Raw genomic sequence first — 107,307 nt, forward strand, 5'->3', positions numbered from 1 at the left:
CTCCCTCCCTCCCTCCCTCCCTCCCTCCCTCCCTCCCTCCCTCCCTCCCTCTCTCTCTTTACTTAAACACAAATCAAATTTTGGCCATGGATTCATATGTGAGAAGGGGGAGCGGATTAAAGGAATGGAGGAGAAGGTTGGCCTAATTCTGAGAAGCAAAAGGCTGGAATTGCCCAGCATTCATTCTATCCCTTGGAGTAAATTGGTACAAAACTGCATTTCTTTCTTCTTTTCTATATTTATTAATTTTAATTTATTAATTGTGTATTTCAGCCAGATTCTAAACTTCCCCTAGAGAATGGGCATGTCATGAATGATCAAATTAAATAAATAATGAATAAATGCTTCTCTCTTGGATTCCAATTTAAGTCCAAGGAGCCTGCTGAGATATGAGGTCTAGTCTTCTCAATTATTTCTTCAGGCTGACCTCTGGTTACTAATTGGCTCATTTAAATTCCTTCTTCTGAAAGCATGTTACAATGGAAATAAAAAAATTAAAGAGTAGCAAACTTGAGGTTGTGGTTGGATGCATTTAAAACTATGTCATTGCCATTATGATATAGGGTATCACATGAAATTGGGATCCTGGGAAATGACAGAAACTTTAAATTTTTTTGCATATAAGTAATGCTTCATAGTAAACCCTGAATATTAATTCAGATTCTTGGTCCTTGATTGCTTATAATTTTGTCTGTACTAAAATTCCTGGCTTCAGGTGCTGGAGAGATGGCTCAGTGGCTAAGAGCACTGACTACTCTTCCAGAGGTCCTGAGTTCAACACATGGTAGCTCACAGCCAACTATAATGAGATTTGGCACCCCCTTTGGGCTTGTGGGCACACATGGAAGGAATGATGTACACATAACAAATATTTAAAAAAAAAAAGAAAATGATCTAATGATGTGGGAGTGTCATATATCAATCTGTTGATTTCATTGGTTGAGCAATAAAGAAACTGCTTGGCTGGCCCTGATAGGTTAAAGCATTGGTGGGAGGAGTAAACAGAATAAAATTCTGGGAGGAAGAGGAAGTGAGGTCAGACCCGACAGCTCTGCTCTCTGGAGCAGAGACGCTATGCTCAGCTCTGCCGGATAGACACGATAGCTCTGCTCTCAGAGACACACGCCATGAAGCTCCAACTCAAGGTGGACGTAGGCTAGAATCTTCCCGGTAAGCGCACCTTGGGGTGCTTACACACATTATTAGAAAAGGGCTAGTCCAGGTGTGAGAGTTAGCCGAGAAGAGGCTAGATATAATGGGCAAGCAGTGTTTAAAAGAATACAATTTGTGTGTTGTTATTTCGGGCATGAGCAAGCAGGCGGCCGGGGTGCTGGGGACGCAGCCCTGCCTCCCCTATTATAACAATCTAACTCCAGCTGAATAAACTCAAGTCAATTAACATGGCAAAAAAAAATCCCTGGCTTCAGGCAGAACTTACCAACATCCTTTTATATAGAAAAACAAAAGAATGCATTTGTATGGCATGTTGGTAGATGGATAAGGTTGTTACATGCCTGGAAGTGAAAAACTCAGGGTTACAGCCACTAGGGCTCCCTTCTCTCTTTCTGAAGGAATGAAAATCTCTAAAAAGCCACACATATATAAACCATTATATAGGGTCTATTATTTGGGGAAACAGAAAGCAATCGGTTCAACTGAAACCAACATGTTCTTCTTTTTGATTATAGCTATTTTAACTAGAGTGAAGTGATGCTTTATTATGGTTTTTATTTTCATTTCCTCCAAAACAGCTATCCTTCTGCCTTGAACTCCAGAATACTGGTATTCCATATGTAAACTATTAAGCCTAATTAAAGAACTTCAAATAGTGATGAATTAGGGGTGGAAGCAGTGCTTAGTGGTCATGATGGAGAAATAACTGGAAATGAGGCATTGTCGGAAATGTAGCTCTTAGGAAGTAATATTTCATCAGTGACCTAAAGGATTAGCTAAGGCACAAATGGAGAAAAGAATCTTCCAGAGATAGAAAAAAGACTGGACCTTTCAGAGGGTTTACAAAAACTAGCAGTCTGGAAGGCTCTGAGCAGGAGTAGGAAGGTCCAAGGCAAATCTGGGGAAACAAAGGAGAATAGAGCGTGGAAGGCCTTGGGAGCCATGGTGTGTTATATCCAGAGTGCAAAAGAGTAGCTATTGAAGATAATTGAAACTGGACTGGCAGGCCCTTTAGGGCTGATACATGCCAAGAATGAAAAATGCTGAAGGGATCATGTGGACTGCTTGGTCAAAGAACATCTAGGACACATTTTGACAAGCAATGACTCACCAGAGACTATGGGACCCTCACCCCTTATTCTCAAAAGGGCAAGAAGAAATTTCCTAGCAGAATGTTTTCCCAGGAAGATAGTGGCCTTCCCCTCTCCCACCCAGGAGATTCCAAGCACAAGGTGACTTAGCTCAGCCCAGCCAGCCACCTGGTACAGGCTGATAAAGATGGCCTAACTCAGGAACAGTGCCTTGCTCTAAGAACAAGGAGAAAGCTGACTTAACAGAATGGGAGGGAGCAAGAGTCCTTGTACCCATGCCAAAGCATCTTCAAAGATTCTCTTTGTAGTTATGCCTTTAAAAGCTCACCCCACAGAGGAGATACAACTCCGTTCTACCTTGTTGTAACCGGGATGGAGAGGAGTTCCACACATGTTTGTATTATGCTGATTAAACCTTGCTTATTACAGTCTGGGCCTCTCTGCTGGTCTCTCTCTGGGGGTTGTAATCTGGGCACAACAGAGACGTTTTAATTGACGAGAAATAACTCAAGATGTGCACAAGTAGGAATAATAGTGGACCACAAACATAATTTTTGTGATCAAAATTTATTGTTGACAATAGCTCTACCTTCATTGTCTTATTAAATTCATTTAAGAAAAGCATATGCTCAAAATCAAGACTGAAAACCAGGCCTAGCTGTCTCTGGAAATGTGAGCTCTTAACATTTGTATTCTCCTTGATAGTAGAGCAACTGAACCAGTAATCTGTTTCTAAAGAAAACACGTTGTGTTGGTGGGTGGAGAGCTGACTCAGTAGTTCAGAACAGAGGACCCGGGTTCAGTTCCCAGAATTCATACGGTGTTCTTGGTAGTTACAGGAGATATGACAACCTCTTCTGACATTCATGGGCACCAGGTACTCATAAAATACACACACACATACACACACTAAATATTAAAAAACAAAAGAAAGATGATTACTAAATTCTAATGTGAATCTAATAAGTAGCTTCAGTTTGGTGGTGAATGTAAGAAAGAAATCAACATGCTTTCTGTTTTAATTATTTTATGTGTAAGGGTGTTTTGCCTGCATGTATGACCACGTACCACATGCGTGCAGTGCCTATAGAGGACAGATGAGGTCATCGGATCCCCTAGGACTGCAGTTTGGGATGGTTGTGAGCTTTCACATGGGTGCTGGAGATCTCTCTTTTGATGATAGCTGATTTATTTGAAATGGGGTGGTACTTGGCCATGGTTTTCATTTGCATTTCCCTCCCTGCTTGTGAGCAATGTTGAGCACTTTTCTACACAGGATTTTTGGCCACTTGTAGATCTTCTATTGAGAAATATCTGTTTAGGAATATTGTCCACTTTTCACCAGATTATGTTTTTTGTTTTCTTTTATTTTTGCCACTGTCCTGAGTTCCTTATGTATTCTAGCTGCTAACCCTTTGTCAGACAGTGTATCCTAATAGTTTCTTTCATTCTTCATTTTGCTGGTTTTCCCTTGATGCTGAGTAACTTTTTAGTGTGTTGTACCCATTGTATATTTTTGCATTTGTTTTAGTGTTTTTGAGTTCCTATCCAAACAATTCTTTCTCATCCCAATGTCACTGTATATTTTTATTACACTTACACTTCATTTGTCTTTAATCCATGTTGAGCTAAGTTTTATATATGGTGAGAGATAGGTGTCTAAAAAAATAAAATGATATTATTATGTCAAAGCCACATGCACACCCTCATGTTTATTACATCACTGTTCATAATAGCCAATAAATAGAAGGAACCTATGTGTCTACTGACTGCTGAATAGTTAAAGAAAATGTATTACGTATCACACCATGGGGTGTTATTCAACCATAAAAAAGGATGAAACTCTGATTTTTGGCAGCATTCATAGAAATGGAGATTATTATGTTAAACAAAATAACATATTCACTCATACAAGAAATCTAAAAGTACTGATCTCATAGATATTGAGGGTAGAAATGGGAGAGAGCAGAAGGGAAGTAATAAATAGGTAAAATTTATTAATGGGCACTAAGCCACAGTAAGGCAAAGTAAATCTGGTACTATATCTCACAGTATGACGATGATAGGTGATGACAAAATAAGTATTTCCAAAACAGGAAGGAGGATTTTGAATGCTTCATCATTAGAAAATGATGATTGTGAAGTGGTAGGTAGTTTACCCTGAGTTGAACATTATAGAAAGTGTATATGTGCAGTAACAATTGTGCAATGTTTTACTCTTATGGCTTTTTGAGGAGCCCACCACCCAGCTCCCAAATGAAACATGCACATAGGCTTATTCTTAATTATGAATACCTTGCCTTGGCTTGGCTTGGCTTGTCTCTTGTCAGCTTTTCTCAACTTAAATTATCCCATCTATCTTTGACCTTGGTGCTTTTATCTTTCTCTATTCCTGTATACCTTTTCTTTCCTTTTTATTCTGAATGTGCAGCTGGGTGGCTGGGTGGCTGACCCCCTAAAGTCCTCCTTCTTCCTCTCTCATCCCCCGATCCCTTTTCTTCCATATTTCTCCTCATATTTATTCTCTCTGCCTGCCAGCTCCACCTGTTCATCTCTCCTACCTTGATATTGGCCATTCAGTTCTTTATCAGACATCTAGTGTTTTAGAAAGGCACAGTAACATAGCTTCACAGAGTTATACAAATGCCACATAAACAAAAGTAACACAAAGGTAATATTCCCCAACATACAGTAATCTGTGATACTCCCCAGAATATATGAATTAGAAAAATCAAACAAAACCATACTTTCCTGTTGCTGAGATAAGTCATAGGGAAACCAGTTAAAAAAAATCTGGCTACTTATCTAAGGAAGCAGCTTCTTGTAGCACCAAATTCTAAAATACTAAAAATGGATTCTTTAAAAACTATCCTGTATCTCATATAGAATGACAAAGATTCTGCATAGCCAAAACAGTCCTGAGCAAGAAATAAAGAAAGAAAACAATGTTGAGGTTATTACCAATCTAGATTTTAAGATATATTACAGACCCATAGTAATTAAAACAATAAGGTACAGGCATAAAAGAAATATGCCCACCAATGGGACAAAATCAAAGACCCAAACAGAAGTACAGTGACCCTATCAATTGTATTTACCAAGATGCTTAAAACATAAACTGGAGAAAAGAAAGCATCTCCAACAAATGATGCTGAGAAAACTGGAGATCCACATGTAGAATAATGAAATATACAGTTAGCTCTTACCTTGCATAAAAAAGCTAATTCCAAATGGATCAAAAACTCAGTGTGAAACACTGAAACTTCTGAATGAAAACATAAGCATTATCCTACATGTGGTAAAGGACTTTCTGAGAAGAACTCCATTTGTCTAAGAATTAAGGCCAATGACTGACAAGTGGAAGTTTATAAAACTAAAGGGCTGCACAGCTAAATAAACAACTAACCAGGTGAAGAGGAAGTCCACACAAAGGGAGAATATTTGTCAATTATACATATGACAAATGATTAATGTCCAGAATATGTTAAGAACTAAATATACAAAAAAAAAAAAAAAAACAGTCAAAAGACTCAGCCATGCTCATTGCTGCTCTATCCACAGTAGCTAGGAAACTAAAGAAACATACATGTTCATCACTTGACCAATAGATAATGAAAATGTGGTAAGCATACACTATGGAATATTATTCAGCTGCAAAGGAAAAATGAAATCATGAATTTTGTAGGTAAATGGATAGAACTAGAAAAGATCATAGAATGGTGTAACCCAAACATAGGAAGACAAATATCACATGTTCTTACTTACTGGAAGCTTCTAGCTCTAAATCTTCAGATGTGAATACATATCCTGGCATGGCCAAAGAAACCAGGAAAGTAAAAAGGATCATTGCATGGGGCATGGGAGAGCAATAGCTAGAGGAATGGCAGGCTACAAATAACATGATGGAGAAAACAGAGACTCTAAGGAAGAGGAGGGAGATAAATAAAACAGGAAAGAGAAGGTAAAATAACAGGAAAATATCTAAAAATTTGTAAATATTTGTTGTGGGAGGTCCTTCCGCTCCTCCAACTAATAGCTGCTGAGATACCAGCCCATTGGGGCGTCATCTCTCTCCTTTTAAAAAAGCGGCTACTTCCCTCCGCTCTCTCTCTTCACTTCCTGCTCCACCGGCTACTAGACTCCCTTCCTGGTTGCACAGAGGGCTGTTGTCTGGGACGGTGATCTGTAAGTTTTTTCCTCTTTAAATAAATACCACACTATTAATCATAATTCCAAACTGGCGTGGCATTGTTTGTGACTTACGCCTTCAAATATTCTATTAACTATTTACTAAAAACACCTATAACACATGAAAGTCAGTGTATAAATATAGTTTAAACAAAATTTTCCCATCTGAGCTAGAAATGTTCCTTCCAAGAGTAAAACACTATCTAATAAAAGCCCCAACACCAGGTATAAGAAGCTCTCTTTTGAGTTGTTGGTCAGGGCTATCCAAAAAACTCCCAAAACATTACAAGCTATTGCTAGTGCCCATCATTTAGCCCAGAGGTGGAAGGTAAGTCCCTACTGCTAAAGACACCATGCACTTCAGAGGCCTTCCTCCCCTCCTCCTATTCCCTCCTCCTCGCCCCTTCCACCCCACCCCCATCCACTCTTCAGAGAGGGTAAGGCACATTGCTTTGGGGAAAGTCCAAGGCCCTCCCTACTCTATCTAGGCTGAGCCAGGTATCCATCCAAAGAGAATAGGTTCTCAAAAAGCCAGTACATGCAAGAGGGATAAATCCTGGTGCCACTGCCAGTGGCCCCTCAGTCTGCCCCAGCTATGCAACTGTCAACCACCCTCAGAGGGACCAGTTGGGTCCCATGCTTAGTCCTTCCCAGTCTGGTTGGAGTTGGTGAGCTCCCATTAGCTCAGGTAGACTGTTTTAGTGGGTGTACCCATCATGGTCTTGACCCCTATGCTCATATTCTCATTCTTCCCACTCTTCAACTGGACTTTGGGTGCTCAGTCCAGTGCTCTGTGGTGGGTCTCTGCTTGTGTTTCCATCAATTGCTGGATAAAGGTTCTATGGTGATATTTAAGATATACATTAGTCTGACTACAGGGCAAGTCAAGATTGAGCCCCCTCTCTTCTATTGCTTAGGGTCTTAGCTGGGGTCAAGTCAGGTTTCTGTGGAGCAGTGGTTCTCAACCTTTCTAATACTAAGACCCTTTAATACAATTCCTCATATTATGGTGACCCCCAACCATAAAACTCTTTTATCTCTCCTTTATAACTGTAATTTTGCAACTGTTGTGAATGGTAATGTAAATATCTGATATGTAGGATATCTGATATGGAACCCCAAAACCGGTCACAACATATAGGCTGAGAACCACTGATCTAGAGTAACAGAATGTATGGAATGAATATATATGTACATATATGCATACACATATAAATATGTGCATATGTACATACATACACATATATACACACATATGACATACAGGCTATGGTCCAGCTAGTCCAACAATGACTGGCTGCCTATGAACTGAAGGTCAAAGAATCTAGTAGTTGTTCAGTCCATGAAGCTGGATGTCTTAGCTGGTCTTTGGTATATGCTAGAATCCTGAAGAAGTAGGCTCTAATGCCAGTGAAGGGATGGACTTGCCAGCAAGGTGAGAACACGCAGGCAAAGAGCAAAAGCTTTTTTCCTCTGTGTCCTTATAAAGGCTTCCAACAGAAGACGTGGCCCAGATTAGCCTGGGTTTTCCCAAATCAAAAGATCTAGATTAGAGGTGTATCTTCCTATTTTAGAGATTCAGATTGGAAGCAGATCTTCCTACTTCAAGATTTAGCACAAAAAACCCCTCAGGTATACATCTCCATTTTTGATTTTTAGTTAATTCCAGATGTAATCAAGTTGACAACCAAGACCAGCCATTATAAGGTGCTATATGAGAAGGTTTTGAAGGTTGAAAGGGAAGGGGAAAATGATGAAATATAACCTCAAAAATAAAAGAATGAACTAAATTTAAACAAGTGTGTTCTTTATAATGTTTTACAGTTGCTCACTGGGACTTGTTTCAGGAGTTCACTTTCACTCTGCCCACAGCTATGTCATAAACTTTTCTAATTCCAACCCATTTTCTGCCTTGCTAAACCTGACTTAAAAAATAACAACCATATTTGCAAGCCCTATAAATCCTTCCCTAATTCTCCATCTTAAGATACTAGACATATAGGTGCACATATCTAATCGTAGAACTTGGGTGGTGGGTACACGAGAACTGAAAATTCAAGGTCATATCATCTATATAGCATTTTGAAGGCCATACTAAGTTACACCAGACCCTGTGTTTCTTCCCTGAAAAAAGAAAAAGAAAAGAAAATAAGGAGGAAGGATCAGAGAAACAAGAAGCAGAGGATAAAAATACCTACAAAGCACTGAGCTCTGTTGATGTAAAGCCCCACCCTCACCTCATCCCCATCCCCACTGCTCTGTTGCTCTGTGTCTGACAAACTTTGCTTTGATTGCTTGGACCCTTTTCTAACATTGGTGTGAGACAATGGTCTGTATTCTGTCAATTATATTTTTAAAAAATTCTGATTGGCCAGTAGCCAGGCAGGAATTATAGGCAGGACAACCAGACAGGAATAAGAGGTGGGTCAATGAGAACAGGAGAATTCTGGGAAGAGTATTCTGTTTTCTGCAGTCCTGTCCCAGCCACAAAAGAAGCAAGATGTGACTGCCCCGCCAAAGCCATGTGGCTAACATAGACAAGAATAATGGGCTAATATAAGTTGCAAGAGTTAATAAGAAGTCTGACTATTATGCCAATCAGTTTATAACTAATGTAGACCTCTGTGTGATTTTCCTTGGGACTTAATGATTGCAGGAACCAGGCAGCACAGAAAACTCAGTCAAAAAATGATGCCCAACATGTGGACAACTGTATCCACATAAAGCTTAAGAGAGCTTGGGAAGTAATTCTAGACACAAAATAACAGCATTATGCATGATTTCTTGGTAGCAGCAATTTCTCAGGTCTGCTCTGCTTGCTAGATGTAAGCAAATGTTCTCATTTAAAAGAGGCTTCCTGACTCAGCTTTAGCTGCAAAGCCTTGCAGCTCTTTTAAGAGGCCCTGCCACAAAACACTTAAATGGTGTTGATGAAAAGCTGACTGCATGCTTTTTGGTTTTCAGCCATAGCAGAAAAAGAGTGGCACTGTTTTAAAATGCCAGCTCTTTGGGCTGTCTTGCCAGCACAAACTCTGACTCTTTCAGGCAGGAGGTCCAGCTACAGAGCATTTGAGTGTGGTTTGTGAGCACACTGCTTCAGCTTACTTCCTGGCAGGGACCTTGAAATGCCAATGAGTTGTGGCAATAAACAGGGCTACAGCTGGTACCTCTGCCATGAGGCTAGAATCTCAGAAAGCTAAGGAATGGGGTGGATTCAGCCATCAAAACCACAACATCAGTCCTCTCAATATTGCTTAGCAAATTAAAGACTCACATGGTCAGAAAAAGAGAGATATACAGTAAAGAAAGATTCAAAGAAAAGAAAACCTCTAAATGTTTTACAGTGTGTTAAAAATATATGCAGGCTTGGGAGAGAAAAGAAAAATACTAAAGTCCTTAAAACAAAAAGAGTAGTTGGGTGTGGTGGCACATACCTTTAATCCCAACATTTGAATGACAGAGGCAGGCAGACCTCTGCAAGTTCAAGGTATGGTGGCATATACCTTTAATCCCAGCACTTGGGAGGCAAAGACAGGTGGATCTCTCTGAGTTCAAGGACAGCCTGGTCTACAGAGGGAGTTTCAGGACAGTCAAAGATACACAGAGAACCTGTCTCAAAAAGCCAAAAATTAAAGAAATATATAAGTAAAAATAAAAGTAAAAGAAATAGAGGTCAAAATAAAGCCATGTAAAGATAAAATTGTACAGAGATTCTGGATAGTGTATGTTATTATACTCTCTTTGAATTGTTTGAATGCTGAGGAAGGAGCAACAACTGCTAAAAGATATTTGCTTATAAATTCTGCTGAATTAATCTAAGATAGGTATTTTGAAAATACCTTGACTTCATAATTGAAGTCAAAAGGTATGTTACTTTGGAGAAGAGATTTTGCTTTAGTTTCCATAGAAAATGAGAGGCTGTGGATTCATTCTGAGTTATGAAAAAACAGGTTTGATCAAGGTAGACCACCTGAGAAATCTCCGGTAGGAACAGATGGCCCAGATGTCTAAGTTATACATCCAGAACAGATTTAAGATGCTGCCTGAGATGATCAATCCTCACATGATACTCCAGTCAGGACTTGATCATAATTCTAAATTTTCTTTAGGACCCCATAAGATTATCAGTGCCCCCAACCAGCAGGAAGTGGCCTGGAAAACTACACCCACATTCCCAAAAAATGGACTACGAATATTTTCCTTTGTTTAGAATATTGGTTACAAGTTGTTATGGCTCATGATCAGGAAAAAAGCTAAACAAAGGATATTAGATTCAAAGTTCTTGTTTTGTTTTTATAAAAGAGGGGAAAGTGCTATGGGACAATGGTCTGTACTTTGTCAATTATATTTTAAATAAGCACTGATTGGCCAGTAGTCAGGCAGGACATCTAGGCAGGACAACCAGACAGGAACTAGAGGTGGGCAAATGAGAACAGGAGAATTCTGAGAAGAGGATTCTGTTTTCTGCACTCCTGTATCAGCCACAGAAGCAAGATGTGACTGCCCTACCAAATAAGGTATCAAGCCATGTGGCTAACATAGACAAGAATAATGGGCTAATATAAGTTATAAGAGTTAATAAGAAGTCTGAACTACTAGGCCAATCAATTTATAACTAATGTAGGCCTCTGTGTGATTTTCTTTGGGACTTAATGATTGTGGTAACCGGGCAAGACAGAAAACCCAGTCAACAAATGATATTAGATTCAGAGTTCTTGGTTTTTTTATATATAAAAAGAGGGAAAGTGCTGTGGGACAATGGTCTGTATTCTGTCAATTTTATTTTAAATAAACACTTATTGGCCAGTAGCCAGGCAGGAAATATAGGCAAGACAACCAGACAGGAATAAGAGGTGGGTCAATGAGAACAGGAGAATTCTGGGAAGAGTATTCTGTTTTCTGTAGTCCTGTCCCAGCTACAGAAGAAGCAAGATGTGACTGCCCTGCCGAATAAGGTACTGAGCCATGTGGCTAACATAGACAAGAATAATGGGCTAATATAAGTTATAAGAGTTAATAAGAAACCTGAGCTAATGGGCCATTCAGTTATATAACTAATGTAGACCTCTGTCTAATTTCTTTGGGACTTAACAACTGTGAAAACAGGGCTGGACAGAAACCCTGACAACATAACATCTTTGGGCAGTGAACACTGGAAAATACCTAGTAAGATGTTCTTGTTTGGGGCTTTACCATATAATAGGAGGCCTATCAGGTCCCTATGAAGGCACAATTTTCAGTCATGTGCAGTTTGAAAGGTACTCAGACACTAGCATTCATGCATATATATTTATTCTAGTTTATAAAAGGTGCAAACTTAGAGGCCATTTGTGTACTTATAGAAGGTATAATACACTGTATCTCAGGATGCCAGATTCTAGCCTTTTTTATGCAAAAGACAAAACTAGGAAATTGTTTAAATCAGTTGTGTGTGTACATGTACTTGTGCAGGTAACTATGTGTTTGTACATGAATATGGAAGAGAGTAAAGCCAGGATGGGAGCAAGGCAGAACCCATAAAGTTTGAAATCATCAAAGGTTTTATGTATTTCTCCTTGTTAGTATGCCTGGAAGAGGAAGAATTTGAAGAGTGACCAATATGACATTAAACTTTTTGCACTATTGAGACCCACATGGTAAGCAGAATAATAGTCCTACTAAAGATGTTTAGATCCTAATCTTTCTGCCAATAAATCTGTTCTCTTCTATCCTAGTATGAACAGTGGCATCACAGGCAAGAGATAGGAGGAGCAAAGTGAAGAGAGGGCCCTAGAGTAATGGAACAACAAGCCAAGGAATATTGGCAGCCTTGGCAAGAAGCAGATTCTCCCCTGGAGTCTCCAGAAGGAACTAGAACTGCCAACATCTCAATTTAGCTCTGTAAGACTCATTTTGAACTTGTGAAATGCAGAACCATAGATAAAAAAGAAGGGAGTGTCACGTTCAGCTACCAACTGTGTGGTCATTTGTTACAGGGACAGTAGAGCACTTGATAAAGCCTGTAATGTTTAAATGGATGTCACAGCAAAGGTGGTCAGGTTGCTTGGGAAAAAAATAAGACTGACTTGCTGTCTTTAACTCCCCTTGGCCTATATGAATTTGTCCCATCTCTAGGTGAACCTACCTTAAGAAAATACTGGGGCTTTCTCAGCACAGTCTAGACACTGTGCCCATCAACTGCTAGCTGCCTCCTTGAGCCCACCGAGAAGTTTCACATCTACTTAGCCCAATGTTTGCTGGTTCATTTGGTTATGAGAATATATAATAGACAGATGAATATATACACTGGGTAACTAAGCACTACTCATTTTTTTAGCACTACTCATTTTTAAATGTAAACAAAGATCACTGATAGATGTATTTAGTATGGCTCTGGCCAAGGGCACGGTTTACCATCCTGGATGCTGACCTTGTCAAGAGTTCTTTCTGTTCAGTTCCATTTAGGTCTCTTAAATGACCTCCTCTCCAAGGTACATGAGTCCTCCTTGAGATGCCAAATGATGTATATTTCCTGAGTTTTAAGAGCCCCCATATAAGCTAGGTTGTCTTAAAGACATCTTAAATGGTCCAGGATAATATAGTGTCTAAAATAAACACAATTTTAGTTTCCAAACACCTAAAGTCATGTAGACCTATATCTAACACACACCCCTGACTAATGTAGAAGTTCAGCCTCCTCCCATCTATAATTTTCCACCTCTCTAGGAGAAGACAGCGTTTCATGATTTTTTCTCCCTTTCCCTTTTTATTGCATGTCTCTTATTGTCCATGAATTTTTCTTCTTGCCCATTATTCAGAGAATCACAACAGAGTCTGAGGAACAAGCGGTTCTAACAGAAAAAAATCGTCCTCAAAAAATAGGGTAAGGAAAGGGCTATGATTATTAATTATAAACATTTAGGTACATTCAACAACTGAAAAGAAAAAGAAGCTTTTGGGGTTTTTTAGCTTAAGGCACTGAATGCTTGAGAATTTCCATCCGAAGTGAACAGTATTTGACCAGTAGATGGCACTCTCTTCAAACAAATTTACTCCGCAGCACCATGCCTTGGAGATAAGGAGTCACTGCCAAAGAAAATGAGCTATTCAAAAAGAGAAGAAAGGGGGGGGGGGGAGGACACTGAGTTGGATAATAGGAAGGGAGGAGTATATATGGGAGACGTTAGGGGGAGAAGGGATCAATATGATCAAAACATTATATGAAATTTTCGAAGATCTTCTAAGTCAGAAAGGGGCTGTGTAGAGAAGGGATGAGGGTAAAGACTGGTGGTATTGAACTGTTGTCAACAGGACAAATGAACCCTAACATTTGACACTTGATGATGCTTCTTGTGATGAGCCATGCCATCTCTTTTTTACGCTCTTTCTCTGTCTTCTGCAGGCTCTCTACTGACTTATTGCATCTGGTGATGTTTTTGGAGCCTTGAGACTACATCCTAATAACCTCCCATTAAATCTGCCTTACCCTGTGTAAGGTACCCTTAGTACCCTGTGCGTTTCTATAATAGCACTGCACACAGCCCCAATTAACAGAGATTTGGTGTCTCTAATCATATGTGCGCTGATTCACTACTGAAACCCATAGTGGCTACTTAGCACACAGGTGTTAAGTGATGTTAAGAAATCCAAAATCATGACTATTCACAATTTAAGAAGTGATTTTTGCTTCTATTCTAAGGCTTTTCCTGCATTACTTCACCACTACAGTGAAACCTGCAAAGTAAACATTCTGAGTTGCTGTCTAGGAGCATTATAACAAATGATTCCACATTGTTGCTATAGACCTGTTAGGACTCTCATTGGTGTGCTGTTTTGTGAACTTTTTAGCATCTTTCCCATTTCTCCCTCAGCCTCAACCAGCACTCCTTTCCCCCAGTACACACCCATGCCATACCACTCCATTCCCCATACATGGACTTCAGTGGTTCATGGGAAATATCTGAGGCTTATTAATAGGCAAAGCTGGCTTGCACAAAAGTGAGACTGTAAAGGAGTTTAAGTCAGTGGACAGAATGATTACACATGAATTAAAGGAGGTCTAGAGTATGTCTTGGCCATATTTTTACTTGAGGCCTCCAAAGCTACCTTCAGTAACTACAGTTTAAATCAATCACTTTTATTTAAACAAAAAACAAATTATCACTTTGAGGCTTGCCTTATCTTAGAACTGTTAAGAGAATGGCCTTGGCCAAAGGGAACAAAAGCCCTGAGTTAGAGAAAAGAACAAAATACTGTTGCTGTTACTTAGTAACTTTGTTTTCTAGAGGAAACAAAAACTGTTGCTGTTACATAGTGCCTTCCTTTGTTTTCCTCCTCCTTTCAAGATCTCACCAGGTTCTTCTGTTTAGGGACTGTGATGTGGGAGTGTCATATATCAATCTGTTGATTTCATTGGTTAAGTTATAATAAACCAGCTGCTTGGCCTCATGGCTTGGAACATAGATGGGAGGAGTAAACAGAATAGGATTCTGGGCGGAAGAGGAAGTGAGGTCAGACTCTGCTCTGCTCCCGGAGAGACACCATGCTCAGCTCTCCCGGGTAGACGCGATAGCTCTGCTCTCTGAGGCACACGCGATGAAGATGGATGTAGGCTAGAATCTTCCCGGTAAGCGCACCTTGGGGTGCTTACACACATTATTAGAAATGGGCTAGTCCAGGTGCGAGAATTAGCCTGTAAGGGCTAGAGTTCATGGGCCAAGCAGTTCTTTAAATGAATACAGTTTGTGTGTTGTTATTTCGGGCGTGAGCTAGCCAAGCGGCTGGGGTGTTGGGGACGCAGCCCCGCTGCTCTTATTTCAACAGGACTGTTTATGGATTTTTCTGTATACTATGAACAGCATAGTTTTAGATTTAACCATTTCACGATTGCCCTCCTGCTTACAAGAATTCTGTAAGTCAACACAGAAGAAAGATGGTGGTTCCTATAGAATAGTGAGAAATCCCCCTCACCCCCGCCCAGCATGTTATGGTATATAGCATGCTCTCGTCAGCCATGACATGGATATATATGAGCAGGACCTATGAATAACAGGGGTTGCTAGGACAGGCACTAAAGAGGTCTTTTCCTGTGTTGTCTGTCTTTTTAAACTTCTAACGTAGGCCTCTTTTACCCACCCCAGTAATTTTACTCGGTTGGTATTTTGTGAGAATAAAAGGCAACCACAAATAATTTGGTATTCAAATGATATAAAACAGATTTCTTATTTTTTTTAAAGTGAGAGACTTGTGAACAATTTGGTCAAGCGAACCAAACCATCAGCAACAGTTTTTAATTTTTGATGACCAGAAGTCATCAAAAGGAATTTGTACCTTTCTGAGTGACACACAACTCATAGGTCATCTACTCTCTACTTCTCTATAAGGTCTCATGATAATCTTTGCCCAGATAGGGAAACTGAGGCAGAGAATCCCAGTGATCTGCTCTAGGCATCATAAACTAATTAGGTGAGAAACCACAAATTGTAGGTAGAATACACAACTGTGGCCCAGTCAGATCAACTATAATATTATAGCATTTGATATACTCCTGGGCTTGAAGACAAGACCCAATGTTGAGAATCTGTTTTTTTTTTTTTTTTTTTTTTTTTTTTTTTTTTTTTTTTTTTTTTTTTTTTTTTTGTTTTTTTTTTTTTTTTTTTGGTTTTTCGAGACAGGGTTTCTCTATGGTTTTGGAGCCTCTCCTGGAACTAGCTCTGCCTCCTGACTCTGCCTCCTGAGTGCTGGGATTAAAGGCGTGCGCCACCATCGCCCGGCTGTGTTGAGAATCTGAAGTCTCAATATCAAATGCTTTTTAGAAGTTCATCCTCTGTAGATTTCTGGCCATGGGAACCCATTTGAACCTTCTGATAGAACTATCAGCCAAAAAGAAAAGTCTATCTGAATGAAGGTGGCATCACATTTTATTAACAACAAAACCCAGTACCATACAGACAAAATCTTACTTCAGTGTCAAATCATATACATAGACAAACACTCACATGTAGCACTGGGGCCAACTTTGGACATGGAACATTGGGCACCAAGTTCACAACCATCAAGTAAAATAAAGTTCACGGTCTTTCAGTAAAGTTTAACTTTTTTCATCATATTGAGTCCATATTTAACAGCTGTGACAAAAAGGTGTACTTCTTATATCTAATTCTCATCCTAACTATTAAAAAGGCCAACTGGTATTCAGAACTGTGAAGGGGATTAGGATTATCAACCTCTTAAAATGACTTTTTTTTCTGTCATAGAAAAAAAGATCTACGTTATATCTTTGTGGTAGACAACCTCACGTATGGTGTTTCTCAACTCTCATTACATATCAAAGCACATCTGTACTAGAAATCATTTTAATACCCAAGCTGTAGCTTAATAGGATTGATATCATTAGGATGGATTAATTGGATTTCTAAGAAGCAGAAGAGGGTAAACTGCAAACTCAGGAGATTTTCAATGTTCAATAGTTCAATGCTAATAATCTGAATACCGTTAGAACCATTGCCAGTTCAGCTGTTTAAATCATTTCTCAAGGTGTGTCAGGGCTGAGTTAATCAGTAAGTTAATACACACAACTCTAACAGATTAGTGATGAGAATTCTCACTGCAGTTTGATATGAATCCAGGCAACTCCTTATGTACTGGAGAATAAGACATCACTGAATCTTTTACGTTAGTTAAAATGCTTTTGAATTACAAGATAAAGCAGGGCAGAAAAACTAGATCTTTGCTCTTAGAATGGGCAAAACTTTAAAGATCTCAAGTCCTCACATCATCATCCAGAGGCTTAAGTTTGTATTTAGGACAAATCTAGTGTAATAAACTTGGGTTGACTGGCATGTGCTAGCAATCTTAATTTTTCTTAAATAAAAAAATATGTTTATTTTTTTTTAAAAGAGGAAGGGCTTTGTGGTTGAAACCTTTGGAAAGTTTTTTTTTTCTTTTAATTGACAGTTTTTTTTTTTTTTCAAATGGAAAAGAGAATAGATAGGTACCATTCTGGGCTCACAATACTTCTAAGATCAAGAACTCAGTCTGGGTATATAAAATCATTTAATTTAATGGTTGTCATAAAACCAAATAATTAAAACAAGTAATGTTATCAGATTGAGCCTTAATTTTATTTCTGTATTTGACTGTCTCAATAAAGAACAATAGAGAAAATTTTATGTGTCCTTTGGTACTTGAAAGAAAATGGCATACTAATATTTAACCACATTGAAGACACGGGTGGTTTAGGGATCCAATTCTATGAAAAAATGCTACTTTCTTTAAATCAGCACAGAATGTTACTTACAAGGGCCAATTCATATTTAGATACAGTCCAGAAAAGAAAGTACCTATTGTAGTTTGTCTCACATGGAACTCGTCAGTGAGGATACCTAGAGAACATTTCAGCCACCATTTTATTCTGCACATTTGGGTAGCTACATGAAAATCACAATAAGCCAAATGTTTTATTTCTGAAACCATCAACTATTTCGCGTTAAAGGTAAGAAAAACAGAACCCAGAAATTATTCCTCACAAGTATTTCATCTTTTTGAAATCAAATATTCACAGGATTTTATTCTACCAGCAAACACAAATTAGTGTAATAAACAGAATGAAACTTAATCTTACTAAAATTAGCTAGGTGATTCTTTGGATTGTTATCACTTTACAAAGACTAAGATTAAACTGAGGAGGGTTAAATCAAGTGCACTTAAATGGCCCAGTGACACAGGCTCTAATTCATCCACATTTTCTTTTTGATGGTGATGGTGCTAAGGATGATCAAACAGGAGGCCTGAGGGTGAAAAAATTCAGGATCACGGCAGCAGTTTAAACTTGTACAATACAAAGCAGAGAAGAGCCACAGAGGTGGAAAAACCAGTGATCTTTAGTAGACCAGGCACGGAAGGCAGGTTCCTCTCCAAGAAGGTGTGGGTAATTTCAAATGCTGGAACATCCTAGATAAATGAACATATATCATTAACAGAAATTCTTGCACAGCTAGAAGAAACAAAGTCTATATGTAATAGTGTGCATTTCTATTCCCAAGACAGTTACATCTATAATAAAGGCTGAAAGAAGGGAAATGCAATTTTTTTTTTGCCTTGTAGCTTGTCTATAGAGATGGAGTAGCCAAATTTACCTTAGAGTCAGGCTCTTGAACCCATATGTCTTTCTTGGCAACTTTTCCTAGAGCATTCAAGACCTAAAAGAGAAGTGACTATGGCATTATAATGTGACATTATATATTTTTGATAGACTCAAAACATATTAAACATTGATAAACCCACAGGTGGGTGTCGAAGAAATCTATACATAATTATCAGTGTCTATCAGTGTCAAGAAATAGATGAATGAATGGATAATGAAAATTTGTTATTCACATACAATGGAACATTATTCAGCTTTAAATAAGAATGAAATGTTATCAATCTTACAACATGGATGAGCTTAAAGGACAATACAACCTTAAATGAAATCTGTCATCCCTAGAAATACAAATAGTACATGCTATCCATTATAGGCAGAAGCCAAATAAAGTGGATCTTATAAAAGTAGAAAAAAGAACAGAGGCCACCAGAAGTTAAGAAAGGCAACAGGGAGTAAGACTACTGAGAGTAAATAATAGGTATCAAAATACAGTTCAAAGGGAAGAGCAAATTCTAACATTCTATAGCAATATAGGGTCACTATGGATAATCACAATTTACTATATAGTTTCAAAGAGCTAGAAGAAAGGATTTTGAATGATTCAAAGAAATGATACATGTTTGATATGAAGGAGATGCTAATTATCTTGATTTGATTGTTGCATATTATTCATAGGCATCAAAATATCAACGTGTACCCCACAAATATGCACAAGAAATACAAATAGCATGTATACATGTCAATAAAATAGCCCAAGCATCTAATTTGTTGTAGTATATCCATATCAACATAAAACAAACAACAAGATCACAAGAATGCTGTCACAGGGCTAGGCTACAGCTCATTGGTATACCCCATACCTCTCATGCATGATGCCTTCAATTCAATTCCCAGTACTGCTTCCTGAGATGTAATTACAATGAAAAAGAAGTGCACCTTAGATTCCTTCCTTACCTCTCTAGCTGCTCGTTCTCCAGCTTGGACTGCTCCTTCCATGTAGCCACTCCACTGTGTAGCTGTCTCTGTGCCTGCAAAGTAAATTCTGCCCACTGGCTGGCGAATCACCCTTCAAGGAAATAAAGAGGTAACACAGAGTTAAATGGAAATGTGCTGAGGGGAAATGAGCCAATCACTGTCTTCATCTAGTCCACAAAAGGAAGGGAAACCAATCAAGGAGAAAACACTCATGAGACTCAGCCCAAAGTAAAAGGCTACTCTTTGCTTTCTATACCTGTGCACAAGGATCTAAATTATCAAGCCTGGGAGAAGTAGACTGTAAATTTACTCATCACTAAAGGTGATGATGATATATTTTCAGCCAGCTAGTCAGCCTGTGAGAACATATGGGTACAGTACTCTTATGTAGCATCTCTTGAAATTGAGCAAGTAACCCTGAATCCTATGCCTACATGGCAAAGAAATAACAATGTATATGAAACATGGTATTTCTAAGTAAGGGTAGACTCCCAGGCCATGTAGATCTCATCTCCTCCCATCTCAGCTATATACACTTAGGAATTTTTCCTTTGAAGAAGAATATATGATGCCTCTCTGTTGACAAGACAGATGTGTTGGACAAACACATCCATTGTCCTGTGGCTGGGTAACCCTGTGAAAATAAATGCTGGACAATGTAGTTGTCTTCATCTCACAAGTGCTGCTGACATCTGACATCCTGCCTAGTATTCTGCTACAACTCTATGTGTTAACATCCATTTCTCTGGGGCCATCCATTGATTTACAAGCTGACTATTTACTGGGGATTTAAAAATAAGAGTATTGCCTATTTATACAAGTCTTATTGAACACAGCTTGTTTGAATGTGTGCCAGCCCTGTATGAGTTGGTGCAGTGATGGGGCAGTACCTTCCATACTGGGTCATGATGCCGGGAGGGAAGTAGGCTGTGTAGCAACCTCCAGAGTACTGCTCTTCACACCAGTTCTTCTCTTCATAATGGACTGGCTGTAGTTCAATGAGAAGAAAATTACAAAAGGAAATAAAAGTAGAATTGTTACCTGCCAACAGTGAAGGCCTTGTGTATGTTACATTAACAAAACAGCTTATATTTAAAGCATAAAGTGGTAATGGGACTCTGTGGAGTGTATGTGCCAGGCCCTGAGTTTGAGCCCCAGCACAATGAAAATAAATAAGAAAATTAGAAAGAAAAGGAAATTGGGAAGAAGGAGGAGGGGAAGAGAGAAAAACTTCAGTCCAGGAATGAAACTGAGTGGTAAATTACTTTCATAACATGCACAAGATCCCAAGTTTAATTCCCAGCACTGCAAGAAAAAAAAAAGAGTACATTGTAAAATAAAAACACAGATTTTCTTAATATCTTGCCTAAGGTAGTCAAAACGTAGCGCAATAATTGGTAGCAAGGATGCTCTCATCCATGCAGATAGTAGAATGTAAAGCTAAGCCTTCAGGAAACACTACTAACAATTAGCTTTTGGAAAGGTTTTCTCCAAATTCTGGAGTGTTTAAGAAAGTGAACTTTACTTTCCAATCTACTCAGGCATCACTAGTAATGGCAGGGTGGGAGAAAGCAAGTAAAAGATGAGCACAAAACATTATTTCATATCCCTTTGCTAAGCTGGAAAAGTATATGATAAAAATACTGCTCAAAGGACACAAGATGAAAGTGCTCCTTGGGGAGCACTTTTTCTCCCATGACTCCCCTATCACATTCTAAATGTTTAGTATTTGCACAGTTTAAACAATAATCCACAGAAAAAAAGTCCTCAGCTATTGGTAGGCTCTTCAGAAGCCATTTCCTTCTCACTACTTTCAGAAGCAGTATAAAAAAAACCTCGGAGTGCCAAATGAGGTATGAATTGATTCTCCACGTGGAGAAATGAATTAGTATATCTTTGACCAGGGCAAACATTAAGCCTTGTGTGTAAAATATATATCACAAAGCCTTCAGCAACACATGGTGACATATCTGGGGTTTTTATTTAATAGCAAGCACTTGACAATGACAGAAGCACAGGATCTCTGTTTTGCAGACTAATCTCAATGATCCGTGACACAGTGATTGTTGCCCCACGTCTCTTACTACAGTTGAATGTCTATTATGCAGTGAATATTTAAAAAGCCCAAAGGAATGTCATATCACACATTCCATGTACCTGACACTAGTTTTTAATACTTTTGGATTACTGAAATTAATTCTCTAAATTAAACACACCTATTTCTATTCGCCGCTTAAGACTTACAAGAAACCAGAACTTGCTTTAATTTATCACTTTGACCCAACAGAGCAAAGTCTGTTAAAGACTAGGGGTTCTTACATGTAAAGCTTCTTCAGATCCCAGAACTTTGGCATAGAGCTCACAGATTTTCCTCTTCCTATAGAGAAGAGCAAAGGTATGTTAAATAAGTAATAACTGATGGGCATAGTATAAACTTGATAGTGACTTCCTTGAAGAAAAAAATAAAACTTAATAGCCTTCTGTAACTATAAAACAAATAGTCAATTAATCCCTGTACTCAGCTTATATGTCTCAGTATATTTCTGTATGCTGGTTAATTTCATATGCCTCAGTACAATAATTTGAGGAAGCAACAGAATTTTCATTTTTTAAAAGTCAAAGTCTCATTATGTATAGCCTGTAACTTGCTATGGAGATAAGGGTGGTTTCAAACTTCCTGTGATTCCCTTGTCTCAGCCTCTTGAGTGTTTGGAATATAGGTGTATTCTACCATGCCTAGCTAATCTCTTCTTGAAAGAAGATACAATTAAAACTCACAACTCTTCCTGGTAAACTTTTAAAAACCTAAGTTACTAAATCTACCCATCTTCTAAGTTAATGGCTCTATCTCAAGTATTGAATATATATATACTACTGACATTTACTCTTTTTAGTTTTTATATAGTTTAAACATGTGAAAATGCATCTGAAATATTTGTTAAAGGCTAATGAACAATCAGAAAATAATTTTTATGAAAATGAGGGAAAGGTGTAATTCAAACCCATAAAAAAGCATAAAGACCACGTGAAAGAAATGGTTAAAAATATGTATGTGTGAGTGCACACATACATGCAAGAGCCAAGCTTACTAGTATTAAAGAACCAACTATAAAAATATACAAGTTTATATTGCCAATTACATTAGAAAATAGTTTTAAAACATACCCCAATTTCTCTAAATAGTGTGGAACAAAATTTAAGCTTATCACTCTTGATATCATTGTTTTTATACCATTGATATATATAACTCTTAGACTCCTATCATGTAAGTACAGAAGGTTAAGTCGAGAAGAGGAGGTAGAATTATACATGCTATTTATTGGTATACTGTTTTTATGTAAGGTTTTGAAGGAGACAAATGTCACTCATTAATGATGTCACATAATGTTAAGTGGATACGTTAATTCTAGGACTGTTAGAAAATGCTTGACTAAAAGCCCTAACATTCAGGAAGAAGTCATAAGTTTACTTGCTTTCTCTGTCTAATCTAAATTCTCCATTCAAGAGATGAAGCTGAAGTTCAGTGAGCTTGAGATTCCTTTATTCAATGGAGCAATGAGAAGGCAAACCTTTACTATTCAGAGCATTCTGTCCATAGTAGGTGCTCAATATGTGTTTAGTCAAATTCTATGCTCAGTCCAGTATTGTATTGATGTAGGTGGGCCTTCTGTCTATGTGTTACTTTCATTGGTTAATAAAGAGACTGCCTTGGCCTTTTGATAGGACAGAAAATTAGGTGGGTGGAGTAGACAGACCAGAATGCTGGGAAGAAGGGAAGCGAGGCAGACGCCATGGAGCCAGCAGCCAGGTCAGACATGCTGAATCTTTCCCAGTAAACTAGCACCTGGTGGTGCTACACAGATTATTAGAAATGGGTTAATACAGATGTGAGAGTTAGCCAGTAAGAGGCTGAAACTAATGGGCCAGGCAGTGTTTAAATGAATACAATTTGTGTGTTGTTATCTTGGGTGTAAAGCTAGCTGTGCGGGAGCTGGGTGGGACTGCAGCCTGCCAGCAGTTCCTTCTACATTGTATCCTCTTTTCTGTGCCACAAAGAGATTGCAGATTCTAACTTTATGAGAGATTATAAGCAGTAATTCAGACATTCAGAGTCAGTTAAAACTATTGCCAAGACAAATAAGAATATTGTCAATCAGTATTCTAAAAAACTTGATGTGTTTAACTTATTTCCTTTACATATAATAAAATCTTTACTAAATTAGAACTAAACCTAAAATTCAACCTTCATTGTAATTAACTTTTAATCATAGATAATAAAAACATAGTAAAATAACATTTACTGTATTTCATATTATTATATGAGCCAAAGACAAGCTTGGATAAACACATCAGAGAATTATCTTTCCCATTCCCTTCCCTCATTTAAATGAAAACTTTTGAGAAGATATATGGAAGACAATAATGTGATATAGAAATAGGTTCTATGTATGTGTGACAGGGATGAAACACTGGGTTTCACACACAGAAAAAGATGTGTTTTACCACTGAGATATATTCTCCACTCAGAGTAATGTATTTAGATTAGTTTGTCCTTAAAAATAATAGAATATATTTTAAGCTGCAGCCAAATGAGGCCACCATGCACAACATTTTATAGTTGTATTAAACCACTAGTTTATCAAACTGTCTCCTCCTCATAATCACTTGAGCAGGTAGTTAAAAAATACAAATTCTAAGTCTCTACTTCAGACCCACTGAATCATATTCTATAAGCCTTAAGAGATTAGACTTTCCAAATACTTTTTGTGAGAGTTAGGCACAGTCAGTTTTGAAAACTACTGTTCTTATTACTGATGTATTCAGTAAAGGTTTTGGCTTACAAAAACTTTATAGTTCAGCCCATATGTGGAATCATAACCAAATGTCTACCTCCAGTCTGGTATTTATTTTATTATTAATAGAAAGGAAATGCAGGAAATCCAACAGAAAATGTCAAGCTTACTGTGGTGAAATGAAAAAAAAAGTGTGGATGTGTTATCCGCTTCTCTTGACTTTGTCACATGTTAGTGGCTAAGATCTGAATGTATGCAACCCTCCAAAATTCCTATGTTGGAGTTAGTAGGATGACTCAGTGAGTACACATGCTTGCTATATAATCCTGATGATTTGAGTTCAATTCCTGGAACCCATTTCAAGGTATAAGAAAACTGATACCACAAAACTGTTCTCTGTTCTCCACTCATGTGTTATGGTATGCATGAGCCAACACATATATACATGCACATGTGCACATGCATACACACACACACACCACATTAAGTTTTTTCCTTGTTAGAACTTTATTACCAAAGTGATGGTATTCAAAGGGGGCGTGCTCTTAGGAAAAGTGGCTAAGCAATGATGGCTCTATTACAGTATTCTGGCTACCTTCAATTATCTCACAGGAAAACCCTATCTCTTAACCACATAAAATGAACACAAATGTGTAAAATTAATACATGCACATAGACGTCGACTTGACCAAGGAGAACATAGCAAAGTATTTAAAAAGTTGAATTGTTGAAGTTGGGAATATTTGTAAAATATTGTGCTCTTCTTGCTATTGTTCTACTATTGTTGGTGCAACAAACAAAATGTAAAAGCAACATTTATTGATTTTTCAGATATAAATTGTTTACCTTATTTCTTTATGTAGTTTAGCAAGTCGATCAGCTTTCCGGGCAAGTATGAAGCTGGAGAAAGAAGCCACATTTGAATGGGCAGTTATAGTCATGATAAATACATACCACTATCTACTCAGCATTAATGAACTCTCCCAACCCTCTCCTTCCCCTACAGCAAATGCTATCCTGTCTTCAGGTTTCCTCTGTATCCAAAACTCTGCTAGACTGTGAGTTCCTAATTAACAGGTAATTTCTTGCTTAATATTTTACTTCTAAAATTTAACATCATATTTGATATTATAGGAAATTAGATATTAGGCATATTAAGATTGCATTAGATGATTATCATGGCAATGACACTCAATAAAAACTGGACAATTATTAATATACACCTACCATAAATGCAATGATACACTCCTCACTCCCTGCCCAAATGCTCTTCAGAACTAGTAATTGGTGCCCTTAGCTCACATATTAAACCCTTCCCCAGCAATTATATTCACCAGCAGATAAGTTCCTGGAACAATATCTTGCCCCTCCTAAGAGGCAATTGATAGCCAATGATTAAGTTGGCCCATTCCCTTGTCTAAGTTTGGAACACGTGTGAAAGGTCATTCCAGCTTCCATATTTCTAGGGGCTGGCTGAGATCTTGGTTTAGACAGCACTGACATTCAACATTCTCTCTGATTCCTTCCCTTCCACAAAGGCAGTACTCCCTAAAGTTCACCCCAATAAGTCTCCTGTACCCATGTCTCTATCTCTAAGTCAGCTTCCTTGGGAAATGATTAAATAGAGCTTCCCAACAAACTAACTCAGTAAAGCTCAACTATAATCTATATGGCCCCTTTAGTCAAATAGATCCTATATATTATATCAATGATATTAACTGTACATACATTTTAAAGAATTCATTTGTGAGATGAAATCCTTATTTATACTATTAATAGAAATAGATATATTATAAAATCCAAGAGAGGTGTGAAGACATAGCTCAGTGGTAAAGCACTTGATTAGTATATAGAAAGTTCTGGATCTATTTTCCAGTATCCACTACCAATCTAAATGAACTAGTGTAATGAAACTATTTCTTCACTAAAAATGGCTAAAATTTTACTTTTTTTCTAGAGAGATCAAATAGATAGATAGATAGATCAAGGCTGAAAGGGGCTATTTCCTCTTCTCCTCACCCCTGAATAGAAGTGTTCATCAATTTGACTAGCAACTCTTTTAAAACTGCTATTAGAAAATGTTCAGAGAAGCAAAGATACAAAGAATGTTAACACAGGATGGCGTTTCAGAGGCAGATGCATATTATTTAAATAAAGATACCAGCAAGAGGGGTACTAGAGGTGGGGATGAAGAATGGAAGAGAAGAATCTGCAAAAACAAAGTATGGATGGAAATGCCACAATGAAATCCAGCATTTGTGTCTTAATATTTAAAAATGAATGAATTAAAATGATATTTGAACTAGTCAACATTATAGGATATAATAATAATTTTGCTTGAGTTAGCACTTTTAGTTTTGACTCAAAATTAATGGATTTGGTTATATTTTAGGTGTGTGCAATAATCATTAAGTTTAGACTTGTATACTATTTTAAAGAAAATTACCAAGATCTGATGAAAATTTAAATTATTAGTCAGCTGATTTTGTATGGTTGTGACTTCAAAGACAGTGTTGTTTATCAACTATAAAATCTCACTAGGAATACAATAACCACTTTAACTATGGACAAATACTGTTCAACTTTCTTTAGCCATCTACTGTGGAAATAAAACATGCTGGAGTTGCATTGAAGACATTTAATAGTTCTAAAGTACAGTTTCTAAAAGGTGATGGTTATTACAAACACAGTGCTAGTTAATTATTACCCTTGTTTTTGAGGCTCTTAGGGCCAGATGCAAAGACCAAAGTAGAAGTGATAATCTACAAGGTTTTCATTATCAGGAACAAAGTACAAAGTCGGATGTGCTGGCATATATCTGCAATCCCAGCATTTAGAAGGTGGAGGCCAGAGGATCAGGAGTAAAAGGTCAGTCTCAATTACAAACCAAGTTTGGCTATAGGAGAACCTGCCTCAAGAAAAAGGAAAAGAAGGAAGGAGGGAGGGAGGGGAGGGAGGGAGGGAGGGAGGGAGGGAGGGAGGGAGGGAGGGAGGGAGGGAGGGAGGGAGGGAAGGAAGGAAGGAGGGAGGGAGGGGAGGGAGGGAGGGAGGGAGGGAGGGAGGGAGGGAGGGAGGGAGGAAAGGAGGGTTAGAGAGGAAGGAAGGAAGAAAGCACAAGCAATTGAAGTGAGTCTGGCAGCACATTCCTGCAATTGCAGCTACTAAGGATTCTGAAACAGGAAAGTTTAAAACCAGTTTTGCTGCAGAGTAATTTAGTGAGACCCTATATCAAAATAAATCACACAAAGTAGTAGAAGACATTTGCCTAGCATGTACCAGACAGACCCTAGCCTAGGTTCAATATGCAGTGTTGTACATACAAAATAGGAGAGGGTGGAAGCTACTGACCTAATGTAACAAGAGTAGTTGTCAACAACAGTAATGAAAGATGAAATATTTCTTCTCAATCCTCATATTGTTGTAACAATAGCAACAAAAGAGATTTACAAAAGAAAAATGATATGCAAGACTTTGTTGACTCCCCAAGGCAGGCCCTACCCCCTCTGAGGAGTGGTTTGGGATGGGATGCGGAAAGACGGGAGGGTGGGAGAAGGGGAGGGAGGGGGAATTGGGGTTTGTATGTGAAATAAAAAAAAATTTTAAATAAAAAAAAAGAAAAATATGCAAGTTTATTATCCTTCGCAGTGTTTGTCCTTTAGGAGACACACTGGCGAAAAGTATCCTAAAAGTGGCAAGTCTGGTTTATACTACATATATAACAAAGAACAGTACATTTTAGAAACAAAGGAACAGAGTTTTAGGTTTGTGGAAATGGGAAATCATGAGAAGGCAAGTACACTGGAAGCTACTTTTGGAGGTCAGCTTGCAGATTCCTCTGGCTCTGGCTCCAAGCTAATAAAATGCTATTTACAATAAAGGAGAACTTATCTCCTAACATAAGTGAGATGCAAGGGAGGACAAAGAAACCATCTACCTTTTAAAATCTCTGTTCTGCATTTTAAACAGAAGGAAGGAATGAGATCTCTTGCATCACAATTGTTTTCAGTGGTTCTTCATATTTGAAAAAAGTAATGTCTGGCCTCCCATAAACATAAAGTACCAGTTAAATTGGAGGAATAAATTCGGTGATCTACTGAACAGTAGGGTGGCCATAGTTAATATTAATTTATTATATATTTTAAAATAGCTAAACAAAGTTTTCAATGTTCTTATCATAAAAAAATAACCATATGAGGTAAAGGATATAATAACAAACCTGATTTGATCATTCCACAAAGTAGATATTATTAAAACATTTTTCACGTAGATATACATCTTTTACCAATAAAATAAAATTAATACAATAAATACATCATTTTAGGCATTTCCTAAATAATTCCAGCATACTTGGAAGAATGTCAACACATATGTCCCTGTTATAAAGCCAACCAACTCCAGTAGAGCATAAGGTAAGGACATCCGAAGTTCTTCCATCCATAACTGAACTATCACTGACTTTCTGAAACTCATACCCTGATTTGCTTTTTGTTGCCTATAGAAATGCCAAGCTGGCTAAACTACCTGGATCCTGTCTTGCTCAGTGGAACTAAAACTGAACAGCATATATGGCTTTTTATGGTCATTATACTGTATGTTCCTGCCTGCCTCCGGAATTTAGTACTATTTCTTACATTACAGCCAGAGGAGCGTTTAGTAACCATTTTATGAGTAACCCAGGCAGAACCTGCTTCTTAGGTTCCTTGGAACTTGGATCTGACCCCTTTCTCTTTTAGCTTTTCCAAAATGACATGATGCGATATTTATAAAGCTCAACCATCTCTTCAGCAAGGAGCCCTGCATTTCCCCAAATCAGAAACCATTGGTCTCTAAAAGTCATTTGACTATTATCAACATGTGTTATTTTGTTAAAGTGCAATAAAATTAAAGGCTTTCTATGTATATAGGATATTTTAGAAGGACAGAGGTAGGCAACTAGGAAGGTGTGTCTCTCCTTAGCATTTCCTTTGTCTGGGCCCACTTCCTTCTCCAGAGCACTAGTTCCCAGACTGGTGAATTATCAGTGCACTTCTGAAGACAAAAGAAGTATTGCTGGTGAATGATAACTACAGGCCATCCACTGTGGCCTGGGTTATATTGACACTGATACTTTGTATGCAACCAGTGGTTGGAAAGCAGATCAAGTACAGAGACACTGTAGTTGAAAGGTTTTATAGGGTAAAGTTGTTCTCTTTCCAAAATGACTGCAGACATTCTGTCTTTAGAAAACACTGACTATCATACAGCATGTAAGTTTTTATAGAGAATAGGTAGGTGAGTACAAGTTAAAAATGGTGTCAAGTTTAGTAGTTTTCTGGCATTCTTGTGCCACGCACAAAAACATTGCTATGGATATGCTAACACATGGAAACATGATATAGTTTATATGTATTATTGATTGAGTCTAATTATAAAGAAATATATTTTGCCAGCACCTATACCAACACAAATTAGAAACTGCACCCAGCTCTAACTTACCCCATGATGGCAGGCACTGATCCATCCGGTTTGGTGTCATCCAGAGTGATTGCAATTGGTGCGTCCTCATCTTCAATTATCATGCATCCACAATAGTCTTAAGCAGGAGAAAATTAATTAAGGAATTGAAATTAACATTGGAGATACACACATATAAAGAATGTATATAAACTATTTTAGTAGAAGGAAGGAAAATTTTAAAGTACTACTATTAGCTCTAACTCTAGACCCTTTTATTTTAAAGACACACATGACTAGACAAGAACATCTATTCCTTATGTGGAAAATGACCCATCTCTATCATTTTTTCCACAGAGGGCTATGACTCATGCATGGTAAAATGGTAAGATGGGGAAAATGGTAAAATAGTCCTGAATGCAGGAACAAATGGAGAAAAAGACAGAATGCGCTATAAGGAATCACTTCCATTAACACCAGAAGTTGTGAAAAGAATTCTGTTGGATATGAGCAAGAACCATATCTGGAAAGTTCCTGTTTCCTAAACTCTGCCTCATTTAATATTCACAACACCATAATAAGCATTTATCACAAAGCCTTATAATCATTTTATGTTTAGAGACTGATGCCAATAAACTGGTGAAGTCCAGGAATAGTTGGTTTCATAGCAGCACTGTTTCCACAAGGTCCCGTGGTCTCATTCTGCTCATGACGGATAAGCAGCAAGATAAATGCCAGGAGCTTGACAGTGGTGGACCCATAATTGATATTCCTATTGCATGCCCATCTTTTTCTCCCATTGTCAACAGTCACTCTTGAGGCCATTTTGTGAAATTTAGAGACAGATTTACAATTTCTCTACAAATTTTAAAACATTTGTCTTTTTCTATTCAGCATATTCTCAATATCCCTAAAATGTGGTTTCTTTACTTAATAGTTCAAACACAAATAAGAGTAACCTACCCTTTTTCTTCCAGAAGGCTTCCTTGTAATATACCATGCACTTGATGACAGCCCCCATCGGAATACGCTGAATTAACTGGGTTCTCTCAGGCGGAAGCTCTGGCTTGAAGTGTATCTTGGCAGTCAAAGTTGGTGGAATGGCACTAATTACATATTTACACTGAAATGCAATATGCAAAAATATCACTTGACACATGAGTTGCAGCCTTTGCAAAGGGTACAAAGCATCATTAAAAAAATACCAAATCAAGCATCTGTGAAGCAAGAAAATAAAACAAGATAGGTGGGATGGTGTATTTTGTCAATTTGACACAAACTAGAGTTAGCTTGGAAAAGGGAGCCACAACTGAGGAACTGCCTCCATCATACTGGCATGTTGGCTTATCTGTGGGCATTTTCTTGATTAATGATTGATATGGGACAGTCCAGACCACTATGGAAGGTATCATCCCTGGACAGGTGGTCCTGAGTAGTATAAGAAGCAAAATGAACAAGCCATAGGAGCAAGCCGATTAGTAGCACTTCTGCATGATTCCTGCCTCTGCTCCTGTTTGAATATCTCTAGTGACTTCCCACACTGGTGGATTGTGATCAAGATGTGAAAGGCAAATAAATTCTTTCTTTCCAAAGTTGCTTTTGGTTATGGTATTTATCACAGCAACAAAGAAGCAAAGTCGGATACTAAGTAAACCAAATCTGTCAATCTGGAATACTTGCAGTAGATATATGCTAGAGTTAACTATATTACTGATTAGATTATATATGATTAGAAGTTGCGAAAAGCACAAAACCTATTGACTATAAACTCCTTTGATTATAATGAGTTACCTCATAGTGTTCATGATTCAGTGTCTCTACAATGATGTTGTCATCTGTTTGGTCAATATAAGTAACAGGAGAGTTCAGTTTCACTTTATCCCCAAGAAGATCCATCATCTTTTCACTTACTTGGCCAGCTCCACCTACAAATTTCCGTTCCTGTTAGAGAAAATAAGCAGAAAAGTTATAAAAGGAGAATGGTGGAACATTTGCCGCTAATTCATAAATCTCCAAGAAGGTAAATGCCAGACCTCTATCATTGCCATAGCCAATTGTGGGAAAAATCATTAGAATAGAGAGAGTAAGCCAAGGTACCTCAATTATCATCATCAACACAGCTTCTAGCAAGGAAAAGCCATTACTATCATATAAAATCAGATATCAGGGGAAAAATGTTCTCTTATGCCAATGCTGCTCTGATCAAATGCAAACAGCAAGCCTAGGAACTTCAAATTTGCACAAGTATGGTATATGTAAGGTGCCCTGAGAAGGGAAGGTAACTATGTTGATCCTAGGGGATATGGTTTCTATCTCCCCATGGAGTTACTTGCCTGATCAGGTAAAAACATAGAAAATATTTTATTATACATGACCTTAGTTTAAAAGAATAAGCTTAGTGTGCTATTAAGGTTAGCAATGCCTTATCAGAAATTGCCAAAACAGGTCCTAGGAACCTGAATTTCAGCTTTTGAATATCTTCTTCTTAAAACTAACTGTAAGTTTCATAGTCATGGCAGAATAGCGATCTGTTTATTCTTTTAAACATTGCTAAGTATTTCTCTTGAGCAACACTAAAGGATCAGAAGTTCTCTGCCTTCTGTAACCTGCTATTCTCAGCATGAATATTGCTTAAGCACAAACCAAAAAAAAATAAGTTCTTAATACAGCATATTTGGTTACAGCATAGGGAATATTTTTAGCCTTCTGTAGGAGATTTTTTTGAGTTCTTACAAATGCATGTCAGTAAACTGTGGGGCAGGACAAAACTGACAATTATGATACCTCACTTATGAGTAGTTATGCAGTAACTTTTGCAACTGACGTTTAGTGAGGACATCAAAGTTTTTTATAAAAATGATCACAGAGTGGTTAAGACTTAAATTTATCATTTATTCTTGCTGAAGAAATTTAAATTATTTAATACTGAATCTGATCTATGTTTCCAAACAGGTGCTTTGAAATCTAGTATACCATAAAAATCATGGACTAGTTCTATCTGTTCACTATCTTCTTTTCTGTGTTTAGAATTTATTAAATTGAATTATAAAGGGGCAAATGTTAAGGTCTTTTAAAAGATATTGTGATAATGGCTTGAGAGTAAAAATCAAAATTCTACTTTCTAAAAGATCATATAGGGCTTGTCTAGAAGTATTCTGTCCCTTACAAATGAAGGATACAGATAACCCATGAGTAAAATTCCTCAGAAGGTAAAATGAGGTAAATGGAGTAATACTGAGTTTCTGTTCATAAGTATACATTTTAAAAATGTAAATGTCCTGTATTAATTTGGAGACTTCAGATGATCACCTGAAGAGAACAATGGTTCACTTTGAAGACAAAGTCTAAATTCATCAAATGCACTCAGAATTCTGGAACTTAGGTAACAGCATAAGCTAGAATTTATCTATAACAAATTAATTAACATCCTACTTGAGCATAACATTCCTAGCATTCTCTTTGGATAAGGGAGAGATGTGCAATGAATGTCAGAGTCTAAGGACTTGGGATTTAGTATTTAGGCTTTGCTGTTATTATTTATTATGTACTTGGTCAATGAGTTGAATTGCTTCATCGTTAGTAATAGAAATGTATAGAAGCAAAAACAAATTGCAAGGGGACAGTTAAATTCTAAAATACAACTACAGAACTTACTATGAAAAGAATGGACATAAATGACTTGTGTGAATTAGAAGACTGATTTCCATTCTACAGTAGTTAACAAGAAAGAATACTTGTGAGAAACAGGTGGGATAAAGAAGCCTATATAAAGAACAGAGATGATTTTAAGTATACTAATTTTATAAGCACTACAATATTCTTGGAAATTAATTACTTCTATATAAATGGCTTCATTTTTCTACATTTTAAAGGAAAGAACTTAATTATTAAGACATAATTCAAAATGAAACATTAATTAATTCAAAATAAAACTTTCTTTAGCTATGAATTTTCAGGAATAAAAAAAGAAATGAGAAAATTTCCAGACATAGTTTTAGATCATTTTATACTACCATACATGATTGTAACAATGAAGATATTATCAAGGCATTGTTCTTGGCAAGTTAGTTTCAGAACAAACCTGGCCTCCATTGGTGACTGAGAATATCCGAGTGGTGCCACCACACTGCTTCACATACCATAAGAACCACAGGGCGGATACCTCATGAGGTTCAGAAGTCACATTGATGTTCACAAAAAGAGAAGCAAATTCCCGAGCAGTTCTGTTCACAGAATAAGACTAGAAATTACATGTCAATGCATATAGGAGGAAGGAGAAAACAAAATCTTGAAAGTTATCCTCTCATCTCCACACACGTGACACATACATACTGTGAAATGTATATACCAGTCACATACACACACATGCATCAATAATAACCTAATTAAAAATGTATACAGAACTCAGAGGAATGAACCTTTACAAAACCTTTACAAATAGAAAGTGATTCTACTGTTTTGGAAAAGCAATAACAACAAAAAAGAAAACCACATGGTCCCAATGTCCATAGGAAATCATTTGTTAACTTTTGAAAAAAAAGAAAAAGTTTTCTTCTGCTTTTAAGAAATATGGTTAGCCCCAAATATGGTCTATCTAAAGATTCAATATCCTTGATCATTAGGCATACATCTCATCTATTTTAAAGATTTTCCTCACTTTTCCATCTTTTCTGCCTCCACTCTGGTCCATGCTGCTGTATAATCTCTTACACGGACAGAGAAAGTGGTGAACTCCATATTATCACCCTACATGTCTCTAGTACTCTCTGCCATGCTAAACACAATGGGGGATTTTTCAAAACATTTTGGTGATAAACTGAGCATGGTAACAGGGTCTATAATCTCAGCATGCAGTAGGCAGAGGAAAGAAGATAGCAAGTTAGAGGCCATGCTGATGCACAAGCAAAACTAAACTAAACTAAAAACATAGTTTTAAAACACAAAACAAAATTTAAAAATTCTATAATGGCCTAAAATGGAAAAATCTTGCATGCAGACAATATAATAGATGCATTTATAGGCTGTTCAATTCCAATTACTCATCTCACTACTTGCTCTATGTTCCAGGCATAATGACTTGTTAAAATGTGTCAATTTCCTTCCCTTCTCAAGCCATTTCAAGAAGCTACTCCTTATTTTCTCTGTAGAAAATACAATTGCCTTACATCACTCACAAGTCTGAATCTCTCCCCTCCCTCTTGGTTAATCCTGGAAGATATTCCTCAACATCATCTTCCTTATTCTCCTCTCTGTAAGAAATACCTAACATCCCAACTACATCTACTCTTTACTCTCTCCTATACTAACAATATACCATTCCTGAAAGATGCTGCTCCAGAAAAACCCATCTATCCTGTATCCCCATGCTTTTGTTGTCATTCATATAAGGTATCATGTTTCTTGGGCCATTTCATAGGAAATACGATGTCCTCACTTTATATCTATTTTTGTATCTCCCCAACCTTGGCCCTATGAATTATCCTGGAAGTTAGCATCTAACCCTATCTGTCTTTCCCTGACTCTCAAATGCTGCTATGACTTATTCCTGGAAGATATTACTATTCCCACATTACCTAATATCAGGCTTACCCCTAACCTTGGCCTATACCTAGAAGATAACATCTCACCCTTTTGGTCACCTAGAATATGTTCACCCACCACATTAATACAACCTTACTTCCCCTTAACCACTGTGGCACATTCTGTTTGATGTTGTACTGGCATGTAAGTGTGTAGTGTTCATGCATGTGTGTGTATTTTTCACATGTGTGGGAACTCATCTCCATGCATGGGGCGGACGGCAAAGGTTGAAGCAAAGTGTCTTCCTGGATCTCTTTCTACTTCATTTATTGAGGCAGTATCTCTCAACTAAACCTGGAGCTTGCCACTTTGGATAGCCTAACTACCCAGTTTGCCCCACTGATTCCTTGTCTCTACCTCTGGAGCACCAAGGTTACAGGCAGGCTGTCATACCTATCATAGCTTTTATGTGGATCAAAAATCCTGTTCTTATACTTGCAGAGCAAGCACTTTATCCACTTTGCTATTATCCATCTTTGTGATCCACTACCTACAATTCTGATCTCTTCCAATTCCTGGAGATTATCCTTGGAATACCATCCTGCCACACTACTACAGTGCTCCCTTTTTTTTTTCCCTAACCCTGGTTCTTTTCTGCACATTTTTCATGAGGATCATATTTCCTTATACTCCACTAAAGGTTAGGCTGGTATCTTGCTGAAAGATTCTATCCCTCCTCACAACTTTTAGTTTTCATGTCTTCCTTCCTACAATTCAGTTGATCACTGTAGAAAGATACCAATACCCCAATACCACTTACCCATCCTTTCAGCCCTTGTATCTATGTAATATACCATTACTCCTGTAATATACCATTCCATTCAAGCATCTACCCTTACTGCTCAGTGGCTCAAGTCCTAGAAAATACCATCTATTAAAATTATGCTACTTTTTCTGTGTTCCCATCATCCTTACCAGTCCCTCCTAGAAAATACTCACCCCCAAATATTCATACATCCTACTCCCCATGTATCTGTGAGTCATTCTTAAAAGAGATCATCTACCAAAATCAGTCTCACTCTCAGTTTCAATAGTACATCACTAGAATATACTATGCCATCCACAATCTTCTCTCCAATTGTCCATTGCCCCTATGAATTATTCCTAGAATATATACCATCATGGTACACAATTTTTTGCATCCATTCTCATTCCTGGAAGATGCCATGTAACCTTCTTAGATTCTATGCTGTTCTAGTGACTCATTCCTAGAAGATATCATTCCACCTTGCAATATCTAACCTATCCTATCTTACTCAAGCCCTTAAGGGTGATGGCAGATGATATGACAAATTCTTCAATCCTTCAATATCAAGTAGGTCATCCTGGATAAACACCAAAATGCCCTTTCTCTACTTGCCCTGCCCTCAGAGTCTCAGATTTTTCTTAGAAAATAGTGTATCTATATACCATCCTTCTTCCAGTTCCCTCTCTTCCCTATCTTGTTTCTGGAAGTCATGAATCCCCAGATTTCCGTGCTTTCTACTTTATGCAAGCAGCAGTTTCTTCCAGGAAAAATCCCTCTAGTAACCATATCCGTCATTCTTGTCTTTCCCTGTCTGTACAGACAGTTTCTGAAATATATCCCACCCAAAAGAAGCAAACCAATCAACCAACAAACAAACAAACAAAAACACCCAATACACTCCAGCCTTGCAGATCATTTTGGGAAGACACCATGCCAACAGTGTCAAACTCTATTTCTCCTTCATGGGTATTACCATTTCCATCTAATCTATTCTCCCTTGTCTTTCCACAGTTTCTATTACTCATTCCTTGGGTATATGCCCTACTCATTAAGATTCACTCACTATTCTGGTCATTCCTAGAAGAAATCATAAACACATACACACCACCACCACCAAAACCACCACCACCACTGCTACCATTCTTGTATCCACATTACCCTAAGTCATTTCTGAAATATACTCTTTCCTTCACAGAATCCTAAGGAGTAGGACACTTTTTGCTCATCATTCATGGCAGTGGACAATCATACAAACCACATATCTTGTCTCTCCCTATGAATTATACCTAGAAGACACCATCTTGGTTATATTTATACTCCTCTGAATATTCAAGCCCATATACATCATCCCATGATAATACTATCCTTCTCCATTTTTGATCATTTATCCCCCATAGCTACTTTGGACACTATCAGGAAGACACTATCCTTCCATAGCAATCACTTTTTATGTTCTGACCTTGTCCTTTCCTAGAAGATCTACCAGTAACACACATGTTTTCTCAACATCTACCTTTTCTTTTATTCATTTCCTGCTCACACCTCATGACTTTGTTATTATCATTATATTTTTATATTTAGATTAATATATTTGGATTAATAATCTTAAATTATTATATTTCTTATCTTTCCCATTACTTAACAGCACTACTATTCAAGACAGGATACAAAAGATCAGAGGGAAAGATTTTTTAAAAGATGATTTTAAGTAGTCACATATACTTTGTCCAGCAGATTTTATCAATGAGATCTTTCATGGTCATCTTGTCCCATTCCTCAGCATGTCTTGCTTGCCATGGTGCATCAACAGGGATCTGCAATGAAAGGTCATACACTTATGAGTGAAGGAAACTGCCACCATTGCTCTACTACTCTCCAGAGAAGCCTTCATGTTAACCTCTAAAAACTTGTTTCTTGGTGTTTACAGTTGGCTTGGAAGTGCATAGAGAGGTGAGATAAATCTGGAATTCATGCCTTAATGCTATTGTCAAACAATAGTAATAACAGCATTCATAATTACAGCATGTATAAATTTACTTGTAATTGGGATAAGTGTGGTCATTATTAATATCTATATTATTATTGGAAGACCACACCCATTTTTAGCCCCCCAAAAACTTTGATGCAGAAAGTTCTTCTCTCGTTTACTATTTAAAGTAGCATTGTAGATACATAACTGCAAGTAGATATTTAGTAGAAATGTCATATATATGCTCAGAGGCATAGAAGTGAAGCTACCCAGGCAGTAGTATAAGCAAGAGTGGCTTTGAATTCTGGTTCCCTTGCTGCATAGTTTTGAGTAAATTATATAAACACTTGGTATTCATTTTCTCCATCTGTCAAGTGGAAATCCTTCCAGGTTTTGCAGAGTTGCTGATTATACTAGAAGGGCATACATCACTGGAAATCAGCAATGTCCACTGTACCTCACAAAGATATTAATCAGTTTTATTCTTCAGCAATATGATACATGAAAACCAAACACACATTTTACCTCTTTTCCCATTTCATCCATTGTCCTCCACAGATTGTTATAATCCAAATATGCCAAGGGATTCCACACAGGTGGAAATGCACCACGAAATGGGTAAGTTTTCCCCTGGAACATAACAGCAAAGGGAATCAACTTAAAATGAATAATACTTTTAAGTTACTTGGCATCCAAAAACCACCAGAACCAGGTTGGCCTGAGATGCAGGTCTGTAATCCCACAAGCTCAGGAAGTTGAAGGATTCCAAATTGCAGTCTGAGCAATTTAGTGAGATTCTGTATTAAAAATAAGAAGGAATAAAAGGACTGTGCATATTATTAAATGATAAAGTTTTTATTTAGCATATATAATGTCTTGTGTTCCATCTCCAAGACTACAAAAAATAAGTAAATAAATTTAAAAATTTAAAAAAATATAAATCATTCTCTCTCGTGTCTCTCTCTCTCTCTCTCTCTCTGTGTGTGTATGAGAGAGAGAGTGAGAGAGAAATAGAGACAGACAGAGACAGAGTGGGAGAGGGAGGGAGAGAGGATACATAAAGTATGGTGTATGTATATGTGTCCACAAGTTTGTGCTGGCAGACTTGCCTGTGTAGATACACATGAAGATCAGGTCAACTTTGGGTATCTTCTGTGATTGTTCTCCATCTTATTTTCTTAAGGAAGGGTCTGTTATTGAACTTGCAGATCACTAGTTTGACCAAGACTAGCTGGCTTAGTTGGTAATTATGTCTCTAGGATCTGTCTGCTTCTGCTTCCCTAGCCTAGAATCTTAGTCACCACTGTGTCTGACTGCTTTTTACCAGGGTGCTTAAGAACTGATTTCAGGTCCTCATGCCTGTACAAAACCCACCAACCCTAACCTAAAACATTTTCAAGCAACAGGATCTTCTACATCAAAGACATTTCTTTTGATGTAAATATATTTTACCTAAATAATCCTAATTTTAATAAGATTCCTAAAATTTCTCCCAATGTTGTATTAAGTGTTTTAAGTTTATAGGAAATTATAGCCTTGACTCATTTTTACTTATTGGGACAAATAAGTATATAAAGATAAAATTATATTAGTGTAAATGCTGAAACCATAATAGTCTTATTAATATGAGTGGTAGAACAAATAAATGGAAGACCATCTTTAGACACATACAAGTCACATTTCAGACCAAGTCTTAAAGGTTTTCACCGGATAAATGAAGGCTGGCTAGGCTACTATGTCTGATGTAAAGAGTCAGATTATTAGCAGTGTGGAATCAGAAGCATTTACCAGTTTGGGTTGTTCAACAGCCATCTTTCTTTTCTAGATGTACCCTGGTTTCCTTCTGGGAAACTGCCAGTCTTCTTTGTAGTTATTAGGTAAGGAATATGGTGCCAGCTGCCATTAAAATAGGTAGAGGCCAAATTCTTCCCAAGTCCTGATCTAGCCCAGCTATGAGTTTGTAATCTGACCTTGGTTAATCACTGTTCAAAGACTTGACCCTGTATTTATTTCATCATAGCCAAGTACAGAAGAAAGTGGATTCTCTTCCCTAAGACAGCATGCCAAACAGATACTTTCTGTTGTAAAGACCATGATTCTTGTTCCTAACTTGTCAAAGTTTTCCTACTTTCTGTAGATTCTGAAGTGTGATGTTCGGGCCTCATAAACTCCCTTTGTTACTTCAAATAAGTTTGTGTGACTCAGTACTAAGATTTCTAATGTGAAGACAGCATGATATCTAGAAACCATTTACTTTATTGTGTGACACATACTATACTAAGCAAAAACAAGGGTAAATAGAGGGGGGACTCTTAGAAAAAGAGAGACAGACTAGATCATTTATAAGGTACTATCTGAAAATTTAGTTCATTTAGTGGTTCCTCGGGTTCTTCGTCTGCAGATTAAACGAATTGCAGATAGAAAGCATTAAAAAACTATCTATACTTAACATGCATAGACATTTTCTGTTATTATTACCTCAACAAAAATTATAGCAATTATTTAGCTGGAATTTACATATGCTAGATATTATAACCAATCTAAAGATGATTTGAAGTAAACAGGAAAATATGAATAGAATATATGCAAATAACATTCCACTTTATTTAAGCACTTAGGCATTCCCAGATCTTGGTTTTCATAGGAACTGTTGAAATCTATCCTCTGCAAATACCAAGGCGCAATTATGGTTAAAAGTAAATGATGTCGGGCTGGAGAGATGGCTCAGAGGTTAAGGATACTGACTGCTCTTCCTGAGGTCCTGAGTTCAATTCCCAGCAACCACATGGTGGCTCACAACCATCTACAATGAGATCTGGTGCCCTCTTCTGACATGGAGGCGGAACACTGTATTGTATATGTAATAAATAAAATCTTTAAAAAAAAAAAAAAAAAAAAAGTAAATGATGTCTCAATATTCATAAAGCACAAATCTTTCCTGCTAGTAGAATTTCTCAGGAAAACCTGATTTTTTATTAATAAATATCTGTAGAAAGTCAACTGCAAGCACTGCATATTATCAAAAGTTGTGCCAGACTTTCAAAAAGGTTCAAGAAAAAATCCTGATTACCAAGGCAGAGGCACAAGGCATGACAGTATGTGCATACTCTCCCCACCCCCACAACTGAATAAGAAAACATGGCATCCATTAAATGACAAAGAAGCAAATTTCCTTTCCACTAGCAAATTCAAATAACCTTGGTTGATTATGTGATCTGATTTCTTATCAGAAAATACTATGTTGAAATGCTACAATACAACTTTTTGAGACTCCAAATCCTTTATCACTGTCATGACCATCATCAAACATTTATTGAACTTTCTCCATGCCTGGCAGCAGCTGAAACTCTTTATATGCGTTATCTCATGTAATGCTTGCACCAGCTCTGTGGGGGCAAGGACTACTAATATTTCCATTTTATAAATAAGGAAACTAAAGTCTAGTGACAGCAGCTAGAAAATAGTATAAGGGTAATTTCCTCTCCCAAACTCTTCATAAAATGTTTTCCTCACTCGTATATAGTTGATGGAACATGGAGATAGTTTTGTTTTAGATACATTTTAAACTTTTCTAATAAAATAAAGAGAACTCTCACATGAGAAAATTACAAATCTTCTCTATGTGTCTTTTCTGTTTCTACAGAGTAAAATACAGAGGATGAAGCACCAAGAGTGTGATTTCCAAGGAAATGTAGCCATCTTTGGGAAAGACTAACATATTTTCTAAAAGAAACAGCCAGAAACATTTTACACAAGAAAAATGGAGAGGAGAAAGGCTGGACTTACTTGAGAGCCTGGAGAGCCTTCAGAATATCTGGTTCTTGTTACAATTCTTCCCTAACTTGAAATCTCAAAAAAAAATCTGTATTTCTTCTATAAATGACTGTACTGAAACAATAGTCATATGCAAAACTGATCTCTGCTTTGAAAAAAAAAAGGTTTTGACATAGGGTCTCACTATGTAACTTTGGCTGACATGGAGCTCAACATGTAGATCAGCGGCCAAAAAGTACTTTAAAAAGTATTTTCATTAATCAGTTAATGAAGTATTATAAGTGTTGTATTACTAATGAAATTCTCCTCATAGAACAACACCATCTTGAGTGTGCTTACAAAAAGTTTTAAGGGCTTCCTCAATCCAAGTGTTTATAAACACACAGAGACCCAGAAAGGTCAAAGAACAGGGTGAAGGGAGAATCTAGCCTGGCAATCTCCTTAATGTTGGAAGCCATAAATAGTCTAAAAGATGTAAACTTTTATCCTGCTGACAAAGACATCAAGTAGTTTCCTCTTTAACAGTTTTGGCTTTTCTGTTTTCATTTTCCAGAAAACATAAATCTGCTACAAAAGCACACAGATGCTGCTAGGAACTGGGAACTTTAAGGCAACAGCCTCCTCCTTTCTCACAAACACCTAAAAGGGCTTACTTATCAATGGCTACTTCTAGATTACACAACTGGAGACTACTTTGACATGTGTGGCATATTGGAAGAGGCACTGAGAATGTCTCTTGGCTAAGGGAAAGATGCAGAGGCTCTCTCAGTGTCCCAAAACGAGACTCCATAACTTATCAGCAAGGTGTCAGCAGTTTCTCAATCTGAAATGAATTCTCTTCAAGAAATGACTTCATGACCTGAGAGTAAGGCTGAAGCTCTAAAATCCTACTTCTAAATGACTAATACTTTTAAAAAATAAAAGGAAATAAAGAACCTAGAGTAGCAGTTGTTCAGGTTATGCCTATATTCTGAAATCATACTATTTTTTCAAAATAGCTTTTACTGTCTGAAGGACTGAAACAGCAGAAATTTATGTTGAGTAGAATACAATGTTCCTGGAATCACACTCCCAAATATTTAAGTCCACTTGAGTATCACATCTTCAGTCTATCAATGTTCATAATAATAGCAGACTATTAACAGGACATGATAGTTTATGGCTGTCATAAACCACAAGATACACTGTTTAGACTAAGTAAATTAGTCTTCCTGACTGGCACAAGGAAGAGTTTTCTCTTCTTAATACTTTCATATTTTAGTTAAGCAAAAGGAAGTGGTCCTTCCCAAAATATTCTAGCTATTTACAGAAATTTAAACAAAAGCAATTACACAATTGTAATTAGGATAAACAGTACAAAATATTTTTTTGTAAAAAATAGAAACAATACAAGTTTTTCTGTAGACTTTTGGGTAATTGTAAAAATCACTGGAAAAAATCACTGGAAGGGCAGCCTTTAAAAAGTATTTTCCCTCCTTCACAGATGCCATTAATTTAGGGGTAAAGGATAGTAAAGAGAAAGATGAAAATACTGGGAGGATGCACAGCCGTTTAATAGCCATATTAACCTATCAGTCACATACCTCATAATCTATCCATTTAAAGTCAGAGTGTAACCACGATTATATTCAAATTTAGAACATTTTCTCCATCCTATGTATAATCTCTTACTCTGTAGTAGTCATTCTCTGTCCTTCCCCACTTCAATTTTAAGAATTGCTAAACTACTTTTCAAAAGTTGGGGCAATATTTATGTTTTCTTCCAGTAATGTATGAGGGTTCTAAGACCTCTTTGTCTTTATGCAATACTGTTTTTGTCTTTTTAACAATAGCTGTTTTAGAGGGTGTGAAGTTTTGTTATTGTTTTGGAGATGGTCTTGATAATGTAGTATAGACTACATAAGAGTCTTACTAGATAAAGAATCAAATTCATGATTCTCCTGTTGCTATTCACGGAGTGCTATGATTATGGCTATGTGCCTCCCCATCCAGATTCATTTTGGTTTTAAATTGAAAAGGGTTTTGAGAGATACTCTCTCTATATTACCCAGGCTAGCTAGTATCAAACTCTTGACTCAAGTGATATTCACATAGGAGAATCATAAGTTCAAGGAGAACCTGGGCTATACAGCAATATTTTGTCTCAAAGAAAAAATATTAATAAACAAAATTAAATCTTACAATACTTATGCTCATATTATTTTTTCAGGGCTTCTCTGTGTAAAAGCCCTTGCTGTCCTGGCACTCACAGAGATCCATCTACCTCTGCCTCCTGAGTGCTGGGATTAAAGGCATGTGCCACAAACTCCTGGTGCTTATATTATTTAAGTAGAGGTTACCATCTTTCCACCATTACACTTCTAACTCACTAGCTCTGCTGCTTTATTAGCCAAATGATAATAGGGCTCATACTGAAGACTGCACCTCTGTAGAACAATTTGCTACTTATTATTCTAAGCTTCCTTAAAAACTCTTTTGTGTCACTTATCATCCATCCATCCATCTGTTTGTCTATCTATGCACACTATGGATCTGTCTGCCTGTCTATCTATGCACACTATAGATCTGTCTGCCTGTCTATCTATGCACACTATGGATCTAATACAGAGTCTTGCAATGCTAATCAAGTTCTCTAACACTTAACTGTATCCTCACTCTCAAAATCAGTTTTATGAATTAATGAGTAAATGCATTGGAACAGCATGATCTGGAATGGTTATATTACTTCTAAACTCCAAAGAGGACGCTCTCTCCAAGGCTAAAAAGAAGGATAGAGTAGAAAGGATGAGGAACAGATATAAAGTACTTGGCTTTTAAAATACCTTAAATGACATTAAAATGAAAACTAACAAGTTTCTCATTTCACACAGAATTCACCTCTCTACTGTTTAGATTCTATTAACCTTCATTTGTGGTATTATTTTTATTATTTTATTGTATTTAAAGATTTGTCCGAGTGTCTTCCCATAACACAGTCTCCAGGTTATATATAGTAGGACCAATAAAGTATCATATTGTGATCACTTGGCTCTTTTGCGGGAAAATTCTTCCATAAAGCATTTGAGGGAGAATCTATCTACCTTATACCAAATCCCACACAAACTTATAATGGAGTTTCATGTGCTTAAGTACTTGAATAGAACAGCTAAGAGGATACAAGGGCACACCATTACAATAGGCAAGAACATTTTATTTGGGAATGTAGTCTTCTTTAATCTAAACAATGTAGATTAATCATTAAGCTAGAATGATCAGTATTGTTAGAGTAAGTAAGTATTCTCAACCAAGGGAGAGTTTGTTCCCTAGATATGTTTGTTAATGTTGGCAGATAGTCTTGATTGTTAGAACTGGGCACAAGATGATGTTAAGCATCCTATAATGAAGTGGGTAGCCCTCTAAAACAAAGAGTTATCTCATCTACAATATTAAAACTGAGAAATCATGCTGAACAGAGATATATAAACTGTGAATATCATAAACTGTTGTGTGTTCCAGCTCTGATCATCATCATTATAATCATCATCATTTGTGTGTGTGTGTGTGTGTGTGTGTGTGTGTGTGTGTGTGTGTACAGGCTCACACATGCTACAGCATGCATATGGAGATCAGAAGACAATCTTTTAGAAGTCAGTTCCAGTAATCCAAGTTCAAATTAGTATTAGGCAGCAAGGGCTTTTAACCACCAAGCCATCTCTTCAACTCCCACTGATCAACTAAACTCTTTTTGTTTGCAGTATTTCTGGATTACTTCAGAATATATTCCAGGCTACCTATTTAAATATGGAGTATATCCTATCATTAGGCCTACTATATCAGGGTGTTGAACCAGGGAATCTACATTTTTAATAAGTAGCAGATCATCCTGATACTAATAGTTGTCCATTATTATATTTTAGTATTTATTTGTTTAAATATTTAAATATTTATTTATTTATTTGTTATGTATACAATATTTCTTCTGCATGCATGCCTGAAGGCCAGAAGAGGGCACCAGACCTCATTACAGATGGTTGTGAGCTACCATGTGGTTGCTGGGAATTGAATTCAGGACCTTTGGAAGAGCAGGCAATGCGCTTAACTGCTGAGCCATCTCTCTAGCCCCCTTTAGTACTTATTTTAAAAAAAATCATCTTATTCATTATCTATGGTTATTGGCAAAGTTAATGACATTGTTTGAAAAAATGCCAAAATTGTAAAAATGCTCAATTTTGCTAACACAATCTGTTTTTAATTTATGTTCATTAAACTTCAAAAACAATAAAGCTGGATATTGTAGGACATATCTGTAATTCTAGCAGTTGAGAAGCTTAAGGAGTAGGAGGATCACAAATTTCAAACCAGAAAGACCCTCCCTGTCAAAACAAACAACCCAAAAACACTAAGGGAAATGATCCATTCTGTTTTAGATGTTCATTTGTTATTCTTTCCTACTTTTCTTTTTAAGGGGTGGGAAGGCACAGGTGTTTATAACCCAGGCTAGCCTCAAACTTGCGATCTTCCTACATCAACTACCTATGTACTAGGATTATAGCCCCATGCCTGCCTTCCTAATTTGTTTTTAGAGAATTATTCATTTAATACAGAGGAATTCCCCTCTGTATGCTGTGAATATGTTTTATTACCATTGGTTAATAAAGAAGTTGTTTTGGCCTATGGCAGGGCAGACATGAGCTAGGTGGGCAAAATAAACTGAATGCAGGGACAAAGAATTCGTAGTCAGAGACACCATGTGGCTGTTGAAGAAGGATACCGAACCTTACTAGTAGGTTATAGCCTCATGATGATACATAGATTAATAGAAATGGGTTAATTTAATATACAAGATCTAGTTAGGAATATGCCTAAGCTATTGGCTAAACAGAATTGTAATTAATACAGTTTCTGTGTAATTATTCAGGTCCGGGCAGCATGGAAACAAACGCGCAGTTTCCATTTACAATTTTACTCTTCTTACATTCTTCATATACTTCTAATTCCATATCTGATTTCTCTTCCTTTCATTGCTCCTAGATAACACTGTATTATCATTAGCAAATGCATCATAAGGTAATATAATATGGGTAGCTAGATGAATTTTATGTTATATATGCCTAAAGATATTCAGTCATTTATAATATACATTGTTTTTAAGCATACTTGTAGAGAGGTATGTATGTATAAACAGATTATGTTTAAACCCCGTTAGTGCCTAACAGACAGAATTAAATTTATGTTATTATGCTCTTAGTTCAGATTCCTGTCATACCAACTACCACCCCATCAACCTCCATGTTAGTAAGACATAGCCAGATCAATCCTACAATGCCACTGAGCTGGATTCTCCTTTGAGAACTTATCAGGCATGCCCCTAGACCTGGAAGTTATATGTATGAGCAAACAATGACCTGAAAAGATGTGGTCTCAAGAATCCCACCTAGATACCTCAGTCATAAACCATTTGTGCATCCTCTACTGAATGACAAGAAAATGACCCCCTGCCTTTTGTCAGGCTCTCCACTATATTATACTGATTTATACACGTGGCTAACTTTTCAGATTATTCTCAATGCACCCAAGAAGACAGACTATGCTTCAAATGTGTTTGTACCTGCTCTATTTAGACTGCCTTGTGACTAGGTGAGTTCCAATAAATGTTTGTTTAAAAAAAAGATACAAAGTGGAAAATGAGGTGCCTGTTTTTTAGAGCCTAGCTTGTATCACATCTAGCTTTCCCAGAAAATGTTTGATCATTTTCAACACAAACAAGTCCCTCTTTTTTCCTCCCTTCCATGGCCTCACAAAAATAACAACTTCTAGTAAAATGCTAACTCAGCAATGACTTTTCGTTAGTTTTTGTTTTTTGATTTTTTTTTGTTTTTTTGTTTTCTTAAGGCAGAGTTTCTATATACCAGATTGGCCTCAAACTCAGATACCTCTGCCTCCCAAGTGCTGGGATTAAAGGCTTGTGCCATCACTGCCCCGCTCAGCACTGACTTTTAGTATCAGTTCTACATACAAACTTTTTCCAACATTACTGTCAAATTGATAAGAACTTACTATATGGAAGATGATGAAGGGAATGGAGAAAGATAGAAGATTTAGTCTCTTTGTGAATTTAAATTGTAAATCTCTAAAATCATTTCATATGATAGCATTTCTCACACTAATCTTTCCAGATACTATATGAAAATGGGCCCTAGGGTCATAAATCTGGGAAATCTTGGCTTATAGTAAAGCAATCTTTTTTATTGCCTGACTCTGTAGGACTTTTAATTTGCTAATGGGAATCTTGACTCTCTAATACAAATTTAGAATATGGAGTACTTCCAAAATGTAAATGACTACCAAACTCATGCAGTGCATGTTTTTAGATTGATGTCATTTAGAAAGTACATACTCGGAAAATATTTCCATAGATATTATTTTTTCACATTCTTGCTTATACTGGCAGAATACTGAGACAGCATGAGAGAATGTTCTACCTGTAACCCATGAGAAGATATTCTCACTTGGAACCCTTCTGTACAAGAGGGTACATCATCCCATTATACAGGTGAAATAAACTGAAATGACTTGCATATCTAGTTAAAAATAAAAGGTATCATGGGCTCTGTACAGAATCTCTGCCATAGGCACTTCTCCCTTTATCACAAGACAACAAAATAAGAAAACATGTCATAAAAGATCAAGGCATAACAGAGTTTGATAGCTAGACTGTTAGCTGAGTATGTCCATGTTGTATTTTCCAACGATGGGACAGATGCAGGTCTGCCTTTGTATTGGAAGAAATTACTTAACTAGATTGCTCTAGGATCTGCAGACACCAGACTAAATACAATCCTCCTAGTATTTGGACATCAAAGAAGTATTTTTTTTTAAATAGCCACAAGTACTAAAGATTATTCCAGTAGTAGATGCACAAATAATTAATTAGCAGCTGTTCTAATTTCTGTGCTCCAGGATCTCCTTTTATCACATTAGCCAGCAAGTGCTGCCAAATTGATTCCCTCCTATTATCTCCTACATCTGATTTTATGAGACATTTACCTCTTGGATAACTATGGAAACTAGGCCACAGAGTACTTTGACAAACACATAAAATTAAATCTCAGTTTGCAATTCACATGTATATCATGTGAGTCTGACAAATTACAGGAAAGGTATGGGAATGAAATAAATGGAAGAGTTTAGTAATCATTCCTTTTGTTTGAAAGTGTTAACATGAGAACAATCTTCTAGAATAAAAATACTTACACAAATTATACTGAGTGGGCATTAATATTTGAGAATATTTGTATGGTACCATTGAGAATTTTCTTCTGATTACATGAAACCCAAATACAATTCAAAAAATAAAAGGAAGTTCTATAGAAATAGTACTGGATAGTTCAATTATTAGTTATTGATATTATTATCATTATTTGTATGTTTTTAACTTCAAATTATATTTGGGGAGGATAGTTATTGATGAGGCTCTCACAACTGTCATTTTATGTCATTTCTATAAGTCCTTGAACCAAAGACATTCTTACAACTTATTTTTCTCATCTAAGTAGAAACAGTCACTAAAATACTAAGATCCATCAAGTTTTCAAAAGGTATTCTTTAAATTTGACCTACAGGTGAAAAGGTTTTGAGTCTATATCTGAGACAGAGAACTACACGGCAGCACCAATCTTGTCAAGTGGCAGAGTATTGGGTAATGGCAAAAACACTTTCTGGTTTGACCAACATGGGACAACTGAATTTCACTTCTTCAGGAAGTGCCCAGAATGGAATGAGAATGGGATTCATAAGACACTGGAATGTTTTTCAGGTTTCAATTGATACAATGCAACTCTGGAGAAGTTTGAAAAATGAGGACCAAATAGTAAGCATTTTGAATGCAGTTTGTATATGTTTTGTAGTGTAAAGGTAGGGGTTAATAGAGATGGAAACACAAAGGAAGCAAAAGTGAGGAAAAGAAAAAGGAGACTTCCTTCCTTCTTTAAAAAATATTTAATGAGTTCTTAAGAACTATGAACATGCTTTGATCATATTTAGTCAACTCTTCTCAGATCCATCTCCCTTAACTACCTATCCAACTTTTGTGCATTAAAAAACATCAAGACTAATTTGTGCTGCTCAAATATTCGTGGATGTGTATGTAACCTTCCATTGGAGCATGGTTGACTTATCAGGAGCTACACAGAATGTTGGACGTGAAGTAACATGCCTAGTTGATGAACTATTAACACTTGCTAGCTGTAAAGGGAAGAAGAGTTGGTTTTCTCTAAGAAAGAGGATATTTTCATCTTGGATGATATCATACAGACTAGGATAATTTCTCTGGAGAAAGTTGTTTATTTAATGTTTCATTCCACTCAGAAAGTTATTATGACTATTAACCCAAATACCAAAGCTACAATTGAGAAGGTGATTCCAGATCCACAACCTGATGTAAACAAAATCATTCATATCTAACCACTCCAAGACAGCAAGGCAATTCTAGTACTTTTCAATGAATGGTTAGAGAAAATTCCTACAATGAATTATCACTAATAAAACATGAGAGAATAACCAGGAATGACGGTGAATCTCTGTAATCTCAATACTTTGAAGGTTGAGGCAATATAGTGAGAACTTGTCTCAAAACAAACAAACAAACCAGAGTGGAAAGGATAGAAAAAGAAGGAAGAAGAAAGGATGCAAAGATCAAAAGGGCTCTCTGTGAAAAGAGATAGCACCTGTTCCTGTGTTTCATTGCCAGTACCATGAGAATTTCTATGCATAGTTAGTGGCAATGGTTGTACAACAGTATGAATGCATATAATGACAATGAGTTATATACCTAAAATGGTGAGTAATGATAGAAAAAAATTACTAACCTCTCTTAACCATGTTATGGGCTTACACTTTGACTGAGTAGAATACTTCTACTATAGAAACCACATCTGAGTGGTATCTCGGAATATAAAGAACATAGAAAGGAGCTTCTGAGAGGAAATGGATAGTGGCATTTGCTTTTAGTGCTGTGAGAAAACCCAGTGTCAAAAGCTTTAAGCTTATAATTCTGTCATTTAGATCTCTGGTGATCCACAGCAGCAAATTAAATCTTTTGAAAAAATTCTCTCAATCTCAATCTCTCTCTCTCTCTCTCTCTCTTTCTGTGTGTGTGTGTAAGTTATTCAGAACTATTTAAAAGCTACCTGCATACACATTTATATTGTATATTTGATAAATCAAACTAAATATATTTAAATATTTTAGCCGCTGTTTTAAAAAAATAACACCTATCCACCAGGTCTAGTGGCGCACACCTTTAATTCTGCGTGCCTGCAAGGCAGTGTTGTAGGAGCTGCGAGCTTGCTTTTCGTCTGGCCCGGCTCCCTCACGGCTAGGTTTACACCAGAAATAACAACACACAAATTGTATTCTTTTAAACACTGCTTGGCCCATTAACTCTAGCCCTTACAGGCTAATTCTCATATCCCAATCAACCCATCTCTGATAATCTGTGTAACATCAGTCTTACCAGGAAAGATTCAGCATGTCTGACCTGGCAGCTTGCTTCATGGCGTCTGCCAGGGAGAGGGGAGCATGGCCTCTGTCTGAGGCATCTGCCCCAGAGAGGAGAGCTATCGAGTCTGAGCTCACTTCCTCTTCCTCCCAGCATTCTGTTCTGCCTGCTCCTCCCACCTATGTTTTAATCTATGAGGCCAAGCAGTTTCTTTATTACTTGACCAATGACCTTCCTCATCAAGGCAGAGGCAGACAGATCTCTGAGTTTAAGGCCAGTCTGGTCTACAGAGTGACTTTCAGGACAGCAAGACCTACACAGAGAAACCCTGTCTCGACAAACCAAACCAAACAAACAAAAATTCTACTTATAAATGGGAAATTCAAATGAGATAAAACGTCTATAAGCACAATGATGTAAAAAGCAATAATAGTATCATGAACTCAGAAAGGATGCAGTTAGCAAATTAAAAGGGATAGCAACAACCCTTTGGTTTTTCAGGTTTGTGAAAGGGGTTGGAAGTAAAACTACAATTTCTTCTTGAGATAAAAGAACCATATTTTACAAATTAGTATAGAAAAGATGCTAAAACAATCTCAAAATTAAATACCCCTTTTCAAAAGAAACACATTTAAACCAAGAGTCAAAAACAAGGTCATATTAGTAAGCACTGAGACGAAGTAACACAAAAGCAGACCTTTTGTCTTCTACAGGATACTTTGGCTGAAACCAAGTTCATCTCTTAGCAACAACAACAACATATACTTAGTATTCTAGGACACACACATTCTGAAACATTTTTGAGCTTAGAAACCTGGAGTAAATAGTCATAGACAGAATAGAAAATCTAGCACTAGGAAAAATACCATGTTGTTACTAAGTTTCTGAAATTTTAAATAAAGCTTTATCACACCACTCTCTAAAACTAAATGTTTAGTGCATATTTCTGACTCCAGTTTTACTTAGAGAGGATGTAAAATATAGGGAGAAAGTGAGAATGAATCAATATCTCAATCTATTTCAAAGCAGGTCCTGAAAATGCCTGTTCAGGTTCTGATTGGGTTTTCCCTCTCCATATCCTTCATCACACACTATAAAACCTAACAAAATGTTTCTATTACTTAATGGAACTCATTCATTAAAAACATTAATTAACAATCTTATCTAGAATAGTGAATTCAATATCTTCCTATTTTTCCTTACTATAAAAATCTCCATTTATAGTTTCCTCATCATATTTAGAACACCCACTACACTTAGTGTTATAACATTGCTATTTTAGGCTTCTGGACCAAATGACTGCACAAAATCCCACCAGCCTCACACATGGGGACACAGGAACAAACATGAGATGACGCTTAGAAAAGAAGCATCCAAAGAACTAGAACAATACAAAATGTAAAGCTGCTTCCTGGAGTCTACACCCACCCCCCACAGCACAGAGGAGTAGAAAGAGTTTGATTTGCATTCCTTCTCAGTGGTTCTTCTTTACTTGGCAGGTTAATTGGCCTCTGAAACTCAGGCCTTTTCGGTAATATGAGCTACAATCCCTATATAAGAGCCTTCAGGAGAGTAAGAGTTAAGTGAAATAACAGAAATAAAACTTTGAAATCAGGCCTGGAACACAGTAAGGTCTCCATAGAGGAACACAGTAAGGGCTACACTTTTATCATTACTACCATGCTGACCTTGAAGAATCAAGTACATGGCAGAGATTGTTTTTATTTTTGAAGGGGGTTATTAATGCATAGTTTCATGAAATTGAAGTTTGTCTTAAACCCCTTGAACCTCCTGCCTCCACTTTCCAAGTACTGGGATTATAGGCATGTACCACCAAGCATGGCTGTATGGGAGAGATTCAAATACACCATTTGTTGTCCAAAATGCAAGTGATGCATGAGTTTATCACCAAAGTTTCCATAGACCACATATTTAATAATTATGACCTAATAGAGCTATTGTGCTGAGGTGCATGACCATGAGACAGCAACAAGTCAGAGATTAATAACTACTTTGTTGTTTGAGACAAGGTAGTATATAGCCTAAACTGGCTTTGAATTTACCATCTGATGTGAGACGCCCTTCTGTATGTTGTGAATATGTTTTATTACCATTGGTTAATAAAGAAACTACTTTGGCCCGTGGCAGGGATGTATATGTGTGTGTGTATATATATATATATGTATGTATGTATGTATATGCAGGAAATCCAAGCAGAGAGAGAAAGAAAAAGAGGGACAAAAGAGGTAGAGTCTGAGAGAAGCCAGCAGCCACCATGGAAACAAGATGTGAGGTAACAAGTCACAATCCTCATAAAATGTAAACTAATAGAAATAGGTTAATTTAAACATAAGCGCTAGCCAGAAATAAGCCTGAGCCATCGTTTAAACAGTTTGTAATTAATATTTAAGCCTCAGAGTGGCTTTTCAGAAACTGGCAAGTGAGAGAGAAACCTCCAGCTACAACCATCCTCCTGCCTTATTCTCACAAGTGTACCCACACATTAAGCTAATAACTATATAATGAGAGCAACCTCAGAATATCAATGTTAAGGCTACAAGGTACCTTTTTCCAGTAGCTCTTAGCACTGAGTAACAGCTCAGTGACATTTATGTTGTGATAAAAGAAAAATATAATAGGGGGTGAGTATGTCCTATCTCCAGAAAAATAAAGGTGTACCTTTTCTTGGAAACAGAAATATCAAAGATCTTATTTACCTGTTAGAGAGGGACTCAGCAACAATATAGGCAATCCTAGCACCACTTTTAAAATAATTCTCTTTTTTTTAGCTTAAACACCTGATTTATCATGAGCATTTCCTTAAAACTTATCATGAGCTCATCTTCTGTTAAATCTTAAAGAAAGGTTCTCTCAAAATATAATATTATTACATCAGCATTTCTAAAAGTTGATTCTCTGTGAAATCCAGAAAATTCCATGGGTATTGGAAAGATCAATACTTAATTGAATATACTAAATTCAAAAGGTCATGTCAAGAAGGTTGAGCAGCATACCAGAATCTTATAACTTGCAGGCAACATTCAGATTCTTAAACACCAGTTTTTCATTTTAATCTTACTTTGTCTCAACTAAGAATAATGGGATGAAGGGTTGATAAGATGTCTTAGTGGATGGAAGGGCTTGCCATCAAGTCTGATGACCTGAGTTCAATCGCTGATACATTCATGGTAGAAGAAGAAAAGTGACTCTCACAGGTTGTTCTCTGATCTCCAAACCTATCATAGTATGTGCACATATACATGAACACACCTATGTATATGCACTAAACATGATTTAAAAAAAATAATGATGTTGTCCAGGTAGATAGCTCACAGTCAGAACAGTACTTATTGTGCAAGAAGGAACTTGAGTTCAGATCCCTAAGCCTGGGTGCATTGTACACCTGTAATCCCAGCACAAGGAGGGCACCAACAGGCAGGTACCTGGGTCTTGCTGAGCAGTCAGTCTAGCTGACTCAGTAAGCTCCAGATTCTTGTGAAAGACTGTCTCAAAAGTAAGGTAGAAAACAGTTGATGTATCAGTTGATGTATGGTTTCAACATATAGTCACACATATGTGCACAGACACACATAATCACAACATATACATACATACATACAGAGAGAGAGAGAGAGAGAGAGAGAGAGACTGAATCTAGGACATGGAATTACTCACCATGTGCCCCTGCCAAATTCTTTTTTTTTTCCCCTTGGGTTCACCTTCTTATTTTGTTTTTTTCAAGACAGGGTTTCTCTGTGGTTTTGGATCCTGTCCTGGAACTAGCTCTGTAGATCAGGCTGGTCTCGAACTCACAGAGATCCGCCTGCTTCTGCCTCCCGAGTGCTGGGATTAAAGGCGTGCGCCACCACGGCCCGGCTCCCTGCCAAATTCTTACATTGCTCTCATGTTTTAGAGTGGACTTATATATAACCAGGAGATCAAAAAGTACTTAGCTGAGGACATAACTGACAGCAAGTTTTCAGTGTTTAAAATATACAAAAAGGAACATGGAACTGGCAGTGTAAAGGAGTGGAAAAAAGCATTGTCCTTCACTAACTACATCTGCTTATTTATCAGCCAGTCTTCACTGAAACTGATGGCGAGATATTTTACAAACAGAAGAGGCAAAGTGCTCTTCTATTCACTACTTCAGTTTCATTTCCTGGAATACATAGTGAAGTAAATAAGATCATGCTTTCAGGGATAAGTAGATTGTTACTAGTTTCATAGCTTTTTCAAGTCACTCTATCTCATTGAACCTTTGTCTTCTCATCTGCAAATGGGGAAAATCATGACAGCCTAGGGAACAGATATAAGAATATAATGAGTTTATACATAAAAAGGACTCAGTTCTTTTACTGTTACCCTCTAGGAACAATAAAGTTCTTTAAGCACCTGACTCACTGAAAGAATGAATAACGTATAAAATGAGTTTACTCAACTGGTTTCCCACACTTCCCAGCTGAAGTGCAGAGTAGGTTGCTATGACTATTTAAGTAGTTTAGCACATGGGATTTGGTTTCCTTCTTCACATCAAATATAAAAATGTAAAAGGTTTCTGTAAATGGGAACTACTATTATTTTTATTGTTATGATCACCCATTAGGCTAGGAAAATGCTATGCTTTATAGAAATGAGAAAATAGGAAATTGTTTTCACTGTGCCCTAATAAAGCCAACATTTCAAAATAGTCTATATAATTCTTTTATGGTGTTTGAGATTGAATCAAAGGCCTCCTACATACTATGCAAATTCTCTGTCCCGAGATATATCTTTAGTTGTCAGCACTTTGTAAAATCTCTTAATACTTTTTTGATCTTCTCTTAACCTCTGAGTTCTCAATATTTCTAAAGAATACTTGTTTGTCTTCTCACCTATTACTGTCACACAATCCTAAGCATCCGGAACTACATGTTTATCAAATTTGCTAAGATTTCTGACCTCCTGGTTGTCTTTTATTATGCATAAATCACAAATGTCCTTAATTCCTAGAAAACTCCCAATTCTTTAGCCTCCAGACCCAACATGATTATATATAGTCAGGGAAAATGTATCTTTTGCAAAGAGGTGTGGTGACTGGTATGGAAATCATGTCATTTGGTATGAGTAAATGTCGCTTTCTCTCATAGTTTTGGGAACTGTCCTACAATAGCAGATTGTAAAGTTAATTTCTCAAGCATTTTTCTAGGTTCAAGCCATTACATGTTTGGCTTCAGTGAGAAACAATAATAATGGAAAAGGCTATTGTTTCTTAGGTGGATCTGAGGAGCTGAGTTTAAACAATCTCTTCTTTAAACACTACGAAACGCACAAACAAGCTACATTTTCCAAGAGGAAATGCCAGGTACAAAGCAAATGAATAAAGTATTCAAAGACATACTGGGTAACAATGCAAAAAAAGAACCAATTCAAAAGCTAAAATGGCTTCAAATTGTTCTGTTCTTTGGGCCTTTAGAACTAGCTCCTAGGTGAATCAGGAGTTGCTTGGAACTACGAAAAAAAATGCACAGGTGTGTGTGTGTCTGTCTGTCTGTATGTTCAAGTAAATCCATCTCCTGTGGCATGCCTAGGAAGGCTATGGTAGATATCACAGTTTCTTTTCTATTGCTATGACAAAACGCCATGACTGAGACAGCTTATAAAAGAATGAATTTAGTTGCTCTTACCACTTCAGAGGGTTAGAATACATATGGCAGATCAATGCCTAGTGGCAAGAACAGCTGAAAGCTCACATATTGATTGAAAATATGAGACAAAGATGATGGAGGAGGGTCATCTGTCTATCTGTTGCTTTCATTGGTTAATTAATAAAGAAACGGCTTGGCCTGATAGGTCAGAGCATAGGTAGGCGGGGAAGACAGAACAGAATTCTGGGAGGAAGAAAGCTGAGTCAGGCAGTCACTATAGCTCTCCTCTCCAAGATGGACTCAGGTTAAGATCTTTCCCGGTAAGCCACCACTTTATGGTGCTACACAGATTTTTAGAAATGGGTTAATCAAGATGTGAGAATTAGCCAATAAGAGGCTAGAGCTAATGGGCCAAACAATGTTTAAAAGAATACAGTTTTTGTGTAATTATTTTGGGTAAAGCTAGCCCGGTGGCAGGGAGCCCTCCCTGGCGGCCGGAAGCAACGTGCCGCTCCTTCTACACAAAGAGAGAATACACCAGGAATGGCACAAGTTTTTAGAAACCTGAAGGTCAATCCCCAGTAACATACCTTCTTCAGCAAGGTCATAACTCCTAATCCTTCTCAAACAATTTCACCAAGTGGGGACCAAGTATTCAAAGACATGAGCCTATAAGGACCATACTTACACTATAAGTGGGGCTTAATAGGTCATCCTAGTAGGATCATGGCAGAAACAGTGCTTAAAGCTATGTCGACTATGAAGCTCAAGAGGCTTTAGAGGAGAAGAACAACATGATCCAGGCTAGAAACCATTCTTGTGATATTTTGGTAAAGAATGGAACAGCTTTTTGCTCTTGTCCTAAAAATTTGTTTGAGGCTAAATTAAAATGCAATGGACTGATTTCTTTGGGAGAGGAGATTTCAATGCAGCATATTGACTCTGCTGCTTTGTTATTAGTAATCACTCTTAGGCAAGTCTACAATGAAAGAGAGCAACTGGGGCAAAAAGATAGCTTGAAATTTAATGTTGGAGCCAAGACTTTTGCAGAAAGAGATGAGAAAGGCCTGATATGCATTGGGATAAAGGAAGGGTTGCCCTCATTATAAGACCCCATCAAACTAAGATTCCAACTTGTGAAAATAAAAGGCCTATGGAATTTTCTGCTCCTAAAAATCAACACCAAATCTAAGTTTCTACAAATGTGACTCAAGGATGTTGGGTTCACCCCAAGTTGGTAGTCAAGCTTTGCAGTGTTGTCCACATGGTTCTGGTTTTAGAATCATGAAGGGTACACAAATAAAAGGTTGAGGAATCTTCCTCCATGGTTAAGGAGAGTTGCTGAGGCCAAGAGTGGGGCAGGAGAGTCTTTACAAGGAGGCCTGAGAAGACTTGTAATGATGTAAAAGTGAAACTCAGATTTTGTTGGAAACTCTAAGATGTTAGAAATTCCAGAGCCATGGAATATCGTTAAAGAAGAGTTGCATGCATGGAGTGAAACTACCTTGGGAGAGAGGGAGAGGGAGAGGGAGAGGGAGGGGGAGAGGGAGAGGGAGGGGGAGAGGGAGGGGGAGGGGGAGAGGGAGGGGGAGGGGGAGAGGGAGGGGGAGAGGGAGAGGGAGGGGGAGAGGGAGAGAGAGAGAGGGAGAGAGAGATCTTATCTTTGCGGGTATCAAGGCTGGGAAGATGGAGCTATCTAAACTCTTTGACATCAGACATGAAACTACAGGCAGTTTGCCCTGTCAGGTTTCAATCTTTCTTTGGTCCAGTATTTCTTTGTTTTGCCCTGATTCATCCCTTCTTGAATGGTAAAATATATTCTTTGGCATTGTATTTTGGCAGTATGTAATTTGCTTTTTGATTTTACAGGTGGTGACAATTAAAAGATTGCTTATCGTCTCAGAAATTACTTTGGAGAATGGTTCCATAAGCTCATATATTTGAATATTTGGTCCTCAGTTGGTAGAACTATTTGGGAAGGATTAGGAGGTATGACTTTGTTGGAAGACATGTGTCACTTGTGAAGAGTTTTGAGAATTCAAGACTGCCATTTTCAGTATGCTCACTCCTCTTCCCTGTCTCTTTCTCCTGCTTGCAGACTCAGATGTAACCTCTCAGCTATTCTTGCCACCGTTTCTTTGTTCCTCTATCAAATATTCTAGCTCCCTGAAACCATAAGCCCAATTAAATGCTTTCTTTCATAATTGACCTTGCTCATGGTGTTTTGTTATAGCAACACAAAAGTAACTAAGATAGGATCCAAAACCTGAGACTTTAAAAACTGTCACAAGAAAAAGTAGAGAAACACTTCAAATTTAGGCATATTTAGGGATTTTCTAAATAGGATTACAGTTATTCAGAAAGTAATGTCAACACTGACAAATGAAACTTCATGAAATTAAAAAACTTCTGCTAGGCCTGTATAGATCCAAGCCAGATGGTGCAAGTGCTGAGAGGGGGCAGTGGACACAAGCCCCCATCCCTAACTAAGAAGCTACTTCTAATCAGCAACCACTTGCAAAGGAAAAATTAGTTTGTTCCAATGGACTCTCACTGGATCTATAAACCACACTTAAGGGTAAGCTCCATGTCCAGCAATGGTATTTGTAGATTTTTTTTGTCTCATGCTGTTTTGGGGGGCATTTGTCTTACTGGTCTTTTGTTTGTATATTACAGTTTTTGATTTTTATGTTGTCATGTTTTGTGCATGTGTATTTCTTATGCTTTTTTGTTTTTTTAAATTCTGGTTTGTTTATTTTATTTATTTGTTTTCTAATGAGAGGGAGAGAGAGAGAGAGAGAGAGAGAGAGAGAGAGAGAGAGAGAGAGAGAGAACGTGTGCAGTTGGATAGAAGTGGAGGTTATGAGAGCTAGGAGGAAATAAGGGTGGAGAAACCATAATCAGAATATCCTGAACATGAAAAAAAATATTTTCAGTCAAAGAAAAGCTTCTGCCTATCTGACAGACAGAGAATTAATATCTGGAATTTATTTAAAAAATACAAAAATCTAAACAATAACAAATCAAAGAATTTAGGCAATAAACTGACTAATAATATGTACAGATAAGTTTTTGAAAGATGAAATACAATAACCATTAGAGATGAAAACTACATTGAGATTTCATCTTACTATAGCAAGAATGGTCACCATTAAAAAAAAAAAAACAAATAACAACCAATCATGAGAAGGATATGGGCAAAAGAAACACCTACACACCACTCTGGTAAAAATGTAGACTATTTTAGTTGCTATGAAAATCAGTATGGGGGTCTCTGAAAAAACTAATATTAGATTTACCATATGGCCAAAATCTACCATTCCTAGGTATTTACCCAACGAACTCCTTATCAAAATATCACAGAGCTACTTACACATAAATATTTATTGCAGCATTATTCATAATAGCTAAATTATGAAACCAACCTAAGTGTCACAGGAATTGATAAAGAAAATGTAGATATAAATGATGGAATTTTTCAGTTATACAAAACAATAAAATTATGCTGGAAATTTTAAGCATCTGAAGCCAATTATATTAGACAAATTAAGACAATCTTAGAAAGGAAAATATTATGTTTTATCTTATTTGTAGTTCCTAGATTTTTATACAGATACAAAAAAATATGAAAGTAGAAGCAAAACTACATAGGGGAATAAAGGAAGCTAATGGGAGGGGGAAGAAAAGAAGGTGTAATAATAGAAGGAACATACTCAATATATAATATATGCTTATATGACAATATACTTATGTAATATGCAACATATCATGCAAAGTGAAAATACACAATGAAAGAATTTAAAAATTAACTTTAAAGGGAGAAAAAGTCACAAATAAACAATCTTTCTCAAATAAAATGTTCTTGAATTGGTCATATGAATAAAAAGTCAGGCTTACCTTGACATATTGAACTAGACGCTCTTTGACATTCACTTTATAAGTCTCTATGCCTAGCTCTTTAGACAAGCGTAAAATTCTGTTCTGGGTTGGTCCCACATAGGCTCCTCCAACATCTACCCATTTAACATGTTCATTCTGCAGAAAGAGGAAAAGTGATGTCACTTAAACTCTGTAATCAAGAAACCTTTTTGTCGCCGGCGGTGGTGGCGCACGCCTTTAATCCCAGCACTCGGGAGGCAGAGGCAGGCGGATCTCTGTGAGTTCCAGGCCAGCCTGGTCTACAAGAGCTAGTTCCAGGAAAGGAACCAAAAAGCTACAGAGAAACCCTGTCTCGAAAAATCAAAATAAAAAAAGAAACCTTTTTGTCATGAAAGATCTTGTTTATTTGCTAACTTAATTGGATTTGCATATCCTTTATAATGTACACCTGAAACTCAAAACCTTTTTGCCTTTCTGACAATTCAATAGGCATGTCCATTTGTAGAACTATTGGTGAGGCTGATTCAGCAATACAACACATAAAAAAAAGCACTAGTACATCTTGCTGATCTAGATCCTTTGCAAATCACTTAGCTTATTACATGTACTTTTCTATAGGGTTATTGCTTTAGGAGTCTTCCAGGTATTTAATAATCCTAATTGCCTGATTTCTGCTAGATAAAATCTTAAATCAGCCCATATTCGTGGACTTTTGCTGATATTCTAAAACATTTCTAGGGAAAAATGGATCATGGCAAAAGTATATTTAAAAGTATAAAAATATTCATATAACTATTTAATTATTTACAAATATGTACTCTCTCATACACTAAAACTATTTTATTTTCCCTCTTAAATGCAGCTCTCTACTTTTCCAGCTTTTTATTAATGCATTTGATTTAATCAACGAATTGAATATTGGCAACACACAACTCCTTTGTGCATTTTTAATAAGTTTTCAGGTGTACTTGTCTTCTATTGTTTCCATCAGTTATTATGCATACATATTGCCTTTTATCATTACTTAACTGATTACTTTTTGTTGTGTAGTAATCACTGTACTTAAAAACCTTGCAAACCTAAGTAAACTTCTGAGAGTTATTTTTCTCAGAAAAGATTTACAAGATACTAATAATACAAGATAACTGTTTCTTTTCAGTATCTGAGATTTGAAGCTAGGAGGAAATGCACATGTAGCCTAGTCTTCTTGCAGTTCACCCTTAATTCTAAGATGCAGGCCAACCTGAAAAGAGCGGTTGAAAACCCCTCCTCATACACATATTTCCCTGGGATGGAAAAAAATGAACAAGGGAGAAAGTCAATTAGGGAGTCCTTCTCAGGGCACTGGAAAGACACTGGCTTTCCAGTGAGAAGGTGAGCCTTTGGAAGGCTTAAATAGTGCTAAGGTCTAACTTAGATTTGAAGAACCCACTTTCACTGCTGTGATAAAATAGATAATATAAACAAAAGTAAAAACAGGGAAATCAGAAAACTAAAGCAGTAACATGGCCTAGAGGTTATAGTGGCTCCACCCATAATATAGCAGTGACAATCCTAGGAAACAGTGAATTCCAGATGTATTTTGAAGACAAAGGCAAAATAATTTCACACAGAATGAACGGTGGTCTGGAAGTGCTAAACAAGAACCAAAGTATTGATAAGTTGCTGTGTAGGAATGAATCTTGCTTTTGCAGTTGTTGGCAAGGGAACCTAGGACATTTAACAAAGTAGAAAATTATTCTACCACTGAGCAATTCATCAGCAGCTCTCCAAAGTGAATGTTTTATGTTCCTCAACAAGAATGTATTTTAGTCATGGGGTTATACCTCAGTGATTCAGTTCTTGCCCAGTTATGTTCAGGGTTTCATGCCCAGTACACACACACACACACACACACACACACACACACATACACACACATCAGTTTGGATGGTCAATTTTAAGATGTCTGTTCAACATATATATTTACTAATTTCTAACTTCCCTGACAGGTCAATACAGTGAATTTTAGTTAACATTTTACTTATTTCAATAATATAAAGGAGTCACTCAAGGTTTCCATTCTGCTTTAGCAGTAGTAGTGAAGGGTTATTTCAATTTCTTTAATCTGGATATCATAATCTTCATGTTTTCTTTCACTAACTGTCAATATTGTCTCCTGAAGCTTCTTTAGTCTCCAACATCTTCTTAAGAATAAATCAGTGCACCAATAAATTTCTATTGCTTTAACACAGACAACAAGGAAACTCTTGAGAATTTCCAAATATATCTTTAGAATACTGACACTCTCTTTAAAGCATATAATCCTAAATGAAGCAGGAAAAAGAGTGAGGCATTTCATAAAAGGTTTCCTTAAAAATCAGAAATACTCAGATGAGGTACCTTGAGTTCTGCAGGAAGACTCTAAGAAGTGTAATGTGGTGCTCTGTCAAGCTGTGCTTATTCTTTCTTATTTAGAATATGTTACTCAGCCTAAGAGGCCACAAACATGGAAATCTATTAGGGGACAAATATGTTGACCTTGTGGTGGCCTTGCAGGCATTCCAACTTTATTAATTTGATTCTGTAGAATTATAGATGGTTTAATAATGAAAAATTGTTAAGTTCTGAACTTGTAGAAAAAAAATCCATCAGAAGAAGTCAGGTGAGAATATCACATTTGGAATTTTGGTTTTTTTAAGCTCTGAATAGTATATATGACTTCTTCTTCCACAATTATCCTGACTGATTATTGTTTAATGCTTTCTATTAATACCATTCTGACCCTTCGTATACCTTCCTTATATCTCTCTAGGCATTTGAAATATAAATGCTAAGTGTTCATTTCTAAGTATTTCTAAGATTTATTTCTCATATACCAAAGAGTACAGTACTGAATAGACGCTAATAATTCCTGTCTGCTGCTGACATATATAAATAGAGCAAAATGGCCAAGTAGCTCAAGCTAATAACACATAGATTTGGATAAGCATGTTGGAATTTCATTTCCTTTACATGACTTGCTCTTAACTGAAAATCTGCATCATGACTGGTGTTCCTTTTTAATAAGCAAAAGATTTAAATTATAAGAAAAGTAGGACTAAGGGATAACTTAATGTGTATCTCTAAAATGAAAGACTATTTTTCAAAAATGACAGAATCACATCTACTAAGTGAATATAAGCAAAATATTCAACTTGTCTTTTTCCCTACCATACAATGCCTTCAATTTCAATGTAAAGATGGGCTGGTTGTAGGAGTACACACTGATGATTCTATCACTCCAAAGGCTGGGGCAGTAGGATCTCAAGTTGAAAGTCAGTCTGATTACACAGAAAGAACCAATCTCAAAAATTTAAAATGAAGAGCCAGATACTGTGGTCCATGCTTTTAATCCCAGCCTTGGGAGATAGAGGCAGGTAAATATCTGCTAGTTCCTGGTCAGCTTGGTCTACATATGAGTTCCAGGACAGCCAGAGTAAGACCCTGTCTCAAAAACAAACAGAAAATTTAAATAAACGTATACAGGAGCTTCTTGAAAGACATATATCTTATCACTCAGCTGAGAAGACTTGCATGTGAAAATGATATTAGGACTTATCAAAGTTAGACTTGGGTAGGTATAGTGAAGAGATTCTAGTCTCCTTATTCGTTTTGTTCATTTTTAATGTATACAACAGTTTTGCCTACATGTATGTGTGTGCACGATGGGTATGCCTCCTGCCCACAGAAGTCATAAGAGGACTTTAGACCTGGAACTGGATTTATAAATGGCTGTTAACCATGACATAGGAGCTTGGAATCAAACCCAGGTCCTCTGCAAGAGCAACAAATGCTCTTAACCAAAACTTGCAGCAGACTATATCTAAGGAAAAACTCAGAAATACTCCAAATAAATTTAATGTCAATTGATTTACATTAAAGTAAAGGAATGGAGCATATTTTATACTGCGGAGAAGCATATCTGCAACCCCTCTCCCTTGGAAGCTCATTAAAAAGCAAAAGGAAGCTGGGCGGTGGTGTCACACGCCTTTAATCCCAGCACTGGGGAGGCAGAAGCAGGCAGATCTCTGTGAGTTCCAGGCCAACCTGGTCTACAAGAACTAGTTCTAGAACAAGTCCCAAAGCTACAGAGAAACCCTGTTTTAAAAAAATTAAAAAGGGGAAAAAGCAAATGGAGATTCAGAAGTCCTAAGAATTTACTCACAAATTTCCAGATGATGCCTGAGCAAAATAGAAACAGGCCTCATGGGTCTAGTGAAGTAGATGCACATAATAGAAAGAATGCGTGACATGGTATGACTGGAAGAGTTACTGTATCATCCTAGTTGAGATGCCATTACTCAGCTATTGCAGCAGCATTCCAAATCTCCTTTTTATGCTGGTTTCTTCTCCACTGCCTGGCAATGTTTGCTTTCCCTACAGTGGAGATAGCTGCTGTGCCTAATGAGACAAATGTCTGCCTGGAGTTTACTGGTAAAAGTTCTGTTTGCCTCAGCCAAGGATAGTGCTGCTCTTTCATTCTATTGTCCTTTTGTTTGTTTGTTTTTTAAACAAGACACCACTATGTAGCACAGGCTGGTCTCTTGCCTAGGCCTTTCAAGTGCTTACTACTGTGAGTCACAAGGCCCAGGGATTCTTGGTCCCTTGAGAGAAGACTTGCTTAGAGCCACAGTACTCACTTTGTTACCAAAATATAACAAGCCAACATGCAAAGAACGGTAGAAGAAAGGCTAGGAAAAACCTGAAACCTTAATGACAAAGCTAAACTCCTGTACTGTCCTGGAATATCTACTAGTAAATGTCTGTGAAATAATTTAATGTTTTCACTGCCTAAGCCACTGTTACTATCATTGCATAGGCCATTCTGTTATTAGCCTAACAGAAACATCTACCTAGGCAGGCATTCTCTTCTTCTGGCCTTTTTGTAAAAACAATATTTTTTTTTACACTGCTAGTACTCAATCACTACCATTCTATTTGTGTATTCTACCAAAGGAGATCATTAATGAATTTCTAACTACCACAAACAAAGAAATGTTTCTACCTTTATCCTATATCATTTGGCACTGTTGAGCATTCCTTCCTCTTCCCTCCAGTGACAGGCTAGCATAGCAGTGTTTCAGGCTGGCCCTCCTTCTTAGCTTCTAAGCTCTAGCTCCTTCTCCCTATGTCTCCTTGTCTCATTCCATGCCCTACAAACTTAAATCTTTCACCTTATTTCCTTATATCTTCTCCAAATGTACTTTTTCATGAGCACCCATAGATTCAGTTATTCGTAAACACAGTAATAATAAACAATAATTAGCTCACAATTTCCCAGAATACTAATGTAGTTAATATATAAAAGGCAGTGATATAACAAGAACTGTGCTTCTTTTACATAGCCAGACTTAGGCTGAGCAAAAAGGCCAAAGCAAAAAGTACACAAGATATGTTACATTTACTTCTACACTTTTTTATACTTTATATTTGTTGAACAAACAAGGAACCTACATTGAGTGTGTGTGTGTGTGTGTGTGTGTGTGTGTGTTTATTTGGGCTACAAAATTACTTTTAGTACAGTCAAACTACTACATTACCTCAGGTACTATATACTCAATTTGACTCTCTTAATAGAGATTATAACACTGTAACAAAGTTATTTGTTCACATTTGTTATTTTATTAGAATGTGAGTGACTGAAGTCAGAGGCCATCACTGTCTAGTAAGCACTTGTTGAAAAATGATCATAGTACTATATGTCTATAATCCCAGCACTTGGAAGACTGAGGTATGAGAATGAATTTGAGGGCAGCCAGAACTATATAATGGGTTTAAGGCCAGCCTTAGATACTGAGAAAAATACTGTCTCAGAAAAGAAAGAAAGAAAGAAAGAAAGAAAGAGAGAGAGAGAGAGAGAGAGAGAGAGAGAGAGAGAGAGAGAGAGAGAGAGAGAGAGAGAGAGAGAGAGAGAGAGAGAGAGAGAGAGAAAGAAAGAAAGAAAGAAAGAAAGAAAGAAAGAAAGAAAGAAAGAAAGAAAAAGAACATTTACTTGATGAAATAGTTTAGACTTGGTGGGCAAATGGCTTAACTGTGTGATCTTATTCAGTGCTATGACTTCAAGTGGCCCTATTTATACTTTTAAGTGACATGCTATAATTATTGAAATCACTTACCCTCACAGTATATGTTCTTCCTCCAACTCTATCACGAGCTTCCAAAACCAAGACATTAATTTTATATTCAGACAAGAGTTTGGCAGCAGCCAATCCTAAAGGCAAAATAAAAGAGACGAAGCATTAACATCTAAATGCCAGACATTCCAGACTTGATCAGATCTATCCAGAAAATGAGTAAAGGACAGTACATTTAATTTGTTGATTTTGCTATTATTGTAAGAAACTTTGACCAAATGACTAGCTTATTCATCTTGTATTTAAGGTTAGCTATTGGAAAAAAAATAGTAATATTTTTGAAAGTGTATCTTGTTTTCTAGACTAGTCAAATCACACTTAGAGAATCCTCTGATCCCTCTTCCAGAAATTTGGACTGCATAAACAGATATAGGACTCAGTGATTCAGTGGAAGAACATTTGCCTACCATGCCTCATACCCAGAGTTCCATCTTTAGCACTAAAAATTTTAATTAAATAAACAGAAGATGGTGTTTTTCTGTAAAACTTTCATACCTGCAGCAGTACTCAGATGTCTAGACTTTTCTCAATTTAAATTTTACCACCAGTTCCTATTACTTATATCTATATTACATAGTTCCTAAATATTGTTTCCCTCCGTAGATTCTAAGATTCTTAGAGTTAGGAGTTGTACTTAATTTCATTCATTAGCTCAAAGCTAATGAACAGGTTCTCATCTATAAATAAAAGCTTTTACAAAATATATATTTCAAATTCAATATTGTAGCAGTGGAAAAGTTAAGACAGTGTTATAAATTACTATTTTATCAAAGACACATGATATCAGTATGTATGATCATTTATGATAATCATAATCTAATCACCTAGCTCAGCAAGGGTTTCCCAGCTTTCTCCCCCATAATATTACACAATCACTCTCCTTTTTATACTGTACTCTTTGGAAGGACTGCTATACATACTCTGCATTTGAACAAATGGAAGTTATGGTCTACCACTTTGAAGTTACTGTATTTATATAAATTGTTGGGAATTCTTCAACAGTACAAATTGTTTCTTTTTCTTGTTTATTTTTTCAGTCATTATTATGAACTCACTCATATTTGTTTGGACTCCAGCATATAATCTAATACTGTATTATTTATTGTTTAAATTATTCAAATTATTCACGGGAAATTCTTTGGTTCTTGTGTGTCTTTTGCATACCTCTATTAGTTGTGTTTGTATATGTGTATGAACTTCCTTACTTTATGGTGCCACAGGATGCCCCAGGCTCACAGTATCTTCCCTGCCTGTCCAAACCTTATAATCACCCATTTCTGTAGTGAGCCTTGATCCCTTTTGGGGGGCAAGGAATAAAATTACAAACCAAAATGTGGTGTTTTTATGATTACTGGAGTGCCATTGCTTTCAGGAACTCTTAATTCTCAGCATAAGGCTATACATATTTGTATATACATATTTTTCAGCTTGCATACATTATATTTCAAATACTACCATAGTATCTGTTTATCTTTGAACCATCTGTTAAAATGAAATAAATCATACTGTAGAGGTAAATATAAGGGAGAAAGGCTAACTAGAATGTTAGAGAAAAATGAGTAACAGTAGAGGTGACGGTAGTAAAATAATATCAATATATATATATGTGGCTGAAGAAATGTGCTATTTAGAGTGATTATAAACCAATTAATTTGCTAAATTTTAGTGGTATATGTTCCAAAGCCAGGAATAACTGCAAAATGGTATTTTATTAGCATTTATTAGTAATAGCATTGATGCTATCACTAGCACTACTATCCTGGATTTGTCAAGGATGTAATGTGCTATAAGATATGGGAGTAAATTGGCTTGTTATCACTGAGAAGCACAATTTTTGGTATGTGAATAAAGAATGATGAGAATAAGAAAATGTCCCTGTGGCCCTAAATATTAATCTGAATAATTGGTCTTGGAATTTAAATAGGATGCTATTTAGGAAAATCAACTAGTGTTAGCCATCCCTATCCATGGATCCTCAAATATAATCAACTATATACTGAGTGTCTTTTTTTTTTTTTAGAGATTGTGTCTATCTAGTTTACCTAGCATGGTATTGTACACATATAATACCAGCAAGTGGATGTAAAGGCAAGAGGATCAGGACTTCAAGAGCATCTATTCACAACTATATTATGAGTTTGAGGCCAGCCCAGGTTACATGTTATGACTCTTATGCCAAACATTTTTTCATGATGCAGAATAAATTAATGTTAATGTTTCAGTTTTCATGTTGTTTGGGATGACAATGACGAATAAAGAATTTTCATGACAAACAAAAGGTTAGAAAACACAGAAGAGTTCTTTTCTTACTGCTAGCAGGTAAAGCATAGACAATCTTTGCAGTCTAGAAAGACGTTTTCTTTATAAAACAGGGTCTTGCTGGGCGGTGATGGCGCATGCCTTTAATCCCATCACTCGGAAGGCAGAGGCAGGCAGATCTCTATGAGGTTGAGGCCAGCCTGGGCTACAAGAGCTAGTTCCAGGACAGGCTCCAAAGCTACAGAGAAACCCTGTCTCAGAAAAAAAAAAAGAGGACAGGGTCTTGCTATGCATTTCAGGCTGGCATTGAACTGCCAGCAATACTGCCTCAGCCTCCTGAGTGTTGTGATTACAAGTATACAGCAGCATGCTCAGCTTCATTGAAGTTTTCCTAATGTAACAACTATAGTTGTCAATTTGGAGGGAAAACAAAAGAGGATACCTACTATAAATACAAGTCTCTGAGATTATACTCCTTAACCATGCATTCTACCCTCTCCCCAGTCGCTACAAAACTCAATGATCACTTGTAGAAATAACAGATCTCAACTGAGCATGGTGGAACATGCCTGTAATTCCTTCATGCAGAAGGCTCATGCAGAAGGCTCATGCAGGAAGATATAAATTTTGAGGCCCATCTGGCTGTGTAGCAAGACTATGTATGTCAAAGAAAGAAGTAATGGGAAGAAGGGAAAGAAAAGAGGAGAAAGGGAAGGATTAAAATTAATATTTAAAATAAGTAGTCAGGAGAAAAGGAATTATGAAGAAATAGCAAGGATCCTATTTAAAAAGTATGCTGTGAAATGTCTAAAGGCTCTATGTGTGTACTATAAGCAATGAGGCTAGTGTGCTCGGATAGCAAAAAATGAGGAGCAAATCAAACAGAAACAAGATATGAGTCCCAAGCAAGTCTTAAACATGAGATTCATTTTTCTTCAGCCTTCAGAGTGCTGGGATTATAAACCCTTGCAACTATGCCAGCTCAATGAAAACTTGTTGCTTCCCTAGAGCAGAGCCCCTGCTATGTTGCAGGTGTCCAAATGCTTGCTGCAGTCAGTGGGAAAACTATGCTAAAAAAACAAAACCACATTCATATGGCTGAGGGCAACAGAGGTATCTTGTTTGTTTGTTTTACTGTTTGGTTGGTTGGTTGGTTTGGTTTGGTTTGGTTTAGCGTTTTTTGCTTTTTGTTTTTTCTCATCTCAGATAAGGCCTTCCTATGTAGCCTTGACTAATTTGCCAGCTTCTGTCTTTGCTGGGATTAAAGATGTGCACCACTATACCCTGCAACAGGGTAGGTTTTACTGTTACTTAGAGTTGAACATGTTATACATGCTAGCTATGTCTTATACATGTTAGCTAGGCCAGCAAAGGATCACTGAGTTGTCTCTGGCCCTTATATTACCTTTATCTCAAGTAACCAAAAAAGTTTAATGAGGATAGTTATCACGTCAGTGTGTGTGTGTGTGTGTGTGTGTATGCCCAATGGAGTCAGAATATTCTAAGTATTAATAGCCGGTTTTTCTGATTTTTAAGCATGTATTGCTGACAGACAAGAACAAAGTATCTCAGTATGCACACAAGCTGGTTACTGATATATACAAACATTCTTGTTTGTCTGTCTACCTATCTGTCTATCTGGATTTTGTGCTGACTGGCAGATAAATAATTTTGTGTTTTTAAAAAGGCCAAATTTTACAATCCTTTCAATTTCACTAAGCTAAAAACATAGTACAGTCTTAAGTGATAAATAGAATTAATCTAACAGTTAACTTCAATTTGCCCTTAATTCAACAGACTGGTTGTCTAGACAATCTCAACTTATTTGATTATTGCTCAGCATTTATCTTCACTTTAGATAAATAAATCTCACCTAAGTTGGGAAATGTAATTACTTCTTAATTCGTTATTTGTCTAAGTCTTTTGCTGAAATTTAAAGTACACTAAAAATGTTCCACAAAGATATTCTCAAATTCTGAACAAAGAGAAAGTCTAAATTTAAAGCCATAAGTTTTATGAACACTAATCCTCAGATAAGACACTCCACGGAAGAACATTAATTTTCATAAAAGTTGAGATAATTATACTTCTCCTTTTGGGATAAATTTCCAGAGAATACTGTTTATATTCAAAACCCTGAGCAGTCCTGCAGCAAAATAATAATAATAATAATAATAATAATAATAATAATAATAAATACTCATTAAATTCAGCATCTCTCCACACTCTATTATTCTTTTTTAAAAGACTGTGCATCAAAATACAGTTAGGAAAAGCTGGTTTAATCACTTTCAAAATTGTTCAAATAGTTACAGTAATAAACTTCCATAAGCAGGGCCCTAGTTAAATAACATTATAACATCTATAACATAAGTATGGGAACAAAGCTTTGATATAGTCATGGCTTATCCTCTAACACCTCACAAGATTATTCTATAATTACAAGTAGTATTTCCAACTTTTCATATTGATCATCACCCCAGAATGTGCACAGTTAGTTTCTTACTATTTTGTGATGTGGTCCCTGACTAACAAAATTCCTATATAACTGCACACTTGGATTCAGGGACAATAAAAAAGTATAATCAAACACAGTTTATGTTAAAGTTTCTAGTCAACATTCTCAAAGCCGGAAAACAGAGAACAAATCCTTACAAATTTTACTGAAGGCACATAGTGAACACTTTATTGACAAATACTGAATGAATGGATGGATAAATAAATGGATGAATGAATGATCGAATGAACAAATGAATGAATTGAGCATACAATAAAAAGGGTTTTAATGTAAGCCACAGCTCACAGTTAACTCATTTAATTTGGAAACTATTCAAATGTCATTTTCATTTTCGTTCATAACTTATCTAAAGTACAGAACACTTTCGTCAAGTACTACTTCCTCCATAAAATAATTACCCTGCAATTTCCTGCAGGCAGAATTAGTTGCTCCTGACACTGTGAACCAATCTTAAACATATCCTGAATATCCCTCATCTTGTAATACTTTATTAGACCCTAAGTTGTTTAGATTTCAGATTATTTGTTTAGACTTTATTTGTGTGTGGGAGGTCTTGTCCCTAATTCTATAGATAGTATTGTATAGAGGTTGAGGCAGGAGGATTGCTGCAATTCAATGCCAGCCTGAGCTGCATAGCAAGAGTCTGTCTTAAGGAAAGAAAATGTCTTTCTAGACTGCAAAGATTATCTGTGCTTTACCTGCTCGCATTAAAAAAGAACTCTTCTATGTTTTTCTGTTTGTCATANGGATTGGGGGAGAGACCCAAATCTAAATACTGCATTCACTTATTTTAAACATACATCTTCTATGCATAGGCTTAAAGTGGCTTCATGCAATACTTCTCATGTGTTTTCTGACTGTAACCTGCCACACGATGTAAGATACAGAATTTTCCACATGTAGCATCATGTGAGCACTCAAAAACTTTCAGATTTTTTATCTTCAAGTTAGGGATACTCAGCAAGTACCAGCAGCACTTCATATTCATAGATATAAATTCTGCTACATAGAGGGGTCTTATGTCTTACATTAGCTACTGTATAGAGAAATGAGCTAGCAGATAAACTGGAGAGCACCCTCTGATCAAACTTGTTTCTTTCATGTAAGTCAAAATTTTATCTAATGCTTTGAAGGCCATTGATCTTTATAATCTATAATAAATACAAAATAAACAATAAATGCATATTTAGTATCAATGGCTTAACTCCAAAATGTAAGATCTTTAAATATTAGTCTTTCAAACTGACTAAAAGTAATCTTATTGGCTGGGGATATGGCTCAGTTGGTAGAGTGCTTATATATGATGCTTAAAGCCAAGATCAAGTTTGATCCCCGGAATCATAAAAACTGGCTTGGAACCTATAGTCCCAGCATTTCAAATGTGGGTACAGGGAAATCAGAAGTTCAAAGTCATCCTCAGCTACATAATGATTTTGAAGCCAGTTTGAATACACGAGACACTGTCTCAATAAAAGAGAAAAAAAAAGAAATGAACAAAGCAAAAGAAAAATTACGTTCATTAGTTTTAGTATGAATGTTAGAACTATTCCATCATAGTCTATTTACTACTAACTTTCTTATGTTAGTAAACTTATCTTTTGTTTGCTTGTTCACTTATTTGTTTGAGACAAATTTTCATATAACTCAGACTGGTTTTGAACTTGATATGTAGCCAAAGATCTTTATTTACTGATCCTCCTCCTGCCTCTACCTAAATGCTGAGATTAAAAGCATGCATCCAGTTGAATTTTCTTACAATTCTTATGTTTTACCACTTCTGTGAAATCTCAGAATCAGTTCAAATTACACTGCAGGCACAAGGACAATGAAAAGGTTTCAAGAACATACAATGTTAACCCAGGATAAAAAGGAAAAAGTCTATTTATAAAAATATGACCATCTTTAAAATGAAAAATTCAAATAGCTTTTAACAGATTTTCAAAGGGATATTTGTGTGGTGATTTCTTCTCCCTCCACTCTCCCTTTCCCACTTCTCTCCTGCCCCTCTACCATGTGTGTGGGGTAGGGGCCTGTGGTACATTAACAGGTGGATACCAGAAATTGACTTTTTCTTCCTCTACCATTTCACCAACCTATGTTTTGAAGCAGTGTCTGTCACTGAACCTGGAGCTTGCCTTTTAGTTAGACTATCTGACAAGTAAGTCCCCAGAATATGTTTCCACAGCTCCAGTCCAAATCAGCTCACCCCACTGCCAGTGTTTGACTTATAGAAATGCACCACCATACTGAATTTTTCTGTGGTTATATAGGTTCTAAACTCAGGTCCTCATGATTGTAGAGAAAACATTTTACCCACTGCGTCACTTCCCTAGCATCTTCTTTTGGTTTATGAACCAGTCTCACTCAGTAGCTCAGGCTTGTTGAAGGAGGGCTGCTTGTTTGTTTGCCGGCAGAAACTGTACTCATTAAATCATTGCTTGGCCCATTAGCTCTAGCTTCTTATTGGCTAACTCCTCCATCTTAATTTAACCCATTTTTATTAATCTGTGTATTGCCATATGGCTAAAGTTCCAGCATCTGTCTCAGGTGGAGCTATGTGACTGCTCCCTGACTCTGCCTCCTTTCTCTCAGCATTCAGTTTAGTTTTTCCAGCCACAAAAGTTCTGTCCTATCAACAGGCCAAGGCAGTTTGTTTATTTACCAGTGGTATTCACACCGTACAGAGGGAAATCCCATATCACAGGTTGATCTGGAACTCACTATTTAGTCCAGGCTGACTCCAACTTGAAATAATTATCTTGCCTCAACTTTCTAAGAGCCAGAATTAAAAAATTTAAGCTACCATACCCGATTTTCAAGGGCATATTTGGTCCAAAAAGCTAAAAATAACTGATAACAACTGTTTACTCTCTACTCAGCATCCCAAATTATTATTTTAAAGTATATAGAGGTGTGTAGGCTAGAAAGAGGGCTCGGAGGTTAAGAGAAATTGTTGCTCTTACAGAAGAACTGGGTTCAGTTCCCAGCACCTCCATGGTGATTCAAAACCATTTATAACTCCAGTTCCAGGTGAATCTCATGCTACTTTCTGACCTCCTCAAGCATAAGGCACACACACAGTTCACATACATAAACGCAGACAAAAACACTCATACACATAAAATAAAATAAATATATCTAAAATGTACAAAAAATAAAAATAAAAGTATGTATAGGCTAGCTAGATGGCTCAGTTTATAAACTCAGGTATTGCACAATCCTGGTGATCTGTTCTCAATTCCCAGAACCCATATAAAGGTGAAAATAAAGGTGAAAGGAGAGAACAGCACCTGTCTGCTGTAGCACTTGCACAGCTATTATCATGCATGCATGCATGCACACATACACACACACACACACACACCATATAGACAATAATAATAGACGTTTAAAGGCAAGTATGTTTGTCACATGAGAGTTTCCAAACCTAATAGGATACCACACATTTTTCAATGTAGCTGCCCATGAGCAACAGCAGTATAATACAGTCACATCTGTAAATTACTTTCAGGTAGCAGATACTAACTAGGTTTTAGTTCATCAATCAATGCTCAAGGTAAGTAAACACAGTTACTACAGATCCATGGATAAACCTTCACAGAAAACTAGGGAGATAGGGAATAGAAAACGAATGTCCTGAAAGTAAGTATTTTTAAGGATCAAAGGTTTAGATGAGTCACTGAGACTTCTGGGATATTTGAAAATTCATTTGCCTTTTTGGGGCTTCCATTTTGGCCCTTTTGAATATTATGAGCAGTTACTAAGACCCTCAGACATGGTTAATATGTAACTAACTATCAAAGTGTTGTGCCCAGATTACGACCCCCAGAGAGAGACCAGCAGAGAGGCCCAGACTGTAATAAGCAAGGTTTAATCAGCATAATACAAACATGTGTGGAACTCCTCTCCATCCCCGTTACAACAAGGTAGAGAGGAGTTGTGTCTCCTCTGTGGGGTGAGCTTTTAAAGGCATGACTACAAAGAGAATCTTTGAAGATGCTTTGGCATGGGTACAAGGACTCTTGCTCCCTCCCATTCTGTTAAGTCAGCTTTCTCCTTGTTCTTAGAGCAAGGCCACTGTTCCTGAGTTAGGCCATCTTTATCAGCCTGAACCAGGTGCCTGGCTGGACTGAACTAAGTGACTTTGTGTTTAGAATCTCCTGGGTGGGAGAGGGGAAGGCCACTATCTTCCTGGTAAAACATTCTGCTAGGAAATTTCTTCTCGACCCTTTGAGAATAAGGGGTGAGGGTTCCACAAAAGTTAATCACCTTGTTTAACCTCTTATTAACACTTTTACCCTAGTCAATCAAATACTGTTATTAAGTGGAGCTTTGTTTACTTTGGAATACCAACTGGAAAAGTGCTTTTAAACAAAGACTCAGAAGCCATGGGTAAATGTGAACACATATCTGTGAAGAGTCCTGGGTGCTAATTTAAACTACTATATTGTGTTAGTATAAAAGATAAAACAAACCAATTCCAGAATAAAGCATGGAAGAAAATAGTGCTAAGGAATGATGCAATAGTAAACCCAAGAATAAAAACCTTTATGAAGCTGGTTAATTACCAAGAAAAGAAAATACTGAAATATTAGATAATATATCACATAGCCAACCTCTTTTCTTTCCTTGAGATAGGATCTCATGTATCCCATGATGGCCTAAAACATACTATGTGCTGAATCTGACCCTAAACTTCTAATTCTTCTGCATCCACCTCCTGAGTAGAATTACAGGTGCATTAACACCATGTTAGGTTAATGCAGTGCTGGAGACCAAACCCAGGCTTTGTGCATGTTGGCAACAACTTTGTCAACTGAGCTACCTCCTTTTTTTCAGTGCTGGGAACTGAATTTACAGCTTTGCCTGTACTAGGCATGTGTGTACTCTACCACTGAGCTATACTCCTATTTAATCTTACCACTAAATAACAAAACAACAATTAAAAGACTTTAAATTTTCCTAATTCACAATGCTATCTGACAATATAATAAAGACGGTGCTACCTAAAGGAAAACAAAAACTACTGTTTAAAATTACATATTTGTCACAATAAAGAGGAAAAACAGCCTAAACACTCAACTTGTCTCAAATGCTCACAATGTTTAGAAAAATTTTGTAAAGTTTTAATCTTAAAAAAATATTAAAAAACACATTATGAAAAACATGTATCTCAACTGTGTATACACATTCACAAGGCAAATACTTAAATCACAGGGTTGAATACTTTTGCAAGTTCCAGTATGTGAAAGAAAGCTATAATACATTCTCACAATTGCTGGCTACTGCTGAATCCAAATACTGCAAATTTTTTATGTTAAAAGATCTCTGCACCACAACTGCACAGATTATGGGGTACAATTTCATCAATAATAACATTCCTTTTCTCCATACTTGGTCTCTGTGGTACATGTAATTATATTATACTTAGATTTATTCTTAAAAACCATTTATCACATTAGCTGAGAGTTATATAAAAGTCAAATCAATTGGCACTGATTAAATGTTAAAACTGCTCATTCGATGTCAGATTCACCCAAAAGTTCATTTGACTATTTTTTAAGAAATGATTTTTAATCAGAATTCAAATAAATTTATCTCTTGTATTATTGTTCAAAAACAACAAAAATAGATTACAGAATAGAATGAAAGTATACTGGCAGGCTTTTAATGAAAAAAAAAAAAACAAATGAAAAGAAATAGCCTAAAAGGCACACAATTCTCATGCCCACTGAACCTCAGAGTATCGAATAAGCAAGCTATCAAAAACCAGTGCCCTCTTTTAAAATGGAAGCTTTTTAAAAATTACTGCAAAACCACCAGTATGTGCCACCATGTTCTGGGTTAAAATGTTTAAAATGATCCTTATAGAAATGATTTTTACAGGTGATATACATCAGAAAGGGGGAACTTGATGCACTAGTCATTCTTCTCACAAAATGATTATTCTGTCTTTGATCATGAGAGAATTCAATCCCTGCTAATTTAATAAAGTACCAGGTTCTGGTACTCTCAATTGTGGTAGAGCTTGGCTTAAAGATAAAAATGTATATAGTGAGAGCTCTTTCTACATGATACTTAGTATTTACTTGAAAACAAACAAACAAAAAAACCATTTTATTCACCAAGAACCATCCAGCATTATGACTAAGATATTTTCATTAAGTACATGCTAACTCTTCGCAGTTCAGAAACACAAAACTCACAGTGAAGGCTCCAAGTAGCTCCCAGGATCACATTCCTAGAGGTTCAAAGGAAAACTATTCCATCATCACACCCCAACCCCGGTATTTCTGTCATGCATTTAAATTAAGTACTACTTGTGTCTGGCATATACATTCATGACTCGGCACCAATGCTCCTCTGGTGTCTACTGTCTTTTTAAATTGTCTTATCCCTACCTACTATGATAAATTATACTTCTTTCTCAAGGTCCCAGTACTTTGTTCATATTCTTAACATTAATATTTATCTTACTGTATTCAGGTTGATTATTTGCCTACTACTTCTTGTAAGAAGACAAGGGCACATTTCTGGCAAGGATACTAGTTATCTTTATATCCTTCCATCCTTGTGATCTAGCTACTGCTCAGCATATAGTAGAAGCTCTAAAATGTCTGAATAAATTCAGGCCAGAGCTCCTGAGTTTCTTAGAGGAATAGAGTACTCCCCTTCCCTACTTATATTCAGAGCTATAGTTAGATAATCACTAAGGAGATGCTATCAGGAGGATTACAATTGTAGGTGATTAAGCTAGGTTGCCTTTTAAAACCCCTCTGACCCAAACTTCTAAAATTCCAAAAGTCCTATGAAGAATATATATATTGTCCTAAGAAGGTAGCCTTTTTCTGTTTCTTATTTCACTCTCTAAAAAAATCATTTCAAAAATTATTGGATAAGGACAAATATCATCTTTGTCATGTATTCCATCTGTGACAATTACGACTAAGAACTAGCATCTAGAGTCTGAGAGTGATATATTGTTCTTGAAAATAAAACTGAAAACTAAGAGCCAGAAAATAAATATATCTGGTTAAACATAGATTAAAATCTCTTTAAGAAAGGAGAAAAATCGATGAGAGCCAGGGTGATTATCCAGGAATTGCAGAACATATAGGATGAACTGTTAGAAGCACTTCTTATGCTAAGATGAAAACACAAAAGACAAATGGACAAAATAAACAGACTAGCACTAAGACAGAAAGCACTGTGATTAGACCTCACAGCCATATTGAGGAAAACTGAGTAATACTATTTGTTCAACAAAGTGAAGCCAGATAATTGACAGTGTGGATTAGGTCTTGAAACACTTGTAATATGAGACCACTGAAGAACTTGAGTGGAAAGGTGAAAAAGAAGTGCTTAAAGTAAATCAATCAAGCTTGGGAGAATGCTACATGCAGGATGGATGTGAAGAGAGTTATTGTTGTAAATCACAGCCACTAGAAATAGTCACGGAAGCTTCAGGAGTCGAGAGTGCCCTGGAAATGGGGGCTTGAACACGGTAACTGAGGAAGCAGAAAATAAGTCAGTCCAGCTCAAAGGACCTGAAAAGGGAATACAAAAGGCCTGAGGATGTAAGTAGGTTGTAGATGTATATGCGTAGCATACACGAAGCCTGGTGTTTATTGTCTAGCACATCAAAAAATTAGTAAGGAAGTATAGAAGATAAAAGAAAAGGACATGATGGAGATGTAGCTCATTTGGCAGTGTTCACCTAGCATGCAGGAAGCCCTGGTAATGCACGAAAACAAAATAGGGTGTGGTGGCGCAAGCCTGTAATCCTAGTAACTCAGGAAGCAGAGACAAGAGGAAAAGGTCAAGATCATCCTAGGCTACAAGGTGACTTCAAATTCAGCCTGGACTATGTAAGAACCTGTCTCAGAAATAAACAAATTAAATAAAACCGAGAAAAAGGATGTATCAAAAATGATGGAAAAGATGGATTCCAAGAAAAGAGTCAAGGAACTGAGGAACCTGCATTATATAAGTGTAAAATATCCATAAAAAGATAAATTATGGCATATGAGTTTAGAGAAAGAGAAAGATTCCACTTAAATACTTGAGAACTTTCTATACATAAGGGAACACTGGAGTATAGAACAAGAAGCACAGCAGAGCCTCAAGGTGATTTTAAAAGAAAATGGAAAACATATAATCAATGGATAATAAAACTTCAGTATTCAATAGTATCACAGGAAACATGGAAGTTCTTTCAAAAGGGATGGGTTATAGATTATGAATTATAAGCAGGGCTGTTTCCCTTTACAAGCACTAACACAGGGTAAAAGCATTAATTAGATGGGTGGACAGAAAATAGGATATTATGGTTGTTGGAAATGTTCTGTCTTATGTTTCTAAAGACAAAATGGAAATACTATTCTTTGTACAAAGATAAGCTTTCTACACGTGAATCAATTATTAGTAACACCATTTAAAATATGTCCTCTTCTAGAAGCTACACATTAGCCTAACATGGCAAATGTTAATTATTGGTCATATATATAGTTGCATAGGTAGCATGATTAGAGTATATAAATCCTAACAAGGAAGTTTTAAGGAATATTCCAAAGTGTTTAAAACTGGCACAGAGCTGTTCATCTTTGTGAAACCCAGATCCATGCTTTGAAGTGTATCTTAACTTCTTTCCAGATTGCCACTGTCCTTTAACCCTTGATCTTAAAATCTATATTAATAATATTACTATAAAAAATCTTCCAACTCAGCTTCAATAAATACATAAATTTGATACAGGAGCTGGGAGGAGTGGCCTTACCTTAATTCTAGCTCTCGCGAGATAGAAACAATAGGATCAGGAGATCATAGTAGCCTCTACTACAGACAAATGTGAAATGTGAGGCCAGCCTGGACTATAGTGGACCTGTGTCAAACAAACAAACTAGGACTGCATCATGGGATTCACATCATCGGATATGGCAAGCCGAAATAAAGAGACGTGGAGTTCACAAGAATGTTCATGTTCGTGAAACATTCAGCCTGTATCTAATACCCGAGTCAGATAAGCACCCACATCTAGGTTAGCAATAAATCATTTTGGATGACAACACACAAAAAGGAATATTTAGTCAGTTTGGTTCCTAAAATTTCTCAGATGTGACTGGTAGAAATGACACTTTCTTTCCAATGTTGCTGGTGAACTGAAAGTTGGTGTCTGAAATAAGTAAGCACATTGAGCAAACGAAAAATGTCTCTTTGACCCTCCCAAAGAAATGAACTAGTTAATAATTCCCAAGAATAGGGTCAACTTTTTGTGGGCTTTCATGTAATTTAAGAAATAAGAAATCAATATACCTGGCATGGTAGCATACAAGTGTAATCCCAGCACTTAGGGGGGGAAGCAGGAGGATTAGAAGCTCAAAGCCATTCTAGATACACAGGGATTTCAAGTCCAGCCTATGGCACATGAGACCCTGTCTTAATACTGTACCACCACGAAACAAAAGAAGAAAGCAAAATTGTAACACGACTCAGTATGAAGCTGGTAATTCATTTTGAATGAGATCAGAAAGGATTCCAGTGTAAGGTTCATCAGCTACATTCAAAATACACATCTGTTGATGACTAAATATTAGGAGTCAAGTGTGAAAAAGGAGAAAGACCAAGCAATTAGACAAAAGAAAAACAAAAGACAGGGCTCAGGATATAGCTCACTTGATAGAGTGCTTTCCTACCAGGCATAAAGCCCTGGGGTTAATCCCCAATACTACATAAAGCAGACATGTTATCCCCCATCTACAATCTGAGCACTTGGCAGTCATATGTTAGAAAATCAGAAGTCCAAGTTCATACATGGTTACATATTAAATTGGATGCCATCATGAGATACATGAGACACTGTCTCATAAAAAATTTAAAAAGTCAGGCTGGAGAGATAGTTCAGCTGCTAACGGCTACACTCAAAATCAAACATCAAAAAAATTAAAAAAGACAATGCTTTCTTTAAGGACCATTGGAGATAAACCAAGAAAAAAAGAAGAAGAAAATCCCAGCAAAACAGCAAATTGTAGTATGGTGTTAACCAATTTATATTACATATTATCATATTTATATTCCAGTGATAAACAATCACATTGCCTCTATGGTACTTGCTCAGAAGGACCAGGTTTTTGGTAACGCCAATCCACTAACCTGTAGGCACTCAACAAGTGTTTTTTGAAAGAAGAAACGAAAGAAGGAAAGAATTATATGTCCTCCTTTTTCTAACTCTTCACCAGGATCTGCTTCCCTCTGATGCTTCAGTACAAATGCTTCCACTGGCGAGGACTACCAAAGAAGCAGTTCATACCAAGCTGGTGATTGTTTTCCCAGAACAGGGTGAGTCCAAAGCTATCTGCATCTAAAATTAATATATAAGCATATCCCTGGTCTACTCAAAGGGGGCATACATTAAAATGGATAATTTGGAGTCACCCTGTTTACTCCCTCTCCAGTCTATCTCCTTCTTTCTAAGTACAGATGAGGGAAAGGGGACATTTCAGTTTGGGCTTCTACATAGAGCCAAATCATAATCCCTAAAATTTTCCAAAATGACAATATAAGTGGCAATTTAATCTACAAATATTGAAGCGGTCTCCAGGAAAATAGAGAAAATGTTATCATGTACTCCTTACTTGATAAGCCATCTAAGCCAGGACAAGGTGCAGGGTACACCCTAACCCACCCTCAGCTCTTGCTTTATGAAGAGATTCCCTTTGGGCAACAAATACCCCACAGTTTTATTGACGTTCAAAAAAAAAAAAAAAACAGAAGTAGGAAAAAACAAAGGAGTAGGTAGCTCCAAAAAAAATGATCTATTCCTAAAGGATTCTGTCTCATTTTTTACCTACTCAAATCTTCTAAGCAATGGTGTTTTGGAGAAGAGCAGAACTGAACTAATTCTACTATGACCGACTTCAACAGTTTCTGGTATTCTATTCAGAGAAAAGGATGTGAAATGAGGGAGGCCAAGCAACCACCTCAAGAATTGCAAGAGATAGTCTTAAATGGAAGAAAAGAGGTCTGCAGCTTCCCAGGGAGGAGATTAGACCTCAGCAGAGTTACTGAAACTCTCAAACCACAGATTCTTGGTTTTGTAAAATAGTAAATGTGTTGTCCACTCATAAGACTGTTGAGAGCAGAGGAAACTCATGTAACGTGCACAGCAAGAACTAATTAATCATTAGTATTTAGTAGTAACAGTCAAATTATTTTGCCTCCCTCCACTAGTGCATACCACCAGGAAAAGGACCAACTCCTGCTCCTATCTGGCAGGATCTGGGGCCCTGCCATTAGAAACACTCTCACAAGCAGGAGAAAGATCCTGCCAAACACAACAAGAACATTGCAAGTACCTGGTCAGCCAGGTCCTCTTAAGCTACTGTTAAAGACACAAACTGACCTGAGATGCCGCCTCCAATCACGACTACGTCGAACATGTGGCCTGCGATATTCGACTTCTCCAGACTCGTCATGATTTGGGTGAGATTCTCCGAAGACTCGCGTTTAAAAGAGGGGACCGCCCAGAGTGGAACAGACCCTTGTACGGCCTCTAGTCTAGTGTCCGGGGGCGGAGCCGATGTTTCTACCCATACCCAGGGGGAGCCCGGCCCTGAGGGCGGAGCAGACCCTTGTGCAACGGCAAGGGGAGCGCTCAGGGGCGGGGCTGATCCTAGCTGAGAAACCCAGGGAGAGCCCCACACACTGGTCAAGGATGGCCCTAGAAAAGGCACTGGAGGAGGAGGTCCCTGCATCGAGCCTAGGGGGTTATACAGTGGGGGAGGTGGGGACCTAAGTAGTGAGCTTTGTACTGGCAGCTGGGAAGGGAAACTGGGTGCAGAAGGTGATGGTGTGGATAACCAAGAAGAAACGGACAGAGAGTGCATGAAGGAGTCTTCTGCCGACACCAGTGGGATATTTTCTGGAGTGTCGGGTAGTTGTATGGAAGTCAGGGACGTGTTACTTTCTTCGGGAAGTTCTAGTGGTAATCCCCAGTTGTAGCTAAACAATGAGGATGGAGTGGGCTCCTCTACCGACCCTCGGAGAGTGCTGAACACTGAGACGTGGGTAGACCCAAGTTCTGACTCTAGAGAAGTGCTAGGTCTAGAAAGCTCCGAAGTCCTTTGCCCAAAAGAAAGGGATGAATCCGGGAATGGGAAGGATTCTAGTACAGATTGGTGCTGGGAGACCGAGCTAAGGAGGGATGAGTCCGAAGCAGGTATGGGGACCTGGTCGCTCTGCCCGGGGACGTTTAAGTCCCTGGAACAAGACATTGAGTTGGGATCATTCCTTTGGCCAGGATAATCACTGAGCTCAGAGAGGTTGATGGAACTAAAGGAACCAAACAGCTCCTCAGTGGACCAGCTCGTGTGAGCGGAGGAAAAGGGTTGGGAGGCGGTCTGCGACTGAGAGTGGGAGGACTCGGGTGAGCTGCTAGAGGTGCTGCCTTGGTGGGACATCTCCACTGGGGTCAGGGAAGGGGGAGTCCGAGTTCCGAGGGCCCATTCCCCCTCACGCCCCCTGACGCCGCGCCCACGCCTGCCGCCGCCTGGGGAGGCCTTCTTTTCGGCCATATTCCCTCAGCCGCGGGACACAGCGACCGGCAAGCCTGAATGAACCCTCCCCTCAACAGCGCTCCGCTTTCAGGGCCCAAGCCGTTACCAGAATGACGCCCGACCCAAGCGCCCGGCCCACTCGGAGGCGGGGAAACAAGACGTTGGCACCGGGCGGCTCCGCCTTTCCCGCCAAAGTGCGGGACTCTGGCGCCGCCCTCAGGAACTGGACGATACCACCGCGAACAGAGGGGGAGGCGCCTGTGAGTGGAATCTGCGCGCGCAGCGGTGCGGATTAGTAACCTTCCGGTTTCATAGTATCTTTTAACCTGAAGAGTTTTGAGCCGAGGTGGGCCCAAGAAAGCAAATATGTAAAGGAGAAAAAGCCGAAGGACGAAGTAGCGGAACTCGGCTTAGTTCAGTTTGGTCTAGCCCTCCGGTGACGTCATAGGGCGGGGCTTTCGGCGCAGCCGCACAGCCGCGCCGCTGTCTTGGACGGGCTAGGGGGAGGGGCGGAAGGGTGGGGATGAAATGCCTGTCCGGCGGAGCGGTTCTTAAGTTTTTTGTGGTATATTTTCAAGGGAACCGACCAGAGTCTAAACAAGTATGCGAGAAAAATAACTCCGATATCACACATTAAATGGCACTAAAGTTTAAAATTGAAAACTAAAGGAAGCCTAAGGTGTAATTTAAAAAATAAAGGAAGGGTTGTGGGGCAGTATAGAACTTAGTGGCACACACTTGTAATCAAGCATTCCACCGGCCAGGACTTAAGGATTGCTGGCCTACTCTGTCATGTGAGCTCCAGGCCCTAGGGGATGCGGGTGGGGATGGCTAGGGAGTGAGGAGAGTGGTAGGGAGACAAAGGAGAGTTTAGTCTAACAGTATTCTTCCACAAGCACATGGTTATTTATTTTATTTTGTTAAAAAATAATTTTTATTTGTTGAGAAAATTTCATACTTGCGTATAATGTAACTTGATCAATCCACCCCTCTCACAACCCGAGATATCACTTCTATTTATTTTACTTAAAGTTTCTTTCTTTTGAACATGGAGTGTCATAGTGACACTGTATTGATCAAACAGGCCTCAAACTCCTGAGTTCAAGTGATCCTCCTCACCTTGGCCTCCCTATGAATTGGGGCTATATGTAAACATTAGCGTGCAAAGCTTCTGAAATTGTTTATAAGCCCATTCATGGAAGTTTAGTTTTCTGAGTTACCATATGTCTACACAATGACACACTAAATTACAATTTTATTGGATTTATTTATTTTGTGTGTGGGTACACGGGTACCTTGGTCTTCTTGTGGAGATCACAGGAAACTCTCTGGAGTCTGTTCTACCATATGTAGGTCCAGGATTCTAATTTAGGTCATCAAGTTTGGCAACAAGTGCTTTATGCACTCAACCATCTCACTAGCCCCCAAACAACAAATTTTAAAAATGAAGGGCTCTGACTAATTGCAATAATTTCCAAGATATTATCCACTTATAAAATCAAGCTGTGAATATAAACAGCATACTTTTATACTTGTGCATTTATATCCTCATCTAAAAAAATTTACTTCTCAAGAACTATGAGGATAAATTATAGATAAATGGGTGAGGATGTGATACAAAAGACAGCAATGAAATTGCTCTTTGGATTTTTAAAAAATAGTTCAGCTTTTATTAAGACATCTTCATGGATTTTATGAAAACCTCCAGTTCTTAGGTATACCTGTTTTAGTTGTAAATCAGCTGAAAGAGATATACAGCAAACACTAGCACTTGCCATCAGGCAGTTAGTGTTTGCCTTCAAATCACACAACAGTCCAAATAACTGGATTCCAACTGTTCTGTCTAGTATTCCAGGTGATAATTTAGGTCTAAGGGAACAGGATTCACACCAGACAAGTGGGAGACCTAGCCTAGGTTTGCAAGCTTATACCTCAGAGAAGCAAGTATGTTTTATTAAAATAATCCTTAGTTTCCAAGGCCTCTCACATGAAATACCAGATTAGCAGTCATCACACTAGAAGAAACCAGGGGTTATGCTTGCTTCGATAATTTACAGCTTTTTAGAGTGTCTATCAGTCCAGCTACTACTTACCAATCATAAGGCACATTTGTTGTAAGTAAAGCCACCAAATAAAATTGAAACAATTTGAGTATTAAAGAGAATTGTAATGGGGTCAGAGAAACAACTCTCAGTGGAGGAAAGAACATAGTGCTAAGCTTGGCAACCTGAGTTCAATCCCCAGGACACAAATGGTAGGAGGAAAGAATGAACTTCTACAAACTGCCCTCTGACCTTTGTTGTGCCCAGATTATGACTCCCAGAGAGAGACCAGCAGAGAGGCCCAGACTGTAATAAGCAAGGTTTAATCAGCATAATACAAACATGTGTGGAACTCCTCTCCATCCCCGTTACAAAGAGGTAGAGAGGAGTTGTGTCTCCTCTGTGGGGTAAGCTTTTAAAGGCATAACTACGAAGAGAATCTTTGAAGATGCTTTGGCACGGGTACAAGGACTTTTGCTCCCTCCCATTCTGTTAAGTCAGCTTTCTCCTTGTTCTTAGAGCAAGGCCACTGGTCTTGAGTTAGGCCATCTTTATCAGCCTGTACCAGGTGGCTGGCTGGGCTGAGCTAAGTCACCTTGTGCTTGGAATGTCTTGGGTGGGAAAGGGGAAGGCCACTCTATTCCTGGGAAAACGTTCTGCTAGGAAATTTCTTCCTGACCCCCGAGAATAAGGGGTGAGGGTACCACAACCTTCACATGTGCACTGTGGTATAGGTGTGCCCCACCACACACAAATAAGCAAATGTAATTTTAAAAACTTGTAAAATTTGCTATAGTGGCACATACCTCTAATCCCTGCACTCAGGAGCATTGTAATCTTGAGATTAACCCAAGCTATATAATGAGTTCTAGTCCAGTCCACCATGGGCTAGAGTGTGAGACCGCATCTTATAACAAAAACAAAAATGATGATAATTCTTAGTAAAAACAAATTCCAAAGCCCATTGTATTTTACCAATGTGTTTCTGCTCTTTATCCCTGTTGCAAATACAGAGAAAAGGTTTAAAATGGGAATCTTCAGTCAGTGAGATGGCTCAGCAGGTAAAAGTTCTTGGTTCACACACCCAAAAACCTGAATTCAATCCTTGGAGTCCATGGTGAAAGGTGAAAAACTGACCCTGAAAATTATCCTCTGATCTCCTTAAATGTGGTTTGGCATGCAGTCTGGTTATTCGATACCAAATGGTGAGCTCTGAAAACATACATATGAATAACATTATATGTTCTGCATTTTTGCAGAAGGTGGGATATGTGAGAGGTGAAGGAGACTTGAAAGTGGCCAATGGCAGTATGGTAGCTCACACCTGGATTCTCAGCATTCAAAATGGAGTGCCAGGAGGATCACCGTGAGTTTGAGGTCAGCCTGAGTTACACCTGAGTTACACAGTGAGTTCCAGGGCATCTGAGGATAAAGGGCCAGACCTAGGAGAGAGAGAGAGAGAGAGAGAGAGAGAGAGAGAGAGAGAGAGAGAGAGAACAAAAAATTTCCAATGTAATTTTTTGATGTTAGAGATGTAATCCAGAGCCTTACATGTGCTAAAATATTCTACCAGTGAAGCCAGGCCCTAGCCTTGTTCTAAAGTAATCCATAGCTTCTAAATTCACAGGGAAGGGAGAAGGGAAATTTGAACTCAAACATAGCTCTTCTTTGAATCTTTTTTAGTTAACTATCTGATTCTTAAGACAAGGAAAGTTCATTCCTCCCATTATTGTGTTGTTCTGTTTGAATCCACATTGCCATCTCTTTCTACTTTGCCTATTCCTTGAATTATCGAATTCCCTAGGAGAGGAAAAAGTAGCATATATGCTGTTGATAATCCACATTTGGCACATGAACTAGTTTGGTCTTTTTGTTTGTCTGTTTGTTTTTACAATTTGACACGAGTTAGGGTCATCTAGAAAGAAAGACTTTAACAAAATGCCTCTATCAGATTGGCCTGTGGGCAAGTATATGGGGGCATTTTCTTGATTTATGATGAGTATGGGAGGATCCAGTCTGTGCAGGTAGTGCCACCCTGAGCGACTCATGGGGATCAAGCCAGTAAGGAACATTTCTCAAAAATATCTGTTTCAGTTTCTGCCTCCAGGTTCCTGCCTTGAGCTTCTGCCCTGATTTCCCTAAGTGTTGGGATAGATAATCCATCTCTTCTCCAAGTTGCCTTTGGTCCTATTTTTTTTTCACAGAAATGGAAAGCAAAGCAGAACACCTAAGTTAGTCTGCTTGAACTCATATTTTGTGTTTCTGTGCATGTCAGTATATATGTGTATGCAGGTACGCTTGAACATATGTGTGTAGGCTAGAGGACAACTTCTGGTGTTGTTCCTAAGCAGAGCAGCCTATCTTGTTTCTTGAGGCAGCGTCACTTAGTAGGACTTGGGACTTGATGTTGTCCCAAGATGGCTGGCCAGTCTGCCTCTCACTCCTCTCAAGCTCTGCCATCATGTGGTATGCCCACCCTTGTGTTTAACTTTTTATATGGGTTCTGGGATAAAGCTCATATCTTCATACATGTGTGGCAAGCTCCTTACCAACTGAGCTATTATCTCTCCAGTCCCACAGCCCCAGAAGTTTTTTTTTGAATGATTTATTATTAGTAGTATTAGCATTAGTATTTTATGCACCTTTATTTGATCTGCATGGTAGCCAGCAGGAGTGAAATTGGTCTTTAGTCTGTCTTGACAGTTATGACTGGCCTGGGAAAAACAGAAAACAATAATAAAAACACTTTGAAATATGCCCTATAGTGTAAAGGAGTCCTACTGAGATATGATATATGTGGATCAAATGAAAGAACTCAGAAAATATCTCCCAAGAACATAAAGCACAAATGTGATTGAGTTCCTTAACAAATGACAAGTGACTTGAGTGGAGATGAGAAAGGGGATCCTTAATCCCAGTTGTTTTATGGTTCAAGAACATGTTTTTAGCCTCAAATACCAAGAACTACTGCCCCTTTAAGAGAAGTTCCTATGTGCAGGGCAGAATATTGAGAGAAGGTTAAAACTTTCCAAACACATTAGCACCAATTCTTTCCCAGATTCCAGGTCAACGATGATATTGAATCAAGCCCCTTGGATAATTTGTTAAATGCTGGCTCTGGCTGTCTATATCAATAGTCCCTAGAGGGCCTAGAGGGGCCTTGTCTGACATTTATAAACGTGTTTGCTTAAAAGACAAGAGTCAGAATACCATCTGAATCATGTGGCTCTAGGCAAATTTAAGTCCAGTCTTCTTTAAATCATGCCCTGAACTTTCAATATTTCAAGACATAATTTGAAAAACAAGAATTGTTTTTAAAGCCAGGCAGTGCCCTCCTTGAGTAGATTAGCAATTAAGTTCAAATCAGCTTCATTTTAGAGATTACAGCTCCAGGCATCCCCACTGGCTGGGGGCGGGGAAGGAAAATGGCATGGTAAACAAACGGTTATCTACACAGTTTGATCAATATGGAACTTGAAGCAAACAGGACCTTCCTTAAAAGCATCCATTTAAAGAAGGACTTGAATTATAAGCCAGATAACTAGCTTCAATTTCCTCAACCTGTTTTTGTAAAAACACCATCTAAAAGGGCTGAAGGCAAATGCTGGCCTCCATTTCTTCCTCTTCCACACCCATTTTGCATCCTTCTCTGTTCTGCTGTGACCTCCTTAAGATGCTTAAGATGCATGGTTTTGGTGCCCTTGCCTTTAAAGTTGTGGTCAATTTGGTCCATGGGAGTGAGGACCAACAAGGGACTAAAGGACAGGAAAGAAAGTTCACGTGTTTATTCAATCACTGTTAACATCCTCTTGTCCCTAGCCCCACCTAATACTAAGCTGAGGTCGTGGTCTTGGTCAACTCCACAGTACTACAGCTGCCATCCTCCATAGCTTCAGCTCTCAGCTGGTATGTATCCCTTAACACTGCTTTTCTCCATGCACAGCCAAAATCGAGCAGCTGCTAATCTGTGATGCTTCAGCATCTCTGGTTAACCCAGTTCATACCATTATAAATATTCCAGTCTTTGGATGTCTACTCAGAAATCCTAAGTAGTAAAGAAGGTGTGATGCCTGCATCCCAGCACACAAGAAGCTGAGGCAAAATAGGATACCAGGGAGACTTTGTCTCAAAACAAACAAGAAATTCCAGGTGAATCTGTGTTGTGCTCCTTGTTGCATTTGACCCTGCAATATGACCAACTATGAAAATGGGGCCTACTATGGCAACTGATAAGCAGAACTGAAATTCTATCTACTTTGTATGTTATACTTTAGAGTGAGGGCCTGAAAAACATCACCCAAAGATGAAGAATCCTTGGTGGCAATCCCAGCACTAAGGATGATGACATAAGTAGCAAAAGTTCAAGGCCAGCCTGGGCTTAATACCTAGATTCTGTCTCAAAAAATATTTTTAAAAAATCAAATTGTAATACAGCATATAAGCTTGCTCAATATACCATTCTAAATTTGCTCCTCTGGAAAGAGTATAGGATTCTTTTCTTCAAGTTCTTAGGACAGTTTAGGTAGATGAGCATCAGTAAAACTCATTTTCAACATATTTTTACACGTATTTATTTATTTAGCATTTATTTAGTGTTGTGCACAGATTATGACCCCCCAGAGAGAGACCACCATAAGCAAGGTTTAATCAGCATAATACAAACATGTTTGGAACTCATATCCATCCCTGTTACAACAAGGTAGAGAGGAGTTATATCTCCTCTGTGGGCTAAGCTTTTAAAGGCATAACTACAAAGACAATCTTTGAAGATGCTTTGGCACGGTACAAGGATTTTTGCTCTCTTTCATTCCGTTAAGTCAGCTTTCTCCTTGTTCTTAGAGCAAGGCCACTGTTCCTGAGTTAGGCTGTCTTTATCAGCCTGTACCAGGTGGCTGGCTGGGCTGAGCTAAAAGACCTTGTGCTCAGAATGTCCTGGGTGGGAGAGGGGAAGGTCACTATCTTCCTGGGAAAACATTCTGCTAGGAAATTTCTTCTTGCCCCTTTGAGAATAAGGGGTGAGGGTCCCACATTTAATGTGTTCAAAAGTCTGTAAGAGTTGGTTCTCTCCTTGTGAGTTTTGGGGATCAAACACAGGCTGTCAGGTCTATCTAGTGACTCCTCAGTCATCTTTCCAGCCCTTTTGTTTTGTTTTGTTTCTTTTGCATTTATTTCTCTCACTAATTTTAATTGCTTCCATGTTTGGAATTGAATTTTGAAGCTAACAGCTCTTATTGTAAATGCAGAGCACCTGTGCTTTTAGAAATCCTTCAGGTTTGTGTGTGTGAAAGTGTGTGTGTATGTGAGTGTGTGTGTGTGAAGATACTTTTCTTTTAATTCTGTGCGTGTGTGCATGTCTGCAGTAGTCAAAGGATGGTACTACATTTTCTGGAACTGGAGTTACAGAGAGTTGCCAGCCACTGAAGTGAGTTCTGGGAACCCTGGTCCTCTGCGAGGGTATCAAGCGCTCTTAACCACTGACCCATCTATCTAACCCCAGAAACTGTGTTCTTAAAAAGAAAAAAATGTCAACTGGGTATGATGTTGCCACATGTTTATAGAACTTGGGATGCCAAGGAATAAGGATCCTGTCTTTAATAGTAAATTAAAAAATAATTATTGATTCCAATAACTTGACTGAAATTGATATGTCTCTTAGTTGTAAGCATAGAAAATAAACTACTGTATATCACTTGTAACTTTGTCACCAGCAAAAATCTCAGGCATTAACTATTATATAGCTGTGTTATAAAATCCGTTTATAATCGATATGATGCTTCAAAATTAATGAAAATCCCCAATTCTAGACCTTGCTATTTAAATTACTAATTAAGATACCTATATTATTTTACTGTAAAATTTTAACACTTTACTATGTTTCAGTGTAATTGGTTTCCTATGTAATCATGGATATTTTGTTCATTTGGACACATTGCTATCCAGACTGGCACAGAAATCATTAAAATCATTTGCTTAAACAGCCAGCCAAGACTCACCAACTGCTGAATTTTTCAAAACCTATTGACTTCTAGTGGTAATGACCACTTTACTCATTACTCTTTGAATGATTAGAATAGTGGCTTGACTTCTATTGAGTCATGGAGGGAATAACTTCCATGGAACGTGTTCTTAGAAACAGGAGTCCCTGGGAACAGACAAATCCATGCTCTATTACTTTTCCTACTGCCATTTTTGAAATTTTATTTACCCACAATTAAAGAACAAAGGACAAAGCTACCAAGTTGAATATGTCATAGGCATGGTTTACATATAAATATACTAGGTTCTATGAAAAACAGCAAGCAGCCCTTTAAATTTCGATCTAATTTTATTTTCTGCTGAATTATCTTTGAGTTACATAGCCACCACTGCAGGCAAGCTTCCAGGGGTTCCTGTAGAAGCACTTCCATTTTGAATTTTTATTAACAACTTAGATTGTATATTATCTTTTATTTGTATTTCAGTGTAAAAGACCAGCATATCCCAACTTATGCTGTAACTTACAGTCACAATGACTGTAAGGGACTAATATGGCAACCTAAAATATGCCTTTTTGGTGTAATGATTATTTTGAGCCCAATTTTGGGGGAGGGGATCTAGTTTCAGATCTCTATAAGCTAAGACCAGTATGGGACTGACTGTGCAGCCAATGCTTACCTTGAATTCTCTACATTCCTTGGTCATCCTCTTAACTGCTATGGATTACAGACCTGTGTCACCATGCATAACTCTTGAAATGATTAGTTTGAGAAGATACTATCACAACGGGAGAAACTCAGAAAACAGATTACCTTTGGTAGGAGAAATTACATCTACATAGAGTAGCTCCACTTGTTCTCTCTTTCTCTATATCTCTCCATCCCTCTCTCTCTTTCAGAAAAAGGACAAGCAAATGACTAGATATTGTTATCAATAAAGACATCAAAAAATCTATGTAACAAAACTTATTATTGATTATATGCTTACCCTTGGGATCTCTTCATAATTGGCCTCAGATTTCTCTTTCTGTTTCAGAAAATAAGGGTATGTAAGCTTGAAAACAGGGCTTGTGATTTACTCATTTTACCAGGAAATGTACCTTCTTCATGTGAATTGAAGTTTCCAGAAAAAAAAGCCAAACTTATTTAAGATTCTACAAGCATTATAGAACTTTCATGTTTGTCAAGTATCAAAATATTGCAGGTCAAAAGCCAAAGTATCTTGGGTTATTTAGCTTGTGTGCACAACCTAACATCCATTTTTGTGACTATTACTATTAGGTAAATCCTTTAGGAATGCACTAATAGACCACTAGCTTCTACTAGCCCAAAGGATATCAAGAACATAAGATAGCTTCTGACGTCTATAGGTGAAATTTTTCAACATTGCTGTCATCTGTTACCTGATGTTCCCATTCATGTAAAGAAAAATACTTCAATCCATGACTATCTTTTGTTCAATGACTGGTCAAACTTCAATAAACTATTACAATTTTAGAATGTGATTCTTTAGGATCATGCAAATCTGTGTTTCTTGGCCAGGAGTGCTAATATGTGACTTTATAATAAACTTTTTTATTCTTTTTTGAGGTGAGAGTTGGGCTTATGGATGGACACATGTATACATGAGATATAGTAGTATTAAATATTTGCTTATCTTTTCCTGTTAATTTCTCTGCTTATTTGGTAATGTCTGAGGAATATCTGTATCTAAGTGAATTTTGTTAAGACAATGTCTATCTCCTGATTAGATTCTTCACCTCTAGTATATATTCTATGCTCTAGCAATAGAGGCATGTTACTTTATAATGCTACCCTTTTATTGTTGCTCTTTACTGAACTTCATTCTTCCTACATATAAATTTTACGTGAGTAATTCTTATTAATTTTCCTATATTCAATTAATAATAGCATCTTTATGAATCTGGTTTCATCAGTAAATATTGTGAGTTCCACTTATTCCAAGTATCTGCCTTTCTAAATCCAATCTATCTGTTGTCTTCTGCCCTCAATACTTTCTTTCCACCTCCTCTCATCTTCTCTGGTATTTTTTGTTTCTCTTGTCATTTTCTTGCTTGTTTCAAACTTGTATGTTTGCAAATGCTTGCCATTTGCCACGTCAGGACATTTTGATGGAATCCTGTCATACTGTTTACATGAAGGTCATTAAAACAAAACCCAGAGCTCAGGTTCATCAAATCATCTTGAGCTTGTTTACCAGGAGTCTCTAAAAAGATTTAGATAGAATCAGCAGCTCCAAAACTGCCTCTGAGGAGAAGATGCAGTCAATAGGATTATTCCTTTGCTTGAAGGAGGATAGCAGATGCAATAATCCTAACTCATTTAAGATATCTTCTTCCTGGTACATTAAGTCAGAGATGGTAAATCCCCAGGCTTCTAATCTTTATTTACTTGATTTCTAGCTCTCTTACACCTCTGTTCTCTCTCTTTTCCCCTCTGGCCCCAATCTCTAAGTAAACTGTAAAATGTTACAATTGGGTTTAAATTTATATATTAATGCATTGCTTAGGTAAATTGGTCACAAGAAGAATTTCACTAAGAAAAACTTTCTAGTTTGGTTTATATTTTCTTATGTTCACATTCACTTACAAGCACCTTTTCTGGCTTATATAATAACCTGTGACTTGTCAGTGTAAATTCTAGAAGATTTTTTTGTTTGTCTCCTGTCCCCTCCTCTTTTTCCTGTTCCTCCTCCTCCTCCTTCTTTGATACAAACTTTTAAAATATACAAGATCTTGATATATAGCCCAGTTGGCCTTGAACTCACAATCATCCTACCTCCACCTCTTCACTGGAATCACAGGTGTGCAGCACCATACTAGGTTCTTTCTCATATTTCTTTTCTGAAATAGAAGAAATTTATATTACATTTAGGCCAATATTTTATTTCCTCAATTATCTCCTTTGCTCTCACCAATTTTTGATTACTGTATTGTTATTTTCATAGAGACCTGGTCAAATAGTGACTCTCTCTTTCAGAAGACCTTCCACCACTATTACTAGTCTTTATATGTCTCCCTAAGTGATTCTTTAAAAAAGTTTGTATACCTTTTATATCTCTTTACATAAAAATTAAATAATCATATATATGTATATATGTAACATGAGGGCTAATATAAGTTATAAGATGTTGAAATAGGGAGCGGCAGGGCTGCGTCCCCGGCACCCGGCCGCCCGCATGGCTAGTTTATACCCAGAAATAATTACACGGAAACTGTATTCTTTCAAACACTGCCTGGCCCGGCTAGGTCCAGTTTCTTATTGGCTAGCTCTTACATATTGTTCTAACCCATTTCTAATATTCTGTGTAGCCCACGAGCTGGCTTACCAGAGAGGATCTTAACCTGCGTCTGTCTGGAGTGGGAGCATCATGGCAACTCACTCTCAGCTTCTTTTTCCCAGAATTCTCTTCTGTCTACTCCGCCTACCTAATTTTCTGTCCTATGAGGGCCGAGGCAGTTTCTTTATTAATAAGAAATCATTCCCACATCATTTCCCCTTTTTCTGTTTAAACAAAAAAAAGGCTTTAACTTTAACATAGTAAAATTACATATAACAAAACAGTTATCAAGCAAGAATTACAGTTACAATATTTATATCTATTTTATCTCTTATCATAACTAAGGAAAACTATATTCATTCTTCAACTCCATCAAAGACTCCAGAAGGATATAATAATACTTAAGTAACAAGAAATAATAAAACTGTAGAAATGACAGAGACATCTCGCTGCCTGGACAGTCACCCAAAGTTCCTCTGTACCGTTGGGGCATCCATCTTCGGCCTACAGGCCCATGGTATCCAGAGACATTTCCATGAAGCAGGAAATTTCAAAGACAGTTAAACAGAAAAAGGGGAACTGATGTGGGAGTGATTTCTTATTAATAAAGAAACTGCCTCGGCCCTCATAGGACAGAAAATTAGGTAGGCGGAGTAGACAGAAGAGAATTCTGGGAAAAAGAAGCTGAGAGTGAGTTGCCATGATGCTCCCACTCCAGACAGACGCAGGTTAAGATCCTCTCTGGTAAGCCAGCTCGTGGGCTACACAGAATATTAGAAATGGGTTAGAACAATATGTAAGAGCTAGCCAATAAGAAACTGGACCTAGCCGGGCCAGGCAGTGTTTGAAAGAATACAGTTTCCGTGTAATTATTTCTGGGTATAAGCTAGCCATGCGGGCGGCCGGGTGCCGGGGACGCAGCCCTGCCGCTCCCTATTTCAACAATAAGAGCTAATATGAAGCCTGAGCTAATGGGCCAATCAGTTTATAACTTATGGAGACCTCTGTGTGATTTTCTTTGGGAATTTACCGGCTGTGGGAACTGGGCAGGACAGAAACTCCCAACAAGCAGGCCCTCATGTTACATATATACATATACACATCCATGTATTATGTATAATAACCTGTGATTTGTCAGGCGAGTGTCCTCTGCAAATTTCTAGAAGATTATATACATATATTGCAGTGCTAAGGATAGAAGACAAGGCCTCATATATATGCCAGGTGAGTGCTTCATCACTGAGCTACATCTCCATTCCTTGTAGATCAATTTTTTGACAAATTTTCTTCTGTTGAATATTATTTTTGTTTAGGGTCTTTATTTAAGTATAATTCACACATAACAAACTGTATATTCCTACTTTAGCATAGTTGGATTGTTTTCGCATATGTATATGTAGCTGGAACTGCAACCACATTTAGGAAAATGATTATATTTGTTCTGAATGTGGTGGTACATGCCTGTAATACCAGTACGGGGAAAGCAGAGCTGGAAGATTGTGAGTTCAAGGCCACCCTAGACTACATAGTGAGAGTATGTCTCACAACACAGTAAAATAAAACAAAGAAAAAAAATAAAGGAAAGAAGGAAGGAAGGAAACATACTAGCTCCTTAAGTTTCTTTGAGCTTTTTTCTTATTTCTTATTCCTTTCTCCCACCCCAACTGAAACATTTAACTTGCAAATATTCACTGATAATTCTATTGTTCCTAAAAAATTTGAATTTCATAAAATTTTGTATATATAGAATCAAATGGAACTTTTTATAATCTGACTTTTCCTTTGGCATAATTATTTTGAAAAAAGTAATTGTTATATATTAATAATTCACTCTTTTATTGCTAGTAGTGGAAATTTGTACATACTGACAACTGTGGATATCCTATAGTTTGCTTATCTATTTGCCTCCTGATGCACATTTGTGTAATCTGAGTTTTTATTATTACAAGTAGAGTTACTGTGAATATTTGTATAGAAGTCTTTGTATGGTTTTATACTTACACTTCACTTGGATAAGTACCTACAAGTAGAATAGCTACCTTGTGCAGTGGGTATTTGTTAAAGAGGAAAGAGAATTCCTCCTTAACTCTCATAAGATTAAAATCGAAACAAATGCCATTATAAAAGACATATTAACAAGAAAAATTAAGTATTAGATGTATAGTGCATATCACATGGGAAAACTTTAATGCAAAATCACTCAGGTGTGTATATGTATGTGTGAGAGAGAGAATTGTGAAGAAATGATAAGATAGGAAAATGCATGGGAAGATCCTAATGGAACAGGTCTTTTGTTTGTTTGTTTGTTAGGTTTGGTTTGGTTTTGGGTATTGGATTTTTTTTTGTTTTTGGCAGTGGTGATGGCTTATTTAATTTTAAAGAGGGCATCATTTCATAACACTGGCTAGCCTGAAACTCAATATGTATTCCAGGCTGGCTTCAAACTTTTTGCAGTCCTTTAACCCTTGGCCCCCAGTACTAGAATTATAGGTATAAGTCACTATGTCTTACCTGGGATCTTGGGATAAATTTTGTTTGTAGATTCCTTAAATGTTGTATTAGCTGATAAAGAATATTCAACAGTAAAGCATTCTCTGCTCTTAGGCAGAAAAGAGGGAAGGTAGGGACAATTCTTTTTGCTGCTTCTTAATTTTCTTCAGTTCAAAGATCCTTTGTGTCAAAGAAACTGACTTTGTTTGCTTTCTATTTCTGTGATAAACAGCAAGACCAAAAGCAACTTGGGGGAAAAAAGCATTTATTTCAGCTTACAACTATCAGGTCACACTCCATCACTGAAAGAGTCAGGACAGGAACTCAAACAGGACTGAAACCTAGAGGTAGGAACTGAAGGAGGGGTCATAGGGGATGTTGCTTACTGGTCTGGTCTTCATGGTTTGCTCAGCATTCTAAATTATAGCACATTGGAGCACCAGCCCAGGAGTGACACTGCTCACAGTGAGCTAGGCCTTGCCTTCTCATTTTAATGATCAATGATTAACCTGATGTGGGAAACCCCTTTGTGTATTGCTTGTATTGGTTAATGAATAAAGAAACTGCCTTGGCCTGATAGGGCAGAACTTAGGTAGGTGGAGAAGACAGAACTGAATTCTGGGAGGAAGAAAGCAGAGTCAGAGAGATGCCATGGAGCCACTGGAGACAGATGCTGGGAATTTTACCTGGTAAGCTACTGCCACATGGTGATACACAGATTAATAGAAATGGGTTAAATTAATATGAGTTAGCCAATAAGAAACTAGAGCTAATGGGCCAAGCAGTGATTTAATTAATGCAGTTTCTGTGTTGTATTTCAGGACTAAGCTAGCCGGGCAGCTGGAAGAAGAAGCAGACACTCTTCCTACATTAACCAAGAAAATGTATCATATATTTGAGCACAGGTAAATCTGATGGGAGCATATTTTTAATTGAAGTTTCTCTTCCCAAATAACTCTAGCTTGTGTCATGTTTATAAGAAATCAACTACCACAAAGACATATTTTAAGATGAAATTCTGGTATTTTGTTTCATTTACTGTTTTAATAAACTATCTTACTGTTTTCCAATATGGTAGTACTATGTTATTTCCTTCTAGCCATCTATGAGAGTTCTAGTTTCTCCATATGCTTATTCTACTCTACTGAATACTAAGAATGTAGGTATAGTGGTTTATGCTTATATTCCCACTATTTGGGAGACATAGACAGGATGAGGAGATTAAAGGCATTCTTAGCCACAGAGCAACTTGGAGACCAGCCTAGGCTACATAAGACCTTACTTCCAAAAATTGTGTGTTTAACTTGAAGTGTTGATGAAGGATGCTAAAAAGAAATCCCACACTAGCTCAAAACTGAATATAATAAAGGACTATTTTTTTAGGTTTAGATTCACAGACCACAATCCTCTGCATGAATGGAAAACAGGAACTGAATTACACCACCGGAAGAGAGGCCAGACCCGTTCTTTACATGGGCATATATAGTATAAGAGGCTATGCTCAAGTGGGTGGGCAACTTAAAGGCTACTGGTTGTAGGAATTTTTACAGCAAAGTGTCTTCAGAGATAAGGAATCCAGGAAAGGTTCTTGAGAAGGGTGAGGGGAAGGGACATTAATAGATGGAGTGGATAATAGAACACATGTGATATTAAACAAGTTGGAGGAAAATACTGGAGGTTAGTGGTTTCAAATACTGGATGGGGGAGGAGGATGTGGGATTGGAGAGGATTAGGTGGGTTAACCAAAATTAAAAATATCTGATAAAGCCTGTAGAAACACACTATGTTGTAAGACAATTTACAATAGAATTTTAAAATGGAATTTGAGCACAGGTACCTGGTATAGATGGACAATACTTTCAGAAACCATAGATTATTAAAAAAAATCTCAGTGCCAGAAAGAGGATTCCTTCCTGTGGTCAGGTATTCTCAGAGGCCCTCTAAACAACACAGACTACTGTCATTGCTCTTGGTTACTGTAACTACATAGTAAAACCCTGTTGCTGAAGACACTGCATATTTTAGTTGCAGAACATAAGGAAATCAACCCCAAACAGACAGAGGAAACTTCTTTTCTACTGGTTAACTTTCATAGTGATGAAAAGTACAATATAAGCTGCTGGGGAAGAAAAGAATCAATGGTGTTATCAATCACTGCTGCATGCTATAATACTGATCTGTCAAACAGGATGTGCCTTCTATACAACAGTGGCATGGAGTACCCAATCCTCTTCTTATTGGCTCCTTGGTCAAAAGTCCTCAAAGGAATTTACTTTTGCAATGATCATTGGTTAATTCAGAGTGGAATTACTTGCCAAAGTGATGAGAATAAGTAACTTTGAGTACTGTTTTAGAATATTTAACTTTGTAAAGATGTGTTACATTTATTTATGCTGTGGAATACTACTTTAATTGTATGAAGATGTGTTACTTTTGTTTCTGATGCATTTGTTTAATTAATATATGAATGTGTTACATTTGTCTATGCTACATTTGTTTAATCATGAAAAGATTTGTTGCCGTCTCACCTTGTCTGCCTAAGGCATCTGATTGGTCTAATAAGAAGCGGAACAATTAAATAGCTAGGCAGGAGAGGATATATGGGGTTGGCAGGCAGAGAGAATAAGTAGGAGGAGAAATCAAGAACAAGAGGAAGAAGAAGAAAGAAGAAAATGGAGAGAAAGAGAAGAACCCACTCAGGCCCAGAAGCCAGGTAGCCACCAACCAGACATGGAGACAGCAGGAAAGTGATATATACAGAAAGAATGAAATGTTGAAAATCCCGAGACAAAATGTAGATAAAGAAAAAAAAACATTGAAATAAGAGGTAAACTAAAGATGAGCATTAAAAACTATTAAGTCTCTGTGTCATGATTTGGGAACTAGCTGGTGACCCAAAAGAAAAAGCCTGCTACAGAGTGTTTTGTTCTAAACAGCACATCTATATCAACCACCACAACACAGGCTCAGGAAACACCACAAAAGGGGGTGGAAGGAATGTAAGAGCTAAAGGAGGAGGGCTGTGAAATTCTGTCTTCTGGACATGGCATGGCCATTGCCAACATGAACTCACAGCTGCTATTGTTATCTGCACAAGACTTGCACTAAAGCAAAATTCCAGCATTGATGGGGAGGACCCACCTCTAGCTGAGGAACTATTGAGAGTTGATGACTGCTTTTGGAGAAGAATCTATTCTTGGAGCATAACAATAAATATCTAATAAATGCTACTTGCTTTTGAAATCCAGGTTTATATTACCCTGTTATTTTAAAAGCATACTCCACTGGGAAAAAATAAGACAATAAAATTCAAGTACAAAGTAGTGATGGAGCTCTTAGTTTTGTATTTATATGGCTATTTTTACACATTTTTATGGTTTTAATAATGTCAAGTTGACACACTTTTTACATATTAACAAAAGTGTTTTTGTTTCAGTCAGAGGTAAGGGAGACAACTGATGTATTTCTCACCATACTATTTTAGTTGGAAATGTAGTGAGGAAGCAATATTTAAAGTGTTGGAGAATTAACAAATTTCTGGATAATACATGCATGCTTTTTCACATATTGTTCCAGTAAGGGAATATATTTTGTGAGAGAAGACCTTTCTATGTAGCCACTGATGGTTTGATACTAGTTACATAACCCAGAGTGAACTCAAACTAAAGGAGATTCTTTTACTTCAGCCTTGAATGCTAGGATGTAAGGCACTACACTAAATAGAAATAGACTTTTGTATATATCAAACTCAAGTCACTGGAGGCAATGAGACTAAGGAAGTATAATATAGATGGAGTTGCTTTTCAGTTCTTTTTTACTTCAGTTTTCTTTCTCTCTCTCTCTCTCTCTCTCTCTCTCTCTCTCTCTCTCTCTCTCTGATCAAATCACTTTATTCAGAGGTATAAAAGAGGAGGAGAGCTAAGGAAGTCGATGGGCTTTGATTTCAGCAGGGCAGAATCTCCATCTCCTCTTGTTTCCTGAAAGACAATTGCAACACTTCAGTGAGGACTCCTCCCTTCAAGAATTTGGGTTTGATCATCAACAGCATAAAAAGAAAAGGGGAAAAACCTTGTACAATTTGGATACAGTCATACACACCTATAATCCTAGCATTTAGGAAGCTGAGGCAGGACAATGGCCATAAAACTGAGTTCATCTTCGGCTACATTTGAGTACTAGGATATCTAAGACATAATAAGATCTTGTACTCTACTACAAAAACACATTGGTAAGTATAGCTTAGTGGTAGAATGGGTTCCGAGCAAGCAGCAGGCCCTGCGGTCCATTCTCAGCACCAGAAAGAAATAACTCTTCTAGAAATGTAATAGAACATATCTAGGTTTTGAGGCCCTAAAAATGAATTGTACTTTACAGCAGCTGAGCACGCTGTAAAGCAATGACTTTCACTTCTGGCATGGGCTGCACAAACAACAAAGGGAGCAGCCAGTTAATGACACACAGCTTGAGGTGTTAACCCTGGTGGACATTAATACAAAACATCCCCAGACTTTATTACTCATGACTTAATGGGTCAAGCATCATTGAAGTAAAATCCCTTTGGCAGTTCAGTAAATAGTCTTCTGCATTTTCTACAGCAAAAAGAGCAATGATCTGTATAAAAGCCCTTAAATCCTTGGAAACTGCAGCACAGTAAGACAAGATTTTTACCTTCTTACGTATTACTTTCTACTCCAATTGTCATTGAATCATATAAATACTAATAAATACTAAGTAAACTAATATGGACATATTACATCTATTTATATAGAGTATCTTAAACTAAGTAAAACTAATACAGACATATTTTCTTTGAAAAATATTTCATTTAGGTGTATGTATCATGGTACACATGTGGAAGTCAGTTCTCTCGATCTACTATGGGGGTCCTTGGGTTAGAAGCCAGCTCATTAGGCTTGGTGGCAGGCAAGTGTTTTGCCCACTGAGCCCTCCTTCCTGCCTACACAATATCTTTTCAGTATCTTAATGGGAAAAAAATATTTTAAATACAAACGTAGGAATGCTTGTTTACAAACTGGAGGTGAAATTTTCTCCTCAAGGACAGAGATTAACTACAGAATGTATGTATCTTTCACTTTAACACTAAATTATGAGCTTTTCCCAAATTTTATGAACTCATAATCACTTTCTAATGACTGTGCAACACTTCATCAAATGAGTACACTGACTTTTAAAAAGAAAGCACATATATATTCTCATATATTTGCAATTTGAATTAATGACATGATTAAAATATATATTGAATAAAGTTGTTCATATATTTGGAATTGCTTCTGAAAAATAAGTTGCTTTAACTGTTTGGTCGGAAGCATCATCCCAGCTCCCTAACACCCTTTTATACAAAAAGTCTGGATTGTTTGCCCAGGGGCTTCACCCCAGCTCCTGGCATAAGACCTGAGAGTTGCCTCAGTCCAAACTCCACCTCCAAGAAAGCCCACCAAACAATGATCTGGTCACAGGTAGGGTCAAGAAAGCCTGCCAAATGGTAAGCCCTCCCCAGGGAAAACCAAGACTACTCCCACAGGCTATTTAACACCCCACCCAGAATGAACACGTGGTCTCCAGGTTTTGCGTGGTCTCCCCTTCTCTCTCTTCCCCTCTCCATGTTTTCCTGGGGCCACCAGGAGTAAGGTCATCTATTAAATGTTGAAATAGGAAGCGGCGGCGGGGCTGCGTCCCCAACACCCCGGCCGCTTGGCTAGCTCATGCCCGAAATAACAACACACAAACTGTATTCATTTAAAGAACTGCTTGGCCCATGAACCCTAGCCCTTACAGGCTAATTCTCGCACCTGGACTAGCCCATTTCTAATGATGTGTGTACGCTCCCCAAGGTGCGCTTACCGGGAAGATTCTAGCCTCCATCCATCGTTGTGTCTACCTGGGAGGGCTGAGCATGGCGTCTCTGCTCCCGAGCTGTCGGCTCTCTCCCCGGAAGCTGAGCAGAGTCTGACCTCACTTCCTCTTCCGCCCAGAATTCTATTCTGTTTACTCCTCCCATCTATGTTCCAGCCATGAGGCCAAGCAGCTGGTTTATTATAACTTAACCAATGAAATCAACAGATTGATATATGACACTCCCACATCAATTAAACATGGGTGTCTTTTAATTCAGTCTTATTCAGTCTGATTGGGATGATTTGCGTTGGTGGCGTTCATTTAAGAAAACATTTAACATTAACAAAGAACATTATTCTTAAAGCTGGGCATGGTGGCACTCAACTTTAATCCCAGCACTCAGGAGGCAGAGGCAGACAGGATCTCTGAGTTTGAGGCCTGTCTGCTCTGTAGAACTAATTCTATGACAGTCAGGACTCTGTAGAAAAACTCTGTATCAAAAATCAAGCAACAACAAAAGCTTTTTTTTTTTTTTAATCCCAGCACTCAGGAGGCAAAGGCAGATCTCTGAGTTTCAGGCCAGCCTGGGCTACAGAGTGAATTCCAGGGTAGCCAGCGCTACTCACAGAAAACCTGTCTTGGCAAGCCAAAAACAACCAAACAAAAAAAGGAGTATTATTCATTTTCTTTTAATGTAAAATGTTAACATGCTTCTCAAAGAGACTCTGTCAGCTTTTACCTCACTTGCAGAAAAAGCTTATTACCCCCCCCACACACACACCACCACCACCAAGTTTAGGCATTTTAGAACTTTTTAGTGTGTGCTAATTTAATGGGGAAACATTGCTTTTTTAAATTATATTTTTATTACTGGAGGTTGTACATATTTTTTTGCTGGATCTGTATCATTAAACATTTGTATAGTTCAATTATTCATGTTGTTATTTATTGATGTATATGAGCTTCTTAAATATCAAAAATATAAACCATTGGCCTATCTATGCAAAATGTATCACAAATGAAAACTCAGCATTTCTGCCTTTATCTCCAGTTTTAAAATACCTGTATTTTAAACTGAAATATGTAGTTAAGCCTTTTTTCTAAAGTTTCATATTGACTTCTTCCAAAGTTTCACAGTATATCACTTTTGATTATTTTATTTATTTTTACTTTTAAAAATGCATTTATTTCACCGGAGCCTTGGCCCTGATTGCACCTGGAGAGGTTAGTGTCTGGGTTCCCAGTTGAAGGGCCATGATCTCTAGATCCTAGTTCCCAGAGGCACATCCTATGTTGAACCCCCACCCAGTAAAACCCCAGAGACATGGGAGCGGCCTCTCCACATCCACAACCATCCCCCAACGCATCTGTGACCATTGGAGCCTTGGCCCTGACTGCCCCGGAGAGGTAACTGAGTTCCAGGCTAGAGGACCCTGCTTTCTAGACCCTAGCTCCCCAGAGGCACATCCTGTACCCCACTGCCACCCAATGAACACCTAGAGACCTGGGAGCAGCCTCCCCACATCCACAAACATCCCCCACTACATCTGTGACCCTTGGAGCCTTGGACCTGACTGTCTATGAAAAGGTGACTGTCTGTGTTCCCTGTTAGAAGGCCCTAGCCCCAGGCATATTCCACACCCTATCCCCCACTACCAGCCTCCCCACATGCAACCATCCCCACTGCATCTCTGACCACAAGAGCCTTAGCCCTGACTGCTCCTTGTGAAGTGAATGTGAATGTCTGGGTTCCCCATTGGAGGACCATACTCTCTTGACCTTAGCCCCCTGAGGTATATCCTGTGCATCACCCCACCCAGCTGTTTGGATGAAAGCCTCAACCCAGCCCCTGGCATCCAAATATCCAAAGAGTCTAAAAAATGTTCGGGTGGAAGTTCCAACCCAAGTCTCCTCCCCTAAGAGTTGCCTCAGTCCAGACTCCACCCCTGAGAAAGCCCACCAAATGATGACCCCTTCCCCAGAGATGCTCAATACCACTCTCACAGAGTGACCCCCAGTGAACAAGTTTTCGGTTTTTCTGTCTTCCTCTCCTGTGTTTTCTTTGGGGAGCTGGAAAGCTATCCAGGATGATCTGTATCTATTAAACCTGGGATTTTTCTAATTTGGTTTGATTTAATCTGGTTTGGATTACTGCATTGGCAGAGAGGCTTATTTCGAGTGCAGAAACTTTTCATGATGTTTGGGTAAAGGCCTCACCCAAACAGCAGCAAAGCCCCAGAGATCTGGGAGCAGCTCCCCCACACCTGCAATAGTTCCCCACCACATCTGCAACCAGTGGAGCCTTGGCCTCTACTGCACCTAGAGAGGAGCCCCAGAGTCACAACAGCGACTACCAGAGGTAGGGTCCCACCTGCACCAGGAGTAAGAGTGACCACCTAAGCCGCAGACCTCACCTGCACGAATTGCAAGGAGATCTACTGAAGCACAGGCCCCACGAGAGTGGTATTGCTGGATCCTGGGGTAGGTTGATCCCGAATTTCCTGTCTCTTAGGATTTTATATGAATGTACTTACCCACGTTGGTGCACCAATTTGTTGGAGGAGGCTGCTAGTTTGCTCCTAGATGCTCAACCCTGAAATAACTACACAGAAACTATATAAATTAAATTTAAATCACTGCTTTGCCTATTAGCTCCTGATTCTTATTGGCTAGCTCTTACATCTTAATTTAATCCATTTCAATTATTTTGTATTTTACCATGATATTCGTGGCCTACCGGCAAGGTTCCAACTGGCAGCTCATGTCTTTTCCTTCTGGCGGCTCCATGGCGGCTTCATGGTTTCTCATTGACTCTACCTTGCTCTCCCAACATTCTGTTTAGTTTTCCCTGCCTATCACTGTTTGCCCTGCTATAGGCCCAAAGCAGTTTTTTTTTAATTTTGTTTTGTTTTGTTTTGTTTTTATTTTTATTATTTAATTAAGTTTCCTCCTCCTCCCCTCCTCCCATTTCCCTCCCACTCCCCCCATCTCCCTTCCCCTCCCTCTCCAGTCCAAAGAGCAGTGGGGTTCTCTGCTCTACAGCAAGCCGACAGCTAACATTAAATTAAATGGAGAGAAACTCAAATCCATCCCACTAAAATCAGGAACACGACAAGGCTGTCCACTCTCTCCATCCTCTTCAATATAGTGCTTGAAGTTCTAGCAATAGCAATAAGACAACATAAGGGGATCAAGGGGATTCGGATTGGAAAGGAAGAAGTTAAGCTTTCGTTATTTGCAGATGATATGATAGTATACATAAGCGACCCCAAAAACTCTACCAAAGAACTCCTACAGCTGATAAACACCTTTAGTAATGTGGCAGGAT

The 107,307-nt window shown here is 37.7% G+C and overlaps 1 protein-coding gene across 1 annotated transcript; it reads right to left on the bottom strand.

Moving 5' to 3' along the window:
- Nucleotides 1–16,333: 16,333 nt before the first annotated feature.
- On the bottom strand, nt 16,334–83,329 carry Maoa (monoamine oxidase A). Its single transcript, XM_050160828.1, has 15 exons — nt 83,163–83,329; nt 66,970–67,064; nt 60,851–60,988; nt 38,600–38,704; nt 37,828–37,919; nt 33,859–34,000; nt 31,569–31,718; nt 30,741–30,900; nt 29,820–29,916; nt 25,191–25,244; nt 21,871–21,928; nt 20,442–20,539; nt 19,531–19,642; nt 18,569–18,631; nt 16,334–18,383 (listed from the first exon to the last, which is right to left on the bottom strand). The coding sequence occupies exons 1-15, from the start codon at nt 83,233–83,235 to the stop codon at nt 18,243–18,245; spliced, it is 1,578 nt and encodes a 525-aa protein (XP_050016785.1). The 5' UTR covers nt 83,236–83,329; the 3' UTR covers nt 16,334–18,242.
- Between the last annotated feature and the right edge of the window lie 23,978 nt (nt 83,330–107,307).

Source organism: Alexandromys fortis, unplaced genomic scaffold (genome assembly GCF_014885135.2).
Source record: "Alexandromys fortis isolate MF-2015 unplaced genomic scaffold, M_Fortis_MF-2015_v1.1 scaffold_83, whole genome shotgun sequence".
NCBI lineage: Eukaryota > Metazoa > Chordata > Mammalia > Rodentia > Cricetidae > Alexandromys > Alexandromys fortis.

Bases quoted from the DNA above. Each gene is read 5' to 3' on its own strand.
- Maoa (XM_050160828.1), bottom strand. From the start codon at position 83,235: ATGACGAGTCTGGAGAAGTCGAATATCGCAGGCCACATGTTCGACGTA. The intron at 21,929-25,190 runs GTAAACAATTTA...TCTTCTCTATAG, and splicing joins AAACTACATAAAGAAATAAG to GAAGAGGAAAATCTGTGAGC. The intron at 18,384-18,568 runs GTAAATTTGGCT...TCATTTATCTAG, and splicing joins TTCAAGAGCCTGACTCTAAG to GATGTTCCAGCATTTGAAAT.